Raw genomic sequence first — 144179 nt, forward strand, 5'->3', positions numbered from 1 at the left:
TCTGAAATTAGTCTAATCCTGTATTCGTGATTCAGAGAGCAATGGGCAGGGGGTTGTAGTACATTTCTAGATTTATCTGTTAATACTGGCTTTCATGGTGTAGTTGACACCTATCTGCAGGCGCATCTTAGCTCAGGTTTTTCAGCATTTTCGTGCCACTCTTCTGTGAGTCAAACAAACCTGAAACTACTCATGCTGCTCTTAGTTGTATATATTTAATATACCCTGTTAGCCCTGTTCGGAAAAGATCCCACACACTTCACCAATATTCTGGCATGGCTCGTACAAGAATAATGTTTTAAGCAATCTCCTTTGCGGACTGTATTTTCCCAATACATCTACATGTGCATGACTAATCTGCAGTTCACAATTAAATGCTTGGCAGAGGGTTTGTGGACCCACCTTTAAGCTATTTCTCTACCATTCCACTCTCGAATGGCACACTGGAGAAATGAGCACTTAAATAGATCTGTGCAAGCTTTGATTTCTCTTATTTTATTATGATGATCATTTCTCTCTACATAGGAGGGCATCAACAAACTATTTTCGCAATCAGAGGAGAAAGTTTATAATATAAATTTCACGAGGAGATCCTGCCACGACAAAAAATGTCTTTGTTTTAATGACTGCCACCCCAATTCACATATCATGTCTGTGGCACTCTCTACTCTGTTTCGCAGTAATACAAAGCGAGCTGCTTTTCTTTGAACTTCGTCGATGTCTTCCAGCAGTCCCATCTGATGTGGATCCCAGGCTGCACACTGCACAGCTATAAGCCTGCTCCAGAAGAGGGCTTACATGTGTGGTGAAAACAGTCTCTTTGGTAGTCCTGTTGCACAGTCTAAGTGTTCTGCCAATAAATCGCAGTCTTTGCTTTGCTTTCCCCCACAACATTATCTATGTGATTATTCCAATTTGAGTTATTTAAAATTGTAATGTAACTGTAATGTATTTAGCTGAATTTAGATACTTTAGATTTGTGTGATTTATTGTGTAACTAAAATTTAGCTGCTTCATTTTAGTACACATGTGGATAACTTCACACTTTTCATTTTTATATGCAGTTGTAACTTTTCATACATTACAGATATCTTGCCTAAATCATTTTGGTTTTGATCATCTAATGACTTTACAAGAGAGTAAATGACAATATCATCTGCAAACAGTCTAATGAGATTGCTCAGATGATCCCCTATGTTGTTTATATAGATCAGGAACAGCAGAGGACCTATAATACTTCCACAGAGAATGCCAGATATTACTTCTGCTTTATTCGTTGATTCTATGTTAATTAACACAAACTGTAAGCTTCCTGACAGTAACTCATGAATCCAGTCACACAAATGAGGTGATAGTCCATTGATGGGATTAGAATTTACTTGTGAGGAGTGGTGTCAATATCCTTCTGGAAATCTAAAAATATGGAATCAATTTGACATCCTCTGTCAGCAGCACTCGTTACTTCATGACAAAAAACAGCTAGTTGTGTTTCACAATAATGATATTTTTTGAATCCATGCTGTTTGTCAATAAATCGTTTCCTTCAAGGTAATTCATAATGTTCAAACATAGTATATGTTTCAGAATATTACTCTAAGCTGACGTCAGTGATATGGGTATGTAATTCAGTTGATTACTTCTATTTCTTTTCTTTAGTATTTGTGTGACTGCAGTTTTCCAGTCTTTAGGTGCAGATGTAACGACGAATGAGCAGTTATATGATTGCTAAGTACGAAACTATTGTGTCAGCATACTCTGAAAGGAACCTGATTGATATAGAATCTGGACCATAGACCTTGCATTTATTAGGTGATATAAGCTGCTTTGCTACACCGAAGGTATCTACTTCTAGTTTATTCATATTGGCAATTGTTCTAGCTTCGACTTCTGAAATATTTACTTCGTTTCCTTAAGTGGAGGAGTATCAGAAAACAAGGTTTAGTAACTGTAATTAGTGCCACTGTGACATAACCGTTGTTATGTCTCTCTTTGGATTTTCTGCCAGGTTTTGAGACAGAGCTTCATTGTGGCATCTATTAAATGCATCTTGTATTGAAATTCGCACTAAATTTTCAGCTTTTGTAAAACTTCGCCAGTGTTGGGGATTTTGCATTATTCTAAATTTGGCATGCTTTTTCATTGTTTCTGCAACATTATTCTGACATTTTTTGTGCACTCTGGAGAAATAGAACCAACTCTTATTAATTTATCTGGTATATACTCTTATCTCAAAATTGCCACTGATACTCTTTCTTTGTGTTCAAACCACATCCATTCTATGCTTACATAGCAGATCTGAAGGAGTGGAGACTGTCTCTTACAAAAGTGTCAAACGAATTTTTATTTGCTTTTTTAAATAGGTGTACTTCGGGTTAATTTTTGCTGGGTTTGGACGTTACTGTGTTCAGTCTCACTGCAACAACTTTGTGGTCACTAATCCCTTTGTCCATCATGATGCTCCCTATTTGACCATGATTATTGAATGCTAAGATGTCAAGAATGTTTTTGCAACCATTTGCAATTCGAGTGGGTTCCTGAACTAATTGTTCAAAATAATTTTCTGTAGAAGCGTTCAGTACAATTTTGGATGAGGGTTTATGAGCACTGCTGGTTTTAAACAAGTAGATTCAAGTCACCACCAACTATAATTGTATGAATTGGGTACTTATTTGAAATAACACTCAAATTTTCTTTTAACTATTCAGCAACTATAACATCTGAGTCAGGGGCTCAGTAAAAGGAACCAATTATTAATTTATTCTGTTGATAAATATAACTTCTACACATACTAACTCACAAGGACAATCTGCTTCAGTTTCACTACAAGGAAAACTACTTCTGCTGTCAGTAAAGACTCCACCGCTAACTGTATTTAATCTATCCTAAGTCCTTTGTAAAAATTTTGGCCGAACTTATTTCCAGCTTTATCCAGCTTTCTGTTCCTATAACGATTTTAGCTTGAGCGCCTTCCATTAGTGCATGGAGCTCTGGTTCTTTCCCAACACAGCTATGATGATTAATAACTATACACAGGTCCCATCCCTGTGTTACTACTTTCTATTTGTAGTGAACTCCTTGCCTATTAGGCAGAAACCAGAAACCCTCCAAACGATGACGCAAGTCGAGGACACTGCAGTGTACATGGTCACAGAAATGTCTAGCCACTGGTTTAGACCCTCAACTCAGCCCTGTACCAAAGGATCATAGTCGGTTCTGTTTATGAGTCTGTAGAAAATGAGCTCCACCTTCATCTTGCAAGGAAGACTGGCAGTCTTTCCATTTCAGCTAGCTGCCTGAAGTCAGACAGAATCTATTCTGATCCAATGTGACACACTTAATACTGATGTACGCCACCACCTACAGTTGGCTGCATCTTGTCCTCTTCAGGGCATCTGGAAGCAGTCTTTCCACATCTGGAATGACTCCTTTTGGTACGCACACAGAATGTACGCTGCATTCCTTCCCCTCCTTTCCAGTCATAGCCCTAAGGGGCTCAGTTATGTACCTAATGTTGGCGCTCTGGACTATAAATAATCCCACCCCCTGTGTGAATGCACAGACCTTGTAGGCTGAGAGGCTTCCTCTGGAACAGGGTAATAGGCTGCATCTGGATCAGGCATTTCGTTCAACCATAGGCAGTGCTCAAAACCTGTTCGTCAAATGAACTAGGGAAACCCTCTGTTCGCCCCTCAGGAAGTCTTTTCCTGCCCGCCACACCTTGGAACGACCTCCCACTCAACTACAGGTGGGGGATCAACCTCAGAGCGGGTAGTACCCAGGGCAGCCACAGTGGTGGACTGATCAGGGACACATGGGATGTACTGGACGTCTCTTGGATCTCCTTGTCTGGTCCCCATGGTGGTCCCATTGGTAGCAGCTTCAAACCGTGTAACAGAAGCCAATACCACCTGGAGCTTTGAACGAAGAATCACAACTCAGCTCGCATATTATCTTTATCAAGGACGGCGAAAATATACCCTAGACAGTTAGTAAACAAACACTCACGACATTAATGAGCAGTTCAAACTGTGTGACTGAGGCCAATACCACCTGGAGCATTGAGAGAAGTGTTACCAACTCAGCTTGCATCCTGTCCTTATTAAAGAAGGCGAAAATATACTCTAGACAGTTAATAAACAAACACATACGATATTAACGACTTTAAACTAAAGAACATGGAGAAAATACAAAATATGTCGCTTCTTACGAGATGCTGTGTCAAACTCACAGACGAAAACAGTGTCTTCTGATGTACTGGTGCAGTAATGGTAGCTAGCACTCGACTGGTGAGTGCTGTAATTATTGAAGTGGCTATTCAGATAAAAACTAATGCCTGGCATGATGCAAACAGCGGTACTATGCGCTACACAGTAAATAAAATGTGGAACTGTGCTTGATAAATAAACAAACATGCACGAAAGTAACGAGTTTAAACTGGAGAGCATAGAGGAAATTTAAAATAAATCGTTTCTTTTGAGAAGCTGTATCAAACTCATGGGGTCTATACTATAAATGGACCAAAGTCTGCCACCTTATTTATGTAGGGTTGAGTGGACGTGATCATTCAATTTCATGTCTCCAGAATTGTTAACCAGGATATTTGGATGAGTCAACTGATTGCTGTTGTGACTCACTGACAGTGCCATCGCATAAAAGTACTTTTCTGCATTTTGTGAAGTGTACAATTTTAGATTTTGGGCGAACATTTAGAGCACATCGCCAAACCTTCCACCGTACTAAAATTTTATCAAGATATGATTGCATACCTGTGTGTATTTTCTGAGGCAGTAATTCGTTACAAATAAGTGCATTATCTTCCAAAAAGTCGGAAGTAATTGTTAATATTGTCTGCCAGCTCATTAATACGCAACATGAATAGCTGTAGTCTCAACACATTTCTCTGGGGCACTCCTCAAGCTACTGCTACATCTGTCAGTGATACTCAGCCCAAGGTAACATTCTCCATCCTACATTCCAATAAATCCTCAAGCCACTCCAAATCTCATTTGATACCCCTTACGACTATCTTTCGGTTAATAAAAGTTGGTGTGTACTGAGTCAAATCCCAGAAGTGAAGAAATTTTGCATCGACTTTGATCCATGATTTTCAGGGTGATACGTGAAAAAAGCTTATCTTGGGTTTCATGTGAATACAGGCTACTTGGCATGTAGAAAGCTATTCTGTTTGAGGTATCCATTATTCTTGTGCTCAGAATATGTGCTAAATTCTATAACAAATATAAAGCAATGATGCTGGATGGTAGTTTTGTAGATAGCATACAAACAGCCGACCATCTTCTTCATTTATGGGATGGTCATTCCTAGGCACACAGTAATAACAGTCTGCCCTTTATCAAAGTCGCTTATGTCAATGGATTTCTGCACTTGGGGGCCACATCCTCAGTAGAACGATTTCCCATTCACCTCTGTTCCATTTATATATGATCCTTAGTGTGTGTCATGTGCCCACAATGTCACCAGTCACGCAATAAGCAGTAGTCATGATGTTCTGGCATATTAATGTATCAGTGTAAGAAATCATCATGTGAAAAACACTACACGAGTTGAGGCATCATTTAAAAGAGTTCAATAAGTAATATCTAGTAAATCACTAATACTAAAGTTCTGTAATTAATTTTTTGTTCGCTTCCAGGTAAATGTTTCCAGTCCTTTGACGGTTTGAAATCCTCGAGACACAGTGCCGTTCCAGCTGCCAGATTTCCACTTCCACTATCGATTTTCTCTCCCATCTAAATGAATGTCTTGCTCTACTATAAATGGGATGTAAGATGTAAGACAACATAATTGGAATCTCGATAATCACACTCTGTATTCATACTAAATCGGTACAACAATGGTAAATCTACAATGTCAGAAGCCTTTAACTGCCAGTCAGAGGTCACTTGCCTGCGATCTCAGTCGTCCACCAGTGGTAATGTTTCTTGCCATGGAGTTCCCACTCGGCCCCTTTCCTCCTACCCTCCATAATTTGGAGCACTGCGAGGGTAGATCTTGGAATGCAGAGGTGATGAGACAATGTGGAGGCAGAGATGTCATTGAGGCGCCATGTGAATGTGGTGAACATGTTCCCATCTGGTGCAGAGCTGGTCCTGGGAGGTGATGTATGCCACATAGCATACAGGCAGTAGTCGTGAAGATGCACTAGCACATGGTGGGGCAGCCGAAGCATGACTGCATGGTGGTGTCAGAGGCCGCAGGGGTGGCAGAGAGGTCATCAGCAGCAGAGGGCACCAATGAGGGTGCGTGATCCAGAAGGGGTAGACAGGGAGCTGTAATGGTGAGGATACCATCAGCAGAGATGTTGGAGGAGAGAGTGGAGGTATCGACTTCATGTGGTATCTTAACTGTTTTCTTGAAGTGAAGGGCAATAGAGTTGTCTGAGGTCTGGCAATCTGGATGCTGCCCGTCAACAAGGAGGTATTTGACAATCATCTTGATGTTAAGGTCTCCAACAAGAAAATCTTGGACATCAAGGCACAGCTCAAACCTCACCAGATTGGGGGGGGGGGGGGGGTGAATCGTGCAACAGAGCATTGGAAAGACGTAGGCAGGGCTCATCGCCTGGCAAAGTTTGTTGCAGAGCCCACACTGTTTTAAGGCATCTGGCAGATACTGTCGTAAGTTTCCCCTTGTAGCAATATCTCAAATACACTTGTTCCATCCAAGTACCTTGTGGGGATTGCAGCAAGAGGGTTGTAAGGATAGTCATAATATGTAATTGTGTAACACCACAAACTCGTAATCTTTTAGAACCTTGTGAAGGAATACCTTAGGCACAGTGTGAGGAAGAGAGGGAGTTATGCAAATGTGGGCGATGTGGCGTTTTACTCGCGAGACCAGATCGATCAGATCAGGAGATGTGGTCGAAGGTTGTGGGAAGACCATGTGTGCAGGCAGGGAGAGACTTCGCCGTACTAAATTTCAGCGAGCAAAGCTCTGAGATCGCATTAGTGTGCCATACACACAACCAGTAGTACCCATGGTAGTGCCTCTGTAAAGACTCCATCATGGCAGTTGAGAAACCATCTTTAAGGTGCGGTGCCATGCTCAATAAGCTCATTACTCTGTGGGTGACGTGCTGTCGTTCTGATTCCATGGGTGCTGATATGTTACACAATTCAAGGAAGATAGTGAATGCAAACTGCCGATCTTGGTCGTTTGTTATGGACATGGGGCTACCAAAGCATGATTTATGGATGTCGATAAAGGCTTTGCCGATTGAATTGGCCATATTAACCTTAAGTGGTACAGCCCCTACCCATCAAGTGAAGTGGTTGATCCCCTACCACATACTGATAGCCATCAGAAGACTGTTATTGGTCCCACGAGATCGGTGTACGCATGTGGAAAACATTCTTATAGAACTTAAAAGTACCCAGGGGCAGTTGTGGGTGGTATTATACCTCACTCATTTGGCATAGAATGCATGCACGATCTTAAATTCCTTCTTCACATTAAGCCATACGAAATGGTCTGTCACCTGATGCATAATCGAGGTGTGACAAGTTATATAACTGGTCAAAGATGACGTGGCGGAATAGTTGAGGAACAGGGGGCCGTGACATTTTTGCAAATCGTCACAGACGATCGGCGGGTTGCGTCTGGGATAGACCAAAATTCGATCGGTACAGTCACGGAGAAGACCCTATAACAGCTGAACTTCCTGTTGCGCTTCTATGAACTGCTCGTAGTTTGAGTGTGATGACAATACGTTGATGCACGAGAAGTAATCTGCCGCGACGTTTTCTGTACCTTTTAGATGATGGACGTCGGTGGTAAACTGTGCAATGCAATCCAAGTTCCAAATCCGTCAGGTACAAGCTTCCTTTGGCGCGTTTCAGACAGTCAGCAAGTGTATGATGGTCCTTGTAAATGAACAGAGGGTGTCGTTCGATGTCTTGCAGGAAATAAAGTATTGCATCTTAAACTGCTCGATCATATGCTGAAAACAAGCATTGCGGAGGTGAGAGGTTGTGCGAGAAAGAAATCAGTGGCTGTTGTGTCTGAGCAGAGTTAATTAAGTTCAAATGGTTCATATGGCTCTGACCACTATGGGACTCAACTTCTGAGGTCATCAGTCCCCTAGAACTTAGAACTACTTAAACATAACTAACCTAAGGACATCACACACATCCATGCCCGAGGCAGGATTCGAACTTGCGACCGTAACGGTCTCGCGGTTCCAGACTGTAGCGCCTAGAACCACATGGCCACTCCGGCCGGCAGTTAATTAAGTCTGTACAGCATGAACATAAACTCAAAGAAGCTAAAAGACGTGATTATAGCAGTTTTGTCGATGTCATTCAATCACATGGGAATTTGCAGGTATGCTTTATCCCAGTCAGCGACACTAAACACAGACGCCTGCCAGAAAATGAGTGAGGTCCTCAATGTTTGGTACTGAGTAGCTTTCCAATATAGTACGAGCACTGAGAACTCTGTAATCACCACACAACATAACAGATCTTTTTTTCGGGAACCAATTGATGTTGGAGGGCTGTATGGTGCCAGTTTGTAGGAGTTCGTCAGTTCGTCTACTGCTACCTTAATAACCTGGAGTGAATCTAATGATGGTCTACGTGCTCTGTGGCACAGTGGATGTTGGTTTAGTCATCATCTTATTAACCATTATTTTTTAAATGCCACACTGCGCAAATCTTGCAGGGAAGAGCATGGAGACATATTGGAGGGAGGATGAACAGAAAACTTACTACTGACCTTCATGCCAGAAAATGACGATGGTGGTGTAGCTGCATCCGCAAATGGTGGAAGAGGTTTAGCATCGGCTCAGTACAGAGGCGCTGAGGGGACGTGGAATCAAGTGGATATATCTGCTCGAGAAGGTGCTGTGCTATGTGGAGTTCTTTCTTTATTTGAAGAATTCTGCAGTGGACAGCAACATTTTCATGTTATAGATGGAGGTTTGTCGCGTACCTGTAGAAATAGACCTGTTGCACTTTCTGAAAGTGATCGATAGCGTGAAGGCAGTCCTAAAGGTACTAATAGCCACAGGGAACTCCCGTGAGGGCGGAAGCTGTTGCATAATGCAGGCTGCTCCAATGTGCTGGGCCACTAAGTGGATATGACCGACGACACCTATGACAGAGTGGCCACTGAAAGTGAATAGAAACGTCGCCGTACATATCAGGAACCAAAGGGAAGATTCAAAGGAAGTCTCTACTGAGCACTGGAACATCGACATCTGCAACTATAAATATCCAGGTGAAAACATCGTGGAAACCGAGGTCCAGTATGCAGGCCAGACAGCCATAGACTCCGATTATCGAGTCGTTTGCTGCACAGAGCTGGGAAATTGGGCTAGACGATGTAAAAATGGTTGGTGAAGTACTGACTTCGTAGCCAGAGTCAACAAGGGAATGTTGGCCGTTGACGTGGTCGAGAACCAAAAATGAAAAGTCTGTTGTCATGATGATAGTGAGGGAGAGAGAGCCAATATCAACATTCTGGGTGTCTAGGTGGCTTAAATTTTCTACACAGTTTGGTACGTTTCATGTGCATTGAGTTTGGGAAGTCACATGGCAGGCGACGGTTGCGAGCAGAGTCACCAAATTGTGCATGTTATCAGCAGAAAAGGTTATGAGCAGGTGCAGGCATGGTGCAGTTGGCAGGTGGGTGGGGGTTTGTTGTGGCAGAGTGTAGGTGGTCACTCCAACCAGAACTGGTGTTGTCAGCGTTGGCAGACATTGGACAATATCAGCTTGGTTCATGGTAGCTGGAAGGTCAGCTATAATCCCACCGCAGTTGAAAGTAACGTCCAGTTTAATTTTTGTCAGTGTTATTAATATATTGTTGATCTTGAATGACGGAAAATATTCTGGCCATAAGTTTTTGATGTGCATCTAATTGCTCTTGCACATAGCCGACCATGGCCAGCCGAAATTTTGCAGCAGCTTGACGACCCATAATCTCTGTAGTGTAGGTGCAAATAATTTGAAGAGGTGATCGATGCTGTAGTTGTGACATCATCATAAGTCATGAATTTAGTGCTCTGCTATAGATGGAATGTAGAATTTTACATAACACCACCACAATCCAGAAAAGTAACTCATTATTCGGTACAATGTAGGTACATCTACACTGTCAGAAACCATTAACCAAACTGCCAGTCGGAGATGCTTGCATGTAGTCTCAGTCGTCTACCAACAACATTCTTTCTTGTCACAGAGTTCCCAAATGCACATGTGTTCTTGAATGGCGCTTGGGTTGTTAGGTTGTGTCTTGTTTTTTTAAAAATAATTCGGCTAATCTGAACGAAGTGGCAATTTCTGCAGTGAAGTAGAACTAGAAATTTTAGACTGGAAATGAAGTTGTCTAACTCTGATATTTAATTTGTTGATTAAATCGGAAAGCAGCGTACCTGATTTCCAGGAGTCATTTGTATAAAACTCCTGACGGTCGGAAAACCATTACTTGACTGTATCGCAAGACCACTTCAGGCCTTGACATGTAAATACAAGAGGGGAAGACTGTTTCCGAAATTCGGTTTTCCTCTTCCGGAAGTTGTGTCTCATATAAATGTAGCCAGTAAATAGGTGGTGCCGACACTTTCTGTGTGGTCAAAACAGTCTGAACGAAGTCCCCTTCACACTTGCCATCAGATCACACCACAAATCATCATGTCGAAACATTCCACAATGCATTTCAAATGGCGACGTTCACACAGGCCGTCAACTGTCCGTTATGTCACGTCATGTCAAGGTTTCTCGTGAAGAAAGATTTGATGGTGTTGTCTGCTAACATCGGAAATTCACCTACTTTCGTCGCGTCAGTCAAGTTACAGTATTGGATTTTGTGCGGTTGTTTATTTGTAATCTATATTATGCTACATGGTTTGTTTTCGTTTGTGTTTGCAAATATGCCATGACAACCTTCATGTTTTTTACACTGATTGTTCCTTCACAAGCGAGGCCAGATATCTAATTTTTTAGATTTTCCCAAAATGGATCAGCGTTGATAAATAAGAGCATTAGTTGATTAAGTGATTTTCATCAAATAACATTTTAAGCTAAAAAGTCAGCTCTTATGTAGAAGGCAAATATAGTTATTTATGACGTTATTAGTTATGTAAGGAAAAACGTAATGAAAAAGTTAAACAACTTCTATTTAGTCACTTATAAATATTGTTCCATGTTTCAACATACATATTTTAAGTAGCAAATAAATGTCGATGTTTTGAAATGTTGTTTCACTTCGCAGCAATTTACCACACAAAATTGATCAAGAACGAACATCATGAAGCTTGCTTTGGCTATTCATAAACTCCATCGTGGTTAGGTACTCATTTCCAGTACTAAACTCCGGCATTTTTTTCATGGATGGTAACTCATAACCTTACTTCCACTGTTCGGTATGAGGCTTAGTTAACTGACTTCATGTGAGGTAATGGACAGTGGTGCTGTGATGTAACGTGATGTGACAGTCGGTGTGAATTGACACTGAAGGAGAACAAGGTGGTAGACCATCTCTCTGTGAATAACTAGGAATTACAAGCATATTGGAGGCTCTGGAGCACGGTAATTAGCGTATAACAATCGAAGCAATGATGGATAAAGTTAAAAATCACTTATTTCGTGCATGACATTTTGGACATGACCAAGGGTTCTGCCCTCTGGGATGCAGCACTACTCACCACTTTTGAAAAAGACCCCTGAACTGATACAGGAGTGGAAATGTTAAAGTTTAGTCAGGCCAATCCAGATTATTTCTTTAGCAACTTAATCACCCTGGACGAATGATGCATGTATATTGTACGACCCCAATAAAATAGCAAAGCAAGTAGTGGAAAAATGTGGGTTCATCACTATCAAAAAACAAAAACCTAACCTTTATTGAGTAGGTGCTGTGAAGTATTCCTTGGGTTACTCATTGGGTAATGCTAACAGCTTATGATGTAAGGGGAAACTATCGCAACAGAATATTATTGACATAGCGTATCGATGTTACAGGAGGCTCTCAAGACAAAGTGTTGTGGGAAGCTGTCTAAGCAGGTGTTTTTACTCCACAATAACCCCTAGCTCATTCCGCACAGGACACAGTCACCCATGCTGCTTCTTAAGTTTACCAAATTTTAATTCTTCCTTACTTCTTCTGTCACTGAATGAAGGAACTTATATGATTTTTGAGGTTAGTGATTTCTTGAGCAGATGAAACACAGACTTCTACAACAACCCACAACTGGGCAAAGCTTATTACACTGAAACATGAAAATGTAGACAAGGACTAACATCATCTTTACTTTATTTATTTATTCTCTCAGTTTCATCATAACAGCTTGATGTTTTTGAGGTGCTGATTAAAATGTTATGGATAGCCCCCCCCCCCATATTGATACTAATCAAAAGACTCCTGTTTCCTTCTTTTTGTTATTATTTATCACAAACATGTAACCGTTAGTACCTCTAGTATTAGTGCTTGCCCCACAACTATAGTTTAAAGTTTTATGAGAGAAATTAGAGTAAGGGACTTCAGTATTGGTCAAGAGTAGCTTTCCATTAACTTCCACAAATTTGTATGTACTGAATGTTAATTACAACGTACAGGGCATTGAAAACTGTAAGAACATTTTTTTTGTAATTGTATTCGTGGCTAAGATAAGTCTCAGCTACTTCTTTCTCCCTATCTAATTAGCAGTTATTATATCCTACACTTTATTTCCATATATATATATATATATATCACTCCTTTGCTAGTAGTTAAAAGTTATTCAGAAAAGCTTATTACTTCTACATGACACACAGATTATTTCAGCCAAATAAATCAAAAATCAGTTATACTTCAACCAATTACCATTTTTGTGTAATAGACTTACTTCAGCCTCCAGTTGCATTGTCTATGACTCAGATTTAAAATTTTCAGTTACATTTTTTCTTTTAGTAATGTTACATTGAATTATGAGTTTGCCTTAAAAAGGAACTGTCTTTGCACCAATGACAACAAGGATGTTCTCACAAATAGTACTTCCCCCCCCCCCCCCAAAGATTTGGCTCACTAGTATAAAAGTTATCACAAATTCTGCTAAGTAAAAACGTCCATGCACTCATCCATTTATTTGCATATTTTAGATGGCGTCTTGATTTTCCTATGTATGAAACAGCGTGCCAGCTAGACTCACTCAAAAATTCCAGGTCGAAATATTTTACTCTTCTTTGTATTGTAATAAAATTTGTATTTAAGGACATTTGTGAGTGCCATTGTAAATTTGTACAATATCTTCAATTCTTATGCAGTAAACTAAATTTGTTACACTGATATCTTCATTCGAAAATAATCATTTTGTTATTTCATTGTGTTATGAAAAAGAGAAATTTATTAACATCAAATATAAATTTAAATCTTTTCTGAAATAGTTGCCTAGGTACAGCCTTGAAACAGAAATGAAATGTGGACAATTAACAGTACACAAAAGACGAGAACAGAAACTTTTGAAATATAGTGCCAAAGAAAATTGAATGAGTAGATAAGATAAAAGGCAATTCACATCAATGGAATGAAACATCAAGCAACGTCACCATGAGATGGACGATTGTTCACTATAGATAGAACATCATCACAATGTCAATTCACTTAGCCCAATACCAAACAGCGAAAGTGAGGTTACAAGCTCCAGTGACACAAAGAGTATATATATAGTCTGAAGGAACAGCATTTCCATCTCTTAATAAAACGTTTTCTATGAAAACTGCTTCGTTATTTATGTTCTTATTTATGCACAGTTTAGAATTCAGCGCCATTCTGTTATTGTAAAGCATTAAACAGTTTTTGTTTTGGGTATAGTATCTAATAGAAAGAACACTCAATGGAAAAAATACCCAAGCCATAATGGAACACTTGCAGTTTGTCACGAAAACAAAGCAAAGTATTAAAATGAATACTTAGAAGGTGATGTTAGCAAGCAATGACGCTCTTCCCCCTGCCCCTCCCCCCTCGCACCACCAATGTCAATATAAGAGCTTTCTTCCTGAGAAACCTTGATGGTGACATCCCAGTCCTTTCCATCCCATACTGTCCTGTTGATGGACTATATGAATACGGCCATTTAAAATGCTGTATGGAATGTTTTGACATGACGTTCCATTCCATTCTGTTCCACCGTGTGTAAATTGGCTTTAACTTAAGGAGACGCACAGACCTGAATTGTAGAAAAATACTTGTTTATGGTACAAATTGACTAAAAGAATGCTGAAACGTCAAGTAGTCATGAATTTGGTAGTGGAATGACTGATGAAAATTGTAGATGGAGACGAAGCCAGCTCAAGATGGCATTCAGTGACAATATGTCTTGTGCTAAGTACACAAAAAGATTAAAACTAAAGCCAGGTTTCAACAGGCATGATTTACTTACACCACCACTAACATAATTCAACTTACATGTTGGTAGCATCCTACTTACACACTGTCATGCCAACTTGTGTGCAAGTTACGAAAGTTGAAAGGTGCTTAACTTTCTTGCATGAAGTCGCTTCTCACACCATCATCTACGAGCTTAACCAACTTGTGCTTGGTGGATGTGCTCTCATTCTGCTTTCATTAAGGGTATACGGAACGCCCTATGCTTACAATGTTAAGTTGAGCTAAAAGTTAGGAACATTTTCTCATTTGTTATTCGGACGATACTCTTGATTTTTTCACAGAACGCAGAGATATGTTCTGCTTTTCTGCTGAATTATTAATTTTGAAAAAATAATGTATAATTTTTCAGATATTTTATTTTTTGTAAATGTTAAAAAAAGTTATACATTTTAACAAGTATTTTAAAATGACATCCATTAATACAAAATAATTCCACATATCTTTTAATTCAGATATATTAGATGGTCTTAAGGAACAACTACAGAAAATTTCATCTTTCTACTATAAATAGGCCCTGAGAAAATGTACCTTATACACAAAAAAATTAAAGTTACGGGAAATTAGCTTCAAAGCTTTTACTTCAGTACAAGCCTGCTCCATAGCTTGTATCATCAGAATCGTCCAACAGCCTCCTCTTGATGGCTCTGCTATGCTGTCTAGCCATCTTTGAATATACTTTTATGGCATTATCTGAAGACCTGAGCCGTTCCTTGTCCAAACAAAGCATAGCTGCGGCAGTTCGTAGTTCTACACAGAGTCCCAACTTCTGCAGAACTTTGCACTTTGTTATATTGCCCTGATTGAATGATGAAACAGCATCATAAACGCCAAAGTGAAGTGTGTTTATACCCAGAAACACAGTTTTATGTAGTCTATTCCATATCACATGGTTCACACACCCATTTGGATTTTGAGTCCGGCCAAGAAGACATTTCTTTTAAAAGACTAATATCTGCGAGGTCTCGGAATATTGGTTTTATTTCATCCATTACGGCAGGTGGCAGGTGATGAGGGTGGTTGTATTGTTTCTTAGTTACCTTGCCTCTGTTGTACTTTCACCAACTATCGTCTCCTTTTGGACATAGCCCATGTTGGGGATTCTCATTGTTTGAAGCTGTATGAAAAAACAGAGCCCAGACTGCTCTTCTCATTAATTCTGCATCTGCTGTATTCTGTCTTATTGCTAGACCATAGCACTTCTGAATATGATCTATTGTAGCATCTGTCAGTCCATTTTTCCCATCTAAAGTTTTTCGATCGCTCAATTTCTTGCCTTTCAAGCTAGCCTTGAGCCGTCGAAGTCTTGATCCCATCCTTTTCTGAACATGGCCAACACTCTCCAGTTTAGAAATTTTCACATCGTTACCATAGGCTTTCAGTTCCTCAATTTCTTTGAAAGCCTTTCAGTCACCATCTACAAGTTAATTTATGTATCTAACGTTGTACCATTTTACTGAGCGTTGATAAATACTTCTTACACCAGCAACTTCCATACCACCACTTGACCCATAGTAATTTGCCATGCACTTCTCTTCATGTTTATTTTTCATTTTGTCCTTGCATCTGCAATGCTTGGAAAGTATTGCCACATCAACTACCTTACCAGTGTCCACACTTGTAGCTACTACTAAACCATTCAGAGATGTGTGGCCTCTCTTCTGCCAGCTTCCATCAAAAGCTATGGACAAGTCCCTGCTATTATTATTTTCAACAACTGCTTCCTCAACAGCATTTTCATGTTTTCCTGTGCCACATTTTCTACAACAGAGCCTATTGCAATTATGTGTTTGTTAAATTTTGAAGGTGGAGGAGGGAGGTTCATCACACCACACAACATGGCACCTGCAGCCCTGCCCTTTCCTATACACCATAATCCATAAACCAGTCTAATGTTTATATCGTATGGTTTACCTGTATCTGCAGTAACATGTGAGGAATTGAAGAAAGTAACACTGTGTTTGCAATAACTGCACATCAACTCTAATTCACAAGCAAGTCCTACATGTAAGTTTGTTTTCAATGAAACACCACATTTTCCACATTGTTTGCAGCACACATTGTTCTCAAAAACGTCTGATAATAGAGAGACGTTAATTACCTCATATTTTGTAGTCCCAGCATTTAGTTTCTTGTATTCTTCTTCAATTCCAGCTAGTTTTCTTCTTGAAGCACTTTCTGGTGTAGTGGCAGCAGTATCACTTAGTGTATCACTACCAGTGTTGAGGTTAGTCGCTACTGGGACATCACATACTGATGAAGATGAATCAGACGAATTTTTAGTACACTTTACTTTCTTGCGCCAATGTACACGCTTTCTAAATACCTTCAGACTAGGTCTTGGCATGTTGAAGGAAAGAAAACTCAATGACTTCTCCATATACGACTTTCACAACAATGACATGGATGTACTCACAAAGGAAACAATACAAATGGTGCAGAATCTATTGTCAACTGTCTAGCAGTGTAGCCAACAGAAAAGATAACTCTCGCATGCTCAATTATATCTCTGGCAAGGCTGTCTATATCAGGTATATTTCGCGTCTCATATACAAGGTGCGGAACATCGTGTGTCGAAGTTATTTTAAAAAATTATTTAAAATAGTTCTATTCACGCCATCCAAATATTTTATACACGCCATTAAACGGGAGAGTCTAAATTTTTCGAAAATGCATTTACCCAAAAATCGATTTTTTCATCGAAAAACTCATTCCATATACCCTTAATTGGACAGTAGACATTTTGATTCGTTTGTTTATGTATGTGAATAGTTAGGGCCATGGAAAAATAATTCTCTTATTCTTCAACTAAATAAATATTTGTCAAGTGGCAAAATGTTCTTACACTGTGCTAACTCTAAAGGTAAAAACAAAGCAGAACTGTTGAGGGAAAAACCTTAAGACCAATTCACACTGGCCATCATGGCTCCGCCATGTTACAGCACTGTCGCGTCAAGGTGTATTCATTCTGTCTGTCACGTCACGGGACGTCAAGTCAGTTCAAGTCATGTGATCTCAGTTCACATTCCTGTCCTTCGTTTTCTTCTTCGCAGGGAATTGCCTCTTCGCAAGACGTTTTTTCAACTATTTTTTCGTGTGAAGTGCCCCTAGACAATGCCATAGATTACATGTATATGGATGCTGGAGTCCACTTTTGTGAGAAATTGACATTTATTGGACTCAAATTGTTTGCTGCTTGTAGGGTCACATGTATACTAGAGAAGAACAATACAAAAAAATAGCATGGATCCTACAAATGCTTTGAGTGGTACAGAATGGGAAACACTATACAAGGAGAACAAGTAAGAGGCATTTGTATTTTATATTTTAGAAAACTGAAGCATCAGTTTTTTTTAACTTGTTACTCCAAATTGCATTCAGACTTACTAAAAGGAACACAGTGCTACGAGCTGCCATCACGTCCTGTAGAAACTGGTTTGTTTAAAGTTAAATTTAGTTGCTAGTCCAGTGCTAATTTTGATGCAATTTTCATATTTCCATCATTACCTTTACCTTCAAGATTTATAAGTTTTCTTTCCATCTTGTATTTGGATTTTTAATAATACAAGTACCTTATTTGTACCGGGCTTAGCTATTGAAAACGCATAAATTTGTCCACCGAAGCTTACAAATGTGATTCACACACAATACAGAGAGCTACTTAACAATAAATAAGCCTGACATAAACACATCTTTAAACAACAACTCGCAGTGTCCCAAGGTTTAAGTCAAATTCTTTATGAAACATTACAAATGCATGACAACATACAAATAAATTCCACCAACTAATCAATCTGATTCTAGCCACAGAACTTTTTTGAGTTGAAGTTGCAGCCAAATTGCAGTCCAATTCATTGTAAAGATTAAATACAGTGCCAAACGTATAAAAATTCACTTTATAAATGTAGTAGAGGGTAAGTAATTTAGTACACTCATGTCATACAGTCCAGATTGCTGCCTCACTGCTTCAGTTAATCTTTCCTAATTTATTATAAATTTTAACAAAAGAAATAATGAAACGAAAAATTTATAACAAATTTATAAAAAAAATTATAACAAAAACTATAACTTCAAAACTATCTGTTCCCAATTTTTAGGGAGATCTTAATGTTGTCCATCTTATTTACATTCGTCTTAGACTTGATGTGTGACTTCATATTGTGCAGTTTTTCATAATTTGCCGGTCTGAAATTTCTTTTCCAAAACTAACCCTGTAATGGTGTTGTATCTCCTTAATACTGTCTGCCTTCTCCCTTCTTGCGGCCGAAGTCTGTGATTTGCTGATGATAGCCTGATAATCTTTAATAATATTCATGAGGCTAATTCGGTATCTTCCATTTAGGCACAAAAATAACGTGAGAAAAACTTTCGGTAACACAAGCACAGGCAAACGAAACAAACTAAGAACCAAAGTTCTCTTTGCTGAGATCTTACTCAGTAGGAGAGGTAGTGAGAAAGTACACCCGGGTCAGAGATTATACTTTGTAGTTTTTATTCATAGGAAACGGAGAACTTTCTCTGAGAGTGTGCTTTTGCACTGAGTATCTACTCTGGAGAACGTTCTCGTTTTTATTCATATGACCCAGTTGGCAGATGGGCTGTCTGGGGACAGAAAATCTTGGTGCCGATCGAGTGCGCTCGGCTGGCCTCTGATCTGCATATCGTAGCGCTTTCTGGTGGTAGTCAGCGAAAGTTTATGTAATCTGCTGTGTACTGTTCTTATGTTTTGGTTGTAATGCGTTCGTTTACGTTAATATAGCCCTCATTTGAAAAATGTAAAAATAGAGTTGCAATTTGTGCTCTGTAACATGTGGCAGTAATAAAAGCTTACATCGACAAATTGTCCATGCTACAGCCATGATAATCGAAATTTCCTTAAAAGTTAATCTTTCTACAACAAGGCAGTGTCGGATCCGACACCGCCTTGTTTTCGTTTGGAGAGGAAACGGCCCTAATGTGTGTTACATAGCGTATGTAAACCAAATGTATTTGATTTATAAGGGGAATAACAGTTTCTTTTAGCCAAGTGTTGTATATGACAAACTTTACTTTAGGAGAGTGAAACTCAGCTGAGGAGCTAAGGAATAGCTTCCTATTTAACCTGTAATCCTTACTGTAGATTAATTTAAACATCATTCCCCTTGACTTTTCATCTTGAACGCCTCAGATCTTGCTATCCCAGAACATTATGGAAAAAAACGATGTTGCTGCAATGTTCTTCTACTCTCATACCAAATATTAGGCTTCTCATATGTGGAATTTTATACCAAATTTCATCAAAATCGGAACTGATGAAATAATAAATTTATTTTTTTGAACAAGCTGAAAGTTCGCACTTTTCTCGTAATTTCTTCATTCAAAACGTCTTTAGCAAGAAAATTTTCTAGGTCACTACTCCGAGTCTATGCACTATACAGCAGTTTCACCAATTTTCAAAATATTTCTCACACAGACAAAAACTACATAAAGACTTTTATAGTATAGATCTTGCTCTAACAAATAACACATTAAACCAACTTGAGTATGTCACAATGCCTGTCAGCTGTTTCTGACTCTCCACTCAAGCGCAATACATTAATGAATACTTCTGTACCTCCATGATTGTGAAATATGATTACAACAGTCTTTGCGTTATTGGTAAATTCATTACATAAAAATACATAGCTACTCGTGAACTGCTTTAGTCAGGTACTAACTTCTCGAGAGAACTACATAAAGTTGCGTCACTTAAAGATAAAATTCAGGTTCAGGTTAATGAAGGAAACCAGTGTCAATGATGTTTGATCAGCCATTGTTTATAAACACTGGATTCGAGCCAATCAATCTGCTCGTCTGTAACCAAAAATGGTTCAAATGGCTCTGAGTACTATTGGACTTAACTTCTGACATCATCAGTCCCCTAGAACTTAGAACTAATTAAACTTAACTAACCTAAGGACATCACACACATCCATGGCCAAGGCAGGATTCTAACCTGCGACTGTAGTGCCTAGAACAGCTCGGCCTCTGTAACCAGAAATATATAGTATTAGTCGTTTAAGATAATAAGAACTGGTACATTATATCGCGAAAAATTACTCTTAATTTGGGGAGAACTGACCCATGTTTTTAATTGTGGGATATATTTTCGAAGTTGTTTTTGTGAAGTCATTCATTTTCGTAAACTAGATCCTAAAACAATTTAAGCTATCTACGCGGTTAACATACAGTTTTGCATTTCGTAAGGAATGAATCGAGCAGCTCCTTGTCCTTTGCGAATGTATAAGCTCTCACAGGCTGTCACCTGGAGGCGCTATGTGCTGCAGAACAGTCAGTCGAGCTCTACAGATCGATCACGTGCTCGGCACCAAGATTTGCTGTCCCTAGACACAAGTCCCTCTGGCTAGTGCAATATCTTTCACAGCTTGTTGACAGAAACTTTGGTGGTGTATGCTAGTAGCGGGAGCTGTACCGAAGGACTGAAAGAAGTGGATGTGTGTGTGATTATTTGTGTCTTTTGTGTGTGAGTACGGATTATCCACAATGACGGTGGATTTTCTCGAATATTCGGATATTTCTTCGGAAGTAAAAGGCGCTATGGTAAGCTGTTTTAATAGACTGCTGTTTGTAATTTTTTGTGTGCTGAATGAGGATATTTTTTAATTTGAAATAGCACTTCACTGATAATATGTAATTTGTAGCTCTTTAGTCGCCGCGTAGCTTAAATGAGAAAGCAGGATATCCTTTAAGCATTAAAAACTACATTTCAGATAAAGCACAGCTAACACATGCCTTGAAAGACGTTTTGGTAGACGACTCATCCTGCTATTTGGTTGTATATCTTAACTGGGACTGTTAGACCAGCCTAAGTAAAAACGTCTATTAGGTTTCAGTTTTGACACCGCATGGCCACTGCAGTGAAGAGTAGGTACTTTGTAAAAAAAAATTTGTGAAAGTGCATAACTATGCTTGATTCTGACAGTGTACTAATTACGTAAATAATAGCAGTTCTAGTTTAATGTAATTTATTCAAATATTTGACAATCGCGCGACAAGTGGTCAAGAAAGTGAATATTACATTCAAATGTTCTATGTTTTTGGTTATGGTTTCTGACATGTTCCACACCCACGAGAATCATTTCATTTTTGGGACTGTGGAACGAAAACTTAATCTAATCTGATTGCGAGTGACAATTATGTGTTCATATGATAATGTTCAAATTGCAATTGGGTCACCATTTTTGCTCGTCTGGTCAGGTGGGAAGTTGTATGTCAACGAAAGTACATCCCCATTCCTGTGCTACATATGTGGACGTCTTAGGTCATCTTTGGTAACAAGTAACGTTAAACCATGGGAAGACTGACAGATGTGCACCATAGGCTATGATAGCCCATCCTTCCTCCTCTGTAGTTTTTCATAATATGCACCAAAACATTAGCAGATTCTTCAGAAACATTTAATATTTGATGAGATGTGTAAAGTAAGACATGCTGATGTATTGGAAGGCATGTTTATAATTCGACTTTATGATCTCAACCCTATGGAAAGCGAATATTTTATAATTTAATTTTCCTTTGTAATTAATCACATTGTGGTACAGAATGCGCATAGGGGTTTACATAGATTTTTAGAAATAGTCGCTCCTAAAATGTTGGTTTTAGTGGTAGACTGATTGGGATTACAGAAGCGGCCGATTCCACCAGTCTGCTTTAACCCAAGACGTCACCAGTATGGCGGAAACGACCATTCTCAACGTCACCAATAAGGCGCCTATGACGTCATTACATAAATATGACAACAAAGACGAAAATAAATATAAAATCAGTTCTCAACGTCACCAATAAGGCGCCTATGACGTCATTACATAAATATGACAACAAAGACGAAAATAAATATAAAATCAGTAGACACATCTCCATCCAATAACATAATCAAACTAATGTGGCCAGCACGGGAAATTGGTGAGTTTTGGGTGGGGACAAACTAAATATAAAAACACACACACACACACACACACACACACACACACACACACACACACACACACACACACACAATACCAAACCACACAACACCACAAAATCTCCAAATTCCGCTACACTTACATTATCAACGAGAAGCGGTCACTTCCTGTCGCCTACTTAGCCGCAATTTTCGATACCAAAATATGAAAGCCTAGTACTTCAAAAATTATAATCAGACCGCAACTATCGATACCACAAAACCAACAACTAAAACAACAAAAATTGGAATCGGACACTTCCCTTGAGATCAACAACTGCTCATAATACCAAAACACATATAGCTACGATGACAAATTGGTATTGGTCACTGCCCATGACCTATATAGCTCAAATACAGCTGATGATAAAAAAAAACCACAAGTGCCAATACCGAAATATGAACCACCAACACATGCGGTAAATAACACCGACCCAACAACACACAAAAACACCACTGAACATCACACATACACAAAACCAAAACAAGCCTCCAAATCGCATATTTTGCTTGCGTACGTCGCATTTCACTATCTTCGCCACAAGCCCAAAATGTTGCAGATACTTAATGACAGACATGTCGCCTCCATTTCAGCCCGCAGACGCGCACTATTAAACTTATATCCATAGCTAACAAAAGAAATCGCAAATTGAATTAAACGACTTACCGCGCGACAAACAGCAAACCAATAACATCAAATGACATAAACACAAAGGAAACTTAATTCTTAACTCATTAAAACTAATTTTCATTGTTCTATAACAGTCACGACTGATAAATGTACACCTCAAGCGCCGACACCCAAATGAACCCAATACACCACAACACGCAGAGGAAATACGGAAGCGTCCGATCCCACCCGTCTGCTTTGACCCATGACGTCACAAATATGGCGCAAACGACCATAAACCACGATTCCAATATGGCGCACATAAAGTCGGTACGTACACGTTATAAGGACGAAAATACATCGGAAAACAAACACACACACTTTCCACAAAAAGCCTAATGACACTAACGGGACAAGGGCGGATAATGGGGTGTTTTTGGGTGGGGGCAAACTAAATATAAACAAATTTAGACACCCACCCCCATACAAAACCACACAAAACGACGAAAAAACCGACTTCACAAAACTCCCCAAATACCACTAAACACAATATCATCAGGAACCGGACACTTCCCTTGAGCTATATAGCTCAACAGCAGCTCCCGATCCCATAAATTAGGATCCAACACTTCCCTTGGCCTATATAGCTCAAAAACATCTCCTGATACCAGTATCAACATACACAGCCTCACACTGGTATCGAACACTTCACTTGACCTGCGCACTGTTAATTTTATCCGTCATATCCATTCCTGAACAAAAACAACAATCGATTAATTTTACTAAAATTACCACATAATGTACAGCAAACAACACTAAATTAACATTCACACAAAATCGTTAACTCACTTAAACGAATTCCACTACAAACACAGCCGACACTCGAACAATTCTGGATAATGAGCAAAAGCAAACTGAGCCCATTACACCACACAAACGAAAATCCTGAACATACCACCAGAAACCACAACACGTCGTCATCTACAAACACGCCACACTCACAAACCAAACTCCGCGCCGTCATGATGTCACGGGTCAAAGCCGATGCGTGGGATTGGACGCTTCTGTCGACCCCACGCAGACCATACACATACCACCAGAGGACACCACCATCCACAACAAGACGACATCTAAAAACACAACACACTCATAAACTAAACTCCATGACGACACACACACACACACACACACACACCCACACACACACACACACACACACAAAACACCCTTATGTCACGGGTCAAAGTCGACGGGTGGGATCGGACGCCTCCGTTGTCCTGACTGATTTGCATTGTAGTGCGAGGTTAGGATGGTGTCAATTTGTGGAATGCAAAGTATAAGTGTGATGTCAAATTGATCTGTAGCATAACCTGATGTCTACGTTCATTCCATTTTTGACATGCTTTTTGAAAAGCAGTTTATTACACAATTGACAAATCTCTGGTTATTTACATGTTGTTTATTACTTTTTAAAAATCAAAGAGGAGTGCCTTGTAAATGTCAACCAACAATGGAAAAGGAACAAGATGTAGAAAGAAACGACATTGATAGTTGAAATGTACTTACAAGCTCTAGTGAGTTCATTTTTCTTGTTTGCTGTCATTTTTGTTTCAATTAACAAGAGGGTTTATTTGAAAAGTGTTCAACCAGTGTGTCTAGATTGCATTTGTCAGTCTCTCCGATGCAAAGCTTCCAAGGCACTTGCCTATCTCAATTTTTGGAGTCTGTGAGATGAAGCGAGGAAACACTTGATATGCATTCACCAATAGCCTTTATTTTACCTACTGGCTTTCTGTCGTATCTTTACCAAAATACCCATTATTAATTATGGGAGAGTTTTATGTTTGCAGTAACCATTGCTGTTGTTTTATTCCTTGACTGTCTTTAGGCCTTCTAGTAGATTTCTGGATTATCCTACATCAAAACCTACATAAATACTCTGCTAGCCCCTGTGCAATGCTTGGTAGAAAGTACATTGAACCAAAATTGTCAGGTTGTTGTTGTTGTTTTTTTGTCGCATTTGCTTAAGTGAGGAAAAAGTAACTGTCTGTATGCCTCTTTCACACCCTAATCTCTCTTAAATTTCTCTCATGAATCTTAAACAAGATACATGTGGCAGCATGAAGTTCCCACAGTCTTCTTCAAATTTACCGCCCCAGATTTTGTGCGAACTGTCATATCTTTGCAAGAATTTCCATGTAAGTTCCTAAAATATTTGTTGCATTTTTGTATGGCTCGCTGATGTGTTACTGTCTGAGTTTGATGTGTCATGCCTACTTAGTAAGGGCTTCAAACATGAGAGCAGTATTCTGGAATTGGTCACATTGACATGATTTGCTTTACAGGTGCACCACACTTCCCCAGAAGCCTTTCAACAAATCTGTCTTCTGGTTGCTTATTCTAATAGTATATTTACATTACAGTCTTCTTTCATATTGCTTCTTAGTATTAATCCAAAATACATGATTTGATGAGCTCAACATGTTCACCATTAATCTTGTAATTAGATACTGTCATGTTACAGGCTTTGTCTTACAGGTCTCCACATTTAGACAGCTGCCGTTCAGTAGATGAAGTGGAAATTTGTCTATCTGCTACTCATTACAATCGTTGACTGATACTTTCGTGTACACAGCTGCATTGGCAGTGAACAGTTGCATAGTGCTGCTGATCCTATCTGATAAAATGTTCACGTATGTTGAAGACATTCACAGAAGGTACTAGTTAACTTCTTTTGGGCACACCTGATGTTTTCATATTCAGATCACAACTCAAAATAGATTAAGGCAGTCCACCTCCAAAAAGACCACCAGTATTAAAGCAATGCAGTATCCTAAAGAATGTTTAGCTTGATGACTGGCTTACTGTAGCCATCGTAAGTTGCTTTGTTGTTATGACATAACATGAATAGGTAAATTTTCGATTATTATTGACAGTTTATGTATAGAAAAAAATGTTAGATGCAATTTTTACTATTAATGAAAACAGATGTAGTAGGGATTCTAAAGTGTTTACTGCTTTCTGCATTAGTCTTCATTTCTCATTTCACTCCAAGCATTATCCTTTAAATATACTTTTCATGACAAATTCCATTCCTTTGTATCCAGATATCAGTAGTATCATCTTCTTTGTGTCTGAAGTTACAGGTTTTTCTAACAGTAGGTGTTCCTCTATTCCCATCTCATTTCCATATGCTGAAGTACAGTATTCAGTAATATTTTCTTTCATATTTATACAATATCTTGTTTCTTTATTCCTATTTATTTGTGGTCTTGATATCAGAGGTGCTTGTCTGATATACTAGCCAATTTCGTGTGCTTCAAGTTTCTTCCAACCACACTGTTCTTTTGTGAACATTGCTTCCTAAGCACTAATTGACTCTAGTTGCTCTATGTATTTTAAACTTTGTATTGATTTTTGTGTTATTAGTCCAGTTCATTAAATGGAGAATTTGAATAAATATGTCTCATGTCTAACCAAAAGAATGCAGATAGTTGTACTTAGTAATTCAAGCAGTGTAGTCAGAGAGATTCTTCTGACTGGAGGAAGTCAGTTATGTATGTGGGTCCCTGAGTTGGAATCTTAGATCCTCTTTTGTTACTCATATATGTAAACAATTCCATGCAATATAAAACAAAATTAGTTCTTTTTAAAACTGACACTAGTATTATAATAAACTCAGGCATTTATGCACTAACACAAGAAATTCTAAACAATGTTCTTTGACTGGCTTTCTGTGAATGGTCTCGTGCCAATTTCAAAAAGTCACAATGTATTCAGTTCCACACATCTAAAGGCACTACACTAATAAGCATAACATAGTGTGGGGGAGTTTTAAATACAGGAGAAAATTCAAAATTTTGTTTGTTTTGATGAGAATGTAAACTAAAAAATGCACATTTTGGATCTCTTAAATCAAGTTAGTTCAGCCACATTTGCACTTGGAATCGGTGCAGAGTGTCAAATCAATAAATTCACAAATGTTTCATATTTCCATTCAATAATGTCGTGTGGAATAATGTTATGGGGCAACTCACCTTCAAAAAAGAAAGTTCTAATTGTTCAATAATGTGCGGTAAGAATATATGTTGTGATTAACCATTATCATCTTATAGACCTCTATTTAAGGAGCTAGGCATTTTGACTACTGCTTCGCATTATATTTATTCCCTCATGAAGTTTGTTGTAAGAAATCCAACACAGTTGAAAAATAACTATAATGTGAGTAAGTAAAAACCATATAAAAATGACGTTCAATATTCTACATTAAGGTCTTTTTAGCAGAAAATTTTTTATCAGTAATCAGTCTGAGCGAAGTAAAATTTGAAAACAACGTGAAAAAATAACTCCTGTTCTGTAGAAGAATTTCTACCATTGTAATGTGTAAAAGATGGTGGGTAACAATTACTAACTCACATAAAAATAAATAAATAAAGTCAGCGTTTAGCAATATTTACAAATTCACTTGTGTTGTGAATGTATACAGACTTGTTCCGCATCATTACAATTTATCGTGCAAATGATCTATGCAACATGAAACTAACTGATGTAGCAAATTTTTTTCCATTGACCGTTTTGTATGATGACTCATTATGATGAGAAACAAGTCCAAGTCATTTTACTTTCACATTCCAAATTAATTTGTAAATATGCAGAGCATTTATAAGATTGGCATTTTTCTCAATGTGAGTTAGTAAATCCTATCTGCTGCCTTTTACATATCACTATCCACCACCTTTCACACATCACGATAATAGAAATTCATCTGTGGAATAGGAGGAGTTGTCAAGGATTAACGTATTTGGTGGGCATCTTTCTCTCTTTCAGTTCTCTATAACAATGAAAACAGTCATTTATTGACAAAATAATTAATTGGATGGATAAAAAATCTACTCACCAAGTGGTGGCAGAACACACGCTTAAAAGTCGGTTGTAATTGGCAAGCTTCCGGAGCCAGTGCCGCCTCCTTCAGGCAGCAGGGTTGAAGGGGAAGGAAGAGAGGTGAAGGAAAAGGACTGGAGACGTCTAGGGAAAGGGATAAATTTTGGGAAAGTCACCCAGAACTGCGAGTCAGGGGAGACTTACCACATGGGGAGAGCTAAGCTCTCAGGTTTTCAAATCTCGTCCGATGCAGTCCCCAACAATCAGTCTTTTCTTCTCATCCCATGCGGTAATTTACACCTGACCCATCTGCCTTGAGGAGGAGCTACGGGCTCTGAAAGCTTGCAGGTTACAACCGTCTTTTATGTGTGTGTTCTGCCACTGGTTGGTGAGTAGATTTTTATCAATCCAATTAAATAATTAAATTATCTTTCTTCTCTGATACAAAACTTCCAAAGTACTTATATTGCTTGCATTATTCAGTAGGAGTGTTTTCTAGTTCCAGATCGTCATTGTTTCCACCAAATTTAAAATATTCTGTGTATAACAAGAATCAATTTAGTATATATCACCATTAGTTTTTGCATCATGTAGTTTGGACCTTCTTCATCGGTGACAAGCACAACATGATTGTCCACAAACAATTGCTTTGGTACCTATATTCTTACAATCATAAGAGCATCAGCTTTGTCAGTGAGAATTCATTTCATTAAGATTCTTCTGGGTGAATGAATTTGTTTCAGTTTGAGATGATGAACTTACTAATGTTTTGATTGCTGTTGCAGGGAAATGGCTCGCCGTATCTAATCTTACACAGTTTGTTCATCACTTGTTAACTTTCTGAATTAGCCCCAGTTCATATAAAAAAAGTTGTAGGTTTCTATATGAGTTATATTTGTTTACAGACTATAATCACTTAAGTGGCAATATTGAACCTAGGAAAACCACCTGTCTGCTTTGAAATGCACAGGTCTGACCACATGTTCACCATCACCAATTTGATACATGCAGAAATAAAGCCATTTGTATGATCCCATGATGGAGCAGTGTGCCCCTGAGTTTTCTGTAGCTTTTGAAACATAATGTCTTCATTATTTTCTTGAAGGAAGCAAAAGTAGGCCTTCTTGCGCTCTCTTAAATGGAGTAATAATAAATAAAGATTCCAAAGGCAATTTTCATATAGGTGATTTGAGACATAAGTCAGCCCAACAACATAGAACTTCGAAAATATGAAACTTAGCTTTCTGTGTGTTGAGAAGTAAATGCATGATAAACCTGAAACTTTGCATGTGATAACTTACCAACACAGGGTCTTCGAATGTAAAACTTCATTCGTGTACGTCTTTCCATTAGTTTATGAACTGAAAGCAAAGTTGACAATTTTTGTAAAAATATCAAAAATGGGTGATTTCAGACAGTTTAAAAAAAGTGTTTTATCCATACTCTTGTAAACAGTTTTCATTAGAAGGAGCATGTTCTAAACCACCCAAAAGACTAGGTTTGGTTTCACAATGTGAGAACATAAGGCTCTAAAAAATAATGAGGAAGGAAAGGTGCAGTGTAGTGCACTCATATTTCACTTGTATTCAAATTAAATCTGTCATTTTTTAATATTTAACACTTTCTGGGAGAGTTAATATAAACAGTACTGATGAGTAGGAAGTGAACTCTAATCAGAACTTGAAGATGTACAAAAAAGGGGCATTTTTGTCGCAACCCATCTTGATATGCTGCAGCCAGTTTTTCTGTTGTAATAACTACAGAATGAAACTAGCTGTAATTGTCAAATTTAACTGTGCATTACCAAGGAACCAGAGATCACAGTAGCAGAACTGTTGCAGAACAGCTATAACACAGTCTATTCTATAAACTGCTTTCAGGTTTTACAGCATTGTTACAGGTGTAAATTTTGGCGGAGTTCGTAGCAGTCTGCCTCACAGTTTTTGGGAAAGGATTCATGTTAATTCAAATTTCCAATACATCTTTTTATTTTGCAATGCTGTTGATGTGCTAGTTTAATTCTGGTGTAATTTTGTTGCTTTGCTCCATGGTGGCTTAAAAGCTGCTGGCTTCTTTTAAACTGGAGGGAGGGGAGGGGGGAGAGAGGCCGGTGTCTCCATTGCTGCGGAGCCATACTCAAAGCAGTGCAACAGATGACAGGAGTGAACTTCTTGGTGGCCACAGGCTCCCAAGTCTGATAAGGGTTTGTTTCACAGGGTCTCAAGCCTGATGCTACATTTCTACGTGTCCCACGCCACAGGTAGAAGAGGTTTCTCGACCAGTCTTTTTTTCTATTAGGCTCACTTCCTATTCATTAACACTTGTGATTGTGCTTTCCACAGAGGCTATTGAACAATTCTGAAACATAATAAATGTCAGATTTAATTTCAATGCAAGAAGAATATGTACGATTTTTCACTGTTCCTTTGCCTTGTCATTATTTTTTATAGCCTTACACTCTTGCATTGCAAAACCTAATCTGTTTTTAGGTGGTTTAGAACATGGCCTTTCTAATGAAAATGGCGTAAAACAATTTGCAGAAAATTATTGTTAAAGTCGGCTGAAAATACCCATTTTTTAAAATTTTACAAAAATCGCCAACCTCCCAATTTGTAGCTTTTAGAAAGCATTAGGAGAAAGAAGTTTTATGTTATAATACCTTGCGTTGATTAATGATCACATGCAAAGTTTCAGTTTTATCATGCACTTACTTCCGGATATATAAATAGCTAAACTTCATTTCTTTCATATGGTTATTTTTTCCCCTGGCTTTGCTTCAAATTATCTATATGAAAATTGCTTGTGATTTTTTTTAAATTGTTAGTCCATGTAAGAGAGTGCAAAAAGTTGTACAAGATGACTTTGTTTTGTTTCATTCGAGAAAATACTGTTGGAGATATGTGTTAAAAGTTGCCAAAAACTCAGAGGTGCACTGTTGAAAACTGTGCTATGTAGCCAAACAAATGACTGTATCTGTACAACTACTACACTGCTGAAATTAAAACTGAACAAATGTTCATTGGGAACATGTGCAAATGTTCAGACAAAATTACATCAAAATCTGTGATGGTCATGCAGGATCTTCTCCCAAAATTAAACCACTTGACATGCAGTGACCATGTACTGGCTTGGCATTTCAACCTAAATTTATCCATGTTATGCGGAATGTTTTGAGGACTGCAACTGTATTGTAAAATTACGTAATAATTTCTACTGCATCAGTCACTTTTTATTAATATTTAATTAGCAAGGCACATTTTGGCAGCTTGTAATAAAATAAAAAGATCCCATAGGCAATTTTCTTATAGGCAATTTGAGGCAAAGTAAGTCAAAAAACCTAGATGCTTGGTAAACATGAAGTTTAGCTTTTTATATCTTCAGAAGTAAATGCTCATGTGCATGCTCGTGTGCATTTCAGTTACATGTAGATTACATTTATATGAAGTGTGGTTATATTCATCTGCTGTGTATGCCAGTAAGGTTACGTATCGGCATACAATCCTGTAAAGAAAGTTAAACGTATTTGCAGTGTGAACATTAAGTGTCTGCATGTTTAAATTATTTCATTAGTGCATTTATTTACATTGTTTGTTGGAAATTTGGTTGTCTTCTTAGATTTGCTGTCAATTTTTCACAGCTGAAGTCATTTTCAGCCAAGTGTATTGGTATATAAGTTCCCAAATTCTTTAGCAGCCATATTTCTCAAGCTTCATCAGTAAAATTCTTGTCTGTTGTTAATATGTTTACATTGACTGAAGAAACCACTGATATAGCTTTTAGGCTGGTAAGGTACAATACTGTTAAATTGTTTTTATGAACTTCATTTACTCCTATTGTAATAAACATTTGTTAACTTCATGCATTGTGTTTGTTGCAGTGTCTTGGTCGACTAAAGTTAACTGATCAACACATAATTTTCAAGAACAGTAAAACTGGAAAAGTTGAACAGATAAATGCCAGTGATTTGGAACTTGTAAACTGGCAGAGACTTGTTGGTTCTTGGGGCATACGACTTTTTCTGAAAAATGGCATACTTCATCGATTTGCAGGCTTTAAGGAAGCGGTAAGTTTTGTCTTGTGAGTTATGCTGTTCTTTGTACAGAGCATAATAATTCTGCCAATGATATAATTTTTCTTTTTTAATACACATCATTAGAAGTGTTCCTGATTTTGATATGCGTGCTATGATATTTGCCATTAGATGATATATTTTGTTGGATTTGCAGAGTTGACTGACACTTTATTCACTCTTATCAAATACCATTCAGGACCTTTTAGTACACCACTTTGTAGCACTTAACAGTTAGTCTCGTTTTGAACAATATCTATATGCAGCTGTCCTCATCACATAAAAAATGGCTCTGAGCACTATGGGACTTAACATCTGAGGTCATCAGACCCCCTCATCACATAGCTCTGCTTCCCCGCCTCTGTGACTGAGGTCACTAAAGCACACTTGTGTGATGGCATTCAACCCAGGGGTAAGCTGGTTTGAATACTCGTGGTAGGAAAAATTTTCACTGCCAGTATTTGGCCAGCAAAGGGGGAGGGGGGGGGGGGGGGGAGAGGTAGTGGTAGTGGTGCGATGTTCCTGATCATTGGTATTTACCTTGTGTAAATACCAAACATCTCCACAGTTGTATGAGGGTAAGTCCCAAGTGAGGGCATGTGGCACTGTTGATTGTGATCTGCCCATCTGGATGGGGCGTTGAAGATTGGCAGCCCCCTCGGTGCTACTCCTGAGGAGTAGGCTATGGGCTGGCACCGTATTTCACCCTCTCCCTTTTCTCTCATCACCCCCCCCCCCCCTCCCCCCGACACACACATGATCTTGTTGTTTTTGTTTATCGTATGACATTGTCAGTTCAGCCACGTAACTGTAAGTGTGAGAGTAGTGTTTTAAGTGTTCATGTTGAGTGTAGGTGACTGCAATGGATGTGTGTAGTATGGTTTTGTCGTATTGGTGTTGTATGAGGGTAAGAGGAGGGAGACAAGGCCAAGAAAAATTCTTGGATAAAATGTGAAATGGTGAATTAAATTGACAAAAGGAATAAATATAAAGATGCAGCAAATTAAGTGGCAAAAATGAATAACATTTTCAAAAAAGAAATGAAACAGAATGTGCAAAAATGTCAAAGATGGGATGGCTGGAGGAGAAATGTGAAGCTATAGAAACATTATGACTAAAAAGATAAATGTTGCCAACAGTAAAGTCAAAGACCTTTGGAGAAAAGAGAAGCCCTTCATGAATATATGAGCTCAAATAGCAAATGATTTATCCAAGAGGGTAGGTTGACGAAAGGCAAACCATGTTCGTAATCTTTATAGATGTAGAGAAAGCTGCTGCCTGGATTACAATATTTGAAATTTTGAAGGTAACAGAGATAAACTGCACAGAGTGAAAAGTTATTTACAGTTTGTACAGAAACCACATTGCTGTCAGAAGAGTTAACGTACATGAAAAGAAAGCCATAGTTGAGAAGAGAGAGTGATAAGGTGGTAGTAAATACAGGGAGACGAAATCAGAACTTCGAGATTTGCCTTGCCATTCACCGGCACCAGAGGACTTGGAAGAGCAGTGGAATGGAACAGATAGTGTCTTGAAAAGAGATTATAATGTGAACATCAACAAAAGTAAATCGAGGGTAATGGAATGCAGCCAAATAAAATCAGGCAATGCTGAGGGCCTGAGGTTAAGAAGTGACGCTGATAGTAGTAGATGTGTTTTGCTTTTTGGACAGCAGAATAATTGATGATGGCTGCAGTAGAGAGAAATTAAAAGCATACTGGCAACAGCATGAAAAGTGTTTCTGAAAAAGAATAATTCATTGTTAACACCTGATATAAATGTATGTGTTAGAATGTCTTTTTCATGAAGTATTTGAGTTGAGTGTGCTCTTGTATGGAACTGAAATGTGGACAAAAACATTCTAAACAAGACTAGGATATAAGCTTTCAAAATGTTGTGCAATAGAATAATGCAGAAGATTAGCTAGGTGGAATGAATCACATATGAAAAGACACCATCAAGTTGGTGAGAAAAGAAATTTATGACGCAACTTGACCAAAAGAAGAGATGGATTGATAGGACATATTCTGAGGCATTAAGGAATTATCATCTTGCCAATGGAAGTTAGTGTGGTGTAAACATTGTAGGAGGAGAACATATTAAGTGGTTTCAAATGGATGTAGGTTATGTAAGTCATGCAGAGATGAAGAGGTTTTGCACCGGATAGACTAGCATAGAGTGCTTCATTAAATCAGTCTGAAGATGACGATGATGACACCGACAATAACAAATGTAGAAGTGGCAACATTTTAACAAAAATTTCATTGTAAGTTTTCATTTTTATCAGAAGAACCTTGGAAATGCTGATTTGATGCACTGCAACAAAGGTTGTTAATGGGAGGGGGAATATAATAGCTTTTAGCAGGACTTAACCATGACAAGCAGTATTGAATAGCACATTGGACAGTGTTGCTGCTGCCAATCTGTTGCAGTATTATGGGACATGTTTTATGCTCAAAAAGTATGAACTACTTGGAGAGTGAAAATTCTTCTGTATAAAACTCAGTGAGGATTCTGCAGATAAAGCTCTCCAGAACTTTGTAAGTCCCAAGGTGCCATAGACCTCCTTCACCATTATAATCAAATTTGGACTTTTCCCAGAAGATGGCGGGAAGCTATTGTCGTCCCTGTTCTGAAACCTGGAAAGGACAAACATCTCCCATCTAGTTATCGCCCCATTTCTCTCAAGAGTACTGTTTGTGAGGTTTTGGAGTATATGGTGAATTGCCGTTTAGCCTGGTGGCTGGAGTCCTGAAGCCTATTAACACCTGCCCAATGCAGTTTCCGAAAGCATGGTTCTGCAGTTGACCATCTTGTTGCTCTCTCCACTTATATCATGAACAATTTTCTTAGGAAACACCAAACAGTAGCAATATTTGTTGATCTGGAGAGAGCATACGATACCTGTTGGAGGACAGGCATCCTCCACACACTGTTCTCTTGGGGCTTTCAAGGTTGGCTGCCCCTTTTTATTCATGAATTTATGGCAGACCGCACATTTAAAGTGCGGGTGAACACTACTCCCTCCCAAGAAAACGGGATACCCCAGGGCTCCGTGCTAAGTGTTGTACTGTTCGGCATTGCCATAAATCCAGTTGAGGATTGTCTCCTTCCCGATGTCTTGGGCTCCCTCTTTGTGGACGATTTTGCGATCTTCTACAGCTCTCAACGGACCAGCCTTCTTGAAAGACGTCTTGAAGGCTGTCTCGATCGCCTCCACTCTTGGAACGTCGAAACCGGCTTCCGCTTTTCTCCCAGTAAGACCGTTTATGTCAATTTTTGGCATTGTACGGAGTTTCTTCCGCCTTCCCTACATCTATGCCCTGTCAACCTTCCGTTCGCGGACGTCTCAAAATTCTTGGGTCTTATGTTTGACAGAAAACTGTGCTGGTCCTCCTGCGTTTCCTATCTTTCGGCTCGCTGTCTGCGATCCCTCAACACCCTCCGTGTCCTGAACGATACCTCCTGGGGAGGGGACTGAGTAGTCCTTCTCCACCTCTCGAGCACCTTAGTGCACTTGAAATTGGACTATGGAAGCATAGTTTACTCGTCTGCTCGGCCGTCTATTCTTCGGCATCTCTACTCAGTCGACCACCACTGTGGATTGTGTTTAGTGTCTGGAAGTTTTTACACCAGCCCTGTGGAAAGCCTTTATGCCGAGACTGCTGAACCTGCACTGTCCAGTAGGCGAGCTGTTCTTCTGAGTCTCTATGCTAGCCATCTGTCTTCCATGTCTGCTAATCTGGCCCATGACCTTTTTTTTTGATGCCGCCTCGGATTTAGGGTATGCAGGCCGCCCTTCCTCTCTACTACCACCACCGGGAGTCCGCTTCAGTCAACTGCTGCATTCCCTTTCATAAATCTTTCTTGACAACTGGGGGTACAGCACCACCTTGGCTCTGCCCCCGGACCTGCCTCCTCCGTGACCTTTGTCAGCTTCCCAAGGATGGCACCCCTTCTCTTGTTTATCGTCAGGCATTTGCTGCTCTATGCGCACAAATGAAGGATGCTACATTTATTTACACTGACGGCTCAAAAACATCATTTGGTGTTGGGGGTGCCTATATTGTTGGTGACACCCCAAATCGATTTTGGCCTCCCGGCCAGTGTTCGGTTTTTACTGCGGAGCTTTACACTATTCTCCAGGCTGTCCAATACATCTGTCGCCATCAGCGGATACAGTATATTATATGCTCATATTCGCTCAGCTCTCTCCTCAGTCTCCAAGCTCTCTACCCTGTCCACCCTCCGGTCCACCGGATTCAGGACTGCCTCCACTTGCTCCACTTGGGGGGCATCTGTGTGGCATTCCTCTGGATCCCAGGACACGTTGGTATCCGTGGAAACGAGGCGACCGATGTAGTGGCCTAGGCTGCAGTCTCTCTTCTTCAACCTGCTGTTTGCTGGTCTACAGAGTGTTTTATGTCGTCGTGTTGCTCTTTTATGGCACACACATTGGTCTACACTTCCCAATAATACATTGCGGGATGTGAAAGCTCTTCCCTGTGCTTGAACCTCTTCCTCCCAACCTCATCGTCGGGAGGAGGTAATTTTAACTAGACTCCAGATAGGGCACTGTCTTTTTAGTCATCGACATCTTTTAAGTAGCGATCCTCCCTCACTTTGTCCCCACTGCTCTCAACTGTGGACGGTGAGACACCTTTTACTTGAGTGCCCCTATTTTACTCCATTAAGCACCTGTCTACAGCTGTCTCCTGATATATCTTCCATTTTAGCAGATGGCACACGCTCAGCTGATGGCATTCTCAAGTAGTTTTCTAAGCTATACTTCTGTTTTTTAGTTTCCCCACTTTCTGAGTTTTGCTCCCATTACTGCTGATTTCCAATTTGGTTTTTTTACCTTTTCCGAAGCTAATGACTGTAGCAGTTTTGTGCCCTAAAAAAAGCCAGTGAAATTAAGAGATAGGCCAGTAACATTGAGAGTGCAATGGGAATTTCACTGTTAAATGCAGAGGACGGAGCAGATAGGTGGGAAAAGTACCCTGTGAAGGCTTTTGTGAGGGGGGGAGGGGGGGGGGGAGTAGTTACCTGATGATGTGATGGAAGAAGAAACAGGAGGTTACAGGGAAGAGAGAGGGTATCCAATTTGACAGGGGAAAAGATAGGGGATCCAGTTCAACAGGGAAGAGGTAGGGGATCTGGTTTGACAGGATAGAGGTAGGGTTCCAGTTTGACAGGGTAGAGGTAGGGTATCCAGTATTAAATCAGAATTTTTAGAGCTTTGGATTACTTACGATCAAATAAGGTGGAAGGGTAGGTATCATTCCATTGAAATTTCTAAAGTAATTGGGGGAAGTGGCAACAAAACGATTTTTCACGTTGGTGTAATAGACTGTATGAGACTGGTGGTGTCCCACCTGACATGGATAAACATCATCCACACGTTTCCGAAGATTGCAAGAAAAGACAACTCCAAGAATTATTGCACAATCAGCTTAATAGCTCACGCATCCAAGATGCTGACAAGAATAATATACAGAAGATAGGAAAAGAAAATCAAAATCAAAGATGTGTTAGATGATGATCATTTTGGCTTTAGGAAAGCCAAGCAACCAGAAAGGCGGTTCTGATCTTGCAGCTGGTAATTGAAGCAAGGCTGAAGAAAAATGAAGACACGCTCATAGGATTTGTTGACCTAGAAAAATTGTTCGACAGTGTAAAATGGTGCAAGATGTTTGAAAATCTGAGAAAAATAGGGGTAAATTATGGAGAAAGACAGATAATATAAACTTTATACAACAATCAGAAGAGAACAAAAGACCAAGAACGAAGCGCTCGGACGAAACACAGTGTAAGGCGGAAATGTAGCCTTTTCCCTCCACTGTTCAATCTGTACCTCGTAGGAACAGTGATGGATATAAAAGAAAGGTTTAAGAATGGAATTAAAATTCAATGTGAAAGGATATCAATGTCAAGATTTTCAGATGACGTAGCTGTCTTTGGTGAACGTGAGGAAGTATTACAGGATGTGTTGAATATAACGAACAGTATAATTAGTACACAATATGAGTGTAAGTTGAAGAAAGACTAAAGTAATGAGGAGTAGCAGAAATGAGAACAGTGAGAAACTTAATGTCAGAATTGAGAATCAAGATGTAGGCGAAGTCAAGGAATTCTGCTACTTGGGCAGAAAATAACCAGTGATGAACAGAGCAAGGAGGATATAAAAAGCAGATAGCACTGGCTGGAAGGGCACTCCTGACCCAGAAAAGTCAAGTAGTTTCAAACATAAGCCTTAATTTGAGAAAGAAATTTCTGAAAATTTATGTTTGGAGTACTGCAGTGTGTGGTAGTGAAACATGGACTGGTAAACGAGAACAGAACATAATCGAGGCATGTGAAATGCAGTGCTACAGACAAATGTTGCAAATTAGGTTGACTGATAAGGAATGAGGAAGTTCGCTGCAGAATCAGCAAGGAAAACACTGAGAAGGAAACGGGATAGATTAGTAGGACCTCTGTTAAAACATGATACTAGAAGGAGCTATAGTGGGTAAAAACTGTAGAGGAAGACAGAGATTGGAAAAAAATCCAGCATATAATTGAGGATGTAGGATGCAAATGCAACTCGGAGACAAATAGAATTGGCACAGGAGGAAAACTCTTGGTGGGCTGCATCAACCCTTACACAAGACTGATGACTCAAAACACTCATACACTCTCAATCCTCCAACCAACCCCAAGAATCAGCTAAAAAGGAATGCCACCTTTGTTGCTCAGTATCACTCTGGATTGGAACAACTGAACCATATCCTTTGCCAGGGCTTTGATTACCTCTCATCCTTCCCTGAAGTGAGGGCATCCTACCTGAAATCTTTCTCACCCCTCCTAAAGTGCTGTTCTGTTGCTCACCCAACCTATAGAATATCCTAGTCCTTTTTATGCAACTCCCACTCCCAGCCCCTTGCCACAGGAACCATAGGGGAGACCAAGGTGCAAGCCCTGGCAAATTCACCCACCCAGTTCCTCCTACTGTATACATGCACTGGCAAAACATTGCTCTTGACAGTTCTCATTACTTCAAGTTGCAACAGCAGCCTCTTACACATAGCAGACAATATGGTTTTCTGTTCCATTTGGTAAATGTAAGCTATTGCACAATAATAGTATACATACGAATTAGGTTTTCACTTGCTACCACAATGACAGAAAATAAACAAACACACAATAATGTATATATAATCACAATAAAGCAAATGTTTTCGATAACAGACCAAAGAAATTCAGAAAATAAGCATTTGATGGTGCCTGATATTTTGAAAACGATATGGTACGTAGTTTACAAGATAAGTAGTGACCAAGATTGTAACTTTTCGCTCTTATAATGACAATGATGCAACAAATGATCGATAGTCATATCTTTCCACTCACCATTTTAAGGGGACTGTGTGCAATTCCATCCAGCTTCTTTTTAAGGGGACTGTGTGCAATTCCATTCAGCTTCCTATTGTCACTGGAATCAGCGTCAAAATTGTCTTCATGTTCATCTTACAAACACAAAACGAATGAATGTCTTTCCCATAGTTTTATGCAAGATTATGCTTTGAGCCATAACAATATGCATGTTTTCTAACTGGGCTTTGCATTTTTAATGCTTTGTAATGGAAATACGTGCTTTTTGCACAATTTTTAGTGACGTTGGAACCCCTGAAAAGTTCACTTTCTTTTAACGTTACTACTAACTTTGCTACTGTAGGAAAGTCTTTCCTGATGTAGTAAGCATAAATATGCTTGTGGTTGTACCAGTTTTGAAAAAATCCAATTCTGTGACAGGGTGAGGTTGTTTTTTCTTTTTTCCAGGTGTCACTAAAAATATATTATCCGAACCAGATGGCTCAGAAGTGTTAAGACTTGTGTCTACACCTTTCGACTTCTGCAGTAACAATCCCTTACTTACTATTGTTTTTGCAGTAGTTCAAGAACTTTTGATGTTCGTATCATAACTTTATCAACAGGAACTGATGGCTGTCCATGAGTACTTGCGTGTCCTTTCTCCTGCTCATAAAACTCAAGAGTTCTTTGTAGTAACTTCAGTGCCTTACTGTCTAGTGACATGCCTTGATGCAAAGGATTGCCACTAGGCGAATGAAGTTTTTTGGAGTATCAGAATGTTCTAAACCACAGCAAACCAAAGTGCAGCACAATGCCAGGACACAGTAGAAATGATCACAATGCACGTTGCTTATTTTCACACCAAACGAAGCCGGCAGTGTGGGAGCTCTGACATCATGACCGGCAGCGAATACCACGCTGGAATTGATTCACATCTAGCTCTTCTTGCTTCTCGTTCTTTATTTACTTGTTAACCTGTTCTGCTCCCAACTTGAAATGACAATGCAAAGTTCAGCGGCTTGGGTATAGTCCTGTCACAGGCTTATCCTGTCCCATCAGAGGCTAGGCCAACTGTGAAAGCAGCCATGCCATGTACCAGCTCTGCAGCTAACACTGTACGGCTTTTTATGTTCGTATTACTACCAACCAGGATGAAAGGTCACCATCAAATTGTTGTCAAGAACAAAGTTGACCTTCTGGTGGCACAACATGTAGTTGCATAACACACTCAATTTCTATGGCTGCTTCATAATCTGAGCCATATTGATCCCTTCCTCCACCGCCAGCTTCTCAACTATGCAGATGGTAGCTATCCTTAAGAAACATTCTCCACTCCTGGAATTGTCCTGGCCTCAGTCTATCCAGCACCCTCCACCCAACAGTATCCCTTTCCTCTGTCCTATTAAACCCTCTCAATTGACGTCCCCACATTGCCTCCAGCATGCCACTTCTCAGGTGTAGTTGGAACCTCCACGAGAGTATCTGCAGGCGATGCTGTTCTCTGTAGAAATATTGCAATATGAGACGAGTGTAGTGAAATGAAGATCAGCAGATGATTGACAGTAATGCAGAGACTGGCTTTTGAATCTGAACATAAATAAATGTCACTGTGCCTTCGGCCTGAAGAGTATTTTGATACAGCATTACACACTAGACTATCCAGTGCAGGCCTCTTCACTTGGTGTATTCATTGCAGCCTTTGAATGAGGTGGCACAGTTGCTAACATACCAGACTTGCAGTTGGCACGACGACAGATCATATGCCCGTGTGACCTAGTTTTTCAGTGGTCCCACTAAGTCATTCCATGCAAATGCCAAAATGGTTCCTGTGGCCTGCTGCCATCCCTATCCTTTCGTAATGGTGTGTCCAGTTTATTTGATTATCAGTTGTAAGTGATTACAAAATGGACACAGCACCTATTATGCAAGGATATCTATTTAGGTTCTGTAGATGTTCTGCTGTTCAGCTGGATCAGTAATTGTATGGATTCCTATATTGATGTGTAACATATGATCAAATTTATATCAAAAAACAAAGATGATGTGACTTACCAAACGAAAGCGCTGGCAGGTCGAAAGACACACAAACAAACACAAACATACACACAAAATTCAAGCTTTCGCAACAAACTGTTGCCTCATCAGGAAAGAGGGAAGGAGAGGGAAAGACGAAAGGATGTGCGTTTTAAGGGAGGTAAGGAGTCATTCCAATCCCGGGAGCGGAAAGACTTACCTTAGGGGGAAAAACTACGGGTATACACTCTCGCGCGCGCGCGCACACACACACATATCCATCCACACATATACAGACACAAGCAGACATGAAATATCGCGAAAGCATTACGGAGATGATAGATAAACTCCAGTGGAAGACTCTGCAGGAGAGACGCTCAGTAGCTCGGTACGGGCTTTTGTTGAAGTTTCGAGAACATACCTGAATTGAGGAGTCAAGCAGTATATTGCTCCCTCCTACGTATATCTCGCAAAGAGACCGTAAGGATAAAATCAGAGAGATTAGAGCCCACACAGAGGCATACCGACAATTCTCTTTTCCATGAACAATACGAGACTGGAATAGAAGGGAGGTACTCAAAGTACCCTCTGCCACACACCGTCAGGTGGCTTGCGGAGTATGGATGTAGATGTAGATGTAGATTACTTAGATGCCTGGTTTGCTTAGATCGAATGGCAGCATGGATATGCTACTTTTTACTCTATATATCGTCAGTGAAGAAACAATACTATGTAAGTAGCAAAATAAGAATTTTACATGAGGGATAAAAAACTGTCTAAAATGCCTAATACATTTCATAGGGGCCCTAGATTTGCATCATAGCACTACAAGAAAATATTGGATCAAATAAAAATGTGAAACAAAAAAATACACTTTAGAAAGCTTAATTACGGCACATACACGGAATTGTCTCGGTATTTATGCCATGATCTGATACTTACGCGGTATTTGTTTGTCAGTCTCCTGGCCCGACACATTTATGTTGGTATTTGGTGCTGAGAAAGCTAGTAAGAACACATTTTGGAGAGTTAATCATTTTTTATTGAAAGATTTCATAGAAACATTTTAAATAAATCTACTGTTTACATAGTTCCGATAATGTCTGCACATTTCTTCAAGAAAAATCCTAAACATCACTCAAAGCAGCAAAAGAGAATTACACTGCACTGATACTCATCACACAGTCACCTGCACCATAATTTTCATTCATAAGGAATGTTGTCATAATAACTATGACAATCTTTAGGAAGAACAGATTTAAGTTGTTGTAAATGATCCCATTTGGATTTCTTGATTTTCATTCTTTCCTCATATAGTTACGGGAAGCAAACATCTCCAAGAACTTTCCTTGGACGTCTCGGTAATTCTTGCCACACCTTGTTGGAAGAGCACTTGTAGTAAATAATACCATTTGGGCGGTACTGTAGTGCCCTCAGATCGGTAACTGCAGGGTTATTTTTTACAGCTCTTCCAGGCCTAACTGAGTCGTACAGCCACAAACTTTTCTCTGCGTAGTTGATGAAAAAGGAATTATTTAGGTAATGGACTTTGTATGGCTGTGGTTGTTTTCTCGCTTCTTTGATATGGTAACGTATTGGCTAAGAAGTGTAACTTCATGTCCTTTAAGCTTGCACTCAATGGAACTGTGAACCAAGTCACATTCCATGTGAGTATGGCCTTTCTCCAAAAACTTTTGTGGAATCAATACTCCAGTATAAATTGCCAATCTTAAAAGAACATTTGATAATATCACATTTCTGTTCTGATATGTGCTGCCATCTGAATACAGAACGACTTGAACAGGATTTTCCTTAATCGTTCTGGATAGGGTGTCCAGAATGCATGAGGCAAAACATGATGCAACCAAACCACCTTGTGTTTCATCGAACCAGTAACATACTACAATACGACTTTCTAAATTATACATTGTAAAGTTATGAACAGCCAACTTTGTTTTATAATAAACTGCACTTGCACTTAAAAATAGAGCTACTTTCATGGCCTATAAGTCCATGGTGTACACTGAGCAGAGCTTCTTTCTTGTCAGCATCTTTTTGCATCCTTGCCTGCTCTTTCTGGTCTGTGTGTTGCTTCCACACGTCGTCACTCAAGTTACCAAGCATGTAACTACAAGAGAAGTAGCATTGGTCTTTCCTGGGGGAAAATAAACTAACATCTTCTAAAATCAAGTTAAAGGTAGCCCGACTAAATGGTGAAACCTTCTCTGCATGACATTTTTCCACATAGTCCATACAGCTGTTGTTTGGATTGTAGAATAGGCTCAAGGTACAACTTCTAGGAGGATTTTCTGCAGTAATGCGACAGAAGTTTCGGAAGCAAGTCCAGGAATTTTTTCATGGAGGTTCTCTCATCTTTCTTCTTCGTGTGTTTGATTCGAAATGGTGACGATTCTGTATCAGGACTCGACCCACGTGTGGAATTACCTAACCTATATTGGACAGTCCATTCTTTAATCCCAAGAGTATTGAGAAACATCTTTTTGCATACTTTTGTTTCCTCAGCTCATTTTTCAAATGATAAATGAGCATCCCTTTTCTCCTGGATTCGCCACAGTTCTTCCCTGGACATTTGGTTGGAATCATGTCCACAAGGTTGATAATGTAAACCTTCCTCTGATCCCATGACATCGTTTCCCAAAATGTGTTAAACATTGCCTGCCTATCATCAGTAGAAAACTGATGACACTTCCTTTGAACGGATTTCTGGCGCATCTTCGAAGTACATGTTGGACCTAATTTTCGTGCCTCTCTTGGAGTATCATGAGTGATTTTACCAATTTGACTTCTTTTGTATCCAATATACGCCTGTCCATGCATTCTCAGAATTTTACTGGCAATTTTTCTTCCAATCTTCAGGATGTGGTTTAGACTTGCTTTTCCTGTCAGTGCTTACTTCATCATTAAATTCTTGGCCTTCACTGTCAGCATCATTATTGCTCCCGTGATCTTCCAATAATTTATCCAGAGTGTTTGGCAAACAATGAGCACCATCACATAGCAATGAATGTAAAGTATTGCCGTCTCAAGTGGAAACTGTGACTATTGTTTCATTTTGAGCATTGTTGGATACAGCCACTGAAGTTTCTAGAATGAAAAATATTTATAAATTAATTTAAGCAGACAAAGATGAAGCTCAGATTCATGTATTAATGAAAACGACGGCATCAGTAATACTATTAACAATAATCCCAAGAAAATTTACCTGCGTCATTAGATGTAGCAGGAACAGTAACCGAGAACCCCATATACGAAATGAAGTCTTCTTTGGTAAATGTAACTTCAGCGTTACGACTTTTCTCGCCTGTTGTTTGTTCGGCATTTTTGGGAGATCCTACAAGAAAGTGGACAGTCCAGAAATCTTTGGCAGAAATAAATAAAACACAGAACGAGTGGTGGGAGCGTTCTGATTTCTATCACAGTAAGACACTTGCGGTGCTAGTAATATTCAAAGGTGAATAGTAACACAATTTTCTTACCGCTGTCAGTCACTCTCGGGAACGATCCTCCACTTTCATAAGCTGATTTCAGCTGAGAAACAATTTCTTCTTCAGTAAAAAGATCGTCATCTATATCGCTGTCTATTGTCACAAATGAAGCTACAAGCATGGAACCACTTTTGAGCACTATTAAATACGTAATAAGGCAGTAACAATGTCCTGTGGCTGCGCGCGCTTTTGTATTTATGTGGTATTGTTTACAGTATCCATAGATTGTAGATACGCGAAATTTAATTCTCTACAGTTCCGCGGTATCGCCATCTATTTGCTGTGTCACATACGCGGTATTGTTTTAGATAATTTTTTCATGTTAAATAATTAAAACTTCAGCATTATGGCGTTAAGAGCAGACGTGCGTGTGGTCAACGACATCATCTGACTGAAAAACGAAAAATCAGCACTTTTGTCAGTTATGCGGTATCGTTTCTTCATCGACTATTGTTATAACTTCAAGTTGAACAAATATATTTCAAGGAAGACGCGATACATGAGTCACAGATCAAGTAAACAGAGTAAGACGTGTGTACACTTTAACAGTCAAATCATAACTGTGTCCAAGTCTAGCGGCCGCTGGCTGGCCGCTTGGGTGGCGCTGCTGCTGCTGCTGCTGCTGCATGGCTGGCAGACAGCGCCGCATGTAGAGGACACGCGTAACTGCACGGCGGCACTTTGAAAGATCGGCGAGTCACAACAACGATATAGTAGAAAAGATATGAGGCACTGAGAACCATAAGGGCCCAAAACACAAAGTTTTGAGAAAAATAGATGTTTGTGAAAATCGAATTTTGGGGCGAACCATCCGTCCCATAGTTTAAATTTGTTTTTTAACCAAGTTTCAACATCCCATATTTCCAAGGAGAAAATAGTGTACCCATTTTAAATTATGATGTTTTAATTAATATTTTTATCATCATCATTAATGTAAGTACAAAAATTTCATTTACAGGCTAGTGACAACAGTATATAAATTGAAGGGAAGGGAAGAGAAAGAAAAGAGAAGGAAGTAACTAATGATATCAGTTACATCAGGACTTTGTACAGAATCAACACTGATGAGTGAAAATATGTGCCGGTTCGGGACTCGGACCTGGGATCTCATGCTTACTAGGCAGTTGCATTAACCACTGCGCTACCCGGCCACAGTGTATTGTAAATTCATGGACTACTTTGGCACGTTCCCAGATTGCCTTACATTCCCACCTGGCACCACCTATCCACAGTCCCAATCCTTGTCCTCCACACTAATTTTAGATTCCCGCTGGTGGTCAAATGTAAATGTGCAGCCGCACTGAATATTTTGATGTCATTGCCCATCAAAGCAAATCAGTAATGTGAATGCGTGGTGTCTGTTCTTTCAGACGCGTCCGAACAGACACCACACAGTCATATACTGACAGTAGTGTATTTTTGACAGTTGAAAAGTTTGTAATTATTATGAACATAGAATCAGAACAAATGAACAAATGCTAAATGTGCAAAACATGCGCGCGCAAATCTAGTAGTATCGTTAAGTCTTTCAGTTCCAAGGTTGATATTTCATCTATATTTGCAGCGATACTTGGCAAGCCACTGTACGGTGCGTGGCATAGGCTACCCTGTACCACTACTTGTCATTTCCTTTCCTGTTCCACTCGCAAATAGAGCAAGGGAAAAATGACTGTCTATATGCCTCCATATGAGCCCAATTTCTTGTTTCTTATCTTTGTGATTGTTACGTGCAATATATGTTGGAGGCAGTAGGTTCGTTCGGTGGGTAGCTTCCAATGCTGGTTCTCATTTTCTCAATAGTGTCTTTCTAAAAGAACATTGCCTTCCTTCCAGGGATTCCAGTTTGAGTTCCCGAAGCATCTCCATAACATTTACATGTTATTCGAATGTATCGGTAACAAATCTAGCAGCCCGCCTCCGAATTGCTTCATTGTCTTCCTTCAGTCTGACCTGGTACAGATCACAAACACTTGAACAGTACTCAAGATAAGGTTGCACTAGCGTCCTACGTACGGTCTACTTTATAGGTGAACCACTCTTTTCTAAAATTCTTCCAAGAAACTGAAGTCGACCATTCACCTTTCCTATGGCTTTTACTTGCTCGTTCCACCTCATATCCCTTTGCAACATTATGCCCAGATGTTTAAACAACTTGACTGTGTCAAGCAGGACAGTAGTAATACCGTATCCAAACATCACAGATTTGATCTTCCTACTCATCCGCGTTAACTTACATTTTTCCACATTTAGGGCTAGCTGCCATTCATCACCCCAACTGGATATTTTCTCTAAGTCGTCTTGTATCTTCCTACAGTCACTCAACTTCGGCACCTTACTGAACACCATGACTTCATCAGTAAACAACCACAGATTGCTGCACACCCTGTCTGCGAAATCATTTTGTATATAGAGAACAACAGCGGTTCTATCACAGTTCCTTGGGGCACACTTGACGATACACTAGTCTCCGATGAACACTCACCATCGAGGACAACATACTGGGTTCTACCGGGTGGTTATAATTAAACTTTCCCTATTTAACACATTATAATACAGGAACTAATTACTGTACAAGCACCGAACTTGGTAGAATTAATGTCAAGGACAAGGGGAAGAGAAATAATGCAGGACCAATTCAATTGAAACGCTTTTAATGCGCTGCTATGACACATCTTACGATTACATACTGGTACCATTACTGCCACAAAAGGGGCTCAATATGGTGCCCATCAGTGTGCAGATTGCATCCTGCACAGCAAAGCATGTCCGTAGGTATGCTGGCAAACTCTCACGGATATGGAGCACTTCAGATATGTGAATGTTTCCTTGGTAAACATAGTCCTTCAGGTAGCCCCACTATCAGAAACCACAGGGAGTGTGGCCAGGTGATCATGCCGGCCAAGCAGTTGGATAAGATCAGCTGATAATTTGATAATTTCCAAATGTGTTTTGGAGAAGCAGATGAACTTCATGACCAATGTGCAGTTGGCCCCCAATCGTGTATGAAAACTGTTGAATTCAGTGCGTCTCTCTCCTGTAGGGCGGGTATGACATGCTGGCAAAGCATATTGCAGTAACGCTGGCCAGTCACGCTGCATGTCTGTGGTCCTTCGTGCCAACCTGTTCAAAAAAGAATGGGGCAGTGACGAACATAGCCATGAAGCCACACCATACACTGACACATTCACCATACAGAGGAACTTCATGCACAATCATTGTAGGTGAAGATCCCCACACTCGGCAATACTGTGTGTTCACCTCACCCGTCAGATAAAAACGAGCTTCATATGTCCATTGTATGGTCCAAGGCCACCTCTCGTCTATTTCAGTCCGTGCGAGAAAGTGGAGAGCAAAGTCAACACATTGTTCTGCATCTGGATCTTGTACGGATATCATTTGAGAATGGTTCGAAGCACCTTCCGTGCAGTGGACCATGGGGTGTTCAACTGTCGTGATACAGCACGCACACTGCCTGTTGATAGGGAATTGTGTGCAGTGTTGTCTGCCATAGGAATGTTGACTTCTTCAACCACTTATGGTGCAACCAGTCGTCAGCGTCTTCCTGGAATGATGCCCAGTTCTCCAGTTCATTTGAACTTCATCATCATGCTCCGCACAGCAGGCGGAGAAAGAGGACCCTTCCACAATCCTTTCAGCCAGTGATATTCTCAAAGTGCAGCTGCAACATTCGTGTTATTTCTATAATAGGGCTTCACCACTAATGCCCTACTCCTTTAGTCCAAGCTCATTTTGACACGTCAACAAGTGCACTGCGACTGATCAGGTGTGTGAGACTATGACTCACAATGACAGATCACGGCACCTGGTGGCCATAGTTGGAACTGGACGGTGGTGCTGTGACGAATTGAAATTATGCACACCACACTCTGGGCATTAATGCTACCAAGTTTGGTACTCATACGGTAATTAGTTTCCGTGTTATGAAGTGTTAAATAGGGAAAGTTTAATTATAACCACTCGGTATTATGTAAGAAGTCTTCGAGCCACTCACATATCCGTGAACTTATTCCATGTGCTCATACCTTTGTTAACAGCGTGCGACAGTGTCAGGTGCTTTTTGGAAATCTAGAAATATGCCCTTCATCCATAGTTCTCAGTATACAAAGTGAGAAAAGGTCAAGCTGAGTTTCACACCAGTGTGGCTTTCTAAAGCCATCCTGATTCATGGACGTCAACTTTTCAGACTCGAGAGAGTTTATTAAATTCGAACTGAGAATATGTTCAAGTATTCTGCTGCAAAAATATGTTAGGGATATTGGTCTGCAATTTTGCAGGTCCATTTTTTACCCTTTGTATATACTGGAATCACCTGTGATTTTTTTCCATTCACGATAATTTCAAGTTAGGTAAGGGATCAATGATGTAGAGTAAAATTGACCTGGGATTCCATCTGGACCTGGTGATTTATTTGCTTTCAAGCCTTTCAGTTGTTTCTCTACGCCAGATATGCTTATCACTATGTCTTCCATTTGGGAGTCTGTCCGATGGTCAAGTGATGGTATGTTTGTATGATTCTCCTGTGTGAATGGTTTCTTGAGTGTGAAATTTAAAACTTCAGCTTTCGTTTTGCTATCTTCAGCTGCCACATGAGACTGGCCAACAAGGGACTGAATGGAAGCCTTAGACCTGCTTAGCGATTTTACATAATAGCAGAATTTTCTTGGTTCTCTACCAGATCTTTTGCTAAGGTGTGATGGTGGTAGTTTGTTGTATGTTTTGCACATAGATTTTTTCACAGGCGTCCGAATCTCTACTAACCTTTGCTTGTTGTCATTTGTGCATCCCCTTTTGAACCAAGAGTGCATCTTCGGACCACAATTTACAATCTGTGTAAACTCTGCCTATAATTCTGTACATCCATCTTACTGGAACTAATGATGACAGTTCCCTGTCCAAATGAGATGCTCATAACAGCTTATCTGCTCTAGCTAGTGGAAATGCTCACGTACCTTTGTTGACTGGTTTATTAACTTCTGTAATTATAGTTGCTATAGTAACATCGTGATTGCTAGTCCTTGTTTCTGTATGGACAATGTCGATAAGTTCTGGCCTGTTTGTAGCTACGAGGTATAAGATATTTCCGTTGCATGTGGGCATGTGGGCTGCTGAGCTAGCTGCTCGAGACAATTTTCAGACAATGGGTTCAGAAGTATTTTGCATGACTGACTTTCTGGACCCTGTTCTCCCCCTCCCCAAATAATGAATCCCTACATACACCAGTCTGTACTCAACAGATTAAGGTCGCCTCCAAGTAGTATTGCATGCTCTGGTTATTTAAGTGCTATTGACCATAGACTCTATCTGAATCACTCTATAACTGTCACACAGAATCGGTTGGCCTGTAAAAACCTCCAACAATTAATTTGGTTTCACCTACATCTGTTATACACAATCAGATGACTTCATTGTCACACTCAGCTTTGACCTCAATAGAGACAATACTTCTGTCAAATGCAATGAACACTCTCCCTCTTGTGGTTTTTAATCTTCTCTCCGATATACGGTCCACAACTCATTAAATATCTCAGAGCTTTTCACTTCGGGTTTCAGCCAGCTATCAGTGCCAAGAATAATTTGAGTGTGAGAACGGAACTTTATTACAGATTATTAGACAGTTTACTGATAAAATTGTGATAGTCAAAGTGTCTTTATTCTGAATGCCGTTTAGTCCTAAGCTGCATATCAACTGGCAAGTGTCCATCAGAGCACTTCAAACTACCACCTAGCATAAAAACCCTCACGTTCACTCCACAAGTATTCTACTACCCAATAGCTGATTTTTTTGTGTAGTGCAACTCTGACCTATCAAGGGTATTCCTAAAAATCCCCACACAATAACACAGGTCTAGAAATCTGCAGCAAAGACCATCACAGACTCGATGAAGAACCCAATCCACTGTGAGAACCATGCTGCAGCTTATGAGCTCTGCTTGCATCCTGCGCATGACACCAGCAGTCTTCTTCACCTCTGCCAACAACTGTATGAAATGAGGATCACCTCAGAATGACAGGCATCATTGGTGCTGGTGTGAGTCACAAACTCCAGATGACTGCACCCTGCACGCTCGATATCCACAAGCAAGGCCTCCTCCACATTTCGGATGAGGCCGCTGGCAGACATACTGAGTGTACATCGGCCTTCTTTCTCGCCCTGAATGCTATCTGCCTAAGGGGTTCCATAACACGCCTAACATAGGAGCTCCCCTCGTGTGCCTGCTGGGACCCTGTTGAAGGAGCGGCCATCTGTCCACTCACAGGGTGAGTAGCTGAGGCCAGGCAGCAAGTCACCACATTGGCCCTCTGCCTTAAGCAATGCGAACGTGTTACCACTCGCCCCGCTGTGAGGGCAGATCCAACGCATCAGATGCTCTAGGAGATGCCTTGGAAGCAGAGCCTGTAGACGAAACAAGCGACACCTGAGGTGTCCCATGCGGTGCGCCAGATTCTGTGCCACTTCTACACACAAGGCAGCAGCCTGAAGGTGATTGACCGTAGCCAAAAATGCTTTTAGCTGTTCTCGAGCTGTGGTCAGCTCCTCCAGTATCTGCACACAGCACACACACATCCTAGCCATACTAGCAAGACTGAGTGAAGAAGTCAACCATAAAAGCAGACAATTGTAGATATGCAATTTGCTGCCCTCCTGATGTGTCACCAATGGATGCTGATGTGTTAATGAGTTACGTAGCTGGCTGTTCAATGAGCAACTGTTGTGTTACAGACTGAATGAATCTACACTTACAAAAATGCGAGATTAAACCTCTTAAACAGAGAAACACACACAAAATTTAATAAATATATTACAAAGAAAGCGTAGAAAGAGATGAAAACTTAACTTGCCACTCTGTAGTTGTACTCTTATATCAGTGAAGGTCGGAGCCTTCCAAGTATGTATTTTGGCACTGGATTTTGTAAGATGTCTATGTACTCTGGGAAATGACAAACTGTGGTTTTCCTCAATGTGACATGCAGAAAATGGTGGCCTCCCAAGACGACAATGAAGAATGTTACTTTCAACAACAGTTCCTGGCAACCTGTTGATAACTTCATCAAAGTAAAATTTTTGAAATGTATGTTGTTACAATGTACATCAACTTTTGGTTTTGTGTAGACTTCATTAACACTTTATAGGTTCTGAAATCATCAGTGTCCATTTTGCAGACTATGAAAGGTTTCATTCGCTAGCCTTGATTTCTTTACGACTTTGCACCGCTATGTCTCCAATCACAAAGTGTTACTACATATGTGGTGTAGATGCTACACTCTGTTGGCAATCCTAGGCAACAATTGATCAGCACAGGGCAACAAAATTATGTTTTATGCCCACTTGGAGGTGAATATCGGAGAAATTGGTGAGATGAGTTTCACGTTATGTTCATTTATCTAATGCGAGCTTAGCGAACTGACAAAGCTGGTACACTGTAAGATGAACAGATACCAGGAGGGAGCATTCATGCTAAAATTTCAAAATTGACAATGGTGTGCCTTAGGCCCTTGTGAATCTCAGCACTTCATGTATAACAAATTATAAAATAATTTAAGACAAGAAAGAATTTCTAGTTATCATTGGCCCACATATTTTGCAATGTGTGGAAGAGTCAAATTGATATTGTCTGGTGCTTGCTAAGAGGCACAAGAAAGTTCTTAATCATTTTTATAGCAGTTTGACTTAAGTTTATAACAGTAAGTTTCAAGACCTTTTTTTGTCTGTTCCGCAACTCCTAAAGGTTTGTAATTCATATGAAGTCTTCCTCTCTTAAAGGAAGAAATGGTATATTGCTTCTTGAGAGGGATGTAAATTTAAATGGTGAAATTGTCCAACACATTAATACACACAAAAGCTTTTCTGACTGCACATAATAAATTCTTATTGTAAACTATTGTCTTGTTACAGGAGCAAGAGAAAGTGGCAAAATTCTTCTCTAGTAACTACAAGAAAGATATGTTAGAAAAAGAATTGAGTTTGAAAGGATGGAACTGGGGTACAGCAAAATTTTCTGGTGCAGTATTAAGCTTTGATGTGGGAAGTAACACTGCATTTGAGATACCGCTGAACAATGTATCCCAATGTACAACTGGTAAAAACGAAGTCACTCTAGAATTTCATCAGGTATTTCTATCGCACTTTTATTATTGGTAATCTAAATATCATGAAATTATTATGCTTTATAAAAATAATGAAATCAAGATACGAGTCATTTTCACATTGTTATTTTAGACAATATTTCACCAATGCCTAAAAGTTTTCATTATAATTTTCACTTATGGTTTTGGATAATTATGTTGAAATTCCACATTAGTTTTGTTACAGGTCAAGTATTTTTAATATCATGCAACAATTTTAGTACTGTGTTTGTGATTATATCACTGTTGTAAGTCCCTCACAACCTTTGTTCTGAAAATTCACCAATGTTAATTTGGGACATGTGCAAGACTTTACATAAAATTGCAATGAAATTGGTGATGGCCGAACAGGAAAATGTTTCAAAATTAGGCTATTTGACATTGAGTGACCAATACTTATCTAGATAGATTAAAAATGATTTGGATAGATTAAAAAATCTACTCATCAAGGAGCAGTTGAAGAAAGCCTGTAAAAGGTATGGAACCACAGAAACTTTTGTAGCCAATGGCTCCTTCTGGCAGAACTGAAGGAAAAAGAAGATGGATTAAGGAAAAGGACTCATGAGGTTTAGAAAATGGGAAGAGTTATGAAAAAGTCACCCAAAATTGTAGGTTAGAGGAGACTTCCTGGATGGTATGAGGAGAGATTGATTGGTATCTGCACTTAATGAGATCTGAAAACCAGAAAGCTTAAATGTGGAACAGAGAATATTAGGCAAGACTGAGATTACTGGAAAAATGTTGTGAATGGGTCATAAGACTGGAAAACTAATGGCATTATACATAATAGACAGGTAACAAGGTGGGAAGAAATAGAGGGGGCGGAAAATAAACAATAAAAAGATAAAGGGAGCAAAGAAAAGGAATGCTCATGAGCCTAAATTTACACATATATTTCTGTGGTCTCAGTGTTAATTTTTAGTAACTATTTCTTTTCTTTGCTCCCTTTTAATATTGTTTTTTACTATTTTATTACCTATCTATTTTTTACCTCCTCCCCTCCCCCCTCTCCCCTATTTTCCATGCATAATGCACTTAGTGTTCTGTTCTTATTACTCTTTCACAATTTTTTTAGGTAGTCTCTGTCTTGCTTATTGCATTGTCTTTCACCTTTAAATTCTTTGTTTTTAAAATCTCATCCGGTGTAGATACAAAGAGCTAAAGATTTTTCCTCTCTTTCTCATCCTGCCCATTATGTCTCATCTGATCTAGGATTTTGCAATTCTTTCCTATAACTTTCCCATTTCCTAAACCTCACTAGTCCTTTTCCTTTATCCTTCTTTCTTTATCTTCAACCCCTCTGCTAGGAGGAGGAGCCACTGGCACCAAGAGCTTATGCATTTCTACATATTGTATGTATTTTCTCCTGCTGCCACTTGAAAAGTAGAATTTTTTTATCTATCTGTATTATACTTTACCTTTGATTTAATGATCTGAGCTTTGTTTTCCTGAATGTTTCATTGTCTTTTTGCTTTGCAGAATGATGATGCTCCTGTAAGTCTGATGGAAATGAGATTCCACATTCCATCCAGTGAGATGGCTGGTGATATTGATCCTGTAGAAGCCTTCCATCAAAATGTGGGTGCATTTAAATATATGTTTTGTTTTTAATCACATTCTATCAAATTAAATATGTACTAGATTTCAGTGTCACTTTTTTAAAAACTGAAATGTGACATTTAGTGTTTTGGGTTATGAGAACCCTATAATTTGTAACAGTTTCTTTTCCACATGAATCACAGAGATTATTGTTATTCATTAAGGTTGATTTTGGTTGTCTCTGAGAATCATCATCAGATCTAGTGGTCTGTGCATAATGTATAGTAAAACTGTGAAAGTTCTTAACTGCACATGATACTAGAGTTATAAGCTCTCATGGTGGTTTTCAGTGGGAAACAAACCTAGTCATAATTAATAGTTACTAAGTGAGATGTTTCTGTACCTTGCATCACCACATTAACTTTGGCCATAAAACACTTTTAAGTGATCTGCTAATGTTGATCACAGTTCCTGTTTTTTGTTGTTACTAACTTAACAGAAGTGTACTGAAAACACATCTCATTAAAAAAAAAAATCTGTTGAATGTTAATCTCTGAAACATTATTTGCTGTTCACTTTCAGGTGATGAAACAAGCTAGTGTGATTAGTTTATCTGGAGATGCAATAACGACATTTAAGGAGATTCAGTGCTTAACTCCAAGGTTTGTTTTCTCTGATCCCCTCAAGAGATTATTTTTTCTTCTTCTAAAAAGTTTTCAGTTTATTGAAGTAGTAATATTTTGTTGCATATGTAAAAATTTCATTTCATAACAGTAAATTAGCAACATCTAAGCTGTGTTTTATGAATGTGTAAATTGATTTTATTTATCCTTTTTCAGAGGTCGATATGATATCAAGATTTTTCAGTCATTCTTCCAACTCCATGGTAAAACATTTGATTACAAGATACCTATGTCTACTGTACTACGTCTTTTTGTGCTGCCTCATAAAGATAGTAGACAGATGTTCTTCGTGGTAAGTAATTACTGCATATTTCGTTTTAACTTTTTTGAAGGGACTGCAGAGACTAAGTGAGGTGGCGCCATGGTTAGCACACTGGACTCACGTTTGGGAGGATGACGGTTCAGATTGTGTCTGGCCAACCTGATTTAGGTTTTCCATGATTTACCTAAATTGCTTCAGGCAAATGTCGGGATAATTCCTTTGAAAGAGCGTGGCTGACTTCCTTCCATCCTTCCCTAATCCGTTGGGATCGATGACCTCACTGTTTGGTCCCCTTCCCCAAATCAGCCAACCAAACCAAAGACTACAGTAGAGTGTGAGGGAGCATGTAGATTCACGTAAGATTTTTTGGTCATATGTAATTTTTTATAAAATAAAGAAACTTAAGAGCAATTTCTATTTAAGAATGAAACATTGTTTTGAAGCATAGCTAAAGAATGTTTTTTGGGGAGGGAGATATTTTGGTGAATAATTACTCTAATTAAGTGGTATTGAATGGGCCCTGGGAGCAATAGATGACTGCTGATACTGTATGGAAGATTTGAATGATATGGAGGATTCTGTAAGTGCAGGAGGGAGAGAGAGAGAGACAGCAAGGAATCACTTAAGAAATGTGATGCATACAGTGAATTGGAGGACAGGGTGCCCAGCCCCTCTTCTCCTATTCATTTTTGCTCTGACAGTCATCGCCACCATTTAAAATTATTCAGTGAGGTTATGGTATATTTTTTCTCTTAGATTCAGAAAAGACAAGATTGTGTAAACAAGGTTACAGAAACAACACAGAAAACATTATTGTAGATCCCTGTATTAGCAGAAAATGGTGGAAACAGGAAAAGGAAACAGGAGGTTCATGTTCAAGCCTCTATGCAGAGAACATGAGAGTTTTCGAGAATATTAACTCTTTATTGAAACATTCTTTGAACAAGGCAGCACAAGCAAAATGTGAAAAAATACTAGATGTGCAGTGCTGTGTAAAAAAAAAATGATGTATAGTGAACAACATGCAAAAAGTTTGAAATTGTGCTGAATTTGTTAAATGAAAATGTCATTAAACATCAGCACTCTCTCATTATTTAATAATGTAAAAACTCACATGTTGTTCAGTAGCAGTTGAAATCTAACTGCCAACAGTGGTTTAGTCAAAATATCTACCAGCTGTTCCTCTTCGATCCACTCTTGTGGTACACTGGTTTCACCAGTAGTGGCACTTCAAGAACAGAACTGTGTTATTTGATTGTATTTTGTTCTGAGCAAGTCAAATAACAGTTCCAATTTTGGCTTTTAAACTTATAAACTGAACCAGCAGCATTCATCTTTATTTTGTAAACCCATTTACTGGGAATAGCTCTTCATCTTCTTCTATCATAGCACCTTGAAATGTTTGTGGCTCTTCAGTCTGTTAAAGCAGCAGCAGCAGCTTCATAATATTCATATCTTATTGCGAAAGTTAATAGGAGCAGAAAGCTAAGTGCATTAATATGTAGTAGACAGGCAAGGAGCTCTGAGAAACTGGAGTTGGGGGAGAATTCACATGGCTTGTGTGGTGAAGTAGGCACAACTGTAATGTTCCAGAGCATGCTCTGCAACAGGATATTGTGTGTTGTCAATATACACCATTGTTTTATGCCCATTCATCTTCAGTGATAACTTGATGGTAGTCATACCAGTGTAGAAGCGTTTCACAGGTGATCTCTCTTTGATATTGTATGTTTTACCAGTTATATGGTGGGATAGGTGGTGGTAGGAAGGTGGATGGGGCAAGTCTTAGAATGAGGTTGGTCACAGGAGTATACATGGCTTAGGACGGTAATGGGTGCAAAGGAACCAGGATACGTGGTGGGGGGAAGCTCCAGAGAAGACGAAAGTGAGAATGGTTGTGTATTGCTGTAAACAGTATGCATCTGAATATGTTTGCCTTTAATGCCAAGGCTGTGTGGAGAGAACATTTGACATGGAAGTGATGGTAACTATCAAAATATAAGTACTGTTGTTTGTTAGCTGGTTTAATGTGATCAGAAGTGTGTAGCTGGTCATTACTCCTTGTTAACCCTAGTCTGTTCTCACAATTTTCATGCAAATTTTTCCATATTTTCCAAACCAATCTTTTTCCTTACTCGTTGCTCTTTTTTTTCCATCCCCCCCCCCGCCCCCCCCCACCCCACCCTCTCCCGATTATTCTAATACTCCAAACCCTAATCTTTTGTCATGATGAATCCAGTCACATAGTGTCAGAACTAAGGTCCCATATTCTGTCTCTTGAAACCTGCTTGTCCGTGGGAGCCACACCAAAGGCTTGACAAGTCCCTGTTTATGGATTTAATCCCACTCTACATAAGCCTCTTTTGTAGTTTTAAACACAGCTATCTGTTGCACTTACTTGGATAACTGTGACCTATATACCTCATCTGTCAGAGTCCACTGTATCAGACTTCATCAAAATCCTGTACCTATCTGCCCCCTCTTGTTTCCCTGGATGTTACATCTACAAGACCAACTTCAAACTGTAACAATGGGCTGGACATCATATCAAAAAGATATCCTACCGTTTAAACTACTTCAACATTGGTGTTCCCATTCCTGTTTCACTTCATCTCCTTAAACACCCACACTATCAACCACCCTCCTCTCCCACTAACTGAACTTGGCCAACCTTCTTAACATCCCCCAACCTTCACCACTGCCTCCAAGAGCAATGGTAACTCACGATCACAAGAACCAGCCACACCAATACAGTGTTCTCAGCCTCTCATTTAAGGCCCTCTCCCCTCTTGAACTATCTGTATTAGCCAAGGATCTCACTTTCAGCCCTAAACCTACATTTAATCATGCTGCTTTGGTTAATGACTACTTTCCTTCACTATAATGTCAGCTGGGAATATCACTTTGCAACCCAATCTCAAAACACTTTCTAACAGCAAACCTGACATTGAACGCCGACTTGAGCAATTCCGACCATAACATACATTATTGCCTTACAACTGTTTCTCAGTATCCTACAACATGACTGTAACTTGCCCACTGCAGAACTCCAGACTCTTCATTCCCTAACACCTAATGACTATCGTCACCCTCTTAGCAGACAAGGAATCCTAGCACCATGGTATTTGACAATGGGAGTCTGTAAGAGAGAGTCTATGCCAGCTTTCTGGCACTACTACATAAAGCATCTGCATCAAGATCGCATCCCTGTGATTCAAACTGACTCACAGTTTCACCTTAAAACCTCAGGCCCCTCAGGGACTAACACCTCAATCCACAGCTCTTCTTCTTACCCACCAAGATCAGGCACTCTCACCTTTTTCCTTCTTCCTAAGATCCACAAACCCAATCACACTCTGAGTGTCCCACAGCTGCTGGTTTCCAAGCATTTGCTGAACGTACATCCGCCTTAGTTGACAAAGACCTGCAACCTGTAGCATATTGTAGTACAAAGACTCCCCTCCTATATTTCCTAGATAATCTGAAATATGTACCTGTCCTACAACACATCTTACTTGTCACCTCCCGCCATATGGCAACAAACCAAAATTTTTTTGATTAATTATTAATTGTTCATTTACAGAGACATGGAAACATAATCTTGCTTTCATTAAGCATCATTTGACATATCTTAAAAATCTAACACTCTAATTCACTCTTGCATCTGCTTTTGCGTGTGGTTACATACACTCAATCTTCGACAACGATTAACAGTTTTCAACTATTTCTGCTAAGATAACGGTGCTAAACAAAGGCTAGCTCGGTGCAGCCAGACTGTGTGTGTTATCAGATGACAACATCATGTATGAATAATTGGTTTCCTTAGCATTATATGTAAATTTATGGTTTGTTGCCGAAGAGCAACACCATGCAATAGAGGGCTAATCAAATTTATATGTATGAACAACTACTTTCATCTTTGAGAGGCAGACAAATGTATCGTAGGCATGGCCATGGGAACCAGGATTGATCCTTCATGTGCCAAACGTCTCATGTTGCTTGGAGGTGGCTTTTGTGGAATCCATAAGCCTTTTGCTCCTGGTTTGGTTTAAATACAGTGGTGATATATGTTACATGGTCTCATGATGAGGCTGACCTGTTAAAGTTTTTGGACACTCTAAATATCTTCTCCCAATTAAATTTCGTGTGATCCTGTTTGAAATCCCATACCACTTTCCGTGATGTTGACCTTATTCTCACCCCACCCCCCACCCCCCGCCCCCATCCCCCAAGGGCTCAGCATTCGTTCGCTGGGTACAGGCTTGGTGACCCCAAATTCCTGAGCTGGGAACTGGTAAAATCACCAAATCTCTGTTACCATAAGCTCTGGGCAGGCTTCAGTGACCACCGTGTGGCGCGGTGGTGGAATGTTATGTGTTTTGGAGAACTGGACCCTTCACTTCACTGCATGGACCATGATGAAGGTACACACCTCAAAAAAATACGCAACGACAAAGTGTACAACTTGCTAATGAAGGGAATGGCTGCTGAGGTTAAACAGTCTCTAGCAGGCAATGTCTGTGGCACTTGCTGCCCCTAGTTGTATAAGGTTTGCTCAGGTATGCAGGGCTGTGCCTGGTTCGACATTTGTTTCCCTAGCATCTTGTGGGATCCCTTTGAATGGTCTCATCAGACTACTACTACTACTACTACTACTACTACTGATGAGATGGTTGTACCATCAGACTATACCTGCACCCACTCATCAAAGAGTGCTCGGTTGGTCAGTCTGCCAGAGTAGTAGTCTCAGAATCATAGTAACATATCATTAGTGTGCCATAACACTTTCATTGTAAAAACTGGGCAAACCTTTGAGACAGTTTACTCTTTCTATGTTCACTAGTGTATTGCTGGGTCCCTAAAAAATATCAAATGACTTTGTAATGGAACACTTCTAGTTGAAACCAGTAGTTCAAACCAAGTATCTAAGGTTCTGAGATGTAAGGCCTTAGGTGACTATCCAGTTGAGGCTGAATTGCATAACACCCTGTTACCTGTTCCCTGTTCCAATATAATGAGGCTGGAACCTGTGGAGTTAGGTGAAGATTAAAAAAAAAAAAATTGGGAGTCATGGAAGTGCAGAACTATATGACAAGATTCAGTGGAACATTGGAAAAAATCTGCAACATTTATTCTAAAATTTAGTACTCCAGAATTACCTGAACACATCCTTGCACGTTACGTCTGTCTTAAAGTTCACCTGTTTCCTTCTAAACCAATGCAATGCTTCAGATGTCAGATTTGGTCATACCACTATGGGATGTAATGGGAAGGCTACCTGTGGAAATTGTGGAGGTTCAGCTCATGAATCAGGCAATAGTGCATTTCCTCCTAAATGTATGAACAGCTCTGGGGATCACTCAGTATAGAGCAGAAAGTGTGAGGTTTACAACAAGGAAAGGAAAATGCAGAAGGTGAAAGTCGCGAGACCCATACCTTAAGGTGAAGCTAAGAAGGCTCTGAAAGCTATGCAATCTCTGGTTTTTGCTACTTCTTTTGCCTCAGCCCTTGAGAAGCCAGTTGCCAAGTGTGATGCCTCCACACAAACTTGGACCACAGATTCAAGTATGAGCACATGTGACTGTCGATGCACCTCTGGGGGAAATGCTACACTTAAACCAGAAATCATTCGGAAACCATCAGCCATATACAGCTGCCCACCATCAGAAGCCTACTAGCCTGTCCCCTCCCCCCTGCAGTGTCAGGTGCTAGAATAGTTCAGTGGCCCTTCCTTGCCTGTTGTAAGAAGTGCCTAATAGGAGCCTTTTTTATTGGGTCAAGTTTTTTTACCTTGGTCTTGTGACTGTCCTTTGGGCTTTTGAAGGTTTTTGCTCTTCTCACTTTCTTTAAATGCTTTTTCTCTCACAATTTTCGGCTTTTTAATGCTGGTCCTCTTTTTGGGTTTGACCTTCACTTTCCATATTTTACTGAGGTGCAGGCCGTTTGGGAAAGTACGCCGTACTGTGATTCATTTCCTCTCCACTGTGTGCTGTTATCGTTTGCACCTGCCAATCAAGTGGATCTAACTGTGCACCAAAAATCAAGTGTGATAGCTGGTCTGTCATGGTGGGATTGTCATGTACCTTCTTGGTGGTATCCCCCTGACAACCCAAGGATCACACTGCTGATGCCTGTCCACTTCAGGGTACGGGGACCCCAGGCAATGAACGGCTACTGTGCCAGGTGGCTTTTGCCTTGGCAGAGTGGTGCCCGTGGGGAGAGTATCTGATCGGAGTGGGTGGCATCGGTGCGGATGATCCAGGATGAAATGGATCAAACTTTTAATGGTGGCTGTGCTAATATGGCCATCTTATCAGTCAGGAACAGTGATTTTAATGCAGAAGTTTGCAATCCTACGGCATTTCCGTCATTGACCATGTCTCAACATGAGAGCCAGGGAAGGAGAAATAGAAGTGGACAGTTTGCCAAGTTCTTGGTTTGTTCCTGCACTGGCAGCATCTCTTTCACTTCAATGAAGTCGGTGTTTTTCGTTGAAAATATCGAAAATTGGGTTGGGGAAGATGGCAGTAGAGAAGATGAGAAATGTATCTTAGCTGATCAAAACATCACACAAACCAATCATGGGCACTTCATGCCTGTATCAAGGTAAGAGGTATACCAGTCACCATTTCTCCTCATAATAAGCTCAATAGCATTCAAGGAGTTATCTTCCATTAGGACGTAATGCTACAAACTGATGAAGAATTGCATGCTAATTTGCCGCGGCATGGAGTCCATTTTGTTCACAGGATCCAGGAGGGTGCCAAGCACAATAGAGTGGACACTGGAACTTTTATTCTAGCCTTTGATGCTAACATTTTACTTGGGAAGGTTAAGGTCATGGTTTAAAGGTGTGATGTCAGGCCTTACTTTCCACCTCCAATGATGTGTTAAGTGCCAAAGATTAGGATACATATCCTCCCGCTATTCTAATGAGACCATATGCAGGGTATGTTGATGGGCATCCCATGAGGGCAGCCTGTGTCAGTTGTTCAGAACTGCACCCTCCTTGTTCACTGCAATGCTTGGGGTTCTAGAGAGAGAAGAAAATTCAAGAGTATAAAATGCTTGACCACCCGTATTACCAAGATGCAAGGAAAAAATTGGAAAGACTTCATCCGACTAATATAGCCTCCAATTTTTCAACTGCCATGTCCACACCTTGCATGATGACAAGGTCTCGCATGACATCTCCAGGCTCTGGTCGTATTCCAAGATCTGCCCCATTGTTGGCAGAGGGAATGTCAGCTTCCTCATCCACTACACCAACAGCACCAGCAGTTTCCACACCATCGTGCAGCCAGAGATGCTTAGTCATCCTAGAGATGCCTAGTTATCCTCTGGTGTCAGGGTTGAGGACACCTGTCAAGTTGGCCCCTTCTCAAGACAAGAAACAGCAGCCACAAGCTGTGGCTCGAAGAAAAGTACAGTCCTCTTCTCTCCTGGAAGATAAAATGGGGAAATCTTCACAAAAATCAGTCTCAGAAAGACAAGCTACTTTCTGAGGCTTCGGATGCTCTGCTCCCCAGCCCTGCAGTGGTTGAGCCTGTACACATGACAATGGATCATGCAGTCAGGTGGACAATGACCTTGTAACGAAGTAATCACATCTATCTTTTTCATTTGCCACTTTCTCAGACCTGACTCCAATGCTCTTTCAATGAAACTGTAATGGCTATTGTTGCCATTTGACAGAACTTGTCATTTAATGGCATTTTGCTCGGTAATTGGCATAATACTTTAGGAATCACGATCTATGGCAACACACCTCTGTGCTCCGAAAAACTACCGACTGTACTGTACCAATCATGTTAATGATGAGAGAGTGTCTGGTGGGATCTGTACCTTCATACACTCTGATATTTTCAGTGAGCAGATGCCTCTTACCACTGCATTAGAGGCTGTGGCCATTAGTGCTATCTGTCAGTTCGGGTGACAATATGTAATGTTTATTTACCCTAGATGGATCTTTCCATTACCATGAGCAGTTAGTGGCACAGGTCCCTGCCACCTTCTTTTGTTATTGGAGGACTTTAATCTCACAATCCTCTGTGAGGTGGTGACACTATGTATCACAGAGACTGAGTTCTAGAACACCTTGTTTCAGAATTGGACTTCTGCCTATTCAACACTGGAGCTGCAACACATTTCAGTGTGGCCCACAGATCGTTTTCAGCTATTGATCTCGCAGTTTGCAGCCTGAGTATCTTACCCCTGATTCAGTGGCACATCCATGGTGATCTTTGTGACGGTGAACTTTTCCTATCATTCTCTCCCTCTCCACCCACAGACATCTAGAACATTCTCCATGTTGGTCACTTCAGAAAGCTGATTGGCAGGCTTTCTCCTCTGCAGCCACTTTTGCAGCCAGTTGTGTGATGGATATTGACAAATTGATACAAGGTATTATTGATACTATTGTCCATGCTGCTGCTGCTGCTGCTGCTGCTGCTGCAGCAGCAGCAGCAGCAGCAGCAGCAGCAGTGATACCCTACTCCTTCGGCCCATCCCGATTACTGTCTGTGCTTGGTTGTTTGAACATATAGCCACAGCTATCAGGGAATGTCGCAAGGTACTTCAATGGCACAAGTGCTATTCCTCTATCGATAATTTAATACCATTCAAGAGACTCCTGGCAAAAGTGAAGTTTTTAATAAAGAAAAGGAAGCAGGAGTGCTGGAGCAGTATGTCTCAACTATGTTATCCCACACCCCATCATCCTAAGTATGGACTAAACTCTGCCACATTTGTGGCCATCATCCACTTACGGTGGGTCCTGGCATCCTTCTCAAACGTAACATCTGCACTGATTCTATGGTACTTGGCAAAAGTTTTGCGGCAAACTTCACTGAAGTGTCTGCTTGTAATAATTATCATCCTCATTTCCTGACCCGGAATCACCTTACTGAGTGACGCACATTATCTTTCCACTCATACGGCTTTGTATCATATAATGCCCATTTTAGTGAATGGGAGCTTTGCAGCACTTTCGCAGTGTGTTGTGATACAGTCCCTGGACCCAACAAAATGCACAACCAAATGCTCAAACATCTTCGTGCCAACAGCATGAAACATATCCTTGGACATTTTAACCGCATTTGGCGGGAGGAATATTTCCCTCTCAATGACAGGAAGGTGGTGGTATTCCTGCCCTAAAACAAGGAAACGACTCACATATTTTAACTAACTACCAGCAAATCTGACGAATGAGCTACGTAGTTAATTTGAATGAATGATCAACCTCCATCTTTGTTGGTGCCTTGAAGTCTGAGGGCATATATCAAGATGCCAAAACAGCTTTTTGGCTTTCCGATCCACCATAGATCACCTGGTTCGTTTGGAATCCGTAGTGCACAATACGTCTGTGCATTGCCAACATCTGATTGCTGTATTCTTTGATCTACCAAAGGCATACAATGCTACCTGGCAACATCACATCCTATCTACACTGCATGAGTGGGGTTTTCGGAGCAGTTTGCCAATTTTTATCCAGTATTTCCCATCTCTCTGATTTTTTCGGGTCCGATAGCTTCGACTCTCGGCAACCAATATGTACAGGAAACTGGAGTCCCTCAGGGATCAGTTCTGAGTGTAACGCTGTTTGCTGTTGCCATCACTGGTATTGTAAATGCAGTGGGCATCACAGTCTGTCCGTCATGTTATGTGGATGACTTTTATCTGAACTATGCCTCTGCATCACAGTGTGCCAACTTCAGGGGGCTGTCTGGAGAGTATGATTGAGTCCTTAATCACTATCAATTTTCTCTTGCGAAATCATGAGTTGTGCACTTTTGTCAATTCTCGACTGTGCACCTACTCCCAGAGATTTATCTTGGTGACCAGTTACTTGAAGCCATTGAAACTTTCCAGTTATTAAGTATTTTATTTGGCCAAAAGCTAACTTGGCTGATGCATGTCTGCTGGCTCAAGGCAACTTGCAGGAAGAATCTGAATGCTCTTTATTTTCTTACACACTCTTCGTTCTGGGATTTTAAAAGTGCTGATTTTATCCCGCTTGGACTGTGAATGTGTTGCCTATGGGTCAGCATCACCATCCTTACTGAGCCTGCTGAACCCTGTTCATCACACTGATATGCAGTTGGCAGCAGGGGCCTTCCATACGAGTCCTGTTGACGGCCTCCTGGCAGACCGCAGTGTCTCACTGCTGTGGTTAAGATGAAAGCAGCTTCTGGCAAGTTACTTAGTCACAATGTCATAGGCCTACCCATGCATGTCACTGAACTCTGTTCCACAACCAGCAGTGCATACGGTTTGCGCATCGCCAAAAACTGGGAAGACCATCTCGGATCTGACTCGATATTCTACTGAAGGACCTCGAACAGGCTCCATTAGTCTGTGTACCTAGTGCTCTCTTTCGACACCTCCAGTGGGCTGTATCGTGTCCTGTGATACGGATGGACATTTTTTGTGGCCCCAAGAATGGTCCTGATCATACCCGTCTCCGCACTTGTTCCTTTCAATCCTCTTCAATTATTCTAATTCAGTATACATCTACACTGGTGGATCGAAAGTCAGTGACAGGGTTGATTACACTGCACATGTAAGAGAACACAGAAAGCACTCTCTGTCAAGTGCCATCTCTCAGGTTTTGCTGTGTGTTAAATCCCAGCTACAACAAACTTTCTTATCTGTAGCAATTCCACGAGTTGCTTAAAAGTCATAACCCTGTGCTTGTTCCAAAACTCTTTTAGTCACCAACATCCAGGACCTACTGGCTGACCTCTACAGTTATTGAAAGACAATGACCTTCATCTGGACACTGAGTCACATAAGCATTCCAGGAAATGAACTTGTTGACCGTCTAACTAAAGTTGCAACTACAGGAGATCAACTTGACATCTGGATACTGGGCACAAACTTAAGATTACAAATTTGATGCAATATTTTGAGGCTATGGATATTGGAATGGCAGGCTACTACAAAACAAGTTCAGAATGATTAGAGGGTTCACTAAGATGTGGCATATCCTCCTCACTGCAGCTGCGGTAGTCCATTGACAGTAGCGCATGTTCTAGTTGAGTCGCCCTGCTGGCCAATCTACGGCATGCCATCAGCTTGCGTACCTCTTACCTTAGATCCTTGCAATGACATGACAGCCACTACCAAAGAGTTGCATTTTCTGAGGGAGAGTGGATTTTATTATAGCCTATAACAGTCTTCCAATTCCAGTGTCAGAGGTGGTTGTGGGGGTGAGAGCCTCCCGTTGTGGCAGGTACCCATCAAGTGACCACAGGCTACTTTCTTCCCCTCTAACCTTGATGTGTCTTCAGCTCCTCTTGTGCAACTTGCTGCCTGGGTTATCTCTATTTTCTGTTATCTGTCTTGTTATAACTACTGTCACGCCATTTTAAGCTCTTTGACTTGCTTATATAGTTTGAGCAGCAAAGTCTCCATTTTCTTCACTTTTTACATTTTTCTCTCCTGATAAGGAGGGACTGATGACCCAGTAGTGTAGTCGCTTTAACATATAATCACCTTCTTCAAGCAGTGGTTAATGGTAGACCATGAAGATGGATGATTCTGAGAGAAAATTGGTTGCAGTACAGTTAACTGGCTGTTTTTGAACAAAAGGATTGTGTACAGGAGATGGTGATCCACATCGGTTGCAGTACAGTTAACTGGCTGTTTTTGAACAAAAGGATTGTGTACAGGAGATGGTGATCCACATCACTTGTGAGATACAATGGGCTGCTGCAGGGTCTATCCTCTGGTCTAGTAATTGCCTCAGACGATGGACTGTATCTTGGTGGAATGACAACTGTCACTTGGCAGAGCCAGAGAAACAGGTCTGCGGAACTTCAAACATCATACAACTACAGAAAACCTTAATGCTTTCAGATCTATGAGAGCACATGCTAGGTGAATGATAAAAGAATGGAAGAAAGATACTTGGAAGGAATTCATGACTTCTATTAAGTAAACCACTTCCATTGTGCAGGTTTAAGAATCAATAAGGTGGATAATCAAAAAGATTTTGGGCTTGCAGCCGGTCGTCGTCAGCTTCCATCCACGATATTTCGACTGGACAACTGCCAGCCATCCTCAAGTGAGCTGACGAAGACGCCCTCTGTTCCATAATATATAGCGTGCAGCGAGTATTCCGCACATGCGTCAAAATCATATGGAGAGACGAACCACACCGCCCGCCAGCAGCGCCCTCGCTGGTGGAAATGCAATACTCAGCTGTCTTCGGCATTGTCAATTGCCGCGGCCATGGGAGTACTCTGATGTCTTCGTCTGGAGCAGATCTTAGATGACGGGGTTCCACGCATTATCTAGCTGGTAGCCATTGTCACGGTTGATAAGATTGTCTGTCTTACGAATTTCCACTGATTCTTTTATGACGGAGTCTCAAAAGGATGTTGCTGTGGCCAAAATTGTCTTGTCATACTCCATTGAGTGTCCAGTGGAAATGCAGTGCTCAGCAATTGCAGACTTGCTAGGTTGCAAAAGGTGAGTACAGCGCTGATGTTCAGTGCAACGTTCTTCTACTGTTCGCAATGTTTGTCCTATATATGACATGCCACACTGACAAGGTATTTTATAAATTCCTGCCTTCCGCAATACCAGATCGTCTTTCGCTGATCCCAGCAGGTTGGAAATCTTCGATGGTGGACGGAAAATTACTTTCACTTCGAAACTGTGGAGGATTCTTGCAATTTTGAAGGAAATGTTGCCAACAAAGGGAAGAAAATCTAAAGATTTAGTAGATGTGCTCTCTTCTCTCTCCACTCCCTGTTTCTCTGGGTTAATTGCAAGTGCCTTGCTAATTTGTCGGGTAGAATATCCATTGTCTTTGAAAACCCGCTTCAGATGGGCAAGCTCTTGAGGCAAACTATCTGCATCTGACACAACATGAACTTGGTGTACAAGTGTTTTAAGTACACTCATTGTTTGCGATGGGTGATGGCAGCTGGACAAATTTAAATACAAATCAGTATGTGTGGGCTTACGATAAACCGTTTCTCTAATTCCATGGTAAACCGAATGTTCTCATGAATGGAGTTGAGGTGATCTAAATACTCCATTAATTTTTCTTCTCCATGAGGCCACACTACGAAAGTGTCATCCACGTACCTCCAAAAAACAGTTGGTTTGAGGGCTGCTGATTCAAGTGCTCTCTCCTCAAAATCCTCCATAAAAAGGTTGGCCACCAAGGGAGACAAGGGGCTACCCATGGCGACGCCGTCAATCTGTTCAAAATATTCTTGGTTGAACATAAAATATGTTGAGGAGAGAGTGTGGCGAAACAAAGCAGTGATTCCCACCTGAAACTTAGTGCCAAGCAGTGCCAAGGAGTCTGCAATAGGTACCTTTGTAAAAAAGAGACACCACGTCAAAACTAACTAAAAGATCAGAAGTACTTAGGCGGAGAGCCCCCAGTCTGTTGATAAAATCGACCGTGTTACGTGTGTGATGTGGACATTTGCCCACAAATGGCCTCAGCAAGGATGCAAGATGCTTGGCTAAATCGTAAGTGGGGGCCCCAATATTACTCACTATTGGCCGTAAGGGTAGTCCGTCTTTATGTACCTTCGGAAGGCCATACAGTCTTGGAGGTACGCTGCCATGAGGTCTTAAGCGCTTGATCGTCTCTGGGGGCAACTAGGAAGAATTAAGGAGTGTAGATGACTTCCGTTGCACACGTCCTGTAGGATCGTTATCAATCTTCCTGTAGGCAGAATCATTTAGGAGACCATACATCTTATTCACATACAAACTGCGAGGTAACAGTACAGTTAAATTGCTTTTATCGGCCTTCAGTACTACAACGTCCGGATCTTCTCGGAGATTTCGCAGTGCAGCCCTTTCTACGGAGGTAATATTACTGTGTTGAGGAGGAGCCTTCAGAAGAGCACGGCAAGTTTCCCTTCTTACTTCCTCTGCAGTTTTCATAGGAAGGCGTCGTACGGCTTCTTCAACACCACTCACAAAACTTATCAAAGGTGGTGCTCTAGGTGTAGGTGCAAAATTCAAACCCTTACTTAATACCGACAGCGTCGCGTCGTCCAAATTCTTGTCCGTGAGGTTAACAACGGAACGTTGTGCAGTAATTCCCTGTGGCGACGACTGTTGTGGCACCAGACGATCAAATTCTGACATCTGCCGAGAACTTGCATCCTTGTGTACCCACTCAGATTTGGCAGAGGTTACTCCGTTAATCCAGTCCCATGATACAGTAGACAGATGTGTTGCAATCTTCAGATGCAGATGGAACAATTCTTCTGAAATGGCATCCAATCTTCGTCGTGTGTGGCAAATCCTCTCTTTAACCGTAGCGTGACTGGCCTGGCCTTTTCCATTATCTTCGGTGCAGTGGCAGTCTTAATAAAATGTCACTCTGGCAAATTTTGGTATTATGGCATGGTCCCGACATCTCAATAAAAAGGTCAAAGAACACAAAAGCTTAGCTCTCTTAATCAAAAAGATTTCAGGCTCGCAGCCGGTCGTCGTTAGCTACCATCCACGATATTTCGACTGGACAACTGCCAGCCATCCTCAGGTGAGCCATCGAAGACTGACGAAGGCGCCCTCCGTTCCGTAATATATAGCATGCAGCGAGTATTCCGCGCATGTGTCAAAATCATATGGAGAGACGAACCACACCGCCCGCCAGCAGCGCCCTTGCTGGTGGAACTGCAAAACTCAGCTGTCTTCGGCATTTTCAATTGCCGCGGCCATCGGAGTACTCTGACGTCTTCGTCTGGAGCATATCTTAGATGACGGGGTTCCACGCATTATCTAGCTGGTAGCCATTGTCACGGTTGATAAGATTGTCTGTCTTGCGAATTTCCACTGATTCTTTTATGACGGAGTCCCAAAAGGATGTTGCTGTGGCCAAAATTATCTTGTCATACTCCATTCATGAGAACATTCGGTTTACCATGGAATTAGAGAAAAATGGTTGCCTCCCTTTATTGGATGTGCTAGTTAGACGGAAGAGTGATGGCTCTCTGGGGCATTCGGTTTATCGCAAGCCCACACATACTGATTTGTATTTAAATAAATATCTTGTCAGTGTGGCATGTCATACATAGGACAAACATTGCGAACAGTAGAACAACGTTGCACTGAACATCAGCGTTGTACCCGCCTTTTGCAACCTAGCAAGTCTGCAATTGCTGAGCACTGCATTTCCACTGGACATTCAATGGAGTATGACAAGACAACAATTTTGGCCACAGCAACATTCTTTTGGGACTCCGTCATAAAAGAATCAGTGGAAATTCACATGACAGACAATCTTATCAACCGTGACAATGGCTACCAGCTAGATAATGCGTGGAACCCCGTCATCTCTAAGATCTGCTCCAGATGAACACATCAGAGTACTCCTATGGCCGCGGCAATTGACAATGCCAAAGACAGCTGAGTTTTGCAGTTCCACCAGCGAGGGCGCTGATGGCGGACGGTGTGGTTCGTCTCTCCATATGATTTTGACGCATGTGTGGAATACTCGCTGCACGCTATATATTACGGAACAGAAGGCGTCTTCATTAGTCTTCGATGGCTCACCTGACGATGGCTGGCAGTTGTCCAGTCAAAATATCATGGATGGAAGCTAATGACGATCGGCTGCAAGCCCGAAATCTTGTTGATTATTCAGTTCGCCGGGAAAATTTTAAATTGCACAATAAGGTGGATTTCAGACAAGGGCAGTATACTCCCCTTACGGCCTTGTCAAGAAATGGGGTCTTGGTGGATGCTCCGGAGGACATGGCTCAGGTTTTAGCTTAATACTTTTTACTGTCACTATGTCATCCAGGCTAGCTCATGTGTTTCAGGAGTTCTGTAGGACTGTGGAGATGAGGAAGCTCCATTTCTTCTCACATAATGAGGAAGTTTATAACCTTCCAGCCTCCATGTGGAAACTGGAATCGGCTCTGTCCATGGTCAGAGGCACTGATAGAGGACCTGATGAGATTCATTATGTCTTGTTTAGTCATCTGTGCCCTGAAGTGAAAGGACAGCTCCTCTCTTGTTCCAATCAGATCTGGTTTGACTGACAGTACCCCCCAAGACTCGGAAGGAGGCGATATTAAATCCATTGTGAAAACCAGGCAAGGACCGTAGAGCCCCTAACAGTTGATGGAATGTAGCCCTTACTAGTTATATGGGTAAAACTCTTAAATGAATGGTCAACTGCCATCTTGTCTGGCTGCTCAAATCCCGAGGTCACCTGAGCTGCTCCCAGTGTGATTTTAGGCACTACCGATCCACACTTGGCAACTAATTCTACAGGAGATGGCAATAAAGGAGTCCTCCTCGTGCCGAAAAAGTATACACACTACTTGGAGGTACAACATCCTTCGCCAACTTCATGAATGGGGACTCCGTGGACGTTCGCCGCTTCTTATCCAATCCTTTCTCGAAGACCAGCGTTTTCGATATTGCGTTGGTGATGCCTTGTCTGACTGCTATATTCAAGAGAATGGGTTGCTCCAAGGCAGTGTACTCAGTGTCACAATGTTTGCCATTGCTATCAATGGCATTTCCTCTGCAGTCAGGAGCCCTCTCAAATGATCTTTGTTTGCCTATGGCTTGGCAATATTCTTCTCTTCCTTTGCTCTTAAAATGACGGAGCAGCTACAGCTGAACGTTACGAGGTGGAAACCTACAGTTTTGTAAGGCATTTGTTCGGTTGCTTTGAGATTATGGCTGCTTGGTCTGTGGATCAGCCAGTATTTCCTACTTCAAGATACTAGATGCTGTCCACCAGGAGCGCATTCAGATATTTACTGAAGCCTTTTGGACCAGCCCAGTTTGGAATCTGTGTACAGAGGCTGGTTGAACCATCACTCTGGATTCGGGGACATATCCTTTTGGCTCGACAGGCACTGAAAATTTCAGCGTCGTCTCAGTCATTGACATTTAGTACAGTGGTCCAACCCAACTTTGACCAGCTGTTCAGGAATTGGTCCTGTGCAACCAAATCATTTGGGATACGTGCTACTGACTGCCTCCAGGATATGGATCTATAGACCTCCAAATACATATCAACAGATGGAACACGTTGCCACCTTGGTGCCTTCAGAGACCCAAAGTGATTTTAAGCTTGACATGGAACAAGAAAACTTGTACTTCAGATTACATATTTACTACTTTGTTTTCTTCCATTTTAAGCATGTACCACAGTTTTATCGCTGTTTATTCGTATGGATTCCAGCAAGAGAATGTCTTTGGTTGTTCTGCTGTTCCCCTGTTGGAGTTGTCAAAGTGTGTCTTCCAGAACAATTTACAAATTACGACACGTAGTTATATGGCACTATGAATGCGCTGGCGGGGATTCATTGACATCACCATACAAGGTTTCTTGTCTGCCAAGGAAGCGCGTTGGGATGGTTTTGTTCACTTGGTGCACTACAAGCACTTCACCAAATGTATCCAGTAGACCAGTTGATTCAGCTCATCAATGATTCCTTACAGTGGCTCCAACATTGTGGCAAGGTGGTGATCTTTTGCTGGGTACCTGGCCATATCGGGATACAGGGAAGTGATACGGCCAATAAAGCAGCCAAGGAAGCGCGTTGGAATTGAGTGGCCCAGCCCGTTGCACACATTGTCTCATTTTGGGTGCATCATGTGTCAGTGGGAGACTGAATGATAGAAGATGATAGAAAACAAACTGTGGTCGCTCAGACGGACCACACAGACATGGTGGACTTCGTGTCAGCCTCATCCTGGAAAGAAGTTCTGTTTACCAGGCTATGCATCAGACATAGCCCTTTATCACGTGGCTTCCGTCTCCTCCAGTGGGAGGCTTCCTAAATTGGTTGGGAAGGGAGCCAGACTTCAATGCATTATCAGCTGCTCCGCATGTTAGGACAGCCTTTGTCCCCACCCATGAGATTGGCATGCTGTATTTTCATCAGGGCACTGGTGACCATGCTGTTGAGCACCCCACATCTCAAATAGTAATAAATCATTCTCACGAAGGTCAGCTAGATCAGCTACTCATTTCTGTTCACATTAAACCTGCTAACACGCAACAGTCCTTACATTTTGGTAGTTGCCATCCTTCCCATATCAAATGTTCTCCCACTTGTAGCCTTGGCATTCAAGGCAAACATATTTGTTCAGATGCACACTGTTTACAGCAATACATCACTATTCTAACCTTGGCATTCATTGGTGTAATTACACCACGAGCTTAGTTCAAAAGCAGATTTCCTGTGCCATCACATCCAATCCTGATACTGCTGATCGCTCTAAAAAACAACCAGGACTACACTTCCTGTCAGTCAGTACTGTTCCAGTCCTGACTGTGTTTATCAGCTATTTTGATAAGGCTACAGCTTCCTAAAATCATGCCCTTAAATAAGATCCATTCTGCATGGCATTCTGCACACCACACATAGAGTTGCTTTTCGTCCCCTCCCTCCCTTTCACCCCTTCCCCCCCCCCCCCCCCCCCCCAATCTCTGCAACATCCTGGTCAGACCCTGTGTACCTCTGCACCCATTTCCCTACCCTATGGCTTGTCCCTGCTGTATGACTTGCCCTGTGCCCTTCATCAGTAATTACCTATCTTCATTTTGAATATATGGTTACTGAAGTAGACATGTCTTACTTCTGAAGTAATGTCTTTTGTGGTAAAGATGACATCTTAAGACCTGATTATCATGTCTTCACCAAATATAATAACTTTCCATTGCATCATAACCAATCAAAATTCCTTGTACAGCAATCTGATACATCTTATTTGCTTTAGAACAGAAGTGTGGTAAACATTTCCTGTTATATGCAAATGCTTTGTTCTAGGTTTGATGCCATACCGAAGATGCCATACCAAAATTCATAAAAAGACACTCCAGATACAGCGGAGGTTGTATTTGATTTAAAATGTCTGAAGCTGAATTTATCATTTTGACCCAAAGACACTAGAACATTACTGCAAACACACATTGTGGTTCAGGCTGTTCCCTCAATGATAGGATTCTCTCTTCAGTGCAGCCATTTTGCTGTGAAGTGTAGGGCATTGTCAGACATTGAACTGTGCTATCTTTATGTAGAATTTCTCTAAACTCTCCTTCATTATCATTTAAAAGAAGGCTAGCACAATGCCTGGGGAAGCTTTGCTTCAGCTGTAAAATGCCTCAGTTATGAACATCCTCATATTTACTTATGATGAACTAGATATCACAAAATTTTGTATAATCATCTTCAAAAAGTATAACAGTGTTCAGACGCTGTACCTTGAAACAGATGACACTCACTTGCATGAATCAAAACTCTTGATTTGAGTGCTGTTTCTCTCCTGGCTAAAGCAAGTTTGCTAACTTTTCTGTAAACACGAACTTTACATAATTCAAGAATCCAGACCCACATTGACCCTTCAACTCTTTGTGGATAATTTCCTTCATATGATGTTTATTCAGGTACCCAAATCTTTCAGGATAGAAGTGAAATAAATTTTTCTTGATTGAGTGCATTTACTACAAAAGGAAACTGGTTTAAAAATTCTCAGGTGTAATTTGAATAAAATTCCAAAATGACCTTGTACCCACTAGTACAATATTTGAATAAATTTTAGGACTTCATTTTTGTACTAGCTGTACAAATTCACTATCTGTATTTTTATCCTGTTCGGCAAGAACAGAAAATGAATAATTTCAAATTTTTGGTACGTATCATACATCTCCCATTTCCGGTTTCTGCCAATTTCATTCTACTGTTCCTCCAATGTCCATAGATGCTCTCCTATTCACTTCAGCAATAGGCCCACCTGCAGTGGTAAGAGTATGTGCTGACAGAAATGCTTCAGATTGTGTGAAGTTATTTTTGTAATTTAATCGGTTATTTTTTAAACCCTGTATGCTACATAATGTAAACGTGTGAGAAAAAGACAAAAAACTAATTGCTGGATAAACTAGTAACTTTTTGTAAACTGCTTTGCCTCTGAGGATTAATGCTTATGAAACATCATGATATGATATGCACTTAAGCTGCTTATTAAATTTTTGTGTAGCTACCTTAACAACTCTGTGACTTAACAGGTTTTTAAGAATAAAAAATCAAAATTTTATTATTGTCATGTTTGTTGTTGTTGTTGTTGTTGTTGTTGTTGTTGCAGTCTTCAGTCCAGAGACTGGTTTGATGCAACTCTCTATGCTACTCCATCCTGTGCAAGCCTCTTCATTTCCAAGTACCTATTGCAACCTACATCCTTCTGAATCTGCTTAGTGTATTCATCTCTTGGTCTCCCTCTACAATTCTTACCCTTCTACGCTGCCCTCGAATACTAATTTGGTGATCCCTTGATGCCTCAGAACATGTCCTACAAACTGATCCCTCCTTCTAGTAAAGTTGTGCCACAAATTCCTCTCTTCCCAGTTCTATTCAGTACCTCTTCATTAGTTACATGATCTACCCATCTAGTCTTCAGCATTCTTGTGTAATACGAAATTTAGAAAGTTTCTATTCCCTTGTTGTCTAAAGTAGTTTTCGTCCCTGTTTCACTTCCACACATGGCTACACTCCATAAAGTACTTCCTCACACTTAAATTTATACTCGGTGTTAACAAATTTCTCTTCTTCAGAAAAACCTTCCTTGCCATTGCCAGTCTGCAATTTATATCCTCTCTACTTCAACTATCATCAGTTATTATGCTCCCCAAACAGCAAAACTCATCTGCTACTTTAACTGTCTCATTTCTGATCTAAGTCCCTTAGCACCACCTGATTTAATTTGACTACATTCAATTATCCTTGTTTTGCTTTTATTGATGATCATCTTATTCCCTCCTTTAAAGACACTGTCCATTCCGTTCAACTGCTCTTCCAGGTCCTTTGCTGTCTCTGACAAAATTACAATGTCATCAGCAAACCTCCGAGTCTTTATTTCTTCTCCATGGATTTTAGTTCTTACTCCAGATTTTTCTTTTGTTTCCTTTACTGCTTGCTCAACATACAGATTGAATAACATCGGGGATAGACTATAACCCTGTCTCACTCCCTTCCCAACCACTGCTTACCTTTCATGCCTACCGACTCTTATAACTGCCATCTGGTTTCTGTACAAATTGTAAATAGCCCTTCACTCCGTGTATTTTACCTGTGCCACCTTCAGAATTTGAAAGGGTGTACGCCAGTCAACATTGCCAAAAGCTTTCTATAAGTCTACAAATGCTAGAAACTTAGGTTTGCCTTTCCTTAATCTATCTCCTAAGATAAGTCATAGGGTCAGTATTGCCTCCTACCAGTTTTCCATTCATCTGTAAAGAATTCGTGTTAGTAATTTGTGACCGTGACTTACTACACTGATAGTTCGGTAATTTTCACACCTGTCAACACCTGCTTTCTTTGGGATTGGAATTACTGCATTCTTCTTGAGGTCTGAGGGTATTTCACCTGTCTCATACTTCTTACTTACCAGATGGTAGAGTTTTGTTATGGCTAGCTCACCCAAGGCTATCAGTAGTTCTGATGCAGTGTTGTCTACTCCCGGGGCCTTGTTTCGACGCAGTTCATTCTGTGCTGCATCAAGCTCTTCACACGTCATCGTATCCCCCATTTGATCTTCATCTACTACGTAATCTTCCATTTCCGCAATATTAACCTCAAGTACATCACTCTTGTATAGACCCTCTATATACTAATCCATTTTTCTGCCTTCTCTTCTTTGCTTAGAACTGGTTTTCAATCTGAACTCTTGATATTCTTAAATGTGGTTCTCTTTTTTCCAAAGGTATCTTTAATTTTCCTGTAGGCATTATATATCTTACCCCTAGTGATATATGCCTCTACATCCTTAGATCTGTCCTCTAGCCATCCTTGCTTAGCCATTTTGCACTTCCTGTTGATCTCATTTCTGAGATGTTTGTCTTCCTTTTTGCCTGCTTCCTTTGTCTTATAGAAAGAAAACAAAATTGGACCTTTTTAGTTTTCACAACATGTCCTGGAATTGCATGTGAGGGCCTCCCTAAACATCTTTCATCAACAGGAGATTTCCCATCATGCAAAAGACTACAGAAAGAGTGAACTCAATCTTCATTAATCCCATGTAAGATACAAAACACTTTCTTACAATCAATATGCCTCCAATTTTTGGTTGTTATACCATAAATGAAAGGTTTCTTCCCTACAGTTGTTGGATTTTTTAGAAGGGGCCGCCTTTCTTTGTATGGCAACAAGTGTGATAAGAGACTGTAAATAAGCAACATGTTGGTTGTTTGTGGAAAACTGTGTAATCCTCCTATGAATCCATTCTTGGTATAACTAAACTTAATTACATCATAGATTACATTGAATATGAAAGAGGTTATCTTTCACAAATTCCAACATTTCAAACAAAAAGGTTGGAGTAAGTTAATACTTATTTCCAATAAAATCGCATATCATTAATAAGAAAGTAATAGGCCAAGTAGAAAACTTGCTTGCAAGGAACATTACAATTTTGTGGATGCAATTCTTTATTATTGTAACCTGCTTACAGAGTTTGCTTCATGCTTGCATTTTTTATTATGTTGCACATTTGTTGTTTCTAATTCCCCCCCCCCCCCCCCCCTTTTTTTTTTTTCTTTTTTTTTTTTTTTTTTCCCGCTAACATCATTATTGTCTGAAGAAGAAATGCTTGCGCAGCATAAACAATCAGAAATTTCTCTTGACAAACTAAAAGCAATGTGCTTCCCACAATTTTTGAAATTTGTGTTACCAGCTGCTGATACTGACAGTACACTCTTGTGTTAAAACACTGTTATGGTGAGAAACCCTGCAAGTTAGGGATTTACGAAGTTTCAAAACCAAAGCAAATACACTCCAAGACAAAAGAAAAACAACACGCCACAAAGGAATTAGCCAAATTGGATGGAAATTCAAAGAATGATGTACATGCAAAGACAAACAAATGATTACAATTCCACAAAAATTGGATGATTAATTCAAGAGAAAGAGCATTACAAACTGAGCGAGTCAGTAATGTGTTGCTTTACCTCTGGCCCTTATGCAAGCAATTATTCAGGTTGGCATTGATCAATAGAGTTGTTGGGCATCATTCTGAGGGACATAGTGCCAAATTCTGTCCAGTTGCCATATTAGATTGTCAGAACCCCCAGATGCTGGAGGACCCCTCCCAAAATGCTCCAAATCTTCTGAATTGGGGAAAGATCCATTGACCTTGCTGTCAAATGAAGGGTTTTGGCAAGCATGAAGACAAGCAATAGAAACTCTTGCCATGTGTGGATGGGCATTATCTTGCTGCAATATAATTCTAGAGTAAGGGCAACAAAGCTGGGCATAGAATACCATTGATGTACTGCTATTCTGTAAGGGTGCCACAAATGACAACCATAGGGTTCCTGCTAAGAAAAGGAATGGCATTCAGGACCATTGCTCCTGATTGTTGGGTCATATGGTGGGTGGCAGACAGGTTGGTGTCCCACTGCTGTCCATGACATCTCCAGATGCGTCTTTGCTGGTCATCGGGGCTCAGTTGAAAGTGGGATTCATCACTGAGGACAAGTATACTCCAGTCAATTGTATTACAGACTGCAGATGTGGCTGGAGATGTCCTGGACAGCAGTGGGATAACAACCTGACTGTCGTTTGCCATACAACCTGACAACCAGGAATGATGGTATAGGGTGCGATTTCTTTCCATAGCAGGGCCTCTTTGGTTGTCATCTGCTGCACCCTCGCAGCACAACAGTATGTTGACAGTATTCTATGCCCCATTTTGTTGCCCTTCGTTCTGAGCTTATATTTCAGCAATACAATCCCCAACTACAAACAGCAAGAGTTTCTGCTTCATGTCTTTGTGCTTGCCAAACCCTACCTAGGCCAGCAAGTCACCAGATCTCTCCCTAATTCAGAATGTTTGGGGCATTTTAAGCAGTGCCCTCCATCTGTCTGGGAATTTTGATGATCTAATGCACCTATTGGACAAAATTTGGCACAATAGCCCTCAGAAGGGCATCTAAAAACTCTGTCAATCAGTGCCAACCCAAATAACTGCTTGCATAAGAGCTAGTGGTTGACCAATGCATTCCTGACATGCAGATTTTGTAAAGTTCTTTCTTTTGAATAAACCATCCAGTTTTTCTGAAATTATAATCGTCTGTTTGTACATGTACAGCCTATCTACCGATTCCTGTCTCATTTGGATCATTCCTTCATGTTACATATCTTTTTTAGAATATATTAACAGCCCCCTCATGGCCGCAGTGTACAGCACACTTACTGGTTTTTAGCACATAATGACATCTCTACCCTTCAAATTTAATTATGCCACATAATAAAATGAATTTGTCAGGAGAGTGACTAAAGAGGTTTTAAAACTGAGCATTTCAATTGGTAACATGGCTTGTTGCACCATTATCCCACATACATAGGCTTTTATTGGAGTCAAGACTAAAACACATCTGATATCGTAGCAAACTCTATTTCTTATCTGAATCTTTGTCCGCTTGAGAATTACAGCTTGCCTGTGATTTTGGTAGCTTTCCATCTGCTATCTACTATCTACTTTTGACATTGTTTGATCAGATGATTCGATTTTTTTTTTGCGGTAATGGCAGATTGTTTTTGTCTTTCATTTGAAGCATGTATAATATTTCTTCCCTTCTTTTGAACCTAAAGTGAGTGTGTCTTGATTTGTATTTTGTTTTTCTTTATTTGATAAAAACTTTTTACCAGCACACAGTTGTGCAGTCAAATAATCAGCTGTTCTATCACTTTCAGACGTAATCGTCCAGGCATTGTTGTTTATTTCATGCTTCAAATCATTCCATAAAGTTTTCAGTTTAGACATGTTGATCAACAGTATCATTACTTTAAATTTTTCCTAAAATGAAAGAATTGCAAACTAAGATCATATGCTTTATCATCAGAAATACCATCAAGTAATCTATAAAATTCCGTGGAAACTTCCTGAAGAGAAGCAAATCACATCACCTTTTTTGAATTTTATTTGCAGTCAGAACTAATAATGCGTTGCTGTTATCTAGGGGAGACATTTCTAAACCTACTTTATATGCCTTCTTTTTTTTCATCTTTTTTTCCCCCTACATGTGAATTTTCTGCAACTGGATTTGGTTTCACTAATCTACCTTCAGCAACATCCAGTGCTCTTGAAATACCTTTCTTTTGTCATCGATCTTTTGACAGGTGTTGACGTGGTATGCTACGAATTCCTCTCCTGTGCCTGCCTTGCAACCTACGTCCTCAATTACTTGCTGAATGTATTCCAATCTCTGTCTTCCTCTACAGTTTTTGCCTTCTACAACTTCCTCTAATACCATGGAAGTCATTCGGTTATGTCTTGACAGACATCCCATCATCCTGTCCCTTCTCCTCGTCAGTGTTTTCTCCATATTTCTTTCCTCTCCAATTCTGTGCAGAACCGCCTCATTCCTTACCTAATCAGGCCACCTAATTTTCAGCATTCATCTGTAGCACCACATCTGAAATGCTTCTAATCTCTTCAGTTATGCTTTCCCCACAGTCCATGTTTGAGTACCATACAATGCTGTGCTCCAAATGTACGTTTGCAGAAATTTCTTCCTCAAGTTAAGGCCTATGTTTGATGCTAGTAGATTTCTCTTGGCCAGGAATGCCCTTTTTGCAGTGATAGCCTGTTTTGATGTCCTCTTTGCTCTGTCCGTCGGTGATTATTGTGCTCCCTAGGTAGTAGAATTTGTTAACTTCATCTGCCTCGTGACCATCAATCCTGATGTTAAGTTTCTCGCTGTTCTAATTTTTGCTATTTGTCATCACTTCCAACTGTCTTCAATTTACTCTCAATCCATATTCTGTACTTATTAGATTGTTCTTTACACTCAGAACATCCTGTAATTATTCTTCGCTTTCACTCAGAATAGCAGTGCCATCAGTGAATCGTATCATTGATATTGTTTCATCTTAAATTTTAATTTCACTTCTGAACCTTTGTTTTATTTCCATAATTGCTTCTTCGATGTACAGATGAACAGTAGGGGCGAATGATTAAATCCCTGTCTTACGCCCATTTTAGTCCGAGCTCTTGGTTCTTGGTCGTCCACTCTTATTATTCCCTTTTGGCTCTTGTACGTTTTGTATATTACCTGTCCCTTCCTACAGCTTACCCCCATTTTTCTCAGAATTTCAAACATCTTACACGAATTTACATTGTCGAACGTTTTTTTCCAGGTCAACAAATCATATGAAAGTGTCTTGATACTTCTTTAGTCTTGCTTCCATTATCAACCGCGTCAGACTTGCATGTCTGGGGTCTTCACCTTTTCTAAAGCCAAACTGATCATTGTCTAACATATCCTCAATTTTCTTTTCCATTCTTCAGTATATTGATCTTGTCAGCAACTTAGATGCTTGAGCTGTTAAGCTGATTGTGCGATAATTCTCACACTTGTCAGCTCTTGCCGTCTTTGGAATTGTGTGGATGATGCTTTTCCGAAAGTCAGATGGTATGTCGCCAGACTCATATCTTCTACACACGAACGTGAATAGTCGTTTTGTTGCCACTTCCCCCAATGATTTTAGAAATTCTAATGGAATGTTATCTATCCCTTCTGCCTTATTTGATCTTAAGTCCTCCAAAGCTCTTTTAAATTCTGATTCTAATACCGGGTCCCCAATCTCTTCTAAATCAACTCTTGTTTCTTCTTCTATCATATCAGACACATCTTCCCCCTCATATAGGCCTTCAATGTACTCTTCCCAACTATTCGCTGACTCCTCTGGCTTTAACAGCGGAACTCCCATAGCACTCTTAATGTTACCATCCTAGCTTTCAGTTTTATCCTAGAGTGTTTTGACTTTCCTATAAGTTGAGTCAGTCCTTCCGACAATCGTTTCTTATTAGATTTCTGCACATTTTTCATGGAGCCATTTTGTCTTAGCTTTCCTGCGCTTCCTATTTACTTCATACCTCAGCAACTTGTATTTCCGTAATCCCGAATTTCCTTGAATAAATTTGTACTTCCTTCTTTCATCAACCAGCTGAAGTATCTCTTCTGTCACCCTTGGTTTCTTTCCACTTACCTTCTTTGTACTGGTGTTTTTCTTTCCAACTTCTGTGGTAGGCCTTTCTAGAGATGTCCATTCCTCTCCAACTGTACTGCCTACTGAGGAATTCCTCATTGCTGTATCTTTAGTCTGCAAGCATATCTCATCATTCCTCAGTACTCCTGTATGCCACTTCTTTGCATATTGATCCATCCTACTCTTCATCATTACTACAGTGTGGTAGAAGTATATTTGCTCCTGGGCACACCTTACAATCCAGTATCTGTGTGTGGCCCTCATGTAATCTAACCGAAATCTTCCCATATGACCCGGCCTTTTCCAAGTATACTCCCTCCTCTTGATTCTTGAACAGAGTATTCTTTATTAAAAAGCTTAAGTTGTTACAGAACTCAATTAGTCTTTCTCCTCTCTCATTCCTTGTTCCAAGCCCATATTCTCCTGAACTACTTCTTCTACTCCTTCCCCTACAACTGCATTCCAGTCCCCCCATGACTGTTAGATTTTCATCTCCCTTTACATACTGCATTACCCTTTCAGTATCCTCATATATTTTCTATATCTCTTCATCTTTAGCTTGTGATGTCAGCATGTATACCTGAAATATCGTTCACTGTGTTGGTTTGCTGTCGATTCTGATAAGAACAACCCTATCGCTGAACTGTTCACAGTTACGCAATCTCTGCTCTACGTTCCTATTCGTAGAGAATTGTACTCCCTTTATACCATTTTTTGCTGCTGTTGATGGGGGGAGAACTTATCCTTTCATTGATTATTGAATCTTTTCTCGTGGTCACCTCCCCCTTGGCAGTTTAAGCAGCAGCGGTGGTGGTGGCGGAGGATTACTTCTGTGGTGCATAGTGTACATTTTTTGCAAGTGGAATGGATTGTAAAAACTATTTGGTTGAAGTCTTCCAGCAATTATTTGGTTGCATCCTTTATGAAATTCACTATTTCTGAATGAACTGGGATCATCTCCATTAACATTGGTAATCAACTGCCATTTCTCTTCTTTTAAATGGTTTAAATTTTGTTTTGCTTGAGTGTGTGTGGTGTGTGTGTGTGTGTGTGTGTGTGTGTGTGTGTGTGTTCTTTGTCTTAATAACAGATATTCCAGTTACACACATTCCATTTGAGAGAAGCAGTGTTCAGTCCATCACTAGGCCACGTGGTAAGTTGTTTAGGTTTTCCATAAATGACTTCAGTCACATATTTGTGTATCTCAAAGTAGGCTGCTGAATATTAAACCATAAAAAAGACCATATTTGTGAGAATGATACTATGCAAGATCAGTAGATGGATATTCATTATTGTTGAGATATAATGAATTGCTATGTACTTAAAAGTAGATAAATTTGCTTTACATTTTCTGGTTTCATTTTAAAACAGGTCAGTTTGGATCCTCCAATAAAGCAGGGTCAGACAAGGTACCACTACCTTGTTTTTCAATTTGGTCAAGAAGAGGACATTACTGTTGAACTACCTATATCAGAGTAAGTTTTGCATGTGCTGCTCTTGTAACTTTGCACTACATTATAAAAGCAGTAGTGTTTTTGTACGTCATGTCCAGTCAATTTGTTATTTTATGTGACAATTCCCAAATCCTGACACTGTTGTTGGGCAGGAAAAAACAGGGAATTTAAAGTGCCAGAACAAAATTCACTAAGAAAAATGATTTTTTAAAAAATGTATGAGACCATACCAAAGAAAATAAAACAAAATTGTTGGAGACAATTGCTAAAAGTGGAAAAGAAATGAGGAAAGTGGATCAATTTTTAAATTAAGAAAAAAAAAGTCAAATTGGCAAAAGGAGTAAGAAAAAACTGTAGCATCTCACTGAGAATTATGAAAGAACCCATTTACAAATTTGACAAGTATATTATGCACTATATCAAAAACATAGTTTAAAGTAGCTATAAAGGATCAGAACTTTGAGTGCATCCGTTTAGAAAGATCTATTAGCCAAAGAGAGTTGAAGCTTTAAGTGAAAGTGAATACAGTTGTAAAACTGCCATAACAACACAGCCACACATTGCAACTGTATCACATTTTTGTGTGATGGCTGTTCAATAAAGAATGATCATAAGTTTTTTAAGGTTGTAATTAGAGGCAACTGTTTGTAATGAAAATTTTTGCCTGGTTTCATCATTTTTAAAAAGCTGTATCAGTGTATTTTTAACTTTTTGTATATCATTTTGTCAGTTTTGCTAAATTTTATTCCCAGTTTCAACAATAAAAGCTAAAGCAAAAATCATTGATAGCATATTTGCAGTGAAACATCTTTTATTTGTACATAAATTCAAAAGCATGAAAATTATAAATCTGATGAAAACACATACATCAAAGCGTGAATGTTTGGAAAACATTTATTTATTTATTTATTTATTTTATCCATCTTTCAGCACCTACATGCAATCGACGTCGTCAGAAGAGTTACAGCTATTTGTACATTATGTTTTACATACCAAAATATTACATAGTAAAAATATAGCAATGTTGTAAACTATTAGCTCACAACAGCCTCTACACCTAGATCCATACATAACAGTAAGCCATAATTTATCAGCATTAACATGCAATCAATGTTGTCAGAAGTATTATAGCTATTTGTTCATTATGTTTCATATAACAAAACTATTACATGGAAAAAAAAAGATAGTGTTGTACCCTATTAGCTTATAGCTAGCTGCCTCTACATCCATAACTAAACTGTAAGCCTTAGTTTATCAATAAATTAGATCATCTTTACAACTATTCTGAAATTCTTCTACACTGTAGAAAGTATTTTTCTTCATCCACACTTTGGTTTTAGTTTTGAAAATATCCATTGAAACCAATTGAGCCTGTACGGGTAAAGTGTTGAATAATTTTATGCCTATGTATTCATAGCTAGATTGGGTTTTCTTAAGCCTGGTTGTGGGTATGTCAATCATATTTGTTTGTCGAGTATTGTGTTGATGAACTGATTTCCATATAGTGTAGTGGTTTAAGTTTTCTTTTATGTTTAATAGGCAACAATATATGTAAAGAGATGGGACTGTGAGAATTTTTAAGTCTCTAAAATAAGGTCTACATGAGGTCTTGTTGTCAGTGATTCCGTACAAACGTCTAATTGCTTTCTTCTGCCAAGTGAAAATTTTTTTGGCTCCTGGAGAGTTACCCCCTAAAAGAATGCCATATTGTAGATGGCAATGAAAGAAGGCATAGTATGACTGAAGCAATAAATCTTGTGTAACACATGTGTGTAGTTTGGCTAGTAGGTAGATAACTCGTGATAGCTTTCGACATACATAATCTGTATGTGTGTCCCAAGTTAATTTTGAGTCAATGTGTATTCCTAGTAGTTTAACAGATGATAACTCCATGTTACTGTTTGATAAACTGAAGATTATCTTGACAGTCTTTTCATGGTTCATAGATAAGTCATTAGCTTTAAACCAGATATTAGATGAAACTTCCTGGCAGATTAAAACTGTGTGCCCGACCGAGACTCGAACTCAGGACCTTTGCCTTTCGCGGGCAAGTGCTCTACCAACTGAGCTACCGAAGCACGACTCACGCCCGGTACTCACAGCTTTACTTCTGCCAGTACCTCGTCTCCTACCTTACAAACTTTACAGAAGCTCTCCTGCGAACCTTGCAGAACTAGCACTCCTGAAAGAAAGGATATTGCGGAGACATGGCTTAGCCACAGCCTGGGGGATGTTTCCAGAGGCTGCGAAAGGCAAAGGTCCCGAGTTCGAGTCTCGGTCGGGCACAAAGTTTTAATCTGCCAGGAAGTTTCATATCAGCGCCCACTCCGCTGCAGAGTTAAAATCTCATTCTGGAGATATTAGATATTTTGAGACACTCTTCACTTTCCTCCTTCAATATGTTTATATCCTTTCCAGAATTAGCTAATGTTGTGTCATCAGCATAGAGGATAGATTTACAGGGTAAGTTGTTCGGAAAGTCATTTACAAACAATATAAATAGTAGAGGGCCAAGCACTGAGCCCTGAGGAACACCTCGTTTTATACTTAAAGTCTATGATTGTTGGTCATTATGCTTTACTATTTGTTTTCTATTGCTGAGGTATGATTCAATTAGTGAGAGTTCCAAGTGTTTGATTCCATAGCAACACAGTTTATCTAATAATAATTTGTGGTTAACTGAGTTGAAAGCCTTACTCAAGTCAATTAGAATGGCTTCAGCAGATAATTCTGACTCAAATGCGCTTAGTACAAAAGAGATAAGGTTTTCAACTGCTTTGACTGTTGATAAGTTTGACCTGAATCCATACTGAGAATCATTTAATATATTATTGTCTGATAGGTGTATGCATATTTGCTGCATTATGCAATGTTCTATTATTTTTGAGAGAATAGGCAGAATTGAAATTGGTCTATAATTATTGATACAGGACTTGTCATCCTTTTTGTATAATGGTATGACAACTGTTTTTTTGAGACATTCTGGAAAGTGTCCACTCGAGAGCATCCAGTTTATCAGTATGCAAAGAGGGTATGTTATGAGATCTATAACTTTTTTAATTACATAGTTTGACAGGCCATACACATCTTCAGATCTAGAGTATCCTAATTTAGAGGTTGCTTTAATTATATCAGTTACTTGTACTTCTCTCCATTTACAAGATGACACTATGTTTGTAATGTTTTGTTGAAAATTTCTGCCAGATATGGGGCGAGAAATAGGTGTATGTGTTGAATTGGAATTCTGGTTGCTATGGGTTGGAAGGCTAAGATTGGCAGAGTTGACAAAAAGTGATTGAAATCATCAGCAGTGATGTTAGCAGCATTTGTGTTGTCTTTGTAGTTTATATCCATACCTAGCTCTGCTTTTATTACTTTCCATGCAGCCTTGCATTTATTGTGTGATTTTTTAATGAAATCACCATTTGCCTTACACTTTGCTGTTTTAATTTCAGATCTATATTTTCTTTTCAGGTTTTTGTAAGTTTCTTTATCTACTGCTCCCTTTTTGACCTTATCGTGACAAGTAATTACCAATAGTCTCAGTTTTTGTAATTGGGGTGAAAACCACTTCTGTAAAGTTGAGTGGCTAGGTTTCCTAACTTTTTTGTTTTTTTGTTTTTTAACCAGTGGACAGCATGTGTGGAAGATTTCAGAAATGATTTTGAGGAATGTGCTGAAGGCTTCATCAACATTTCTGGAGGAATGTATCACAGTATTCCAATCTATAGACTTCAGTTCTTCTCTATACTTGCTAATATTTGTATCTGTAGATAGTCTGACACACTGAGTTTGTTCCTCGTCTTCTTTTGGTTTTTTAGTAATTAGTTTCACCCATATACCTCTATGGTCTGACAGGTAATCGACATTAAGTAAGCCTAGCTCAAAATCACATTTGTATACATTTGTTATTAGATTGTCAAGACAGGAGGAGTGCCTTGTAGGACTTTCATTAGCACAAAAGAGATTATAGGATCTTAACATGTTTACTAAATTAACATTTCTGGCTGTCATTTTCCTAATGTCTATGTTTAGATCCCCAAAGATTAAAATTTTGTATTTAGTATATTTTTGTATACTGATCACAAGTTTTTCTAAACGTTCTATAAATTGTTCTACATTACTTTCAGGAGTGTGATATAAAGACACAGTTATGAGCTGTATACTAGGTATAATAAAAGCAGCTGCCTCAAAAACACCTTTAGTGCATAGGTCACTAACTTCAAGAACAGAAAACTTTAGGTCTAGATCATTGCTAATATATATATGGATGAACCCCCACAGGATTCACTGGGTCTGCAGAAGTATGTAGCTAATCTAAAACCTGATGGTACATACTGTTTTATATCCTCTTCCTTTAACCAATGTTCGTTTATACATAAAATCATTCTTTTGTTACTTTTTAATAGTATACCAAGCTCATCAGCTTTATTTTTCAGAGACCTGACATTTAAGTGCAGAAATAAGATAGAGTTACTGTCACAGGAGGGGAGGAGTACAGTATTATGGGGCAATGGAGAACATTTAATTGATTTTTCAGCCCTGGAATCTATGTTAGGTGGCGGTTGGACTTCCTTGGGATAAACCATAAAAAATCTTCATTTCTCTTAGGTAATTTTTTGGGTCTGTTTGAAACATGGTTGGAAGTTTGTTTCACTTTACTGTCCACAAGTTTTATAGGAACATGTTTTCCCAAATCATTTGGTATCACTTCATCGTGAGACAAAGATGATACTTTACTTACTGTGACTGGTCTATTCTTTTCTGCTACTCTTGAAGGTGAAGGTGATGGAGGAGGAGCTGGTACTGTTTCTGCTGTTGGTGAAGTTGGTTTAGTTGCTGCTGGTGGAGGAGTTGTTTCTGCTATTACTGGTAAAGGAGTTGGTTCTGCTGCTGCTGGTGTGGGAGATGGTGCTGCTGCTATAGGGACTGGTTCTACTGCTGGAGGAGTTGCTTCTGCTGTTGCTGATGGTGTTTCTTCTGCTATTTCTGGTGAAGTAGTTTGTGCTGTTACTGCTGGTGAGGGAGATGGTGTTACTGCTGTAGGAGCTCGTTCTAATGCTGGAGGAGTTACTTCTGCTGTTACTGAACGTGGTTCTTCTGACGCTGCTGTTGATTCTACTTCTGTTAGTATTGCTTCTTTAGGTACTTCTGCTGCATTTTCTGTTACTGTATCTGATTCTGCATTAGTCACTCCTAGAGATACTGTCTGTGATGATACAGGTACCACAGATGATGTTGTTGGTAAGTATTGCAGTCTCTGAATAATTTCCATTAGCTTTAATGTAACAAGTTGCTTTCCAAGGCCATTTAAGTGCAGCCCGTGAGCAGTGTGGAATCTGCGTCCAATGGTATTAATATTAACAACAGAAACATTTCTATATTGTTTGCATATACTGGAAAAAAGTTCATTGGCGGCACTAATTTCCTTGTTTACACACAACCAGGACATCAAGTCGTACCTTTGTGGTATATTTACGAGGATAACGTTTGTATGACTTAGTTCAGATAAACACTTGTTTAATTCGCAACAGGCTTTAGATGTATCATTTTGATAAATGTCATTAGATCCACCAAAGAGGACAACAAAATCTTTCGAAGATAGCTTTTTTATTTCTTCAGAAAAAACTAGTTTTCTTATTTCTGAGAGGGGCGCCCCAGGCTTTACAAAGCTCATTGATTTCACATTTGAAGCTTTATTTATGCGTGAGACAATACCGCGGCTGTGGCTATCGCCTAAAATGTAAAGTTTTGGAACATGGACGGGAGTTTTAGATTGATGTTTTCTTTCGCACTCGCAACAGGTTACACCACTGTTTGTGTTTTTCCCGCACTTTCTACAAACATAAACAACAGAACTGTTATTAACAAAAGTTACAGTATCTTGAGGTAAAACGCTAAGCCTCTTTGCTTCTTTTTCATACTGTTCATGTTCGTGATGTTTTATAACTGAAAACTCTTCCAGTAGAGCACTGATAACTTTGTCTTTGGTGTTTCTCATATTAGGTTTTTGGCCTAAGTCGCCTTTGAAACAGCTATTGCAGAACCATAGTTTCCTTTTAGGACTGACATTAGCACACGAATAATGAAAAACCGTTTTACAATTTAAGCACATTATACCTTATACAACACGTTTCTTGCTATGGCATGTTGTATCAGAGTTCACCATTTCCCACGAATGAGTCGAAGTACTTGCTGGATGAGATGCCTGATTATAACATTTTCCTGTTACCAGGTTTTTTTTGGCGTCTACTTTTGCGATAATATAACATGGCATACATGTACTGTCATAATACACACAGAATTTGTTGCATATCGAACACTTTTCCTCGTTATTTTTTGACTTTTGTACGGAACTAACATGCTCCCGATCTACACTAGGCGTCATCTTTATTTCATGACATGTATACTGCCACTGTACATAATCTGCAAATTAGTCTGAGAAAGACGCGATACCATATCTCCCATATCACTGGGAGTCAGAGCTGTTCTCCTGTCAGACAGTAGATTGCAATATGTTGAAAATGACCTCTCACCATCAACATATTATGACTGGAATCCACAAAGTCTTAACTGCAGCTCCCACAAAGTGCTCATACTCTGATTTCCAGGAAGGAAGAATAGCACTTGCATCAACATCTTTACCTTTTCTACCAGAACAAGCAACTAAATCTCTTAATGTTGTCTATGTTACAAGACATTCTGATGTTGAAAGTTCTTGTAGAATGGGAATTTACATCATTAGCTGAGAACTGTCTAATAACCTTTCATTATGTTTCTTGAATCAAACAGTTTACTGATAGAAGAAATGACAGTCTTTCCTGTGTCACACTCCATTAAGAGGTTCAGTTTCATTAGGCTTGCTCTGTCTGCAGATTAGAACAGGGATGTTAAATTTACTTGCGTTTGCTTCAGCAGTTTGACGTTTATCCGAGGTTGTGTTGGGGATGGGAATGCTTCCTCTATAATTTTTAATCTCTTAAATGGTCACTAAGCTTAGATTGTAGACCATGAATTAATGGTATCTTGGAGCTCTCTAATGTCAGCAGCAAATTGCAAAATTTTGAGCACTGCTCAACAATAAAAACAGCTAGGCTTTCAATAGACTTCAAGGCTGTAAAATAGTTCACAACAACACACATCTTCAACAGTTTCAACAAATTCTCCATGGTGCTTGACACTTTCACCAACTGTTGAAGACAGGACTTGTTTAAATATTTCCCCTTTGCAAGAACAATAAACACAAATTACATAAAACCATTAGCGGCACATACACTGACAAATCAAAACATTTGGATCATTACCGCCCTTGAGATTGAATGCCACACAGTGGCATTGTGTGTATCTGATGTAGTAAACGAAAGTTTATAAGTGGAGAAGAGGTAAAGGGGGAGAAATTGTAATGGTGATATGAGCTACAAATAAGGAAAGCACTAATGTAAGCAATTATGACAGATGACAGATTGTTATGGCAAGGTACCTGGGACCAAGCGCCTCGGGTATGGCCAAACTGGCTGACAGTCATATGCTACTGTTGTGCGCATCTTTATGGTGATGGCATCTTCCAGCAGGATAAAAGTTTGTCACAAAGCCAGAGTCATGTTACAGTGGGTTAAAAAGCATGATAATGAACTAATGTTGCTATCTCGCACACCAAATTTGCATAGTACGAAAGTGATGGACTCCATCTGGGACTCTACCAGATGCCAGTCCCATGCTCACAGACCACCAATATGTAATTTATAGGCATTGCATGACCTGTGTATAGATATCTGGTGTCTCATAGCTCCAAAACCTACCTAGGAGTTGTCGAATTTGTGCCATACAGAATCATTCATGTATATGGAGTTGCAAAGGTGGCCCAGTATGCTATTAAGCAGGTGGTCAAAAAGTTTTGGTGTGCACGTGTCTTTTATTCTGTTTTCTAAGAAAATAAATTCTTTTTCAAATTTTGTTACAGAGAGGAACTGCAAGAAAAATATGAAGGAAAATTAAGTAAGGAAATGACTGGCCCAACATATGAAATTTTGGGAAAAGTTATGAAAGCCATTGTAAACAGAAAAATTACAACACCAGGAAATTTTGTTGGGTAAGTTGCAAAATTTGCACTATGAACTTGTTTTAATATCTTCTTATGTTAACAGTTACTTTGAAGTATAAAATGTGTAGAAATATTGTGATACGTTGTTGCTGTGCGTTAAATACTTCAAAAATATAATTTTGTTTGCAGGCACTCTGGTACACCAGCTATATCTTGTTCATACAAGGCAGCTGCTGGATACCTCTACCCATTGGAAAGGGGATTTATTTATGTTCATAAGCCTCCTGTGCATATTAGATTTGAAGAAATTGTCAGTGTTAATTTTGCAAGAAGTGGTGGTGGCACAAGGTAAATAATATTCAGTAGATTTTCATGTATAACCCTGAACATGTTTATCATAATAGGAACTAGCAGAGGATTCTTTCTGCACCTTGTTCAGTTTTCATCCACGTATGTATGCACAGATTGTTCAGACTTCACATAGGATAGTTCTTGTTGAAGACCATGCATTTGCATTGCACCGACATATCAAACAAGATCACTAAAGAACCTCACCTCAAATTTTTAATTCAACACTAGACTGGCAAGTTGTAATGACATACTTGCTGCATATTCTGGTACTTGATACATGTTGTTTGTCGTAACTAAGGTGTTAAAGACTGAAGGTGAATGTTTAGCAATCTAAATTGATCATCAGCATTATATCTTATGATCAAGACAAATAAACTCTATATTTGTATTCGGGGCTGTTCAAGATGATTGGATGAACAACAAAAGACAAAGTGAGGAAAAATGATGTAAGGTGCATTTGCTAACTTTAATAGAATTACGAAGATCAAGTTTTCAGTTTGCCTTAAACATGAAGTTTATGGTCAGTGAATACTAAAAGTTTTGATTTATGGACTTCACTGTGAAACCTATTTAGAAAGTGAAAGTTGTCAGTGGATAGTAGAGATATGCATTTAGGAAACTGCTAAGAGGGACAGGTAAACAAGCAATGTGGATCAAAGAATAGACTTGTGTGGAAGATGTTGTTATGGCTGTAATGAATATGAAATGGACCAAGGAAATTGAGTGGTAGATGGGCCATGGAAGTTCTTTACTGGTTTCCAAGACCTGTAGAGATGCTAAGTTTTTGAAGAAGCTATTGGCAATGGGAACAAGAGAATTGTGGTGTGGGGTTTGGGGGCCCTCCACTGGAATTCTTTCAAAAACTGACAATAAAAATATCGATTTGAAACCTAAATGTAATGCTTGTATAGTAAAAACTTAGGCCTTTCACCCCTAGTAAGAAAGACAAGGAAGGGTGCTGGAAATTTAAAAATTAGATGTCCAAGCTATGTTTTTCAAAATATAAAATGCAAATGTTATTTTAAAGCAAAATATTAGTGGAGTGTAAAATAAGATCATTTTTTCAAAGGACAAAAAGTCAAAAACATTGAATGGTTGATGAGAACGATTAAAGGAACTTTGAAAGAAATAAACACTGAACTTAAATCATTACTCTTGCATTAATAACTTATATCTTCAGAACTGCTAACAACACAAAGAAATTTCAGCCTGTGTTAAAAAGTGCAACAGGCAAACCAAACAAAAGTATACAGTGACACTTCAAACACAGCCATGTTAACAAAAAAGCCAGTCATTGTGGAAGCATTCTCACATGAGAATGCAATGCAGTTCCTCGAGGGAATATTCTTTCCTCTTAATTCTGTATTTGATGACTCAGTGCTTATACTCTTTCAGTGAGTATCTTTTTTATTTACATTATACCAAAACTTTTTTACTGGCCTTTTGCATGTAATATTTGATTTTTCTGTTTTAATGGTTTAGTACCAGCTACACTAATTCACAATTGTATTTTACAGGTCATTTGATTTTGAAATTGAAACAAAATCCAGTGTTGTCCATACATTTAGTAGTATTGAAAAAGATGAATATGGAAAATTATTTGATTTTATAACAGCAAAGAAATTGCGAGTGAAGAACAGAGGAAAATCGGTAAGGCACTTCTGTCATTTTTCTTGTAAGCTGCTGTCCCTGCCGCCTTCTTTCTGTCTCGAAGAAAACCCTGGAGAGAGAGAGAGGAAAAAAAACTGTTGCCGTATTTATTCAGTTTTGATGACTGCTTTTCTCCTGCCATAAATATTCATAGCATATTAGGTTTTTATCTGTTTTATTTCCAATCATACCCTCCATCATTATAACATACATTCAGAAAAGGTTACTGTTAATAGTTCATTTAGGTTGTTGTTGTTGTTGTTGTTGTTGTTCAGCAAGCCAGCTTGAAGCAGCAATTAGTATAAATATGCCTACTAAAGATTATTACTACTTCTTCTTCTCCTCCTCCTCCTGCTCCTCCTCTTTTTTTTGTGTTTTTTAGACTTCTTACTGATGTGATGGAGCACACCACTATTCCTCTCCTGTGCAGCCCTGTTGTCTCAGAGTAGCACTTACGACTGATGCTCGCAATTGTTTGTTGGATATATTGCCATCTCTGTTTTCCCCTACAGATTTTGCCCTCTATATCTCCCTTTAGTACAATGGAAGTTATTCCTTGATGCAGATTAACACTTGTCCTATCATTTTGAAATTTGGTTCCAAGGTGCATACATCCTTCCTCTGTAATGGTGCAATGTAAACGTGGCACTTTGTGACCGCACCCTTGGGCTCAGTGATGCTTTGCACAACAAGATGTTGTCACAAGCAAAAAAAGGCCAGAGCTCAGAAATGCAAGTCAGGTGTAAAGTAGATTAATGATATCACATTGGCACCAAATTTCACCACAATTCTGCCCTATGCCACCATGGAAGTGTCACATGATGGGAAGGCTGTCACCTCACAACCCTGTAACCACATCTGACCCATTCTCTTGATGCCTATATGATAGTGTGAGAACCACAATACCCATTGTTGAAATCATGCAGTTTTCTTATGGGTGGAAAACAGGCTCAGACTCGACACAAAGAAGCCTCAGGAAGTGGCAGAAAGGGCTTCAATGAAACCACCGCTTTCATTGGGGCATTCATTTGCAAACATTTTACAGTGAATTAAAAAGGGTTAACACTGTGATGGTCAACAAAACGACATTCTCGACGACCATTGACACTGCTGGCATCCCACAGATGATTTTTTCTTTAAGGAGATTATGGGACTATATCTCATTTGAACTTGGACAGGCTTCTTTGGAGTGTAGCGCTGCCACAATTTTTCCTCTGGTTGGAGTGACCAGGAAACGTTCAAAACCATTTGATGGATTTGAAAGTGAAATGTATTCCCAGTTTTGAATATAAACCACTTGTGATCTGAAGCAGCAAATAGTATGTATGGTTTTTCACACCTGCTGTCCTGCACTCTCCTGTAGTGTGATCACGGGAAGGTGCGACATTGACATGTAAGACGGAGGGTTCCTGTAAGACCCTCCCACCCCCAGTTTGGCAACACCCTCTGTGCCACACCTGCATATTCGTTGAGCACTTTAAAAAATACAACAGTACAGAGAGAACCCTTGACTGATTCCTAAGCACCTGCAAGAATGAAACTCCTTCAAAACTCTCATATTCTGCATGTCCCCTAGTAGGCGCTAGAGCTGCAGTGTAGCACCACTCAGGTGTAGGGAGTTGAAGGGGTTGCCTGCTCTCAGGTGCCCAGGAATTGTCAAGGGTTCTCTCTGTAGAGGTACATATTTAAAGTGCTCACCAAAGGTGCATGGGTGGCGCCGAGGTTGTTGCTGAGCTGGGGGTTCTTAGAGAGACTTTGTGCCATGCATATGTCAGTGCTGCACCCTCTGTGATTATGCTGCAGCAGGGCTGAAAAAGCATGAACACCCCTTTCGCTTTGGATCGAATTTGTCGAAAGGTTTTGAATGATCCCTAGAGGTTCCATCATGTGTACCAAGAGTAAAAATTTGTGAATACACTACACCCCAAAGAAGTCAGATCATGTTCAAAATGGGTTGCAGCCCCATAGTGTCCTTAAGTACCTTTGGCCAAATTTCACTCTAGAGTGCAACAATGAGGCAGATGACAGGGCTTAAAAAACCCCTTCTTTTGTGCAGTGTAATAATTACTAAATTGATTCTATCAGAGAGGAGGAAATTGCCTTTTTTCCCTTGTGGCTTTGCCATGGGCTTGAGAGTTTATCTATTGCCATTAACCTTTAGCCATATGTAAATACAAAGAAAAATGTACATTTTGAAATTAGTATTTTCATGTATAATACTGCAGCTTTGGTGGTCAGAAATACCACAACCCTTTATTGGATCTACATTTAAGGTAAATTTATTAATACCACATTGTTATTCCATTTATACAAGTTACAAATGGTAAATGACAAAGAGACTTCTGCCACTGTTTTGTTACTAGTCCTCCAAGTAGGCGCTGTTGCAAGACACTGGATGCAGGTTTTGGAGGGGAGCAGTTCAGATTGCCTGGGCCATCCAGATTTAGGTCTTTCATGGCCCTTAAACTGCTTAAAGCAAATGCCAGGATGGTCCCTTCAAAAAGGCACATCTAATTTCCTTCCCTTATCTAAGACAGTCTGTAATGACCTCCTCATTGACAGGATGACATACTCCTGTGTGAAAACGGTGGCATATTTGGTGAATTTAATACTGAATACCACTATCATGCTTCACGGTCCTTGTTATAACAATATTAAATACATGTATGTGGCAGAACATTATGACCACAGACCTACTGTTACATAAACCCGTCCTGCTGATAGCGATGTCACCATTACATAAACCCGTCCTGCTGATAGCGATGTCACCAGATGAGGAATGGCTACTAGTCACATGCATGCTGTCTGTGTGTAGAATGGGGAAAGTGTGCAATCCACTTGAATTTTATTGAGGGTGAATTGAGATGGTCTGAAGACATGGCAAGAGCACTTTGAAACTTAATGACTTGTCAGGTGTCCAAGGAGAGCTGTGGTGTCTTCAACACGTGGCAAAATCAAGGTGAAACTATGTCCAGGTGTCATGGGGTGGGGTGGCGACCCATCATTACAGATGTTGGACATTATAAGCCGGACAGGCAGCGAATTGTGGCAGAACTAACTTCAGACTTTAATGCTGTGCAACATAAAAATGTTTCTGAATACATAGTGCACCAAACACTCCTAGAGATGGGCCTCCGCAACCAACGATCCATGAATGTTGCCATGACATCGGCAACTACAACTGAAACAGGCATGTGACCATCAGCATTGGATGCTCACACAGTGGCAGAGCATTGTGTGGTCTGATTAATCCCGATACCTTCTCCATCATGCCAATGGGAGGGTGCGAATCCATCATCTTCCAGGGGAACAGCTTCTTGACACCTGCACTGTGGGATGGAGACAAACTGGTGACAGCTCCATTACGCTCTGGGGAATATTTACGTGGGAATCCATGGGTCCAGTGGAGCTCTTGCAAGGCACTATGACAGAAAGGAGTATCATAAACTGGGTGCAGACCATGTACACCCCTTCATGACAGTCGTGTTCCCTGATGGCAGTGGCATTTTTCAACAAGATAATGCGCCGTGCCACAAGATGAGGAGTGTGATGGAGCAGTTGAAGAAACACAGAGGCGAGTTCCAAATGATGTGCTGGCTGCCCGACTTGCCAGATGTGAACCCAGTTGAATACACCTGGGATGTAACTCAACTTCACGGCAGAGCTTATTATCCCCCTGGAATTTAATGGCATTAGGCGAGTTGTGTGTGCAGATTTGGTGTTGTCTCCCTCCAGTGACCTACCAAGGCCTGATTATTTCCATGCTATGACATGTCACCACTGTTATCCATGCCAAAGGTGGACTACTGGCTATTAGGTGGTCATAATGTTTTGGTGTGGAAGCAGTGTATACAGATTATGATTACCTACCTAATAGCCGGTATGTACGCCGTTGGCACAGATAACAGTGGCAATGCACCATGGCAATGAAGCAATAAGGATTTGGTAAGTCGCTGGAGGTAGTTGGCACTACATCTGCACATACAAGTAACTTAACGTCCATAAATGCCAGGGAGGGGGAGGGGGGCGATGAGTTCTGATGCCACATTCAGTCACATACCCGATGTGTTCTATTGGGTTCAGATCTGGCAGCTAGGGGGGCCAGCACATCAATTGGAACTTGCCACTGTGTTCCTCAAACCACTCCATCACACTTCTGACCTTGTGACTGCCTTTGGGAGACGTGATTGTCAAGAATGGGTGTACATGGTCTACAACCAGTGTATGATACTCCTTGTCCCATGGTGCTTTGCACTAGCTCCACTTGACCCATGGATGCCATATGGATGTTCCCCAGAACATAATGGAGTGACTGCCAGTTTGTCTCTGTCCAGTAGTACAGGTGTCAAGAGGCTGTTCCCTTGGAAGGTGATAGATTCACACTCTCCCAGGGCACAGTGAAGAAGGTATGAAGATTAACCAGGACTGTCAACATCCAGTGCCCATTTGTTGTTGTGGCTGATGTCGTATTGTTAACATTGCCACATGCATGGCTCTTCTGCTGTGGAGGCCCATTGTTAGGAGTGTTTAGTACACTGTATGTTCAGATACACTTGTACTCTGCCCAGCATTAAAGTCTGATGTTATTTCTGCCACAGTTTGCCGCCTGCCCTGTATTACCAGTCTGCCCAGACTGTGGCATCCAACATCTGTAATGAGGGATGGCCGCCCAACCCCACAACGTCTGGACATGATTTCACCTTGGTTTTACCATGTGTGGAAGACACTCGCCATTACACTCTTCGAACATCTGACAAGTCATGTAGTTACCAAAATGCTCATGCTGAGTCTCCAGGCCATCACAATCTGCCCTCAGTCAAACTGAAATTACATCCCTTCCCCATTCTACACATGAACAACATCCTCTTTGATACTACATGCACCATGCAAGTGTATGACTAATAGTCATTCTTCACCCAGTGATGCTTCTATTGCTTGGATAGGTTTATAATGATAGTAGGTCAGCGGCTGATCAGTGTTGATGTTTTGGTAACAGGCATTATTGTCAATTGTTTTGAAGACAGAATTGTTGGTCAGTACCTATACCAGAAAGCAAAATATTTAGTGTTGCTGGGACATGCAAATAAAAGTACGTACACTATCCTATCTTTTGGATCTGTAAGTTGTTTCGTCTGAGAGTAAAGAGATGGATAGGTTGGGGAAGTTTAAAAAGGAAGAGCAGGTCACACAGACTCCAGGACACATGAACAACATACCTGGCATGTGTTAAAGCTGAAGCTGAGGAACGAGATGATGAGGGAGGTGGCGAGTCAGATGAATCTTCAACAGATGAAGATTTTAAGCCAAATGAAGTTGAAAGTGATGTTGCAGAAGCGTAAGCCACCTTTTTTTAAATTATGGTTTTCTTGCCGAACTTGGAACAGTACCTAAATTTAGTGATTGCATTACTGCAGCTCTGACTGACCTGTTGTAAGAATGAGGGGCAGTCAGTTATTGTTGTTCTCTTCTGGCTGGCCCTACTGGGTCCTTGTAGAACAAAGAGCATTTCAGATTTTAAAGTTATTCCTCGTGATGATATTATTTGCTTTCTCTCAGGATGGGCTCATTTTCTGTTGTTAGACTAAGTTGTTTTCCCAATCCAGTCAAGAATATTTCCCTCAAAGTTTTTGTGTAACGCATCCTGTTGTGTTACTGCTGGTTCTTTCAGATTTTCTTTCACTGCATCAATCCATTTTACTAATTAAATGTTAATATTAGTGCAACTGTTACAGAATTCCACAATCTGTGTGGTTAATCTGGTTGGCTCCATTATTACCTTTTTGTTCAGATTTCTTCAGTATCTCTCTTTCTCTTAAAAGTGAGTGTCACCGTTTGGTATACTATGAGACAGTCATGTAAATTTCAATCTAATTTTAAATGCATTGCAGGACAAACTTTCATATGCAGAAGACTTTGGTGATTCAGATCAGGAAGATGAACCAGATGCATACCTGGCACGTGTTAAAGCTGAAGCTGAGGAACGAGATGATGAGGGAGGTGGCGAGTCAGATGAATCTTCAACAGATGAAGATTTTAAGCCAAATGAAGTTGAAAGTGATGTTGCAGAAGAGTAAGCCACCTTTTTTTAAATTATGGTTTTCTTGCCGAATTTGGAACAGTACCTAAATTTAGTGATTGCATTACTGTAGCTCATAATTATTTTGTTTTCTTACTGTAGTAAAGTTGTCGAGGCAAACACTTTTTGTATCGTCTAATGTACTAGGGCATACTGCAGTATATTTCAAATGAATTTGTTGGCAACTGATGGACTTAGGGAGAAACTGTTAAAGGTCAGCAGTGTGAAGTTGTACATATTTTTTAGGATAAACTAGACCTTACACAGTTGCCATGGTGTGACATATGCTGACAGTAAAAAAATTAAGTTGTTTTAAGCAGAATATGAACATTTCCTGGGAAATTACCTTTCTTGACTTGCATGCTTTTTCAATAAACTTTAATTTACACATCAATTTATATCTTTCTGTGTTGATGCACAGTTTCATTCAGGTAGTTCCATATCTTCACCAATTTCTTTCCTTAAACTGCTGCCGTACTTATCCTTGCCAATTAACTAAACTGAATAGCTTCTAAATCGATTTATGGCTTTTTCTTGTGAATGACGATAGCGTCTGTCCTTGTTTCGGATAAGAGATGTTACCATACCCTAGGTTTCTCTTTTTGTGCTTTGGGAACAAGCAAGGGTTTCTGGTGTGTGAAAGCAGTATTCTATTATAATATTGTGGCCTTTATTAAATCATCAAATTGTGTTGCTCTAACTTTTGACAACTACGTAAACATTTTGTAGAATATTTTCAGCCACTCAGCTTTTCAACTAGTATATTGTAGATGAAAGCTTTAATTAATAAATTATGCAGTGTCAAAAGGGGTTGGAAGGGTTGTAGGAAAGTGCATTGTATCTGTAAGGGAACACACACAAAAGATGATAAAGATACTAATTCCAGAGTATTTCTCCAGCACTTGGAGTTCCTGTCAAGTATTAATGACTGCATACATTGAAGTGAGTTCATTGACATTCCCCATGTTGGTACACACAGAACAAAAGTGTAACAGATATGCTTAGGGGATTTGGATGTACTGGCAGTAAGTTTTTATATCCATGAACATGTATGTGCTGTTCAGCTGTTTCTGCAGTATTAAATTCTTGCTGTAATGTTTATAAACAGGAAATGTTGACTGTCCTCAAATGAAACTGCACTGTAATTGTTTATGAATTCGTAAATGATATGTTAACATTCTAAAAATGTTTGTACGGAAATAAGCTGAAATTTGTTTCACAGGTATGATAGTAATCCTAGCCCATCTGATTCAGAAGAGGACTCTGATGAAGGTGGTTCAGACAAGGAGAAAAAGAAGGAGAAAAAGGAAGAAAAAGAAAAGAAGGAAAAGCCTCCCAAGAAAGCAAAGACTGTTGTACGTCTTTCTTTCTTTATCTTTTTATATGTGTGACACAGTTGTTATTCTTAGAGCAATTTTTTACAGATATATTAATAATGTTTGAATGATGCCAACTTTTTGATTGTTGCAGTCTGAAAAACCAAGAAAGAAAAGAGAAAAGAAAGAGAAAGATGAAAATAAGCCCAAGCGTCCTGCAACTGCATTCATGATGTGGTTAAATGCTTCACGTGAGAAGATTAAGGCCGACAATCCGGGTATTGCAGTGACAGAAATTGCAAAGAAAGGTGGAGAAATGTGGAGGGAGTTAAAGGATAAATCAGTAAGTATGAAAGACAGCAGACTTGGGCTGATTGTATGAAGCAGTTTGCCTAAGATTAACGCAGTAAATGACCTCAGATCAGACTGAACATGGAAATCTGTATTGTACAAACTCTGATCGCAGATTATATCAACTTGAATTAGGATCATTTTTGACCGAAGAAATTTCATGAACAGGGTAAAGTTCAGCTACAATCGTCAGTTCACATCCAAATGATATTCCAAAACAAAACCATCGTTTTGTGCAGATACAAGTAATAAAGAAGTTGTTATCACAAAAATTATTAAGTAATTATGTGAACACACCACACTCTCACATCTGAAGCTTGGATTGCCCCCCCCCCCCCCCCTCCCCATTAAGGTTAGATAATCATCAGCTATGTAAGTAATGAGTGCAGATATTATTTTTGATTTAGAAAATTGCATGTCACTGTTTTTGTACAGAGAAATAAATTGTGAAGTTCATGACATGAATTACACCTGGTACTTGTTAACACAGGAGAAAAGAAACTGAAGCAGAGTATCAGATGCCTCCATGTAAAACCTATTGCAGTAGTTCTGCTGGAGAGACTAGCTGGCTAGCTGATATTACTTGTAACTGTGATGCATTCTAAAGGTTGTAAATAAGCAAAAGATCTCGGTGGAAACAGAAATAATTAAAACATTTTCTTGCACTGCAGTTACATCTTGTGACCTAACACAAAACAGGTTTTGATTAAAGCTGATTATCCTATGTAGGATATTGTAAATATTAATGTTGTTCAATGCTACAATATTCTTTTTTGACTAAATATTAAATGCTGTAAAGAAATTACATTTCTCCAGGGAAAAAATTATAGCTATGTCAATAGCTCAACAGATCAAAATGTTTTGAGCGTTAATCACATAAAAATATATGTGCCTTTTTGCATGCTACCATTTGAAAAACACCTTGTTTAGATATTTTGAACTGTTTGTGAAGTATGAGGGTGTTGTGACCACATGATTCATGTTTTGCTTGGAAATAACACTGGATGCAACTCCCTCAACCCTCCTGTGGATATAAAAACCAGTGTCTTGAGAACAATGATATATATAGCTCTGTTCTCAACTTTAAATACAATTTCAATATGTTAGCCATATTTCATACAGTGCAATCAGTGATGTAAAATGAACCATGTGGAAAGTCTAGCAATGTGTTTTTTTTCTCTGCAAAAATCTTAAATTATTTTGAAATGCTTTATTTCGTTGGATGCAGCACAGTAACTGAGACAAAGTAATGAAAGGAAATTCAGTCATTTATTGAGCGAAAACATGAAACTGTAAAATGTGAACGAATCAAATTTTGTTGTCAAATAGTTTTCTTAAAATCAGATGATAAATATTTCATTAGTGGCCCGTATGTCCAGTCAGCTGCGTCACTAACATTTTGTGAATAGAATGAACAAACGTGGAAAATATATAAAATTTGTTTTGCCACATGAGTGAGGACAAACAAAGCCGCAGTTCTTTGAAATGGCCTTTGTTTTGCTGTAAGATGATTGCACTATTGAAAAGCAGCAGTATCATTTTCCCGCCGGTGAACTGAATGTGTCACCGATTTAATGGTTTCTAGACGTTATTTGCCTTTTCCCGCCCAATTCAGTGATTACAAAATCTGCTGACTTTTAATTTCTACCTGTCATAGGAATTCATAGCCGTTTGACCTACGCTTGATAACGCTACAGGTAGAACTGACAAAGCACTTAGCATAGAAATAGAACTGAACATACAGTAACTATATTTTAATGGTAGGGAAAGAATTTCAGTGCAGTCAAAAAAAGTTACATTTTGTTTTCCAATCACTATAGAACAGAGTTTGGGCACTTTAGGCTATAGTAGCCGAAGGCCATGAGTGTAAACAAACTATAACTTTGATCACCAGTGGGGAGAGGAGTGGCGAAGACAAACAAGCCCCGCCCCTCTTCCCCAGGACAGCAGCCTACAGCAGTACTGACACATTGTCAGAGGGATCACTGATATCTTCTGGTGTTGTAAGCGTCATAATCAAAATCCAGGATGGACCAGGATTACTCGCTTCACTTATCTTCAAAATAAGAAAATAAAACAATTGGCAATGCACAACACACAGCATTAACGGGCAGCTACCACACAATTATTGCTTGTTGAGGTTAGCAGGGTATTGTTCAGGCCTGACCTGTACTGGTATTCGATGCAAACACAGTTCAAAACATCTGTCACCTAAATTCCCACCTTAAAAGTGTCCACATTACACCAGCTTTTGAGCTTTAGCTGACAAACGAGCATAGGTGTTTCTTTGTTATAAAATGCTAGGTCCTTCACATGGCGTTTTTTTTAGACAAACTATGTAATCGTCCACAATTTGCATGAAATGTAATTATTGAGTGCATTGATGCGACATTACATTCATACACTTTTTATTTTGCAAACAGGTTCTTATGCACTTTACCTTACCCAATTGGGCTTCACCAGATGATGTACAATACCATTAACTGGAAATTGGTTAAGTTTCTAATATTATAAGCAGATAATAAAGCTGTTTTGAATTATCTCTGATAAAATAGTTCCTCTGGATACAGTTCACTGTAAAATAGCATCTGTTAAGTAATTTTGCATATTGGGGTAGAATTCACATTTATTCCAAAATGCTAATTTTTCTGGTCCCTATTTATGAATATATGTAAGACAGCAGGTTTATGGAAAAGTAACCATGAAAGAGCACAATATTACTGAGATTAATCGAAATTGACACTTCACCTTCATCATAGCCCGCTAATATCCAACTCAAAATTCCAGTACAGATGTAATCCTTAGGCTTAAAACAACATTGACATACCTGTGTGCTCATCTATGCAGTGATTGATTTCTCGAGCATTTTTAAAGTGAAAAACTTAAGTTGTTAGAGTAACTGTATTTACAGTAGACTATTTATTATCCAACATGTTACTATCCAGCCCTCCATAGTAATTGGCCTATGTAATTAATATAATAATACTACTTCCTTGTAAAATCAGAATTAATTTATTGCCTGTGCTGTACTTTTCCAAAGCTTTAGAAAGTGGGGACCATCTGGAATGCTGTGTACTCTTTCAAAACATTTTATGCATCTTCTGTGCTTCTAGCACATTTGGAGTCACAATTATGAAGCACATACCGTGTTGTCAGTATTGAATAAATTACTGATCCACTCTTCAACAAATTATACTCAGAAGCACACTTCCAATGATCAGCAGAATGGAGCTGGGTCAGGTAGCAGGACCAGTTCACAGGTAGAGTGGCTGGAAGGTGGTCTCCCAGCGTGGGGAGGAGTATAGAGGTGAAGAAAAAGCCGTCCCGTGTACAGATTGCAGCTAGCACATTTGTAACAGAGGGCTAAGCTCAAATAACAGTAACTACACAACTCATAAATGTTGTACTGTAAAACAAGTGTGTAAACCGCTATGATAACCACTCACACATGATGAACAGAAGTAGCATATGTACAAGATCTGTTCAAAAAATTCCGGAAATTTGTATAATTTTTCTACATTTACCTTTTACTTATTGTACATGATCACCTTCGAAATACTCTCTTCCACAATTGATACACCACTCACAATGCCGTTTACGCTTCTGGAAGCAGCTTTGGTACGTATCTTACTGGATCATGTGAAGCACAGTCTGTGAATTTTCTTTTGTCTCGTCTATTGTTGTAAATGTCCATCCTTTCAACAGGGTTTTCAACTTCAGAAATAAATAAAAAAAAAGTCCGCAGGGACCAGATCTGGAGGCCATGGAGGATGAGGTAGCACAATGATTTCATTTTTTGTGCAGTAGTCACACACCAACGGGGATTAATCTGTGGATGTGTTGTTATAATGCAAGAGCCATGAAATGTCTCACCACATTTCAGGCCGCTTCCTTCTCACATTTTCTCGTAGGTGTCACAAAACGTCCCAATAGTACCATTGATTAACAGTTTGTCCTTGTGGCACAAATTCATGATAAACTAATCCTTCAAAAGTCAGAAAAAAGAAAACTATTAGAATGACTTTGACATTTGACCTGACTTGATGAGCTTTGTTTTGTCTTGGAGAACATTTCCTGGCCCATTGTGAATACTGAACCTTGGTCTCTTCATCATAACTGTAAACTCACTTCTCATCACCAGTTATGATTCTCTTAAGGAACATTTCGGCTCATGTGTGCAATCCAAAACTCTTCACAGATTGGGAGGCAAAGATCTTTCTGGTCTTGACTCGTGACCCATGGGGCAAAAAGGCAAAATTGGCGGCAACACGATGCATTCCAAAAAACTGTGTCAGGATTTTGTTGCATGATCCAACTGAAATATTATATTCTTCTGCAATCTCTTGGGCAGTCATTCTTTGACAGGCACACACAATTTCGTTGACATTCCTGACAAGCATTGTTGGTAGACAACGAAGGGCATCCTGAGTGAGGGTCATGTGTAACTTCTGTGTAACCATTTTTAAACCATGTGAACCATTTGTGACACAGAGTATGGCTTAAATACTCATCACTGTAGGCTTCCTGCGTCTTTTGGTTTCTCTCTATACAGATTTTCTTGAGTTTCACGAAAAATCTAAAGCAGACGTGTCACTCCTCTAACTCTGCCACCTCGAAATTTGCAGACTGTGCGAGACAATGCTATACGCAATACAGCACTGAACAAAAACTAACAGATAAGCAACAATGAAACTTCTGGCAGTTACACATTAAACACAGGCGTGTGCAGGGATTCCAACCTCATTTCGCTCCAACACACAATTGCCACAAAATTACGAATGTCTTGGAATTTTTTGAACAGACCTAAGTTAGTAACTGTCAGAATGTGGCTCAGTAGTTGTGTCCTGGAATAGTCAGGTTCAATCTCTAGTCAGTTCTTGGATCCCCCCTCCCCCATTTGCCACTTTTTTCACCTCTGGTAGTGTTTGTTAATGTGGAAAATGCTGAGTTGTTTAAATTTAGGAGTGTTCAAAAAAATTGTGCAGCAGCTTTGATAGCTGCAGAATTTTGCTTGCACAGTACAATATAGCTATCAGTGCCTTAGATGAAGGGCCTGAAATATGTGACACTGTGTTCATCTACAAAAAAATTCCAGTGCCATCAGATAATTAAGCTAGCAGGAGTCATGATGCAGTTAGTGCAGAATTTATTAACGAAGTATTTACGTACAAAAACTGTTACAAAAGTGGAATAGATTTACCAGTTGAGAGTTTGAAAGCCTGATTTTCTTTTAGCCCCAGTTCTTTAATTTCTTTGACTACTTTTAATGTTGCCATTCTTAATACATGTTCTGCAAGCATGCTGTGTACTTTTACGTTCACACTCGAGGCACTCCAACCTTTTTTTTTTTTTAACTGATATTTTCAGATCAGACTGCCCCCATTTTCTTGTTTCTTGGGATGCAGTAAAGACACTGAAGATTTTATTTACAGAATCCTGGCTTGTGTGTTGTAGTTAGAAGTTATTTTTATTTCAAAATAACAGTGTTGTGCTGCTATAGTTAACTTGCATTATCATTCTTACCAGTTCAACGTAAATAAATTCCCCTTATTTCCATTGTCATCAACAAGGATAAAATTAAGTTTATTTGTATTATCTCATTTACTGATGTTGCAAAGAGCAACTACATTTAGTGTCGTTTAAATCTCTGTCAAAACAAGAAATGAACAAGATCATAACTTATAATATTATAAGGCACTTTTCAGGCAGCATATTTGCTTTAAAAATTTTTGTCAGAACATACTACAGTGGATACAGATGACCGCTTATAACTTCACAATAAAATCTGTACAGTTATTGTAGGAGTTGGAAATAAGAATAAATTATGACTTTAGAACAGCAGTTAGCTTCTGTCCGTCTGTAACAGTAGGTCTGATAAAATCACTGCCCCCAGTTTTATGCATTCAACCTTGAAAGGTTCTGACAACATTTGTGCTTCAGTTTGCACACCATGTGCAGTTACATAAAGATGAAATGTAACAATTGTAAAGGCATGAATGCTTTCTTGGTCCTTTTCTTAATATTGTTATAACACATTTTTAAACTCATCCAATCACCATTTTTCTCTATGTAAATCAAAGTCAACAGCTACTTTTTTCCATGTCTTTTCTTTATTGGTCACAGTAACTTTGGGTTTTTTGACCTCTGTTGTGTCTTTATGCTGAAACAATACAATTTCAAGCAATAAATCTTTTTCAACTGGGGAGAAGTTTGAAGGTCGCAGCTTTTCCTGCTTACTTTCCTCCATCACAACACTTTTGATAATAAATACATTGTGTACCAAAAAGAATCACCATATTGGGCACATCTATATTTCTGAAACTAATCAACATACACAATGAATTTTTTTTTTTTTTTAATATATGGGAAACTCAAAAAGTTTTTTTAATATCTTTTCATAGGTGTTCAGTACCCCCCCCCCCCCCCCCTCCTTGAGATGCACGGCATATGTCAATGCGGTATTCAAATTGTTCCCACACAGCAGCGAGCATGTCTTGAGTTACAGCTTCCACCTTCCACAGCAGTTCATTCCTTGTCGTTGGTAATGGAGGTACATTAATAGTCTTTTGTAAACCCCCACAAGAATCACACACAGTCAGGTCTGGTGACCTTAGAGGCCAGTAATGTAAGGCTGAATCATTTGGTCCATTGCAACCAATCCATCGTTCACTAATCCTTTGATTTAAAAATTCCCTCACTTCCAGATGCGTCAATTTGCTACCTACCGGTAACCATGTAAAACTTCGATGCTCTTCCCAACAGTACATCATTCGCACACATGTCTCAAATAATATAATAGTTACGATTTTTTAAAAATTGGATGATTCTTTTTGATACACCCTGTATTATGTATCTACGCTGCATGATTAGGATCTGTGGTCAAAGAATGGAAATCGTGTCAACAGCTGATTTTTTTTTTGCGTTGTTAAGTTTATTTCGTGCTAATTTAGATCAGCACCGACTTTCATTCAGTTGATCAAAGTTTAGTGTTACACAGTACAGTGTGATCAAAGATATCTGGACATCCTCAAAATACATATGTTTTTTACATTAGTTGCATTGTGCTGCCACCTACTGCCAGGTACTCGATATCAGCGATGTCAGTAGATATTAGACATCGTGAGAGAGCAGAATTGAGCGCTCTGTGGAATTCAGACTTCGATCGTGGTCAGGTGAATGGGTGCCATACATCTGTACGTGAGATTTTCACACTCCTAAACATCCCTAGGTCCGCTGTTTCCGATGTGATAGTGAAGTGGAAACATGAAGGGACACGTATAGCACAAAACCGTACAGGTCAACCTCGTCTGTTGACTGACAGAGACCGCTGACAGTTGAAGAGGGTTGTAATGTGTAACAGGCAGACATCTATCCAGACCATTACAAGGAATTCCAAACTGTGTCAGGCTCCACTGCAAATACTCTGTCAGTTAGGTGGGAGGTGAGAAAACTCAGATTTCATGGTCAAGTGGCTGCTCATTAGCCAAACATCACCGCCAGTAAATGCCAAACAGCGCCTCACTTGGTGTAAAAAGTGTAAACATTGGACAATTGAACAGTGGAAAGAGTGACAAATCACGGTACACAATGTGCCGATCTGATGTCAGCATGTGGGTATGGCGAATGCCCGGTGAACGTCATCGGTCAGCGTGTGTAGTGCCAACAGTAAAATCCAGAGGCGGTGGTGTTATGGTGTGGTTGTATTTTCTACGGAGGGGTCTTGTGCCCCTTGTTACTGCTTGTTGTTTTGCGTGGTACTATTGCAGCACAGGCCTACATTGATGTTTTAAGCACCTTCTTGCTTCCCACTGTTGAAGAGCAATCTGGGGATGGCGATTGCATCTTTCAACACTGTCGAGCACCTGTTCATAATGCTTGGCCTGTGGCAAAGTGGTTACACAACTATAACATCCCTGTAATGGACTGGCCTGCACAGAGTCGTGACCTGAATCCTATAGACCACATTTGGGATGTATTGGAATGCTGACTGTGTGGCAGGCCTCACCGACTGACGTCAATACCTCTCCTCAGTGCAGCACTCCATGAAGAATGGGCTCCCATTCCCCAAGAAACCTTCCGGCACCTGATTGTATATATGCCTGTGAGAGTGGAAGCTGTCATCAAGGCTAAGGGTGGGTCAACACCATATTGAATTCCAGCATTAACGATTGAGTGCACCACGAACTTGGAAGTCATTTTTAGTCAGGTGTCCGGATACTTTCGATCACATAGTTTATTTATACCATTGGCCCTTACCAGGATATATGCTCTGTTTAGCCATCTAAAGCACGTTTACATTGTGTAATTAAGTCTATGGAGAAAATAGATAAATGTATACTTACAGAATTAAAAACTCAATGTCACAATGTTTTCCCCAATAAATTTTTTAACAAATAACTTGATTCGTATATTAACATTTGTGTGTTATCAGTTCACAATGTTTCTTAAAACTGTGTTGTATATAGTCGAAGATGACCTGAAAAGTGTGTGTGTGTGTGTGTGTGTGTGTGTGTAGGCGGAAAGAACTGCCAGTAACATACTTCTTTCCTATAAATTTTTTATATCCTAATTAGTATAGTAGTAATATAAACTACAAATGTTAGAGAACTCCATACAAACAGTGATGCAGATATAAATGTGGCAGTCAAATTATAGGAAAAAAAATATTAATACCTTTAGCTTTATCTTCTAGCATACTGACTTTCTTTTGCAGTGAAGTGTATTTTGCTTTTTGCATAAGCTGACAGAGGAAAACTAAGACTTAATGTAAGAGCAATGACACTGTCCTGTGTTACAAAGATTATCATATTGTACAGCAGCCAGAAATGTCACACATCCATTGTACATTTTACTTGCATTATAGAACATGGAATATAAGAAAAGAAAATGTGGTCTTGCTAAACATTATTCAACTGGTTTCATACTTTAAATGTTTACTAGGAGTGGGAAGCAAAAGCAGCAAAGGCAAAAGAAGAATACAATAAGGCAATGAAGGAGTACAAGCCACCACCTGCTGATGAGAAGAAAAAAGAAAAGAAAGAACCAAAGAAACGTGAATCCAAACCTTCACCAGTTAAAGCGGGCGCCTATAAGAGTAAAGAATACATAAGTGATGACAGTAGTGATAGTGACGATGAGAAGAAAACTGCTTCTAAGAAGGTGAGTACCTGTCCTTCCATTGTCAGCTGTCCACATTTTGACTTTCTTGTTACATTTCATGACTAATCTTTTTTTTTAATGTTTCTCCCCACTTCTAAATTTTTACCAAGAAGGCTGATAGTGTTCCAAAGGAAAAGAAACCTGAAGTTAAGAAAGAAATAAAGGAAGAAAAGGCGTCTGATGAAGAAGAAGATGATGATGATTTTGAAGAACCAATTGAGAAGACACCACCCACCAGTGAGGATGAAGACTCTGCCTCTGGATCAGAAAGTGACTAACTGGTATTTTTGTGAAAAGTGTTTGAACTTCATTCCAATCACTGTGAATCTCGTGTAAGACAAAACGTAAATGTGTAGTTACTGATGCACATCTCATACCTGAGAATTTTACTGGTGACTTACATAATATCAAGCTGTATATATTTACTTTTTTGTATTTGTTGCTAAGACTTTTTAAAAAATACAATAATTCTGTAAAAGCCATTTGTCAGTTATCTCAACTGTGTGATATACCGTCATACCATCATCATACAAATAACTTACTGCATGTGAAAACTGCCTGGAATGGATGGGCAACAGCCAAAATAATCTTAAAAGTAACTAAATTGGAATCCATTGGTGCACAGTGACTGTCAAATATTAAAGTGTAATGGAGGACAGCAGTCAGTCACAGAATCTGTAGTTCATTGCAGATCCATATTTCAACTATAACATAGTCATCGTCAGTGCTAAAATGCAAAAGCATAATGAACCAGGAACAGGTACAAAGTACATATATATCACAGTTATACGAATTCATATTAGTGGGGACATAGTGATAACATCCCATTACCAGAAGAGTCAACAGGAATAAACATGTCTGAGCAAAAACATGTGACAGTTAATGTTAGCATTTACATGGCAGAAAGACAACTGAAGCCTTTGCTTCACTTTTTTAAAAATAAACAGCTCCAAGTTTTAACTTCACATAGCAATCACTTCACTTGTCCACTTGTATTTGATTGCTCATCTGTTGCTGAAGATGTTGAACACTTCAGTTACACAACAATCAAATAGAACATTTTGGTTTAATAACAACCTACCTGTAGAACTAAGGTACTGTAAATTTCCGTGGTACAACCAACTGATCCCTTATTTAATTCCTCAAATGCCACACTCAAAACACTTCAGTACTACAAAAGCAAAATAGAGGCAATCGTCAATGATAAAATTGCTCCCTTATTATAGAGGAACACTAATGAGGTCCTTGCACAGGGAAGAACTTGGTGCTAGGATCTGCAATAAATAGGTTGTAAATAATCTGATAACTGCCATCAGAATGTGCGACCATGCTTAGACAGTGCTAAGGGTTTCAGCTGTGTGCTATACCATATTTGCCCAAACTTATTATGGAGATTCAGTTAGTTGCTATCCCCACACTTTCACAACCTAGAGTGACAATGTAGCTCATTTATTTGCCATGGCAATAACCAACAGACAATGGGTTTCCCACTGACCTCAAAGTGAAATGTGTTTATCCTGCTCTGTGAAATCTGTGAATATTGTGTACTATGGAGCTAAACATTAATTGGATTGAGTTTCAAGAGTGTAATGATGGCTGAGCAGTTATTCTCAGTACTGGATAAAACGAGTATTTCAACACTGTACAGAGTGCAGAGTCATCCTCCAGATTAAGCATCTCATTCTGCTCCGCCACCTGATACTGATGAATGAGAAGTTTGCAATGATCTTCAGTCCACTAATAACTTTTCACCTGGAGCAGTCTACAAGTGAAATGGTGAAGACAAAGGGTTAATAAATAGGGGACTACTACAGTTGAATGCTATGTCAAAACAGTTCATGGGAATGGCTGTGTCATGCACATAAGATTCACCAAGCAGTTTTATCATCTGTTCCAACATCTTAAAATGGTGTTACAAGCCAGCCTATCCCTTGAAAGAACAATGAGTTGTAAGTGCTTAGTCATTTTTGTCCTGGCATTTGTCGTGCAGCGGTTCTAAAAGTTAATGAAGTTAGATGTCCACTGAAGTGACAAAAGTTGTGGGTTACCTCATAATATCATTGGACCTCATTTTGCCTGGCATATGCAGCAACTTGATGTGGCATGGGTGTGATAAATTGTCAGAAGTCTCCTGCAGAAATACTGAGCCGTGCAGCCGCTATAGCTGCCCATAATTTTGAAAGTTTTGCCAGCGCAGGATGTTGTACACGAAGTGACCTCTCAATTATGTTCCATAAATGTTACATGGGTGCCCAAACCAATCACTCGAACTATCCAGAATGATCTTCAAACAATTGTGTCCTGGGAACATGGCAAACTGTCATCCATAAAAATTCCATCATTGTTTGCAACATGAAGTCCATGAATGACTACATACAGTCTCCAAGTAATCGAATATAACTACTTTGTCAGTGATCAGTACATTTGGACCAGAGGACCTCATCCATTAAAAGTAAACACAGTTCACACCATTATGGAGCTACCACTAGCTTGCACAGTGCCTTGTTGCCAATTTGGGTCCATGGTTTCTTAGGGTCTGCACCAGACTTGAATCCAACCCCCGTCTCTTGTCAACTGAAATCAGGACTCATCTGACCAGGCCACGATTTTCCAGTTGTCTAGGGTTCAATTGATGTGGTCATGAGCCCAAGAGACGAGCTGCAGGCGATGATGTGCTGTTAGCAAAGGCGCTCGCTTCGGTAATCTGCTGCCACGGTCATCTGCTGCCATAGTCCATTAATGCCACATTTTGCATCACTGTCGTTATGGATATGTTCATCGTACATCCCACATTGATTTCTGTGGTTATTTCATGCTGTGTTGCTTGCCTGTTAGCGCTGACGTCATGCAAACATCTCTGCTCTCTGTAATTGAGCGAAGGCTTTCGGCCATTGCGATGTCTGTAGTGAGAGATAATGCCTGAAATTCAGCATTCTCAGCACATTCTTGACACTGTGGCTGTCAGAATAATGAATTACCTAATGATTTACAAAATGGAATGTCCCATGCTTCTTGCTCCAACTACCATCCCGTGTTCAGATTCTGTTAATTCGCTTTGTGAGGTCACAATCATCTCGAAAACTTTTCACGTGAATCACCTAAGTACAAATGACAGCTCCACCGGTGCACTGTCCTTTTATACCTCGTGTACGTGATACTGCTGCAATTGGTATATATGCATATTGCTGTCCCATGGCTTTTGTCACCTCAGTGTATATGCCGTAAGTGTTACTGTGAGACCTTTTGTTATCAGAGTGGTGTGTGACTGCGCCCCTGGCAGAACTGCCAAAGTTGCACTACCTGCCTGCCCTCTCCCCCTTTAAAAATACCTTTCTGCTACTTTTTACACAAAGATTGACTGTATGGAGTGGCAAGTAAATTACATATCCCTTCCCATCTTTTGTTTGCTTCGTTCACCATCACACCTTGCCCCAGTTTTGAGTCGACAAAAATCAGAATCCTTCAGGTAAATAACATGTTTGCTACTTTTTTATTTTACCCACTTGCTGACCTTCAAGGTCATATGACACCATATGAACTCCATTGTTAAGCCCAGATCAGCAGGGTAGTCAGCAGCTATGTAAAACAAGTATACTGTTGTACCAGAAACCATGTTTGTGATAGAACTCTGTTAACTAGTAGTTGTTTCTTTATTATGCTACTTGGCAAAATTTCACTGAGGCAGCAGCATGTGTTTAGAGTTGGAGGGTGAGGGAAATGCTTTTTGTTACAGGCAGAAAATAGGAACATGAGAGGTCCTACAAACCCCAGCTTCTACATCTCTGTGACTCTAGCTATAGTGTTGAGAGAGGAAGTGTACATTGAAGAGTTACTGACCAGCTGCTCCACAACTTTGTGGTGTTTTCATCATCAACAGAATATGCAGTTACACATGCAGCAAATGCTTCTTAACCCAAGTATTTAAGAAGATACATGACACTGATTTGCAATTCCAGCTCTGATCACTATGCATAGCCAAGAATTTTTAACGTTAAAATTTACTATATCCTCTCTTTTACAGAATAGAGTGAACTGGTTTTATTTTCTGATTTAAATGGTAGCTGATTATGGATCAGGATGTTTCCCCGACACTTCGTCTCTCATGAAACAACAAAAAAATCCATCACCACAAACATGTGGACAACAATAATACACAGTACTAGATAGGTAAACAATGATACATAGTACTAGGTAGGTGTGACTTAATTCAGTTGCTTATCAGTGTACATATGTGTGTAATAGTTAGTCTCACAAGTTTTAATCAGTTGTACTTTTTGGCTGTTGGTCTTATGGGCTCTTAGCTTCAGATCCTTGTCAAAAAGTTAAAAGTTTATTATAATTCTTGTTATAAGCTAATACAACTTAATGATAATTTTGTACTTTTCACAAACCCGCAGATGGCTTTTGAGACTTCTGAAACAAAAATTCTTTCATGATTACAAATAATTATGCAGTACATAACTGATGATAAAACTACAAATATAACAATAAACCAGTTCTCCTTTGTGTACTTTAGATCGTTCAGATGTGTATATAAAGATACTTCATGAATTATTTGCATGTAAAAAAAATTTAAAAATAAAATTGGAGATCAAAAAGGCTATACTAATGTCTTAATAGTTGGTTCCATCCACGAATGAGGCTAGAGCAGGGTGCCGCAACCAATCCGTCTTCTCAATAAATCGATATAATGTGAGTGAAAGACCAGGAAATGCTGCCACAAAGAACTGCTGCAGTCGCGTTGTTGTCTGGATGTCCATGTTTTGCATACTGTTTAGACAATCCCTCATAAAATTCAGTAACCCAACTGGTGTATTACTGTAACTAACAACTGATGGTGCTATTTCTGGCAGGAAAGTGCGCACCACAGACACCTGCAGTATTAGAAAAAGAAAAACGTTAAAGGAAAGAACAGGTATACATATTAGTGAAATAATACATATATTTTAAAATCAACCAATTTTTTCTGTAACTCTTCTGATTTGTTTGAAAATATTCTGCAATGCCTGCCATGTGAGTATTATTTGGAAGGTGAAGAAAGGATCAGTATCAAAATATGAAAAACTTTAAAACCCAATGACGGTTTAAGTGTAAGGCAGTTGAGACAGCATCTGAGTTGTCCTGTTATTGAAGTATGCTTTGCTGGAAGACGATTATAATAATTCTCAATGAAATATCATTAGCTGGAAACCAAAGAACTTTGCATTAGTTCAGTGTGCCAGGAGAGAGACGAAACAAACCAATCTACTTTTGCGGGATAGAAACTTTTGCAAGTAAACTATGCAGTGAATCAGAGCAGGAGAGAAGTTTCATAGTGGCAAAATATGTCACATTCTCCATTGTCCTCAAGAACACATCCAACCCTGCATCATAGATGGATACCACAGATTTAATCAAGAAGCTCAGGCTGGAATATTTTGGACTTTTATACTTCTCATTCCAGCAGCTTGAAGAGTGGGGTGTCAGCTAATTTTGTTGTATACTTCCATATCCTATTTTCTTATAGAATTATCATTTGGGGTTATATAACTAAAATAAATACTGTAATGTGCCTATTCAGCAAAAGCCAGCAATAGGACTACTGTATAAAGTAGGTAATCAGGTTAAATCTACATCTCAGTAAATTTACTCCGCAGCTGTTTTTGTTACTAATAATAAAAGTCAATACCTGTTACACAATCACAATACAAATGGTTCAAATGGCTCTGAGCACTATGGGACTCAACTGCTGTGGTCATAAGTCCCCTAGAACTTAGAACTACTTAATCCTAACTAACCTAAGGACATCACACACATCCATGCCTGAGTCAGGATTCGAACCTGCGACCCTAGCAGTTGTGCGGTTCCAGACTGTAGTGCCTTTAACCGCTCGGCCACTCCGGCCGGCAATCACAATACAAGAAACAATAGTAATTTCCATGTAAACTTCACTGAGCGAGATGGCGCAGTGGTTAGCACACTAGACTCGCATTCGGGAGGACTATGGTTCAATCCTGTCTCCGACCATCCTGATTTAGGTTTTCCGTGATTTCCCTAAATCGTTTCAGGCAAATGCCGGGATGGTTCCTTTGAAAGGGCACGGCCGATTTCCTTCCCAATCCTTCCCTAACCCGAGCTTGCGCTCCGTCTCTAATGACCTCGTTGTCGACGGGACGTTAAACACTAACCACCACCACCACCACCACCACCACCACCATGTAAACTTCCTTTCTTTTGTAAGGTTTCAAATTGGGGTTTTGTGTTGTGGTGAGGATATCTTTACCAACTCCCATTAGATGTAAAACAATAGATTGGGAAACCTTATAAATTAAAAAGAACACTAAAATTGTACCTTATTGAACACTCATTCTGCGAGCTATCTTCAAGGACTTAATGGGAATCTTAAATGCTTGATATATAGCGATGTTTCTTGTATACAGATCTTTGTTGTTATAGATATATATAAACATGAGTCATGTAAATATTTTACTAACATTAGGAGATAATCGTGTCTATGAAGGTAAGTAATTAAATATTGGAAATTTTATCATTACTTATTTTGTAGTTTAGTAACCTTGCTTTGCAATGTGTGGGCCTTGTATCATTGTGTTTCAGAACCCCACCCCCTCAAAATGGAACAAAAGTTGTTTGGCAGGGCTCATAACACTGTATACGCTTTTGCTTTGATTGACTGCAGACTTCTGCACGACTCATCTCCTCTTCCAGCTCCTTGGAGGAATAAAGAAAATCTCATGAATAATGGTTAAAGTGTTCCTGCACTGTCTGCTGCGGAAACTTGAGATCATTTAGACAGATATGCACTGATCAGCTAAACACTTTTCTATTTTAGAGTTCACCTTGGATGGTACTGTACGCAGGTTCATGATTAATAATGAAGTCTACAGCAATTTCATCATCAATGTTAAGATGTCAGAGGTGTGGCTTTCGCATGCTCTGCATAATGTGCTCTGCAGTGTGTGCTTTTATGTGCACAACAAAATATACAAGCACCTCAAATTAAATGGATAGCACAGAATAAGTTATTTTGTTTGCATTATCTGACAGAGGATGTAATAGGTTGGAAATAGAGGGTTTGATAGCCAAAATTAACAATTTGGCAAACTTTCTAGAGCCACTCGTTTTAACAGCTAGGAGTGAGATGTTGGAAGCAGCTATGAATGGAATACAAAACTCCACTCTGAAAACCAGTTTTGATATCATTCTCATTTTTTACATCTTGAAATATTTGTGAATTTTTTGTTTTTCTTACTAAATATTTTAGTGTAAGTACTAAAAATACTTAATGAGACAGTAGAAAACCTGGAATGGAATAACAATATACATACATTGATCCACTGCTGCTACTCTGGTTGTGTCACTGGCATCTCCTACCTGAGTAAAGACAGGGCCAGATGTGAAAGCAGACATGTGATCTACCAACTTAGCTGCAACCTTTGTACCATATTCTGTGTTGGCACGACCACTAACAACTTGGCATGAATGACCACTACCAAACTGTGGCCAGGAGAGAGCTGGACCACCCAGCTGCTGATCGTGTCACCAAACACAGTGTGCTTGACAGTACTGGGAACTCTCCTGACAATATATCCATTCCTGTAATCTCCCCCAGCCTCAACCTTTGCTAGTCCCTTCTCCCACTCCAGCCCTATGCATACCTGCTTTCATCCTCACCCCCCACCCCCTTCGTGCACTTGCGTATTTCTTTCCCCTTCTTTTCTTCTCTTTTCTCTCCTTGTAATACAAATCTGTATTACATCATATTTCAAAATACTATCAGTCGGTTTTCCTCTCTTTTTATTGTTCCTCAGTACCCCTCATTTTTTGCTTCATTTATCCTGAACCAGTAATCCATGCTAAGACAGTTCTGTCTAATCTAAAAGTCTTAGCATTGACATCCGTTCCTCAGTACCGTTACACCTGTTTTGAGTATCTTCAGTAGTTGTTCATACTGTTTTGGGTATCCAAATGGTTAAGAAAACACCTCTGCTCTCCACATTGCACAATGTTTTTCTATCACTTCCAGCAGTGATTGCTAAAAAAAGTAAAAGCCAGTCCACAAGTTGCAAATGTATGGTTTGCAAAATCAGAACTAAACCAGGCCTGAGTGGACTCCCTGCTGTGGACACAAAAATTCAGTAATTTTGTACTGGTTCTATGTTAGATTAATATGTTACTTATTTAGTATTTTTAGAACTATTTTGAAAGATTTTTTTAATACTATTGCAGGTGACGATGTGGCCTTCAGTCTGAAGACTGATTTGACAGAAGTCCCTATGCTATTCTACCCGGTGCAAGTCTCATCATCTCTGAATAACCATTGCGACTTGATTAATTTGGGTCTGCGTACTGTATTCATGCTTAGATCTACCACTAAATTTTTTAACCCCCCCCCCCCCCCCCCTCCCCAAACACACTTCCCTTCATTACCAAGGTGAATGCTCGGTGGACGTCATCTGCCAACGAGTGTAGTTCCAACAATGAAATTCAAAGGCAGTGGTGTTATGGTGTGGTCGTGTGTTTCATGGATGGGGCTCGCACCCCTTGTTGTTTTGCGTGGCACTATCATAGCACAGGCCTACATTGATGTTTTAAGCACCTTCTTGTTTCCTACAGTTGATGAGCAATTCGGGAATGGCGATTGCATCTCTCAACACGATTGAGCACCTGTTTATAATGCACGTTCTGTGGTGAAGTGGTTACACAACAATAACATCCCTATAATGGACTGGCCTGCACAGAGTCCTGATCTGAACCCTATAGACCACCTTTGGGATGTTTTGGAATGCTGACTTTGTGCCCGGCCTCGCCGACTGACGTCGATACATCTCCTCAGTGCAGCACTCCATGAAGAATGGGCTGCAATTCCCCAAGAAACCTTCTAGCACCTGACTGAGCGCGTGCCTGCAAGAGTGGAAGCTGCCATCAAGACAAAGGGTGGGGCAACATGTTGAATTCCAGAATTACCGATGGAGGGTGCCATGAACTTGTAAGTCATTTTCAGCCAGGTGTCCAGATACTTCTGATCACATAGTGTACTTTCCCTAGCTGCTCCTGGAACTTCCATGAAGCGTAAATCCCATTTTTCTGCTCGCAGTAGTTCAGGTGATCTGTTAGTGATCTGTTAGATAATATTAACAACCAAACCCCAAAGAGACCACATGTGACTAGTCCACCTGAAATGTCTGGTAATATAGGTGACAGCAGCATAGGAACGAGCCATATCTGGTGGTAAATAATGTGCTTATTGTTAAATGTGTCAAAGGTTCATTTGAAAATTCACCACCTTCTTAAATCCATAAAACTGTAGAGGGATTTGCAGATCAACTTAAAGAGGCTGTAAAGTGGTACACAGCTGAGACGCATGCATGAGTTCTATACATGTAAATAAGTTATTAAATGCCAAACTACTTCAATAATATGCTATCAGCAGTAAGCTGCACACTGGACTAAATTGTTGTAAAGAAGTTGTAACGTGCTGGGACATTATGGATGTAGATATCACAGAACTACAACAGGAATTCGAATGGAAAAGGTCACTGAAGTTCAGAATTTCATAAAAAGGCTTGATTGTGAGCTAAAGAAGTCAGCATATTTTATTTTGACACTTGATTTACCCAAGTTGCCTGAATATATTGCAGCAGGTTTTCTTTGCTTTGATGTTATGGTCTAAGAACCTAATAAAAAGTCATCACTTTGGTCATGCCACCATGGGTTGCAATAGTCAGGCTACATGTGAGAGCCAGGACTCCACTGCTCACAAACTTTGTATTCAATCTGTAGCCCCACCCAGCTGTGCCCATCCCATTTGAGGGGAAGAATGTCCTGTCTTTGCAGAAGAGGATAAAATACAGGAGATTAAAGTGACACAAGGCATCTCATACTCTGGCACAAAGAAAACATTTAAGATCTTGCAGCCACCCACTTCTATGCAGTCATTTGCACCAGCTCTGGAGAATCCTGCAAACCTGCACAGCAAGTCAAACAACCAAGCATTCCCGCATCCGAAATAATAGTTGCAGCAGTGCCTCATGTTGGAAAGAATAACAGACCCTCTTGACAGACAGAAGAGGAGAACCAAAAACATATTTCTGTTTAAATGTTCTTACCACCATCCCCAAAATCCAGCTGGTGACAAAAACCAACAGGCCAAAATGAGAGTGTCAAAGCCATCAGACCATGCGACCCTGGTCCTGTCTGATGGATAAGATGATGACCATAGTGTTGATGGAATGGATGCCGACATCTGCTAGAGAAAATCAGCGGGTCCCTCTCATAACTCTCCCTCTGTATACAATCTGCCCACCATGGAGGAATGACAGGAGGAAAGAAACAGGAAAACTTTACTGTTAAGAAGCTTCTGTACTTCAGTGGAACTTGAATGGGTTTAAGACACATTTGGAGGAACCATGCCTATCAGCTCAGTGTAGAGCAATGTGTATCTTTCCTCAAGGGACACATTTTAAATTCTCTGAAATCCATGAGCTATGTGGCTTATGTCCACAGGAAGGACAACCTTAGTGGAGTGAGGGCTAAAGGAATGGAAACTATTTTCATGAACAACACTTGCCAGTCCCAGGTTGACAATATGTCCGCTCTACCTGCCCCCATGTGCGGTACTACAAGAAGAGGCACTCAGTGAACTCCATTCTCAGCTCCCGCAACCCTTCTCCCTCTGTGTGGTTCTATCACACACAATGTGCTTTTGGGCTTTGCAGCACCTGTTGCAGGGATAGAGCAATTGAGATACCTTTCATGTCCTCAGGTGCATTTTTGTTGATCATGGGGTATAGCACACACTTCAGCACTGCAACAGGGTCCTTTACTTCTATCAGTATCTTGGAATACTCTCTGACCCTTGTACACAGTCCTCAATCAGAAGTGATTGGTGACATGCACTTTGAGTGCTACAGATTCAAAGATTTGGGTTGAATGTACCGCATCCTGGAGTGAGTGGAAGGACAGAACCACAGGGAAAAATGTTAGGCTATTTATGTGGATACTCACCACAGTAACTACAGAAAACTGGGAGAACAATGAGACATCGTCACAGTCTTGGTCTTTGGCCTATTTAGCACTATAGGACGACGTGAGCCCTTAAGGATAGCGATGCACTGTTCGCTCAGCAGTTGGATGTGATATTGTCTGGTCATTGATGGAGGTTGGGATGGACTTCAGTGCCTGGGCAATAAAAAATGAGGTTGGTGGATGACACCTTTGAGAAGCCGCAGCTCATGGTTCAGGACATGTAGGTGTAAATGTCATCCAAGCAGAATGTCAGTTTTGATAGTCCACCTTGAAAGGTGCCTCTTACGTGAGGAAGACAATTTTACCAGTTTTAATAAATTATTGTCTCTTATTGATGTATTCACGATAGTTAGGAAGTGCTGTAGTCCATGGCCGGCCATGAATCGGAGCGCATTTCCCACGCTGGCTGGCTAGATGATGAAACGACCATATGTCGCACATAGTGTGGAGGGGTTTGGTGCTGGACCGTAGCAACAAGTCTTAGCCTGGGAAATATACATGACGGGAAGTACCGCCATCTTGGCGCCAAAGTCACCAATTTTGTTTATATTTAACAATTGAAGTCATTTGTGACAACGTGAATACTAGGAGGAGCGTGTGGATGTTTAAAACTATATATCATGATTTTGCCTCGTTAAAATTCACACCCGTTCATTAACAAATGCATATCTTAGTAAGTACGAACTTGATCAGAAATCCATGAACTGTGACGAAACTAGTAAGAGATACGGACTGCGCACCAAAGTCGGCAGTCGGCGTTAAGAGCTCTTCCTGTCTTTTTCAATGGTAGCCATGCTCTCGGTTACGAGTAGTTTGTGACATGAGTGTTTCATTATTGATCTAATAGGAGTAAAAGTGATATTACGGCATTCTGAATGTTAATTTTGAATAAATAGATACCCCAAAGTTGATCGCCAGCAGTTTCAGATAATTAGCTTCCACCGACAGAGACATCCAATGCGCCAACGAAGAATCTGTACGGGATGACATTTACGAGAGCTGCACCGCGCACAGGTAGGAGGAAATCCGACAACACGACCCTCCAAGGCAGATCAAGGAAGGTCCGACTTACCCTCACAAATTCCGGGTGGAAATACTGACCAGTAATACTGTACGTCACATATACGATCCTTTATGGACTCGCGGCTAAGCTGAGTAATAACAGTATCAATTTAGAAGCAAGGGGATCTTGCAACCTTCAAATGTCTTCAAGCAAGATCAGACTGCAGAACTTGTACTGTGAGTCCAGCGTCAGCAGAAGAAAGGTTGGATAGATGCAGATGGATGGAGTCTGAAAACAGTCTTTGGTACAGTTGGTGCAAAGGACCTGGAAAAAATGTGCTCTGTTTTGAGACACATACAGACCAAAGCAGAGAATAATCAGGACACAATTGAACTTAACACAACACAGTTAGCAAGCCTTGAGAGAGACATAGTAAATAATACTCGGCATCTTCGTATTTTGTTTGTCCTGTTAATGTCTCGCTCTAGGAGGCAAGAATAATAGTATACCAAGATGGGCATTTTTAGGATCTGCATGGATGTAATTGGCACTAAGCTTGTCACTGTGAGACTTTTTCAGACTCGTACAGATAGTACCACTTACTTGTGCATTGAGGCTACCGAGTTGCAGGAAGCATTCAACCACACTAACAGTGGACACCTGACATCAGCAATTTTATCCCCAAGATAGTTTCTCGAAGAACTACAGAGGGTTCAGGAAGAGTTACAGCCACACCTGGAATTGTTATAGATACTGTTAATACCCTTGTGTTACTGCATGGTCAGTGCTAATGTCACCCAAGATGGGACACTATTACATGTTCTTAATGTAAGGAGGGTGTCAGTTTTAGTGCTATGTCATCAACTTCTACCAAGTAGCATGGGGGACTCTGAAGAAGTTTGTGCAGATGAAGGTGCATGACATACTCCTAGTCACATCTGACAGGAAGTTCCATGTCGTACTTTCAGTGTTGGAATTGCTACAGTGTCAGGCTGAATGAGTCACAATGTGCTCTACAAAGCTCATACGTACAGTCCCAGGGTCTTGCAAGCCCAACCTCTTCCATGTGAAGAAGTTTGCAGTGGGTAATGATCGCTGTGTCCATCGTATTTTTGATAAAGCCGTAAGTGCCATCTGGTATCTTCTCTTAAGGATTCAAAAGGGAAAGGTAACGTTTGGAGCTGGTCAAGCTGGAACACAATGGTTCTGATGTGGTAAGCAGTTGAGCCCAGTAGCTGAACATTTTTTGATTTACTTAGTTTACATAGATATGCAGAAAAATTCATATTGTCTTTTTCTTAAAACATTAAAATCAATAATCAATAAAACATTAATATTCATTTTTTTTAAGAATGTTGAATCTCTCAAAATATTTAAAGGTAATACTGAGATTCTAAATTATCCAAAATTTCCTTTCCTTTTATCATTGGAACCAATAATCTACAAAAAATTTGTGATCCAAGGTATTAAGAATAATCACTGACGTTCTAGATTGCCCAAGTCTCCTTTTTCTTTGAACATTAGAATCAATTGTACAAGGTATTATTTGTCAACCAAATAAGCTTATATTTAGAAACAGTTTCACATTAATGGACCGTAACTTGTCATAGGGACAATGACATGCAAATGACTTGACGCCAGTTCAGCCAATCTGAGTGTGAGAAAACCAATGTTACGGTAGTTACAGAAGAACCAATAACAAAATTTAATTACAATTCACTAAAGCATGACACACACTAATGCGGCTGCATACAAATTAACTTTTCATCAGTATCAGATACATCAATACATATCCCACTTTACTACAGTCCCAGGCTATGGACAAACTCTGTAAATGAAAATTATCATTACCGGTCTTCAAGAAGAATATAATAATTCCAATCCCAAAGAAAGCATGTGTTGACAGATGTAAAAATTACCGAACTATCAGTTTAATAAGTCACAGATGCAAAAATACTAACACGAATTCTTTACAGACGAATGGAAAAACTGGTAGAAGCCGACCTCGGGGAAGATCAGTTTGGATTCCGCAGAAATGTTGGAACACGTGAGGCAATACTGACCCTACAACTTATCTTAGAAAATAGACTAAGGAAAGGCAAACCTACGTTTCTAGCATTTGTAGACTTAGAGAAAGCTTTCGACAATGTTGACTGGAATACTCTCTTTCAAATTCTAAAGGTGGCAGGGGTAAAATACAGGGAGCGAAAGGCTATTTACAATTTGTACAGAAAGCAGATGACTGTTATAAGAGTCGAGGGGCATGAAAGGGAAGCAGTGGTTGGGAAGGGAGTGAGACAGGGTTGTAGCCTGTCCCCAATGTTATTCAATCTGTATATTGAGCAAGCAGTAAAGGAAACAAAAGAAAAATTTGGAGTAGGTATTAAAATCCGTGGAGAAGAAATAAAAACTTTGAGATTCGCTGATGACATTGTAATTCTGTCAGAGACAGCAAAGGACTTGGAAGAGCAGTTGAACGGAATGGATAGTGTCTTGAAAGGAGGATGTAAGATGAACATCAACAAAAGCAAAACGATGATAATGGAATGTAGTCGAATTAAGTTGGGTGATGCTGAGGGAATTAGATTAGGAAATGAGACACTTAAAGTGGTAAAGGAGTTTTGCTATTTGGGGAGCAAAATAACTGATGATGGTCGAATTAGAGAGGATATAAAATGTAGGCTGGCAATGGCAAGGAAAGCGTTTCTGAAGAAGAGAAATTTGTTAACATCGACTACAGATTTAAGTGTCACGAAGTCGTTTCTGAAAGTATTTGTATGGAGTGTAGCCATTTATGGAAGTGAAACATGGACAATAAGTAGTTTGGACAAGAAGAGAATAGAAGCTTTCAAAATGTGGTGCTACAGAAGAATGCTGAAGATTAGATGGGTAGATCACATAACTAATGGGGAGGTATTCAATAGAATTGGGGAGAAGAGAAGTTTGTGGCGCAACTTGACAAGAAGAAGGGACCGGTTAGTAGGACATGTTCTGAGGCATGAAGGGATCACAAATTTAGCATTGGAGGGCAGCGTGGAGGGTAAAAATCATAGAGGGAGACCAAGAGATGAATACACTCAGCAGATTCAGAAGGATGTAGGTTGCAGTAAGTACTGGGAGATGAAGAAGCTTGCACAGGATAGAGTAGCATCAAGAGCCGCATCAAACCAGTCTCAGGACTGAAGACAACAACAACAGTCTTAATCAACTTTACATCCACACTGCCCGTTGAACGTGGCGCAATATGGAACAATACAGTTAAACCTTGATAAGATTGATTGACAGCTTTGTAATCACAGAAATTAATTACCGCATTTACTCGAATCTAAGCCGCACCCGAAAAATGAGACTCTAAATCAAGGAAAACAATTTTTCCCGAATCTAAGCCGCTCCCGAAATTTGAGACTCGAAATTCAAGGTGAGAGAAAAGTTTTAGACCGCCCCTCCAAATCGAAAAACAGTTGGTCCATTGTAACGTGAAACACAGTTGAGGTCGAATGGATGAAGATACAGCTACAGTAGTTTGGTTCGAGTCGTAAGCTTAACAGTTAAGCTTCACCAGGTAGCCATTGCTATGTCAGGCGCTCCGTCCGTATTTATACGAGTACCCTTCCTTTTTCGTGTGCTTCGTCTGGTTTGAATCGATTGCTTATTTTGCTTTGATCTGATAAGTGCCGTTCTCTTTGTTATAGGTGTTTATGTCACTCTAAGCTGAAAATGCATTATTGTACTGTGTCATGCATTGTTTGTTACATTCTGATAATGCGTGTTTACGAACTGTCGCCGCTCGCGGCAAGGCTTGCTTTTGTGCGCGCTACCGCGGCTTACAATTAAAAAAAAAGAGAGGAATTGTCTCATAAGCGAAACAATGGCGGGAGTCTGCTATTTGTTGTTACTTAAACTGCTGCTTTCTTTGATAATGATCAACAAGAACCAAATAACAGACTGCGTATGATAGAAGATGTTCTGAACGAGACGAGGACTGAGAAATAAAATTAATGAATTAACTATCTGCATAGATGAATTAGAGTCTTCAAACCCAGCTGACATAATCTGCCTCTCTGAACATCATGTGACCACTGGTATAGAACTTTTAAGTGTTACAGGGTTTAGGTTAGCATCTCACTATTGTAGATCAGAAATGGAGAAAGGAGGAGTTGCCACATTCATCAGGAACTGTCATAAATTTAAGAACATAGACATTCATAAATTTTGCCTAGAACAGCATATGGAAGCATGTGCAACAGAATTAGAATTTCACAAAAAATCTTTCATAATATTAAGTGTATATCGAGCACCTGCAGGTAACTTTAATCTGTTTGTAAACCACCTTGAAGCTGTACTGGCCCATTTAACAACCAAAAACAAAGAAATAGTGGTTGCTGGTGATTTCAATGTAGATTTCCTTAAAGACTCTCCCAATAAGAACCTATTTGAGTTAGTAACACTATCATTCAACTTAATTCCCACAGTAAAGTTCCCCACTAGGATAACCACTTGCTCACAAACAGCCATTGATAATATCTTTATAGAAAAGTCAAATGAACAAAATTATATTACAAAACCAATAGTCAATGGCCTCTCAGACCATGACATGCAGTTCCTTCTGTTAAATGTTAATACTGAACAAGATATAAAATCTGTTAAATCTGAGCTCAAGAGGGTAATCAGTAAGCCAAAAGTTGATTATTTTAGGACACTCCTCAGAGACATTCACTGGATTGATGTTTACAGTGCTCATGGCATGAATGAAAAATATAACATTTTTGCTAATAAAGTGCTTACCTTATTTGAACACTGCTTTCCCCCAAAACTTACCAAGGTTAGAGCAAAGTCTACAAAGAAGCCATGGATTACTCGAGGAATAGGGGTATCTTGTAAAACAAAAAGAAAACTGTATCTGTCAATCCGAAACATTTCCAATGTTGATGCTATAGCACATTATAAGAAATACTGCAAAATATTAAAGACTGTAATATGGATGTCAAAGCAAATATATTACAAGGAAAAGATAGTCATATCAGATAACAAAATAAAGACAATATGGGATATAGTGAAGGAGGAGACCGGTAGAACCAGACATGAAGAGGAACAAATAGCATTAAGAGTAAATGATGCATTGGTGACAGATGTGTATAGTGTTGCAGAACTTTTTAACAAACATTTTATAACTGTTACTGAAAAGATGGGGTTGTCAGGTTCGGTAGATGCTGCTATGGATTACCTTAGACCAGACATTTCAAGTAACTTCCATAATATGAATTTGACCCTCACTACCCCAACAGAAATAATGTCCATCATAAAATCTTTAAAATCAAAAACATCTAGTGGGTATGATGAAATATCAACAAAGTTAATTAAAGAATGTGATTCTGAGCTAAGTAACATATTAAGCTATCTGTGTAACCAGTCGTTTATCAGTGGAATATTTCCCGAATGGCTGAAATATGCTGAAGTTAAGCCACTGTTTAAGAAGGGAGATAAAGAAATAGCATCAAATTTCCGTCCAATTTCACTGTTGCCAGCATTCTCAAAAATTTTCGAAAAAGTAATGTACAGTCGTCTTTATAACCATCTTATCTCAAATAACATACTGTCAAAGTCACAGTTTGGATTTCTAAAAGGTTCTGATATTGAGAAGGCTATCTACACTTACAGTGAAAATGTACTTAATTCATTAGACAAAAAATTGCAGGCAACTGGTATATTTTGTGATCTGTCAAAGGCATTTGACTGTGTAAATCACAATATCCTTTTAAGTAAACTAGAATATTATAGTGTAACAGGAAATGCTGCAAAATGGTTCAAATCTTATATCTCTGGCAGGAAACAAAGGGTGTTATTAGGAAAGAGACATGTATCAAGCTATCAGGCATCATCCAACTGGGAACTAATGACATGTGGGGTCCCACAAGGTTCCATTTTGGGGCCCTTACTTTTTCTTGTGTATATCAATGACCTTTCATCAGTAACATTACCAGATGCCAAGTTTGTTTTGTTTGCTGATGATACAAACATTGCAATAAATAGCAAATCAAGTGTAGTCTTAGAAAGATCAGCCAATAAAATATTTGTAGACATTAATCACTGGTTCCTAGCCAATTCTTTGTCACTAAACTTTGAAAAAACACACTACATGCAGTTCAGAACTTGTAAGGGGTGTCCCAAGAGTATATGTCTAACATATGATGACAAGAAGATAGAAGAAGTGGACGGTGTTAAATTCTTGGGATTACAGCTTGATAATAAATTCAACTGGGAGGAGCACACCACAGAACTGCTGAAGCGTCTTAACAAATCTCTGTTTGCAATGCGAATTTTGTCAGACATAGGGGATATAAAAATGAAAAAGCTGGCATACTATGCTTACTTTCATTCCATAATGTCATATGGGATTATTTTCTGGGGTAATTCATCAAGCCAAGCTAAAGTTTTCCGGGCACAAAAACGTGCAGTAAGAATTATATGTGGTGTGAACTCAAGAACATCCTGCAGAAGCCTGTTTAGGGAACTAGGGATACTAACTACTGCTTCCCAATATATTTATTCCTTAATGAAATTTGTCATTAAAAACATATCACTTTTTCAAACCAATAGCTCAATTCATGGAATCAATACTAGAAATAAGAATAATCTTCACAAGGATTTAAAGTCACTTAGTCTTGTACAAAAAGGTGTGCATTATTCAGGAACACACATTTTCAATAACTTGCCAGCAGCCATAAAAAGCTTAACAACCAATGAAATTCAGTTTAAGAGAAGCCTAAAGGATTTATTGGTGGCCAACTCCTTCTACTCCATTGATGAATTTCTGAGGAAAACCAACTGATTTGTATATAAGTACAACATATCTTCTGCACAATTTCAGTGCAGTAATGTGTTCACTGAAAATTTGTGTGTGTGTGTGTGTGTGTGTGTGTGTGTGTGTAAGTATAATCTAACTTCTGCACCATTTCAGTGCAGTAATGTGTTCATTGTAAATAAGTATTACAGTAGTTGTATTACATGTTTCTTACCTTATAAATAAATAAAAAACTTTTTTATTTTAAATTCAGTGCAATAGTATTTGTAAAATGACTCTTAGTGTTCATTAAAAAATGACGATCATTCCACTTGGGACCTGTGGAATGGTACATTAGCTTATTTGTTTTAGTTTAAATATTTGTCATGTATTGTTGTTTTTCTGACATGTTCCACATCCTGGAGGACCTCCTCACTACGGATCAATTGGAATGAATGTAAATCTAATCTAATCTAAAGAGTTTAGCGAAAAATTTTCTCTGTTTGAAAATCTTTGCAGACGACTTCTTTAGTGCATTACATTCTGCACAGAAATTAGAGTCATCTTAGATTTAAAAATCTAGTCAGCTGCCGTGCTTAGTTTCTGACTGTATCACTATTCAGCATAAGAATAATACGAATATAAACATAACATGATATGTATATTCTTCCGCGTTTGCTGTTCTAGTTTCGTAGTTTATTAGGCAGACAGGATTTAAATGAAATAGCAGCAAACACGAAAGAATACATTGCATAATGTTTACATTCTTCTACCTTTTAATTTAGTTACTGACGCAGAGGTTTTGGCGGCAGTATTTATCTTTGTGCCGGCAAAGCATACCTGTCTAGCGCGACATGTATTTCACGGCAGAAGTTAGTTGTGGCGACACCTACCATTATTTTTCAGAACTTCCGCATACTTTGCGCTCGATTCTAAGCCGCAGGCAGTTTTTTGGATTACAAAAACTGGAAAAAAAGTGCGGCTTAGATTCGAGTAAATACGGTAACTCCCTTACATACAAATTTTTAGCCAGTGGAACTTGAGAACATGTGTCCATAATTATGAAGTGCCAGGAGCTGACATCACTTCTCTAGAGTATGTTTGGATTACCGGGATTCGGATTAGTGGGACTACGTTGTAATTGCAAATGCCAAAGAGAGTCTTATGATGTTGCCAAAGAAACAACCTACATGAAATGTGTCACAAATGCTGGCAGGCTGTGGAGCCAACACATCAATTTATAAACTGCACTAATTTCTAAAATATTGCAAGAGAACCTTAAATAAAACCATACAGAAGTGAAATAAGAGTAGCTAGCATAATAAATATGCTCTATGCATGCATTTCGTCTATGATAGATAGTAAGAATAAAACCACTGCAAAAAAAAAAAAAAAAAAAAAAAAAAAAAAAAAAAAAAAAAAAAAAAAAATTACATAAAAATTCCACAGATAAAAAAATAAGTACTAGACAAAAGCACACTTTAGTGTAGAAGAGAGAATAAACAAAAGTTATTCTGTTCAAATCTGAAAGTAAGCAATATCATCTTATAATGGGCACAATTACAACATCAGAAGGCTGGTTTTTACTAACCAGATGATCACTGTCATCCTTTCTTTATTATGATGTGAGTGTTTAATGATCTCCATCTCTTCTAACTAATTCATCTTCTTTCCTTTGCAAGCAGTATGGAGCACGCTCATATTGATTAACACTGGAGGCTGATGGCCGCATGATTTTAGGTACTCAGCAAAGGTTGAGTGACGCTTAACTTGTCCTGTCTTATTTAGTTCTAAACATTTTGCCAGTTTGCCATATATAAGATGCATTGCACTCACTGCTACACCAGAGCCTGTGTATTGGTTGTTCATTATGCATATTCAGCACTTCAGAACTTTGTTAACCAATGAAGAAACAACTTCCATGCCCCGCTTCTTAAATAGCTTAGCTAGGCAATATAAGTTGCCTACAAACTGGATCTTCACAAATTTCATGTTTGAGACTGTCAAGCCTAATGGGATTTTGGGTTCATTTTGTGAAGATTTTGTTTGTACAAAACATCAACTATCACTGGTTTGTAATCCAAGTGTTAGATTGCCTAACTCCTTCTCTACAGATGACTGGCTTAGTAGAAATTCGATGATTCAATGTCACATTGATTTGAAGGAACTGACCTCTCAAACTGGTAAGGGTGACAAGAGGAAGCACATATAATTGAATCACTTATGGTAGGTTTACAAAATATATCAAAATTATACATGTGAAGACAGTAACTGTACTCGAAAGAACAGAATACTGTTGATGACCGTGCAGCTTTTCCCTGGAATAAATGATGACTAACTGAAACCCTCAGCTGCTGACAGGTGTTGTTGATATACCTCGATACGGACAGTTGAAAATGTGTGCCCCGACCGGGACTCGAACCCGGGATCTCCTGCTTACATGGCAGACACTCTATCCATCTGAGCCACCGAGGACACAGATGAATAGCGTGACTGCAGGGACTTATCCCTTGCACGCTTCCCGTGAGACTCACATTCCCAACTGTCCACAATTCTACACATGTACGGTAATGTACCTTATAGACATTTGCCCATCCACTCATTACTCGCGCACGCTTTGGCGATTCCCATAAGACTTTGGGTAACCTGTGCGCATTTGCACAGATGAAGGTCAATGGCTGCGTAGCCTTTAACCCTTTTAGTGCCAAATACGATCTGATCGTGATCCAGATTTTTGGCAAAAAATGCCAGTAACGATCTGATCGTGATGCCTTTCTCATTCATTTTTTCCCGCTTGAAGGCAAAGTTGTTGGTATTTCCTAGCGAATGAGAAAGGCATCACGATCAGATCGTTACTGGCATTTTTCGCCGAAAATCTGGATCACGATCAGATCGTATTTGGCACTAAAAGGGTTAACTATATATGTGAAGACAGTAACTGTTGGGCAAATGTCTATAAGGTACATTACATATGTAGAATTGTGGACAGTTGGGAATGTGAGTCTCACGGGAAGCGTGCAAAGGGATAAGTTCCTGCAGTCGCGCTATTCATCTGTGTCCTCGGTGGCTCAGATGGATAGAGCGTCTGCCATGTAAGCAGGAGATCCCGGGTTCGAGTCCCGGTCGGGGCACACATTTTCAACTGTCCGTATTGAGGTATATCAACAACTCCTGTCGGCAGCTGAGGGTTTCAGTTAGTCATCATTTATATCGAAATTTACTGTCTCCTCCCCCACCCCTCCCCCCTCTAAATCTGGAATTGTAGGTTCAATTCATTAAGAATTTTTTTATCATCCATTAATTCATGAGTGAAAGTCATGTTTGGGTATAATGAGTTGAAGTCATCCACCAACAATGGGACGTTGACTAAAAAGGATCTGCTTTGATCTGTTCAAGTTTTGTCTAGTGTAACTGTGTTCTAAGTGGTTGACCAAGGCATCAGCAACAGAAACTGTCAAACCAGTGCCCGTGGCTAGGCCATCATTTTCTGTTAAAGACCGAGTGTATTGAATTACGTAGCTTATGTGTCTTAATCTGAGCAGGAAGGGTTAGGGTCTTCGGGATCATAACTTTCATCTTAGTAGCAAGGTCTGTGCTTAAAATGTTAGGGCAATCTTCAAGAACTTCTCCTCGAAGTCTTCCATAAATAAATCGGCCACCAGAAGGGATAAGGGACTACCCATGACGACTCCATCCATCTGTTCAAAAAGTTTGTTGTTAAATAAGAAGTATGTAGAGGCCAGAACATGTTTGAATAAAACTGAAATCTCTTTGTCAAAACTTCTTTCAATAAGTTGTAGAGATTTTGGAAGGGGAACCTCTGTAAATAAAGGCACTACATCAAAACTAACTAATATATCAGTGAATGTGACCTTTCTTACATTGGACAAACAACTCATAGTGTCCAAGAAAGATGTACGGAACACCGGGGTACACACGACTTTTACAACCTAACGAGTCGGCAATGGCAGAGCACTGTATTGACACTGCTCACAGTATATTGTATGACAACGCTGAAATTTTGGGAAACTACATCATCTTTTTGGGACTCGATAGTGAAGGAGGCAATTGAGATTCACTTGACGATGAATTTACATCTGGCACTTGGTGTGATAAACTCACAAAAACGTCATCACAGTGCAGCTCACAATGATATATCGACATGCCAACACAGATCAACTGCCGAGTCATAGATGTAACTCGTGCTTTGTGCACATCTCTGCCACTGACCAACGTCTCTGGCACATTTGCATATGTGGCCACATGCGCAGTTGCACGGTACATGAGTATAAAGGAACAAAGCAAGCAGTGGAGCAGCAGTCTTGCGGCTCACTCTGAAGAAGGCTGAACGTTATACAGCTGAAATATTAGAAGAAGAAGGAGAAATCTTGTGGCTGCACATCCGAAACTTAACGGGACCCTTCTAATTCTTATCTATTGCCCATCCATGGAAACTGATGGATGAAGGTTATCCCATTACATTTTTATGTGATTTTATGCATATATTACTGTCCCCTGTATGCATGGGTGCACAGCTTAGAACCATACCTCATTCTGTTTATCATTTTGTCATATTAATTTTTATTCTATTGTCTCCAGACACTCAGATGTTGCAGTACAAGACTGAAATACATAGTTGGTAGTAATAAAAACAATTTTGCCACCAAGGCTGCTTTCACCCCCCACCCCCTCCAAAGAAAAGGAGATATTTTTGACAGTATGGATGTCAGTGTCTACATGAGGCAACTACAACGTCTCTCACGTTACTCCCCCACCCCCACCCTGCCCCCCACTAGTGCCCTCTCACCAACAAAAGGGGAAAGACAGAGGAAAACCTCATCATTAAGATGGCTTCCATACTGCAATGGAACTTAAATGGTTTCAAGACACTTGGGGGGGAACTATGTCTATTACCTCAGGGTAAACAAGTGTGTTGTCTTCAAGAGATGCATTTTAAATTCTGTGACACTCTGAGTTATGTGGCTATGCACTCCACGAAAAGGATGATCTTAGTGGAGAGAGAGCTAAAGGAGGAGTGGCTATTTTCATAAATAATGCCTACCACTCCTGACTTGTCTTCCTCACAAACAGCCCACAAGCAGTCACTGCATCACTACATGTGTGTCATCATTTGATGGTATGTTCACTCTACCAGCCCTCCATCTTCCCCCTTACCCCCACCGGTATGAAGAGCTGGATGAAGAGCCTCTGCATGATCTCCTTACTCAGATCCCCCACCCCTTCATTCTTTGTGGTGATTTTAATGCACATGACGTGCTTGGGGCTGTGCAACCACCTATCCAGGGATAGAGCAATTGAGAGCCTTCTCATGTCCTCACATGCATGTGTGTTGAACATGAGGCAGAGCACACATTTCAGCACTGAAACAGCATCGTGCACTGCTGTCAGTCTCTCAGTACTCTCTCCAGCCTTCACACACACCACTCAACTGTAAGTGTTCGATGTCTTGACTCGAGTGTTCACTTCCCAGTCTGGTTTCACTTGCCAGACAGTGCAGTACCTGAAAGTCATCACAATGGATGCTCATTATTGCGGACTGGTTGCCTTGCAGCCAACTTGCTGTGTTTGAACTCCATGACAGTGTCCAGAAACGGGTGGATCATATTACTCAAGTAATCTGCCACATCAGTGTAACATCCACTCAGCAGCCTCCAGGCTAGCTGAAAACGCAACTTTTCCCTTGATGGAGTAACAAATGCCACTCTGCCATCAGGACCAGGTAGGTGGCTCTACATAGGATAAAGTGCTGGCAGCTGCAGAGAACCTCACCTACCTTTTGGTAGCAAGGGTGAAATTTCGATGAATTATTAGAGAGGGTGAGAAGAACACATGGCAATGGTTCCTGACCACTAAAGGTACAGTTATATGGGAGACCATCAGAACTATTTCTGGGTGAGGAGGGAGGTGCTCTGTGGCTATTGTGCTAGGCAATGGAAGTCTCCAGGCCAACCTGCAAAACACGTTCCCGACTATGGTGGCCCATTTTGCCACAGTTACCACGTCTGCCAGTCAGGATTCAGCTTTCTGGCACCATAGAGTGGCTGCTGAGATGGGCGGTAGGGACTTCAGTTACATAACTAATGAAGACTACAAGTACCTCTTCTCCATGTGGGAGTTGGATTCCCTGTTAACTAAAGTTTGTGACACATCACCTGGTCATGATAAGAGTCCATTATAGTACGTTATGGCACCTCATGGGGTGGAGCAAAGAAATCCTCCTCACCCTTTTTAATCTCAATTGGGTATCAGGTCACTTCCATGGCTCATAGTGAGAGGCCATTTTAAACATTTAGGGGAAGGAAGTAATTATCATAGTATTGCCCTCATTAGCTGTGTGGGAAAGACCTTGAACTGGATGGTCATCTGTTGTCTTTCAGTCTGGGTTCAGGCGGTGTCACTCTGCCTTCAACACATTGGAGCCGACGGACGTATGTCATACGTTCTTCACTTCTGACTTATTTATTTGTGATTTAAACACATGTTTTACATTTGTAAGTGGCAAGACTAATTGTTTGGCATGTTGTAAGTGCATTGTTGGTGCCTAGCGTGTGCCAGTGTCTCATGAATGGTACCAGTGTTACGTGAGCTGCGTGCATGCTCAGAATATTGATGAAGGTTGTTTTGTTCTATGTCGGCTGCCTTATTGTGCTATTGTGTGCATCCTCCCCATGTGTAAAAACATATAACTGGTGAATATGGCTAACAGACATCGCTTGTCAAACTTAGAGATTGAAGTACTCTTGAACAATGGCTCAGAACTTGACGATCTTTTGGATGACATTGCCAATTTTTCAGAAGACAATGATGACTCACATGAGCTGGAGAGTGAAACCTGTGCTACTGATAGAAACGATGGTAGTGAGTATGAAGAAGCTAATGCACAAGTTTCTATTAGTTAGGTTTGTCATTCAGTTCAGCAGCCTGCCCTTCAGAATGAATGGTGTCACTTTGATGCACTCCCTGAATTACATCTATTTGGAGAAACGAGTGGAATTCAGGTTCCTGTTGATACATTATCAACAGAACTAGACTGTTGCAGTTTTTTTTTATCACAGAATGTTTCTAAAAGTAAAATCAGAGACAAATATATTGCTACTGATACTATTTCTGAACTTCGCTGTCAGAACAGACTCAAACCAAGATCTTTATGGAAGAAATGGAGAGCAGTGAGGATACATGAAGTGTGTCAAATTTTGCAATCATTTTGCACATGTGTGTTGTAAGGAAACCTTAAGTTAGGGATTATTGGTCTAAAGACCCTGTGCTTGTTTCATCATTTGCTTCTCAGCTAATGTCATGAGACAGATTTTTTGCTACTTTCAGGATGCTGCGTGTGAACAATAATGCACTATGGACACCTCAAGTGGAACCAGGCCATGACCCTCTGCATAAAATAAGACGTGTTTGGGACTTTTTCACAGAAAGATGCAGAAAAGTCTTTTATCCATCATGAAATCTGACTGTGGATGAAGCAATATGTTCTTTTTGAGGAAATCTGGGATTCCCTGTTTATATGAAAGACGAACCAGAGAAATATGGGATAAAACTGTATGTTGTAAGTGATTCTCAAACAGGTTACATGTGCGGTGCTGAAGTTTATACTGGAGGAAAAAGCAATGTTGACAATTCAGTCAAATTACTGCTGCTTCCTCTTTATTGGGAAAGGGACATGTGGTATACATGGACAGATTTTATACAAGTCCTGCAGTCCTTGAAGAACTATGGGAAAGAAATACATTGGGAGTTGGAACTGTGATGAAGAAAAACATATTCACCATCTGGAATTGCAAGTGCAGACAGACTCACAGCACATCGTTTTCCTGAGAAACTGCCACCATCAGAAAAGAAAACAAACCCAGCTAGAAGATCAAGGTCTGTTGGGAACAAGGGAAAGCTGCAGGAAAGGTAGTGATGAAAGGGACCAGATATGGTGTGGTCTCAGCTCTCTGAGACTGCAGACGTGTGTGCAAGTTGCGTTTATGTGTGTGTGTGTGTGTGTGTGTGTGTGTGTGTGTGTGTGTGTGTGTGTGTGTGCGTGTGTGTATGTGTGTCTACTCCTGACAAAGGCCTTAATGGCAGAAAGCTTTAATTGTGTGAATCTTTTTGTTGTGCCTATCATGACTCAGCATCTCCGCTATATGGCGAGTAGCAACTTTCCTTTTCTGGTATTGTTACCTTCCATCCTGGATTTTCCATTGTTTGATTTGGACCAGATATTACTATTGGCCATGTAACGCAGGCCTTTGTGTTCCTGAGTGTTTTGAAAGATTTCATGCCCGAGTGAATTTCTCTAATTTGTAAAAATGGAAAAAAAAAAACATTTCACACTAAAACACTTTACCCATAAAATGAAGCATTTAGTATTTCCTGCTGACAAGTGATTTTAAGTCAATAGCCTACCATTCCCTACGACTTATGAAAAAATTGTCCACTTCGGGGGAAAATAAAAATGCTGAACAACAGCATCTTTAGAGTAATATCTACAAATCCCTGTATAATTTATTTGTGCTAAACATATACATATTCATAAAGAGGAAGGATAGAAGGTTAAGCTGATATACTGCCTAAAGAGGTAAATTGATTAGTAAATTTATGAAAAAATTGTAAATTGTAGCAAATTTCCTCAGGACCTGGGTATTAACTGGATTGCTGACCCATTAGGCTCCAATGTCTTAATAACCTGGCCCTTCTGGAAATGGCTACACAACAGGCATTCCTGTGCCATCATCACCTTCTGGGTATATTTTTTGACATCAAGAATGCCTGTGATATTATTTTTGGGCAGCTCCATGCACGAGGTTATTAAGGATGTCATGCTGTCTTCATACAGTCCTTCCACTCATTCCACTATTTTTTTAGATAGTAAGTTGGTGACATCCTTTTTGATCACTGTGAGCAGGAAAATGATGTCCCTCAAGACAGTGTTTTAAGTGTGACTGTTTTGCCATAGCTATTAGTAGTATGATGTCTGTTGTTAAATGTCCCATCCGGTGTTCTCACATTGTACTCAAAAGTTACATGGTTGCCACACCTTAGGGACCTGAAAAGACAGTCCCTAAAAGCACCCAGTATTTTAAAATGTCTTGGGCCACAATTCATGGAGAGGAGACTGGACTTGTCTTCTCCAGTTTTGCAGTGTATATATATCTGTACAACCCCCTTATTTAAAGATTTCAGGTGTTGTGCACCTTGAAGTATTTATGCTGGCCACTGGGGCCTTTAGAAACAACCCCATACCAAGCCACTGTGTTGAGGATGGTGAGCTGCTGCTTCACATCAGGTGACGACTCCTCATGGTGTGACTGACCTGTAATCACTGTCCACACCATACACAACTGGAAACAATACCATTGAATGACGACCAGTGGAAACATGTTTTCATACTTGAAACTGAGCAGCGTGGCCCTATGGAATTCGCATGATGGATTGTCTTTTAGAGATGGTTGTGGCTGGATCGGATCTCTGCCTTGGCTCCTTCAGAGGCCCAGAATTATTTTAGACTTGGCGAATTTTAAGAAAGATTTGACTCCCTATTTTACATTTCAGTCTCTGTTTTATAACATTTTAGATAGGGATCACTGTTTTACAGTTGTGTGCACCAACAGGTTACAACAAGACGACTCTCTTGGCTGTTTCATCATATTCCCCGACCATGTCTCCAGGATTCTTCTTTCCCATACCTATACAGTGTTCTCTGCAGAGCTCCATGCAATCCTAAAGGTACTGAAGCAGATTAGGCATCTCAGGGCAAATAGCTTGTCACTGCTCTGATTTCCTCAGTGCCGTACGTAGTTACAACTAGTGTACCCAGCAGAGAAAATGGTACAGCTCATAAATGGCAAACTGGTACTTCCTACAGTAGTAGGGGAAGACAGCTTCATCCTGCTGGCTACCAGGCCACATGGGAATTTGTGGAAATGAATAGGCAGGCAAAGCCACCAAGGAGGCCTGCAAGGAGCATAATGTTACAGAATGTACCATTCCACCATTCCCCTGCAGACTATCATTTCACTGCTGGGTTACAGATCCATGCAGTTGTGGGGGGAGGAGTGACTGGCAGTGACAGATGGTAAGTTGTGGTCAGTGAAGCAAGCTATCCAGCTGTGGCATCCCTCATGCCAGTCACTCAGGCCAGATGAAATGGCCATGACCTGTCTCTATGTTGGGCACTGTCCCCTAAAACATGGCATTCTATTCCTGTGAGAGACCCCTAATGTGTGTGATACCTACAGCTTGCAAGTCAGTATCTACCACATTTTAATCGAGTGAATTGTATTTTATAATAAGCACATAGAAGCAAATTTAGCTCGGAATCTGCTCTCTATTTTATCTGATGACAAGGTGAGTGTGGTCAAGCTTTAAAAATTTTGTGATATGTCTGGACTCTGGCCTAAGTTTTTAGGATGGAGATTTTAGTGTGTTGCAGTGATCAGTCAGCTGAAGCTATCTGCTGTCTTCTTTTAATTTTTTCTACTGATTCTTCCCTTTTTACCATGTGATAGATCTGACGATATGCTTTATGATCTTCCTCCACATTACATTTTAGTTTGGGCGGTAATGAACTTTCTATCATGTGCCCATGAAACCCCATTGTATTCATTTCATCATCATCATCAAGTAGCCTGTGTATGTGTGTTCTTGGGAAGTGATTACAAGTAAAACTGAATACTTCCAAAGGGGAGGATCATATCAGCTCTTCTCAGTGTCTGATCCAGTAACTGCCATCTGCACATGTTATCACTGGGGAAGCTTGAGTAACACACAACTTTTAGAGGTGTAAGGACAAGGCCTGATAGTTAGTGACACCTATTGTGACATATCTGGTCCCTCTTTCTGGAGAGAGCCTGATCCACCTACAAGCCACCCTGAACTCAACATTTATTGCCTCTCTGGGCCAAATGCTAGCCGCTCAGAACTGTCAGATTTCAATAGAGCAACTATTTAGGCATATTAGGCTGTACCATAAGTACCAGCATATACGCATCACATAGGTAATCTCCATGTCAGCCGTACTCTCAGTCTTGTTAGTAATATCTCCCATCTACTGCTGTTTTAAGTGTTTAATTGGATAGATAAAAAATCTTCTGAAAGGGTGGTGCCAGAACACACACACAAAAGAGGGTTGTACTTGGCTAGCTTTTGGAGCCAGTGACTCTTTCTTCAAGCAGAAGGGTTGAAGGGGAAGGAAGAGGGGTGAAGGAAAAGGACTGGAGAGGTGTAGGAACTGGGGTAGATTTCAGGTAAGTCACCTGAACCACAGGTCAGGGGAGACTTACTGTATGGAATGAGAAGGAGAGACTGATTGTTAGGGACTGCATTAGATGAGATTTGACAACATGAGAGCTTAAAAGTGGAAGACAGGGTAGTATGCAGAAAGAGATTGCTGCTTAAACATCATGCATGAGTTAATAAGAGTGAAAAGCTAAGTGCATTGTACATAACAGAGGTGGGAGAGGGTCAGTGAAAAATAATTGGGAAAGACAACGAAAAATGTAGTAAACTAAAACAGATTGAAGCAAAGAGTAGTTACAGTGAAGAAGCACTGAGACTGAAGAAATTAACGGAAGTTAAGGCCAGATGGGTGGCAAAACCAAGGACATGTTGTGGTGCTAGTTCCCACCTGTGGAGTTCTGACAAACTGGTGTCTACAGGAAGAATTCAGATGGCACATGCGGTGAAACAGGCACCAATGTCATGTATGTCATGTTGAAGAGCATACTCTGCAAAGGATATTGCTAGTTGCCAGTATACACCCTCTGCCTATGTCCATTCATCTTAATTGATAATTTGGTGGTAGTCATGGCAATGTAGAAGGTGTAACAGTGTTTACATAACAGCTGGTATATGAGGTGTAGTTTTGTATGTGGCTCTCCCTTTGACAGTGTATGTTTTCCAGTTACAGGGCTGTTATAGGTGATGGTAGGGGGATGCATAGGGCAAGTCTTGCAGCAGGGGTGGTCACAGGGATATGGTCAGTAGGGTAGGGAGATGGGTGCAAAAGGAGCATAGGGACTGACAAGAATATTGCAGAGATTTGGAGGGTGACACAAAGCTATTCTAGATGTGGTGGGAAAAATTTCAGATAGAATGGATTTAATTTCAAGGCATGATTTTAGAAAGTCATGGCACTATTGAAATACCTGATTAACACATTCCAGACCATAGTAATACTGTCACCAATGGGATACTCCAAAGTTGTTTTATGGAGGGATCAGCAGTAGCATGATTGGATGTGATGGCCCAGGAAATCTGCTTTTTAACTAGGCTGGTGGGTTAATGACATGCAGTGAAGGCTGAGGTGAGAATGGTGGTGTGTTGCTGTAAAGAGTCTGCACCTGAACATATATGTTTCCCTCAGATGCCAAGGCTGTATGGGAGGGAACGTTTGACATGGAAAGGATGGCAACTGCCAAAATGTAAGTACTGATGTTTGTTGTTTGTTGGCAGTTATAATGTGGACGGAAGTGTGTAGCTTGCCTTTGGTGAGAATGAGATCAACATCAGGAAAAAGATATGGAATTCAGCATAGGACCATGAGAAATTTAATTTGGAGTAGGTATTCAGAGATTCCAGGAATTTTAGTAGGTCAGCATCACCATGAGTCCATATGGCAAAGATGTCATGAATGTATCCAAACCAAACCAGGGGCTGAAGATTTATATGTCCCAGGAATTCCCCCCTCCAAGCAACCCATGAAAAGATTGACATAGGAAGGAGTCATCCTGGTTCCCATGGCTGTACCCCTCATCTGTCTGTATGTCTGCGCCCGCAATGGTGAAGTAGTTGTTAGTAAGTATGAAGTTGATTAATGTGAGTAGGAAGGATGTCATATGTTTGCAATCCTGCTTCTGCTACTGCTGATCCCTCAATAAAACAACTTTGGAGCATCCCGTTGGTGACAGTATTACCATGGTCTGGGATGTGTTAATCAGCTATTTCAACAGGGCCATGATTTTCTAAAATCATGCTCTGAAATTAGATTAATTCTGTCTGAAATTTTGCCCACTACATCTAGAATAGCTTAGCGTCATCCTCCCAATCTCTGCAATATTCTTGTCAGTCCCTATGCTCCTTTTGCACCCATCTCTGTACCCTACTGACCATATCCCTGTGACCATCCCTGCTGCAAGACTTGCCCTATGCTCCCCCCTACCATCACCTATAACAGCCCTGTAACTGGAAAACATACACTATCAAAGGGAGAGCCACATACAAAACTACACATGTCATATACTAGCTGTTATGTAAACACTGTTACACCTTCTACATTGCCATTACTACCACCAAACTATCAATTAGGATGAATGGGCATAGGCAGAGGGTGTATACTGGCAACTAGCAATATCCTGTTGCAGAGCACACTCTTCAACATGACTTTCATGACCTTGGTGCCTGTTTCACCACATGCGCCATCTGAATTCTTCCTGCAGACACCAGTTTGTCAAAACTCCACAGGTGGGAACTAGCACCACAACATGTCCTTGGTTTTGCTACCCACCTGGCCTTAATTTACGTTGATTTCTTCAGTTACACTGTTTCTTTGCTTTAATCTGTTTTAGTTTACTACATCTTTCATTGTCTTTCCCAACTATTTTTCACTACTCCTCACCTGTTGCTGAGAGAACCTCTCATTATTTGAGATACCCCTTCCAATTTGTATCTAATACTGCATTTTGCATTTTGCCTACCCATGAACCATGGACCTTGCCGTTGGTGGGGAGGCTTGCGTGCCTCAGCGATACAGATGGCCGTACCGTAGGTGCAACCACAACGGAGGGGTATCTGTTGAGAGGCCAGACAAACATGTGGTTCCTGAAGAGGGGCAGCAGCCTTTTCAGTAGTTGCAGGGGCAACAGTCTGGATGATTGACTGATCTGGCCTTGTAACATTAACCAAAACGGCCTTGCTGTGCTGGTACTGCGAACGGCTGAAAGCAAGGGGAAACTACAGCCGTAATTTTTCCCGAGGACATGCAGCTTTACTGTATGATTAAATGATGATGGCGTCCTCTTGGGTAAAATATTCCGGAGGTAAAATAGTCCCCCATTCGGATCTCCGGGCGGGGACTACTCAAGAGGGCGTCGTTATCAGGAGAAAGAAAACTGGCATTCTACGGATCGGAGCGTGGAATGTCAGATCCCTTAATTGGGCAGGTAGGTTAGAAAATTTAAAAAGGGAAATGGATAGGTTACAGTTAGATATAGTGGGAATTAGTGAAGTTCGGTGGCAGGAGGAACAAGACTTTTGGTCAGGTGATTACAGGGTTATAAATACAAAATCAAATAGGGGTAATGGAGGAGTAGGTTTAATAATGAATAAAAAAATAGGAGTGCGGGTTAGCTACTACAAACAGCATAGTGAACGCATTATTGTGGCCAAGATAGACACAAAGCCCATGCCTACTACAGTAGTACAAGTTTATATGCCAACTAGCTCTGCAGATGATGAAGAAATTGATGAAATGTATGACGAGATAAAAGAAATTATTCAGGTAGTGAAGGGAGTCGAAAATTTAATAGTCATGG

General features: G+C 39.9%; 1 protein-coding gene and 2 non-coding genes across 4 annotated transcripts; 2 read left to right on the forward strand and 1 right to left on the reverse strand.

Annotated features, from left to right (window-relative positions):
* Positions 1-20805: 20805 nt before the first annotated feature.
* On the forward strand, positions 20806-111306 carry LOC126473597 (FACT complex subunit Ssrp1). 2 transcript variants are annotated; one of them, XM_050100751.1, is made up of 15 exons: positions 20806-20967; positions 31738-31923; positions 52717-52932; positions 54426-54524; positions 55068-55147; positions 55325-55460; positions 83798-83901; positions 91841-91969; positions 92111-92269; positions 93790-93922; positions 99811-99992; positions 101221-101353; positions 101469-101657; positions 110606-110824; positions 110935-111306. In XM_050100751.1, the coding sequence occupies exons 1-15, from the start codon at positions 20911-20913 to the stop codon at positions 111100-111102; spliced, it is 2190 nt and encodes a 729-aa protein (XP_049956708.1). In that variant the 5' UTR covers positions 20806-20910; the 3' UTR covers positions 111103-111306. The 2 variants fall into 2 exon arrangements, with proteins under 2 accessions (XP_049956708.1, XP_049956716.1); XM_050100759.1 differs by having other exon boundaries at positions 110938-111306.
* A 20728-nt stretch (positions 111307-132034) lies between these two features.
* On the reverse strand, positions 132035-132108 carry Trnat-ugu (transfer RNA threonine (anticodon UGU)). The gene has a single exon. It is a non-coding gene; the product is annotated as a tRNA-Thr (tRNA).
* Positions 132109-132690: 582 nt separating this feature from the next.
* Positions 132691-132764, forward strand: Trnat-ugu (transfer RNA threonine (anticodon UGU)). The gene has a single exon. It is a non-coding gene; the product is annotated as a tRNA-Thr (tRNA).
* The last annotated feature ends 11415 nt before the right edge of the window (positions 132765-144179 follow it).

Source organism: Schistocerca serialis, chromosome 1 (genome assembly GCF_023864345.2).
Source record: "Schistocerca serialis cubense isolate TAMUIC-IGC-003099 chromosome 1, iqSchSeri2.2, whole genome shotgun sequence".
Classification (NCBI taxonomy): Eukaryota; Metazoa; Arthropoda; class Insecta; order Orthoptera; family Acrididae; genus Schistocerca; species Schistocerca serialis.

Bases quoted from the DNA above. Each gene is read 5' to 3' on its own strand.
- LOC126473597 (XM_050100751.1), top strand. From the start codon at position 20,911: ATGACGGTGGATTTTCTCGAATATTCGGATATTTCTTCGGAAGTAAAA. The intron at 31,924-52,716 runs GTAAGTTTTGTC...GTCTTGTTACAG, and splicing joins TTGCAGGCTTTAAGGAAGCG to GAGCAAGAGAAAGTGGCAAA. The intron at 91,970-92,110 runs GTAAGTTGCAAA...TTTTGTTTGCAG, and splicing joins ACACCAGGAAATTTTGTTGG to GCACTCTGGTACACCAGCTA.